The sequence below is a fragment of the Canis lupus genome, chromosome 12, assembly GCF_048164855.1.
Source record: "Canis lupus baileyi chromosome 12, mCanLup2.hap1, whole genome shotgun sequence".
Taxonomy (NCBI): Eukaryota; Metazoa; Chordata; class Mammalia; order Carnivora; family Canidae; genus Canis; species Canis lupus.
In genome coordinates this window covers 55,660,519-55,804,697 of record NC_132849.1, presented here as the reverse complement: position 1 = coordinate 55,804,697, position 144,179 = coordinate 55,660,519, and the positions used below count along the sequence as shown (strand labels likewise).

General features: G+C 38.1%; 2 long non-coding RNA genes and 1 other non-coding gene across 8 annotated transcripts; 1 reads left to right on the top strand and 2 right to left on the bottom strand.

The window, feature by feature from the left end:
* Nucleotides 1-19,615: 19,615 nt before the first annotated feature.
* Nucleotides 19,616-19,721, bottom strand: LOC140601979 (U6 spliceosomal RNA). Its single transcript, XR_012005037.1, has one exon. It is a non-coding gene; the product is annotated as a U6 spliceosomal RNA (small nuclear RNA).
* A 30,188-nt stretch (nucleotides 19,722-49,909) lies between these two features.
* LOC140600752 (uncharacterized) lies at nucleotides 49,910-116,402 on the top strand. 6 transcript variants are annotated; one of them, XR_012003919.1, is made up of 7 exons: nucleotides 49,910-50,484; nucleotides 67,213-67,415; nucleotides 71,758-71,815; nucleotides 77,811-77,959; nucleotides 80,165-80,338; nucleotides 107,083-107,199; nucleotides 115,908-116,402. It is a non-coding gene; the product is annotated as an uncharacterized lncRNA (long non-coding RNA). The 6 variants fall into 6 exon arrangements; XR_012003922.1 differs by lacking the exon at nucleotides 67,213-67,415; XR_012003920.1 differs by lacking the exon at nucleotides 80,165-80,338.
* Nucleotides 73,530-120,813, bottom strand: LOC140600753 (uncharacterized). Its single transcript, XR_012003925.1, has 3 exons — nucleotides 120,707-120,813; nucleotides 94,402-94,471; nucleotides 73,530-73,613 (listed from the first exon to the last, which is right to left on the bottom strand). It is a non-coding gene; the product is annotated as an uncharacterized lncRNA (long non-coding RNA).
* Nucleotides 120,814-144,179: the final 23,366 nt, after the last annotated feature.

Sequence of the window (144,179 nt, the reverse complement as noted above, 5' to 3'; positions counted from 1 at the left end):
TTTACCTCTCTGAACTGGTGCTTTGTCCCTGTAAGTAATCAAAGGGAATTAAAATTGATCTTGGGGGGACGCCTGGGTGGCTCAGGGGTTGAGCATCTGCCTTTGGCTCAGGTCGTGATCCCGGGGTCCTGGGATTGAGTCCCGCATTGGGCTCCTCACAGGGAGCCTGGTTCTCCCTCTGCCTGTGTCTCTGTGTCTCTCATGAGTAAAAAAAAAATAAAATAAAATCTTTAAAAATTAATAAAAATAATAAAAAAATAATAAAATTGATCTTGGGGAGGATAGTTGGTGGAATTAGAAATAGGAGAGCTAGAGTCTGGATGGTTTATACAATCCCTCCTTCACACACCCCCACACACACTCACTCAATTTAATTAATTTCAAGTTGAAACTGATTTATTTATGGTCATATCCTACAGAACATTCTAGTGAAATTTCCTTGATTTAGGTCAATCTCTAAGTTCTTTTTTCCCCTTTTATTTTAAAAGAAATTTGAGACTGTTCCCTATTAAAGAGGAAGAAAGCATCATTGATGTCCAGCTTCCCTCTAGCTACTCTGCATCTGAGCAGACTGTATGAGTCATCTTTCCTAGAAATACAACAATGAGATCATCATGTCTGTTTCCTTCCCACTCTGAGTACAGTTGAATTGGTTTCCTCTGTGTTGAGGGATATAAATGTATATTTTCTTTCTCTCTTTCTTTTTCTTTCTTTCTTTCTTTCTTTCTTTCTTTCTTTCTTTCTTTCTCTTCTTTCTTTCTTTCTTTCTTTCTTTCTTTCTTTCTTTCTTTCTTTCTTTCTTTCTTTCCTTTCTTCCTTCCTTCCTTCCTTCCTTCCTTCCTTCCTTCCTTCCTTCTTAATACACAAGAGTTTAATCATATCATTGGAACACAGCAAAGAGGAAAATGAGCAGAGATTAATACATTTTTTTTTCCCCAGGCCGCTCAGTCCCTGTCTTCAAAACTAAAACTGTGTAAATGATGTAAAGAGATATATCTATATTTTTTGTTGTTGTGATACCCCCTATAATAGGAAACTTGCTGCTTCCAGAGGTAGTCAGTTCTGCTTTTAACAATTCCCTTAGATTGTTCTTACTTAACTGGATTTAAAATCTAATGGCCTGTAATGTTTACCTGTTAGTGGTGGTCCTGGCTTCCAGAACCAAGGAGGATATGCTAGCTCTTCTCTGGCCAATATCCCTGCAGATATTTGTAGACAATGATCATATCACGGGATCTATCCTACTGCAAATGTAGAATCCATAGTTTAGTTTACTCCACTTTAGATGTTTAGCTATGTTTCTAGCTTAACTATTTGGCCTGAATTAACAAGAAAAAACCCTCAAATACCTTGTTTTACATTTCTTTAAATTGCTATTTAACCAAACTGGCAAGATGGTGCCATACACTAGGCCAAATATCTGGGTAAGTATCTTTTGCCTGACTTACATAGGTAATTTGGCATCGTTGTTATGCAACCAGTACCTACATCGTGTTCATTACAAAATATGAGGATTTCTGTTTCTTTAATCTCTTACTCTATTGCTGAAAGGTGATATCCAAATCAAGTTACTGCATGAATCCATGTGCAATTCCAATTATTATTTTATTTTTTAAATATTATTTATTTATTTATTCATGAAAGACCCAGAGAAAGAGGCAGAGACTTAGGCAGAGGGAGAAGCAGGCTCCTGCAGGGAGCCCTAAATGGGACTCGATCCCAGGACCCTGGGATCATGACTTGAGCCAAAGGCAGACACTCAACCAGAGAGCCACCCAGGTGTCCCTTTAAGATTATTTGTATTACTTGTGTGCAAACAGAATTTAACAAAATGCATGACACCTATTCTGTCTTTCTAGGATATTAATGTTCAAAGACCACCCTACCAGGACATTCTCAGGTTCTCTTTGAAGTTAAAGTTGAATAGAATGCCAGATTTATCCCCAGCTGCAAAAATAAGGTTGCCCAAGGGAACAACCAAAAGAGCTAAAGAAGAAGAAAAAAAGAGGAAGAAGAAGAAGAAGAAGAAGAAGAAGAAGAAGAAGAAGCAGCAAAATGGAATCTGAGTATCCCAAATAGCACTCCATATGCCCATCCTTACATGAGGATGTGGAAAACGAAATAGAACTTTTAGATATTTAATCTGGGAAGAATCTTATGATTTCCCATGTCAATTAAAAGTATCAGTAAGTTAATTTTCAAATGAATCTTGTAATTGCAACACTTTAAAACTTTAAAGGGTAGAACCCAAAACTTCAAAGCTAAGATACAACCTAGATATACACAGAACACTAAACTGAGTCAAGATACCATGGCTTGAGATACTACTCTGCCATTCAGGAGCAGTGTAGCATCGCTAAGAAATTACCTCTCCAGAATATATTTAGCCCAGGAGCCAGCATCTTTGATTCTCCTGGCATCCTGTGACCATTATAGAACTCTGAGAGAATTAGAGTCTGAAGGAGAGCCTTATATTAAAGGGCTTTCCAAACACAGGGAACCGAAGTTTCAAAATACAAGGAGAAGGGGCTAACATAGTAAGTCTGGGGAATACTAGAGGTAACTGGATCCTAGATGGGCCTTAAATTCGCTGCTAAGAACTTGGGCTGTGCCCCAGAGAAATTGGGGTGCCCTGAAAAGTTTCAAAGAGTTGGTCCCAGGCATGGCCAGCTTTGCCAAACCAGAGAGACCACTCAGGTAGGACCTCAAGAGGATGGAGTTCTGAAGTGAATGATGTCATACGATAACAGTACTGGGGAAAGGAAATGAACTCTGTGGCTGAGATCCGTGCCAGATGCTGTGGAATGTGCTACTCGACTCATCAAAGCAGATCACAGATAGGAGGCCAAATATAATCTAAGCATTGAAGTGTGACCTGGGGGACCCACACTTACTTACTTTCTGGAATGTCCAAGAATAGTAAAAAAAAATAGCCATTGTGCCCTGAGTTCCTAGAACTTACTGTATAAACCACCCGATGCATTATTTTTCCACTCACTATTCTTTAATCAGTCTTCCTCCTTAATGGCATTTCTACTGTTTTCCTCCCAGTCTTTTCCTTGTAGTCCCTAATGCGTGGTTACCTTGTTGTCTAGTGCTGTTTGGGAAGAACAGAACCTTAGATTTGACATCCCTCAGTGGCATCTTCTGGACACAACCAGGACATCTTCTGCTTTCCTCCCTCAACCCTGTTACCTCCCCCACATAGCAAAACCGGCTATATTCTTTTCCAGTTCCTCAAAATAGCTATCACCACACTTCCCAGAAAACTTCTCCAGCTTTTTCCAGAAAACTTGTTTGGCAATTGATTCAGCCTTAGCTTATTAATCATCGATGGGTTCATAGGCTAAAAAAAAAAAAAAAGACTGTCAGAAAGTGGGCAAAATGGAACTCGACTTATCCTCTTAGATTGGGCCACTGAAAGTTACAACGAGAGGTACATGAGCTGGATATTCTCTGTTGATTCTTCTAGATACAGTCTCTTCTCGTGGTGCTCCAGGACCCTGAGCTACATTCTGCACCTTCAATTCCTTTGACTTTTAACTTTAGGTTGGCTTCAGGAAGCAGAGGGCCTGGTGGGATATTGGAGGCTGGAGAAGAAGAGATGTCTGAGGGTTTATCCTCACATCTCCTGGCCTGCTCAGGCAGATGTCTAGAAAATAACTACGTGTCTACCAACACACGATTCCTGCCGGGCAGCCCCTCTCCCACAGCTCCAGCTGTCTTGGGTTCTCTCACTTTGCTTCCTCCTCTTGTCTCTCCAGGCCTAGAGACAGTACCTCCTCCCTGTGAGGATGAAGACTGTGGCCATGCCTTATTGGTTTTCTGAATGCTGTTCACTCCTCTATACATAAACCCTTCATTAAACAGCCTTTGCTTACACTTTTGAGCCTATTTTCTGTGGGTACCCTGGTCGCTACAGCACCTCCAGATGTTGCAGTGGTAAGAAAAACAGGTGAACATTTTTGGGGCAAGCACATGTATTTGATGTTCTTGGAATTATATTGGATTCAGAGCAATTAGGCCTAGAATCTATTCCTAGTTCCGCCACATGCCAGCCTTATGACCCTGGCAAAGTTAATTAGACTCTATTTTCTTATCTGTAAAATGGGGATACTACTTAACTCTCAGCCTTGTTATATAAATGAAACTATAAAAGGCCTAATATATCCAGTCATCTGCTGCTTCTCCTTGAATTTCCATCCTCTTTGGTTTCTGTGAATATTTTACAAATAACTAATATATGAGTTGTTCCCACTATGTATCTTTCCCAGCCAGTCTCCTAATATCTTCTGGATTTATTCTGCACTTTCCTTCTTTCACCTCCAAACCCCAAAATATCCTGTAAGCAATAGCATTAGAGCCCAAGCCCAAGCCCTGAGTCAGTATCTGAGTTTGTGAGGACCACCCAGGCTGGGGGCGGCCCACTTTGGGGAAAATCTGTTTCCATCCACCCCCTCTTTCCCCATGCCCATCAATAAACCCTTTCTTTATGCTCATTTTTCTGAGATGCAATTAAGTGGCTTGGACTAAGTGCCTTGTTTAACTTTAAGATTTGCCTAAGTATTTTGTGAGCTTTTATAGAAATGCCTTTTCTGGCTGCCTCCAGTCTGTGCCAGGAAGACTCTGTGCCTAAAAGATTCATATCCTAGATTTCCCCTCCTCTATTTTATTTATTTGGGAAAGTTGAGAGAAGGAAAGCCCAACAGTGTCTCAAATGCAAACGCAAACTGCAATATGCATTTATGGTCATTTAATAAAAATTCCTTTTATTGCAGCCCAGCTGGATTGGATAAGAACAGGATTTTCGTAATGAGAGTGACTTAAACCACTTCGGGACCTCAGAATCCTCAACCATTCGAGCTTTGGTTTTGTCATTTGAAAGATGAAAACAACGTGCACTGTGGCGAGGAAGTCACCAATAATGAAGGACTTTGAGAACAATAAGACAGCATGTGAGAAAATCCTCAGCACGGTGGCACATAGGAAGCCCTCACAAAATGTTTTATTAAGCAGAAAACTTTTCCTTTTCATAGTATATGGTTTTTTAAAGTTCATTTTGAGCCCCTTTGCTACATTTGAACTATTTCTACCAGCTTTTTATCAGACACTGTTTCTTGATGGGGCTACATAAATCGGTGACTTAGACTGTATCAAAATCATCAATTAAGAAAATGAGCGATTGATTCAGAATGCATGTTCAGCCAGGACACTGAGTTTGGGTGTTTGCTCCCCATTAAATAAGCTGGGGGAAAGAGTAATAATAGTGAGAGTCATAATAGCTACTACTTACAAGGAGTTTACTCTGTGCCAGGCTCTATTGCAGATACCATATGTATCATAGCAAAGCTATGGAGTAGCTATATTACCCCCATTAACAGGTAAGAAAGCTAAGGCATGGAATTCAACTTGCCCAAGTGTTGTGACATGAATAATGCACCTTCCACCTCCCCCATCCCCACCCCAAAACCCCATACCTTCCTACCCCTCCTGTGAAACAGAGATGTCTGCATCTTGATCCCTGGAACCTGCAAATATGTTTCCTTACCTGGCAAAAGGGACTTTGTCAATATGATTAAATTAAGGATCTTGAGATGGAGAGATTATTTTAGATTAGCCAGGTGGGTCAAATCTAATCACAAGGATCCTTCTAGGACAGGGGCAGGAGGACCAGGCTCAGGTATATTCCAGATGGGAGTCCAGGGCTAAGTGGGGCAGCACTGTGGCCTGGGGAGTGTGGGCAGCCCCCAGCTGCTGCAAAAGGCAAAGAGCAAGATCTGCCCCAGATCCTCCTGAGGATCTTGACACCTTGATTTTTGCCCACTCATGCTGATTTTAGACTTCTGACCCCCAAGACTATAAGAAAAGTAATTTGTGTCAGTTGAGCCACTATGTTTTTGGTAATTTGCTAGAACAGCAATAGGAAACTAATAAATCAAGTGACTCTCCCAAGGTCACACAATTTAGTTTGAGTGGGAACAGGGGGAGCTTGAATTCTAATCAAGGTGGTTTGATTCCAGAAACTTCACCTTTAACTATCATGCATCACTTCTTTCTAAATTTGTTATCTAGTATTTAATTGATGTGAAATCATCATGTCCATGTCACAAAGCATTTGTGATAATTATTAAAAGCCCATTTGCAGCCCCATTTATAAAGAGATGGCACCTTTCTCTCCACCCTTGGAGGCTGGGATACCCTGTGCCTTGTTTTGGTACTAGAATAGGGAAAAGTGATGTTATACAGCTTCTGTACTTGCATCTTAGAACATTCTCACCATCATATAAACAAGCTCAGTCTAGTCTATTAGAGGTTGAGAAACCAAATAAAGAAAACCAGAGGGCCAGACCTTAAATGAGGCCATTTTGAATATTTCTGCCCCAACTGAACCCCTGCCTCAATGCACACACAAGACAAAGGCCAGGCGAGGCCACGAGAACTGACCAGCCAGCCCAAAGAATCATCAGAAATAATAAATTCGTTATTATTCTTAGCCACTAAGATTTAGGGTGATTAGTTATAAAGCAATAGATAACAGATATACATGTAAAGTGTATGGAAAAGAATTCATTTTCCCCCTATACAGTAAGAAAATATTCAATTCCTAAAGAGCTAATTTCCAAAGCAGCAGCAAACATTGATCTGATGCTGAGTGAAATTAATTTCCTCTCTCAATTCCAGGTCCCGGAAATATATTAAGAAGACAAAGTTAATGTCTACAAGGGTGCTGGGGACCTTGCATATTTAATTTTCTCAATAACCCAGTCACAATCCTCATTTTAAGATAAGGAAATTGAGGCCCGGAGAGATTGAGTGTCTTGTCTGAGGTCATGGAGCTAGAAAGCAGCAGAGAAGTATTTATAACCTAGAGCTGCCTGGCACAAAAGTCCATTCTTTTTCCAAACTCAGCTGAAAATGTTCTTAGTAGTCCCTATAGACATCATTTTGCTCTTGTAAATGTGTCCAACTAGTTTTCATCAGTGAGTGGAAAATAGCCAAGATATGATATTCTATGAAATCTCCCTTAGCACTCAGAATCCACTGGTAACGGTTGCCAGGCAAAATGTCTTATGCTAAAATTGCCTGTCTTATAAGATGTTAAAACAGTTTCAAAGAGCCTTCCCCTCTCAACATGCATTATATTGTTAGCTTTGCTCTTTTTTTTCCTCTTTCTCTCTGAAACACAATGTGAAAAAAAAAATCTATATCTTAAATAGAAAATGCTGACACTGTAGGTTGCATTTGGAAACTCCAAAACAATTAGAGAAGGGAAGGTACAGTTGAGATGGTCTGTTGTCCCTGCAGAATCCATTTGGAAACATGCGTGCACAGAACATGGGGGAGAAAAAAAACCCTTCTGGTTGTTTTCTGTCATTTTCCTTGTCTTTCATTTTTGTCTTGTCAACTATTTTCAATCAAAGGGAGTGTGTGAGAAGCGCATTGGCCTGGGTTCAGGAAAGAATGGAAGGATAGTTAAGAAATAAGAACAGATCTGTCATAGAAAAAGCTACTTACAATTCACTCAATATAATAAACTTACTTATTCATCATTTCGTAATTAGAATACTTTTGAATAATGTTTACATATTTTTATCTTAGAAGAGTACTGCATACCAATTATATCAAGAGTTAAAAAGGAGGTAAATCAAGGTAAAAATTACTCATAGTTCCAACATTTAGAGCCGATTGTCCTTGACATGTTGGTATCTTCTCTCTAGCTTTTATTTATTTATTTTTTAAGATTTTATTTATTTATTCATGAAAGACACAGAGAAAGAGAGGCAGAGACACAGGCAGAGGGAGAAGCAGGCTCCATGCAGGGAGCCCGACGTGGGACTCAATCTCTGGTCTCCAGGATCAGGTAAAGTTGGCGCTAAATCACTGAGCCATCTGGGCTGCCCCTGTCTAGCTTTTAAAAAAGGTATTTTGCAGACTTTTTTTTTTTTTTTTTACATTGTTGGGATAATTTAGCATCCTTGATGTTTTATATTACAACATAAGCTTTTAAGTTTCTTATAAGATTTTCATAGAGATCAATATTTTTAGCATGGGATGCTACACTTCCCCCTTGCCTGAGGATGTTGGAATTGTGTGAGGGTGCTTTTGGCTCTACCATGGATTGGGGATCTTTATTACCAGCATTTAGTACCAGAAGTCTACAAATGCTAACCCTCCTGTAATGTGCAAGACAGTCTTGAAAAAAAAAAAGAATTCTCACTCCAGTGTTACCCATGCATCAGTTGAGAAACACAAACTATAAGGTACAATCATGATTGCATAACTCATTCATGATTAGTTGCGATGCAAAATGACACAGCACTTTGGAAGATGGTCTGTCACAGGCTTCTGAAAGCTAAACATGATCCTACCATGCAATAAAGCAATTGCACTCCTAGGTATTTACCCAACTGATTTAAAAACTTACATTGACACAAAAGCCAGTGGATGAATGTTTATAGCAGCTTTGTCAATAATCACCAAAAACTGGAAACAACCAACATGTCCCTCAGTAGGAAAGTGTATAAATGAGCAGTGGTTCATCCAGACACACAATACTACTAGTCAGCTGTAAAAAAAAAACAAAACAAAACCTATCCAGCCACACAGAGATACAAATGAGCCTTGAATTCATACTTCTACGTAAAGAAGCCAATGTGAAGACGCTACAGAGTGTATAATTACATTAATTTAATATTCTGGAAAAGGAGAACTCTAGGGACAGTGAAAAGAACAATGGTTTCCAAGTTGAAAGGTGAAGCACATGAAAATTTCTCAGGGGGAAACTATTCTGCATGATGTCCTAATGGTAGATAGAGAACACCATGCCTTTGTCAAAAGCTATTGAAATTTATAGCACAAAGAGTAGACTTTAATGTAAACAAATTAAAAAAAAATACTTAGCAGAATGAGGGATCCAGGGATAGAATGTGAACTTTGGTCTAGTAACATAACTATATTACAAACAAATGAGATAACCTTAACTAAAGGGGTTGGGGAAATGTGTGGACTGGCACTTTGGAAATGAGTAGTGTCTGTAAGGCTAAAAGCACAGGGAACTATGCTTTGTTTTGTTTTGATTTGACTCATTCATTTGAGAGAGAGAGAGCACAGGTAGTGGGAAGAGGCAGAAGGAGAAGCAGACTCCCCACCGAGCTGGGAGCCCTACACGGAGCTTGATCACAGAGAACTATATAGAAAAGCACTGTGGGGACACCTGGGTGACTCAGTGGTTGAGCGTCTGCCTTTGGCTCTGGTCCTGATCCGGGGATCCTGGGATGGAGCCTGCTTCTCCCTCTACCTATGTCTCTGCTCCTCTCTGTGTGTCTTTCATGAATAAATAAATAAAGTCTTTAAAAAATAAATAAAAGTACTGTATTCTAGTTGATAAAATTGTTTTCACTGGTACAAATGAACAATTCTGATGCCACTGCACATACATATTAGAATTGAATGAGCCTACAGCATCCTGTGGCCTCAGAAAGTAAGGAAGTGCTAAGATGAAGAAAGGGGAGGAAGAGAAGGAGAAAGAGGAAGGGAAGAAGGAGAGGGAGGAGGAGGAAGAGGAGGGGAAGGAGGAGGAGGAGAAGAGGAAAGAGGAGAAGAGGGAGAAAAAGAAAAAGGTATTTTTTCATGATGTTAATATGCAATATATAATGCATTTATTGCATATATTGAGGGAGATTGTAAATTCTTGTCTTTGGAAGTTTACTAAGACTTATTTACTATAGTGAAAAATCATGTAACCCCAAATCTCTGCTACTGAAATTTTCATGTCTTATACAAAACACAGAAGTTTGTCGCTGTCACACACGCAGCGATTCTACAAATATACACAAGTAACTCATAATAGTCTCTTAGGGTAGTTGTTTCTCAGTATTTACGTCTTGAAACATCTATTATCTTATTACAAGTTTCTTTTATTTCTCCATTCTGTTGCATGAAAGAGTTCTATTCGCTTTTCGAAAATTTGTGTGTAGGTAGATTATGTAATTTATGAATATATTTCCAGATGGTAGAGAAAGCATTCAACTATTTGTTATAAAACAGGGACATTTGGATCTGACAGGGTTGAGAACCACGAATACTGTAAATAGACCTTGGATGGAATCTCTGACAGACACAACTAATTGTCTATCAAAAATTTGAGCCGTCTTTCCATACATACAGTTGTTTCTGGAAAGTTGGCCCCCAGCCTGGAACTACATTTTGAAAACTTCTTGCCTCTACCTGAGACTATGTGACCAGTTGTAAGCACTGGCATATTGCGAGGCAGGTAAATTTCCTCCATCTCCCCCCTTCCCTGGTTAGAACCAGGGGCCTCCACAGACACAAGGGATAGATCAGCTACAAACCAGAAAGGGTGAAATCTCAGAATTAAGATAATGAAGAATTTCTGACCACCAGAAACACCCACATTAGCCTGTTCAGGAGGGATAATTAACTGTGATGTCATTGAAATTTGGGGATTTTTGTTATAATAGCTAGCATAACTAATACACACAGACTACCAGTTTCATCACTCATTCATTTAAATGAGCCATTTACCAAGAGTAGGTCTTTTTAAAAAAAATTCTTTAAAAATATGCTAAATATAACAATAGTCAGGGTTGTTGTGAGGTTTATGTGGGATCACACTTAGAAAAAGCACTTGTAATTTCTAAGCCCCGATTAAATCCCTTTGTCCATTGCTGTCCTTACTCCAACATGTCCATCTATCTACCTGCCTTTTAATTTGTAACATCCACTAATAAACTCCTAGACCTCAATGCATAACTATGGTAGATCACGATTAGGGCTCTGAAGCAGTTCTTTCTACTCCAGAATCTTCCTAGCTCTATCCTCCTCCTCTTCCTTTGTATGAGATGTGTCATTGGAAAATTGTACAGCCATGGCTTTCTTTCTGAATCAAGTTCACATACCAGGAACTCTGTTGGATTGTTTTCTTATTTCATTCATCAGAAAAAAAAAGCAGTGTTTATTTCTTGAGGAACACTGAAATTATTGCTAACACGTATCACATTTTCCCTAACTCTGGAAAGCTTGCAAATTCATGCAGTGTGGATGGAGAAGAAGTTCAATGCTCAAATCCTGTGTAAACCCCTTGCAAACTTGCGTAAGTTCCCAGGGGGCCCTTTGGGCTTCAGATTTTTGCCCTTGATAAAAGTACTAGCATTTGTTTAAAAATCCTGTAGAAGCTATGAATATGTAAATATGCAGAGGTTAATGCCAGTGGATGCGTCAGCCATTCAATGTTCCATTTAGGGCCGCGGCCCATGGCCCACAGACCTAAAGCCTATGTGACAAACTTTTTTCCCAAATGCCATTCTTCCTGTAGGCAAGAGTTGCCAATCTTTTCAAATAGAGTACTTTGTTTCCATAATACCTTTTCAGTATTTCCCAGATTACCCATTTCTGGAGAAATAGAGAAGTTGCCAAAATTTAAGGAGTCTTGAGTATCTAGTCAAAAATCTTTCCTTTCTTGTAGTTTATCACAAAGAGTATCTTTCTGCACATCATGAAAACAATAACTGAATTTATGCATATTAATTACATGGGAGCAAATGGTTTCAGAGCATGTTAAGAATTTCTAAAGCACTGACTTGATCATTTCCCCTTCATCTTAATGATACACAATGGTACATTGTTGCCTAAAGAAATGGTCTCAAAATATGTTGAGTCAAGAATGTCTTTGAAAAGCTCACCAGATTATTGTCTCTTTCCCCCAAACTGCGCATAGAGAAAATATGTGACATTTTAGTTGCCTCATGGACATCTAATATCAGCATGTGGACCCAAGCTTAAGATCTTCTGGCTCTTAGGATAAAGGTCAATCTGCTCAGACTGTCAAACTCTTACCTACCCTTAACTTGGTCTCCAAGGCCCTTCTCACTCTGATCTTTCCTATGCCCCCTTGACATCAGCAGCACCACACTCTGTCAGGCTCCTTAACACACCCAGCACTTTCAAGCATCTGGGCCTTTGCACATCCTACTCTCCTTAACCTTGAGAAGCCACTACCTCTGCACCAGGCATCTGATTCACCTGTTATTCTTCAAAATGTTAGTTCAGATTTCCTCCCCTCTAGGAAATCGGGTTTTCCAGGTACATTTTCTTCCTACCTTCTCTGTACCCTGATAGTCTGGGCGCCTCTGTAACAGCATCCATCACTCTATGTTATATTCATTCTGCCTCTCCCTGGGGAGGGCATGATGAAATGAAGAAATGAATGGCCTTCTTTATATTTTAAAGGCAGAGAAGACTAAGCTTCAATTTGGACAACTGAAACAACCACTTCCAGCATCAAGAGCAAGGTGTCAGCACACTTTACCAACCGACAGTGACTGCCGAGCTAATTTAATTAGTTTATTTCAGATCAGTCAGAGGCTGGGTCAAGAGATGAGAACACGAACAAAGTGCCTATGCTAGATTAAAACATAGTGGCCAATAAAATTGTCAGGTGAAAAATGAATAGCAATTTTAATGGCTTTCAACAAGATTTTATGAGACAAAAACGTGCTACAGGCAAACTTGTTAGAAAAACAAACAAACATAGGCACACACACGCACACACACACAAACCTAATAAGCAGGAAGGCTGAGTTGAGGTCCCAGGGAAGGAGTGGGTTGTTGTCCTCACTGGGGTGTAGAAGTTGGATAATAGCACATATTCTTCACAGATCTACCTCTCTTACTGACAAGAGGGTGAGAATATAAAGGAAGATCAGTTTCCTCAGCTGTAAGCCCCTCTCCTCTCTCATGCCTCCCACCCCTGGGCCTGGTGCACGTCTAGCTTTCTAGCCCACGACTCCCACTTCAAAGGCTGATGAAGAGAGTTGGCGAGCACTAGACAAGAAATCAGAGGGCCCGAGTTCTGGTGTACTCTGCTGTTTCCTTGCTGTGGGACCCTGGGTAGGCTGCACATACTTGTAATCCTGCATTTCTTCATCCAACAAGCTGGGCCATTCATGCCCTCCTCACTGAAGAGGGGAAGAGAACAGGAAGCTCTTTGCACAGCAGGTGGCACTCTGAGCATCTATTGTATGCAGTTGGTTGAATCCATGGGTGCTTCTTCCATGAAAATAGGAGCTCCTTGAAGGATCTTACTCATATTTACTTTCTGAGAGCCTAGAATATCATAGGCAATTAGTTCTCTCTCTATATATATATTTATGTTTATATTATATATACTTTATATATAGTATTTATATATTTATATTTATATAAATTTGTATAAATGTATAAATTTTATTATATAAAATATATTTTATATTTATATAAAAATTTATATATACATATATAAATGTAAAAATATATATAAATTTAATAATATATAAATTCATAATATTTAAAATTCATAATATATAAAAATATTATCTTATATTTATATAATATAAAAATATATATTAATAATATATAAAATGTATTTATATATTTTATATAAAATGTATTTATATATTCTATATATAAACATGATTATATATACACATTACATGTGTGTATATATGTGTACATGTGTGTATACATTTAGTGTGTGTGTGTATATATATATATATATATATATATATATATATATTTAGTGCAGTTTTACACTAAAAAGAATTCTTTACTATGATAGTTCCTGGAGAATAAACTATGAAAAATAGAGAATAAGCCATGGTTTATGGGTGCCTAAGAACACTGGCATCGGACAGCCTGGGTGGCTTAGTGGTTTAGCGCCTGCCTTTGGCCCAGGGCGTGATCCTAGAGTCCTGGGATCGAGTCTCACGTCGGGCTCCCTGCATGGAGCCTGCTTCTCCCTCTGCCTGTGTTTCTGCCTCTCTCTCTCTCTGTGTCTCTCATGAATAAATAAATAAAATCCTTAAAAAAAAGAACACTGACATCTATCTATGTAGATAAGACATAGGCTGCATGTATAGCCTTAGCAAGCAATATAAGATGATAGGTCAGTTAGTTCTCATAATATAGAGCAGGAGATATTTGTAATAGTAATAGAACAAAGTGAAATTCAGGCCCCTGTTCACACAGTTTTTCACACATCTTTTTCAGTAAATGAAGAATATCTTCCAATGACAAAAAAATTCCTATATTTATCACACTTGTTATTCTTTCACTTCATCAGGCAAACTATATGAATTTGACTTTAATCCACTGGATAGAAGTTCTTTGAATTCCAAACACAAATACAGAAGCCTAGTTATTAGTTTAGCTGAAACATCTGTTTCCAACTTCCTGAAAGGAAAAGGAGAGGTTGCCAATGTATATACATATTTGAAACAGGGCTTGTACTGCACACATGGATACAATATGCATTTGTAAAAATTTTCCAAGTGGTCTAATGTCCCATTTGGTCAGGAGAAATAAGATGATGGAAGCATGTGATATAGGAAAACCTCCCCCGAGCAATTCTGGTCCCTAAGAGACAGCACCGAGGTCACCTCTTAATGGCCAGCACCAACCAGATTCTGGTCATTTGATCTGACGTTGACCTGTGGGTAATGTATACCTCCGTGTGGATGTTATCTCTCAGAAAGGAAGAAAAGGGTCTAGTTAGAGTGTGTGTGTTCTTGTGTGTGTGTGTGTTTGTGTGTGTACGGGAGGCAGGGGGGTGAATTTAGATATAAGGCTTCATAATTCTGAGTTCTGGCCCATTTTTCTTTTACTAATTTTCTCTCTGACTTTGGAAAAGACACTTCATTATTCCATCACGCAGGATCTCAATGATTTCATCTGTAAAATGAATCTGTAAAGCCGACAGGAAATGGGTCAAAGCTTCTGGACTCCAGATTTCTTGAAATAATAATATTCTTTAAGCCAACCAACAAACAAGCCCATAGCAGTGAGATTGCAATTCAAATTTCCAAAACAATATCCTAATTGTCTTAACAGGTTTATTAGCTGGCACTTTATACATCCCAAGCTTCTCCTCGCTCCAGGCAGAGGGATGTGGTTTATCTCAGAAGTTGATGAAAACAATCACACTCTCTTCTAGGCTCCGGCCTGACACCAAAGCCCCAAAATCCTGTGAGCTGAATGGGAAGGAAGATAAGCTGAGAACCCAAATTGGCCAGGTGTGATGCTCCCCCAAGAGAGATGTTCTGGATGGGGAGTCATCAGTGCAATGACAAGGGAAAGCTACCTTTGGGGGAAAATAAAGCCCAACAAAATACAAAGTGAGACTGTCCTAAGAAATCTTGTTGGAACTTTTTAAATCTGGTCAAATCAATCCACTGAGCAACAGGACAGTGAAAAAGATCTTTGTCTTGCCCTCTGCCACACTTCTCAGCCGCTGTATCGTAGAGAGCACTGCTAAAGGAAGAGTAATTAATACGGGGACATGTTACCTAACATCTCTGAGCTTTCATTTTCTTTCTTTTTTTTTTGAAGGATGTGATAGGTTTATGTTTCGAGTTGTTACATTTTGAGTTGACATAAAAAAACTGGTTAAACATAACAATGATTCTAATTATGTAATTACATTGCATAGAATCTGGGAAGGCTATCACCGAAGTATGAAGGTAGTTCTATCTGCCAACAGGCAGTGTGACATTCTTATTTATTTATTTATTTATTTATTTATTTATTTATTTATTTTATTGGAGTTCAATTTGTCAACGTATAGCATAACAGCCAGTGCTCATCCCATCAAGGGCTCCCCTCAGTGCCCGTCACCCAGTCACCCCCACCCCGCCCACCTCCCTTTCCACCACCCTTTGTTCATTTCCCAGAGGGGAAAGGAGAAAAAAATGAGTGGGAAATATCAGAAAGGGAGACAGAACATGAGAGCTTTCATTTTCTTATCTAGCATAAAGAGAGAACAACAGTTACCTTAGTGGTAGGTGTTAAATAAAACCAGTAAATGAAAGATCTAGCAAGGTGCTTATATTATATAATGGATTAGAAACCGTTAGCTTCCCCAAAATTAATAATACACCATGTGTTAACTAACTTGAATTTCAATAAAACAAAAAAATTTTGTTAGCTTTACTCTCCTACAGAATCATCCTAGCAAAACAATCCCTTTGAACGAAACGTCATCTAGTAACAGTCTGCTTTTTCCAGACCTCGGCTGCCTTTTCTTGCTATGCTGCTTGTCCGCATCCGGCACGTAGGTGTGCCTGGCCTCTGCTAAGTCATATTTTAAAATTCAAAAACGATATCCTTAAACATGGAATCCTGAGATCTATTTCATTGTGTTTATCTGGCCCTGGGGTTACCCACTTAGGAGCATCAGATTTTCTCTCGGTCCACTGCTATCATCCAGGGAAGGAAACATTTCAGATGAGAACATTGAGATGAGGAAGTGTGGCAAGAAGAGTCACAGAGAAAAGGTACAGACCCTCCTGCTGCATAGGTGACCCCGCAGGGCGAGCAGAGATGGAACCTGGCCAGCTGACTCAGAGAGGGTGGGGAGTCACCGAGATGCCCCGGGTGGGTGCAGGGGGGTCACAAAACTGGGGGTGAGGAAGCTTCAGGAATCTCTTCAAAGCCCTGGGACCCACAGAAAATACCAGCAAATAGAACCTTCTAGGATTTCCTCTGTCTCTTTACAGAAGTGTTTGTCAAGCATTCAAAGTAACTCATGGCTTGCAATCGATCCAAAGAGGAGGCTCATAATATTATGAATTCTCTACTAATTTTGATAGACATTTGAATGAAATGGGACACAAACATATTCTGGAAGCCTTCCGGTACTGAAAGAAAAAAAACCAACAGTGAATGAGTGGAGGTTTGGGAGAGAATAATTTCGGATGAATCTAACAGTTTCAGAGACAACACATAGTCTGACAATGGGGTGGGTCATTTTAAAAGATATTAAACTCAGTGTCATTGCTCCTTTAGTCAGGGAGCCAACAAATTCAAATATCAGGCGAAAGTTGAAATAGATGCTTTAATTGGTTCTTGGCAACTTAGGGTTTTTAACGTTCTTGGCTCTTCCTAAAAATGAATATACAATATCATAGAGAGTTGTGAGGAGACTTTGTTGGGTCTCGCATTCTTTTCGAGTGATACATATTTTCAGGATATCAGCTACCACCAGATCTGACGTGTAGGTTGCCCCTGAATTTCAGCCCTGTCTATCCCAAGCTTGCTGGGCTTCTCCACGAAGGTGTCCCACAAGCAATTCAAACAACATGTCCAATGTTACCATGTGACCGATGGCTCTTACTATTCCCACGTCCTTCGAGCAGGGCTAGCAAACCCACTGACTGCATTTCCCAGACTTTCTTACAACCACAATCACAGATGTGAGACTAGAGCAAACATTGCATTCGGCAATGCATGTTATTTCCAGAGAGACAAGCTAAAAGACGTCTTTTTCTGATGTAGGAAGTGGACCCATGATGCCTCAGCTCAGGGCCAGCCTCTTCTAGAAACAGTACAAGAACCTTTATTAAATCCTTTATTTTTTTTTTTTAGCTAGAAAGCAGGGATTCTATTTTCTTTGTCCAAACCCTGACTAATGGGATATTAAGATAGTATTTCTACACTGCACCTATTTCTTCTCATGTATTCCTTGCCTTGCCAAATGGCACCACCAACCATATACACCCAGCCATCTGATTGGGATATTGCCTTTCAAGACTCAAATTTAACTCCATCTCCCCATGAAGACCTTTCCTGACTGCTCTCCAGTGTAGACGTGACTGTTCCTTTCTTTGGGCCAACTGTCCAGACATGGAGACATGGACCATAGTTTGTTAATCACCTCTAGTGGCTCCCATTTCACTATGAGGTAGCAAGGAATGACCATGATGGTAAACTGAATAAAACAAATTTTCAGAGTAAAATGATGTCATTACTTGCCACAGCAGGCCACATACTTGGTGAAATCATACAAAGAGGGTATATCGGCCTGAAGAAATCCTCTCACTGTGCACCCTCATTACAGTCCTGTTTACAACCTTGCTCATATGTCATTCTGTCTGTCCATAGACAGAAGTTTAGCCCCTTGAGGCAAGGATCAGGTGTTCATTCCTGCATTCTGAGCATCTAACAGAGGCTTTGCCAAAAAACATATGTATTTGAATGAATATACAAAAGTATATGTACTTGAATGAAGAAACAATTTCTCTCCCAAACCACATACATTCATTCATCAATCAAAGTGCTCTTGAGAGAATTTATGAGGTTTGAATTACAAAAATCAATGTAATATGAGTATATTTGTGGTGGGCAGATTCTGACGTGGCTCCCAATGATCTCCCAACTCCCGCTGTTCACACTCTTGTGTAATCACCTCCCCTTCACGCTGGGCCGAATGCAATGACTTGCTGTGAGAAGAGAGTACGGCACAGAGATGAGGTGACACTCCATGGTCAGGTTATAAAAGATCGTGACTTCCCTCCCTGGCCCCTGAACATGATGACTCTGGTGCATAGAGCCACCTGGCCAGGAAGTGAGCTCCAGTTCAACAGCCAGCATGGAAATGAGGCCCTCAAACCCACAGCCCTAGAGGAACTGAATCCTGCCAACAACCACTGAGTCAGCTGGGAAGCAGATCCTGCTCCAGTTGAACCTTGGGATGGCTATGGTCCTTGAGTGCAGCTTTGTAAGAGGCCCTGGTGCAGAGGCCCCAGCTAAGCCAGCTCCCCAACAGCAGAACTGATGAAAAAATAATTAAGCATTGTTGTAAGTCACTAATTTGGAAGTAATTTGTTTAGCAATAGATAACTAATGAAGTGTCCACATATTTTGATGTAATCAAAAGTAATAAAAAGAAAACATTAGAAAAAACTATTATCATGATAGATTTTGGTTTTGTTATGACAGGCTAATCATTACACATGGGTTCAGTGCTTGTGGACATGTATATAATAGCAGCAGGGCATAGTGGAAAGAATTGATTTTTTTTTTTTTTTTTTTTTTTTAGAGTGAGTGGGGCGGGGGGAGGCTTTGTGCAGATTTAAGCTCTGCTGGTAATGGTCTATTTGAATTTTGACAAATTTCCAAATTGGTTCATACAAATATTCTTTCTCTCCCTGCTCTAAGGATCAGTGGGAGGAAGAGGGTGACAATAGCTCTTGAGTCATAGACTTAAAAAGTGTCAGAGCTTGAGGAAATATTGGCTTGATAACCTGAGGTCAAAGGACCCCTCAAAATCACTGCAAAATGTTGTGTCCATGATGCATACATTTTGTGAAAAGAAAGTCGCAGACATAAACCAAAAACACCTTCATAAATAAACACCTAATATAATGTTAGTGGTAATTTGTCATCTGGCCATCTCACATGTAGCTGTTCCCCTCCTTGCGATCAAGTTTACCACTTATTCCTCTGACCCTGAAGAAAGGAACAGCCTTTCCACCAGGGGAATCCCTCTGAAATCACAGTGCTCCTAGGATAAAGTAGAATGACACAGAGCCCAGAAAAGAGCTTAAAAAATGAGCTTTTATAGGAAATGGCATTTAGAATATGAGATCTGATCCAGTAGAGTACAATTATCTCTCTGAACGGTGACCAATAAAATTTGATTTCATTGCAGTAATATTTCCACTTGCTGTCTATTTTAGGGGTTGCCATTAATCATTTGTTCAGATAATAACAATACTCCCAGAAAAGTGAAGATTCAAATATGTAAGGATGGCCTCCTGAAAATTAGCCACAGAAACAACTCTTACAAAATGTCTGCATCATGAATGTGTGCGTCATCCTTGCCCAGAGGCCAGGTAATCTACCCTGTATCATTCCAATCTTAGTATACGTTCTGTTAAAGTGAGCACTACAAAATATCTACATCAGGGAGAATGAATTCTGTTCTTTAATGACTAGATTAAAAGAAAGTAACTTTGTATTTATCAAAGTGTTCACTGGAATACAAGTATAGTTTGACCAGTTAAGATTTTTTTTTAAAGTAAAGTGATACGTGTGAAAAAGTGAATTAAGATATTAGACTTTGTGTGGCAACTATGCAAATGTTTGAATTTAATATAATTCAGACGATGAGAAGACATCATAACCAAGAAGAGTAGGAACTACAAATTCAGATGTATGGTTGGACACTGTATTAAAAATGTTATGATAAATAAGAACCAAATACCCTTAATCTCAATAAAAGTAAATTATAGACAGTCCAATAAGGTAAAATGAGGAAATCTGATATTTAGTGCTGACATAATTCTCTGTTTGTTATGGCACTGGATGACATGATATCACAGAAAATATATTGCTTATCTCGAAATTCAGTTTCCAGTGCCCAAATGACATGGAGGCAATATCCTTCAATAGACAACATCCTAAGGAACAGAGTGCAAAAATAAATAACAGTGTAAGAGGCTGTAGTCATGGGTGAAACCCATATTCAAATTGAATCATATTCAAGTTTAATACAATCAGAAATTCAGATATAAAAGAAATCAATGTGATATTTTCCCATTTTCTTATCATTCTGCTATGCACAAATTACATGTGTGAGAATATGAAACAACTTTTAATGTTTCTAAGTTTCAAATCTCTGTCCTGTGTGTGCTTACAACAACTAAAATTTCAAACTGATGTAATACAATGCATTACATTGAAATACAACATAGATGCCATAACCGGTAAAGCTATTTTATACGCTATGGTATATTCCATAATAGTGAATAGCTCTTAGTAAATCGCCAAAGAAAATGGTCCCCAATACACACAGTTTCATTTCAGGAAATACAATGCATATAAAAAGTTTACAAAATAAATTTTGTATTTATATGAAAAAATTATTTATGTCCTAGGCTCAGATAATTACAAATAGATATTTCACCTACATTACTAAACACCTGTCTAGAAGAAACGTTTCACAGTTGACTTCTGCCCTCTAAATAAAATCCATAAGTTCTTTTCTAATCATTGTGATGAGAGGCAGGAAAAATTAAAAAAAAAAAAAAAAAAGAATCCTCTTCGACGGAACAGCATCCCCCCGTAGAGCCAACCTTTGCTCTGCAAGTTCTCACTGAATAGGTAAATAATACTCAAATCTACAGCCCCAGATCTGATCATTTTCTGAATTTCTGATCCACAAATCTTACTGACTAGATACATCTATTTACATATCTGACTAGTGTCTCAAGTTGATTATACCCCAAACAGGGTATTTTTTAACCTTATTTTGGCATGTTTTAAGTAATTCTTAGGTTTCCAGCTTCAAAAAGGCTGTCACCTTCCATCCAGTTTCTCAAACCAGCTGTCAAGGACTTGCCTTGTTTTTAATCCTCTTCCTTGCTCTTCACATTCTATCAGACCTGATTAGCCTCATTCTATTATACTTTAGCCTAAATCTCTCTCAAGCCCTCTTACCTCTCCATCCACTTGTCCGTTATCAAAGTTCAAGCTATTATTTTAAATGATAACTTTAAAAGCCTCCAAATTTCTCTCCCTTCTCCTGGTTTTGCTCCATCTGTCCCCATACTGATGCATTTTTTTTTTCTCTTGCTTCTGGATGGATACTTTTTCTAACAAAAATCTCCCATCTAACTATATTCCTATTGGTTAGCAAGCCATGCAGTGGTATTTAAATGCCTCTCAGATAAAGGAGGAATGCGACCTTCCTATATGCATTTGTATAATTTCTCTTCCTTATACAGTTGGCCTTTGAACAACATGAATTTGAATCGTGCAGGTCCATTCCATGAAGGTTTCCTTCGCTAAATACAGTACAGCGCTATGTGCTATAAATGCACTTTCTTTTCCCTATGTTTTTTTTTAATTTTATTTATTTATGATAGTCACATAGAGAGAGAGAGAGAGGCAGAGACACAGGCAGAGGGAGAAGCAGGCTCCATGCACCGGGAGCCCGACGTGGGACTCGATCCCGGGTCTCCAGGATCGCGCCCTGGGCCAAAAGCAGGCGCCAAACCGCTGCGCCACCCAGGGATCCCTGTTTTTCTTTAATAATATTTTTCTCTAGCTTACTTTACAATATATAACATACAAAATATGTACCAACTGACTATTTATGTTATAGGTAAGGCTTCCTGTCAACAGTAGGCTATTAGTAGTTACGTTTCTGGGGACTCATAAGTTATATGTTGATTTTCGACCTCATGAATGGTTGATACCCCTAATGCCCATTTGTTCAAAGGTCAATGTATTCCCTGTTTCAATCAATCTGGTTTTTTTAAAATTCCTCAATTATGGCACGGCATGGTTGTTTGCTTCCCTCAAAAGCAGATCCTGAGACAAAAAACTCACATGCATGTATTTTAATTGGGAGTTGATCTCAGGATACACCAGTACGGTAATGGAGAGCAGAGATGGAGAAGTGGGGACTGGATTATTAAGCAGAGTGCCGCTGTTGTTTATAAAAGCTAAATCTGGCTGTGGGACTCTGGCATCAAGTGTAGAATATGAGCATTGTAGTTAACCCTTCTCAGGGGCAAGCGATTCAGGATATTCATATACCAGATCCTGGGGAGGGAGGGGTATCAGCTTCTTGGCACTTCCAGCCTTTTGCACAGTAGCAGATCAGATTCAGGCAACCAAAGACAGCCTCAGGGAAAGAGCTACAGATGTAGATGCTTGAAGAAGCATAGGACACTGACATCATAAAGACTAAGGATATATTGGTGGGGGATTCTCACTGTCTGCTACACAGGATTTTTTGTGCCTCTGGGTCTCCTTCCCTATTCCTTTTGCTTGGATAGTGTCTTGCCCATGACCCTGATGCTCAGCTAGCCTTTATTTGTTACTTTAGACATAAATATTCTTAATGCTTTCTCTGGTCCCCCAAATCTGTGATACTTACTCCTCTATGTACACCCCATCTCTACAATTTTAGAATTCATTATGTTAACAGTTAGTAAAGAGAAAAAAACAACAACAGGTATATACAGATACAAACATATTTCCATAAGCTTATGGGAAATGGAGAGATTAATTTATGCTCAGAAGTGTCTAGGGTTTTGGTCTTTCTTTCTTTCTTTCTTTCTTTCTTTCTTTCTTTCTTTCTTTCTTTCTTTCTTTTTTTTTTTCCTCAGTTCTGGAAGTAGTAAAGAACCTAATCATATTATACACTCGTAAGGAAGGCTGAGAAATGAGGTTGATTACCTGGATAACCAAGAAAGAAGAGGAAATTGTCACCAACTATCAGTTTCATCTTCCCACGTAGGGACCAAGTTCAGCTCCTACATAAGGAAGATAATATAAAGTCACATCCAGTCACTGCACCCAGCTCAAAATCCAGGCCTTCTGGGCATTATAGCCATTCTGTCCACCAGATATGGAGTTAGCTCCTCATATTCCAGAGACCTGTAATCTATAAAAAAGCCAAAGCAAAAAAAAAAAAAAAAAAAAAAAGCCAAAGCATCTACTATCCACTTTCAATACATATGCAAAATACAGCAGCAGAGTAAAGGCAGGATGAAAATATTATAGATTCTTATTGGAAAACGTAAGGATAAGAGAGACCTTGATTCTCAGTGATTGTGATTCTTGGTAAACAGAGGTCTCTCTCTCTCTCTGTCCGGGCAGTACAGGAAATTCCTTTTTTTGAAACCAGAAGTTCAGCAGAACTGCAGGCTCTCTGGGGAGAGTTCCCTTGTCTGTCATCTTCCTTGGTTGAAGCTAAAGTGAGTACTGGGGAGAAGGCTCTCCTTACAGACTGATCCTATTTTATAGCTTCTTTCCAGCATATGCAAGTTTGAAGGCCAGGGCTTATTGAAAGCTTGGAGCCAAAGGCTTTTCAGTCTCCACCTGTGAATTCTTTGAAAATTTATTTCTCTCATAAACTCTGCAAGACTTCTGATCAATTTTCTTCTAAGCAGTTCCATGTCCCTACAGCCACAGTCAAGGCCTTTCTTGGGACATAATTCTCTATTTTAATTTAATGTATATATATATATATATATATATATATATATATATATTTTTACTTATTTATCTTTTTTCTTTCTTTTTAAACCTCTTCTGATTCTTTTTCTCAACTGAATGGTGATTACCTTGATGCTATGTGAAATAATACGTGGGAAGGTCAAACTATTCAGGAAAGGCTGCTTCAGACTTGAGCTATTTTCTTCAACTAAGAATATTTACCTAGCTTTAGTCACTAAACATCTCCTTCAATCTTATCTGTTACTACTTCAGATCTGACAGTGGCTTGCTTTCCAAACATTGTAGAATCTTGTATCTCAATTGTCATGGACACCTCTTTGGAAAGCAGTCTATTCTTCTTTGGAAAGCAGTTAAGAATAGACTCTCTTTTTTTGTAAGACTGTGCTAAGTCAAATCAATACAATTTGATACACAATTATTCTGACTTTTTCCAATCGCTTTCTTTCGAGGTAAGGAATCAAGTAGGTTGCCTTCTAACATTAAAGGCAATCAAACATTTTGTCACAACAAAACAAAACTCTTTCTCTTCTGGTCTAATTTCTCTCTTTACTTGCCACCCAAAAACCAACCACTAAGCTGATGCCAATGTATCGATTTCTATAACAGTTGGTGGTAGCATATGCTTTTGAAACAAATAAACCCCCACACTTCAGTAGCTTAACATTATAGGTTTTCATTTTTTAGTCACATAAAATCCAATAATGTACTCAGTGGTGGTTTTCCAATAGTAAGTCAGAGACCTATCTGGGGATCTTTACTTAGTCTTTCCACTGTCTCCGAGGATAATAAGTGCTATGTGCCAGTGGACAAAGGAGGGAGACTGGGGCACAATATATAGGAAGCTTTTATAATGCAGGCCTTGATGTGGTGTATGTCAAGTTCACCTGCATTTTCTTCTAGAATTGAGTCACTAATGGTCATATGTAACCATAAGGAAGGCTGGGAAATATTATCTAGCAATAGGTTCAGGGGTAAGAGGAAATCTGTTTGTGAATACCCAAACTCTACTATATTTATCAAAACTAACTAACTAACAACTAACTAACTAACTAACTAACTACTTCATCTATCAAAGGGGGAGAAAAATAGAACTTTACAGAAAATCCATTAGTCACCTCTCTTTCTCGTTCTCCCCCTCTCCTCCCCTGGGGCCTCTTCTTAGAACCTGATGAGCTGAATTAAGCAGGGGGCTTTGGGGTCTGGCCTGGGCAGTCTAGAGAAGTAGGACCAAGTGTGCTTTAAGGCTGGTTTCAAGAACAGAGAAGAAATTGAAACCATGTTGATCATCCTATCAAGGCTTAATTAAAACTGGCTGGGAGGAGATATAAAAAGCAATTTTAAAAGTCAGAGAGATTCTTAAGGATATTAAAGATCAAAATACAAGGGTTTAGAATGAGAGAGCCAAGTGGGGAAGGGTGTCTGAGGTGTTGCCATGAAGTCAAAGCCATTTTCCTAAGGATCCTCTAGTTTCTGTGGGAGAAGGAAGAAGCCATTCAGAACTCCAAGCTGATCAGGAGAATGCCAAGTGTAAGTGACAGACTTTTGAGTTCCTCTTTGTAAATATGTAATAGAGTTTCAACATCTAAGGGGGAAAATGTTCCTGAGGCCTAACATTGCCTTTGCTGTCACATTTTTCCTGGCTTTGCAGAGGTTAAAGGATTATGACATAGCAGCTTCCAAGCATGGAAAAAAGAGGTAATCAAATTGGCACACATCCCAGGGAAACTGTGAGGTCTTACTGAGCAGGAGTGCCAGTGGAAAGAAGCATTTTGAAATGCAAACTTCAGGGGAAAAAAATCCAGATAGTCTCTGTGACCAGGAGCTATCTTTAGGAAGCTGCTTTAGCCACAAAGTTTCCACCCAACTCACAAAGGTTGCTCTGCTCTCTCCTTCAAGTCAGATAGAAAATAGGGCCTCTTCCCTCACACTGTATCTTCATCCTAAGTTTGCCAGCCATCCAGACAAGATTTAAGAAACTCAGGAGGAGCAGAGTAGCTTCCTGGGCATAAGCCATGGAGCAGCATAGACAGGAAAGAGGGCCACCACGATAGGAATTGGAGGATCTGAGCTGAACTCCAGGCCCACCGGTGTTTGCCCAGTGGCCATCGCTTGATCTTGCTGAGCTTCAGCTGTTCCATCTCTAAGATGTTCACAGGGAATTCCTCAAGAGCAGGGATCGTATTGCCCTGTATGTGTCCTCAGACACCGAACGAGTACTCAATAAATAATTTTTGAAATAATAAACAAATAACTATCCAGATCACAGATTTGTTAATGTTCAAATTACAATAAAATTATCAATAAAACTTTTTAAAAAGTCATCATATGTATATTTTGACTATGAATCTGTACCTGGTGGCACTTGTTCCTTAGAGAGGCAGATTCCATGGTAAATACCTATTTCCTCAGTTGTGCATTCCCATCCAGATCTTCTCTGTCCACAGAATGTTTTGAATTAAACCAATTACCTCTGGCTCTATGGCAGGTCTTAGGGCCAGGCACTCCAAGAAGGGTCACCTCATACAGGATTTGGAGCTTCTACCTGGAGGCTAAGCCACTGGCAGAGCATGACAAATCCTTTTCTGCCTGACAAGTTCTTCTGTCCTTTTTGGTGGGCTACACAGCTTTGGGACTGACACTCAAGGGTGAAGGAAGAAGAATTCTGATAGGATTCTCTTGCCCCTACAATCAAGAATGCATCAGACTCCCAATCACATTGCTCTTGCAAACTATATAATTAAAACATAGGCTCAAAGGATGCCTGGGTGGCTCAGTAATTGAGTGTCTGTCTTCGGGTGAGGTCATGATCCTGGGGTCCTGGGATGGAGTCCCACATCAGGCTCCCTGCAGGCACCCTGTTCTCCTTCTGCCTATGTCTCAGCTTCTCTTTGTGTGTCTCTCACAAATAAATAAATAAATAAAATCTTTTTTTAATAGGCTTAATTCTCAATAATTGGTGAGATCGGGATGTTCTCATGAATAGAAGTATAAACTAAGTAGTAAGGAAATGCTTATAATGATCAAGACAGGATACACATGCTATGCTTAGAAGAGGGGGCTGATAAGCCTGGAGTTGTCAGAAAATGCTTCCTAGATGCAGAGAGTCTTGATGTGGATCTTGAAGTATTCTTTGCATTGGGAAATAATGAGACTTGAAAACAATTCTGGAGGAGGGCCTTGGGCAAGGAAAAAAATGAAACATAAGTTAATGTATGATACATGCAGGATGTGCTCAGTGACTAGCAGGCAGTTATGTAAGGAGAAGGTTGACGATAAGAAAAGGCAAGTCAAATGGGATCAGAATGTGGTGCTGCTTTTTCGTGGGTGATAGGAAGCCAATGATTGATGACTTTTAAGCAGAGGAATGACATGATCAGATTAATGATTTAGAAAAAAAATTATTCTGGTAACTGTGTTAGGAAAATGATGACATGGGAAAAGAGTGGAAATAGGAAATGAATACAGTTGTGGTGTGTTACCCACCTAAGCTCTGGAATGCATTCCTGGACCAAAACATCCTTGGGGTCAAACTGGTCAGGTCAAGGAACATGGTCAAAACATCCTGCTCATATTATACAACAGCTGCTTGGGAATCCAAATGATGAGTCAGTCATTACTGGAAGGAGTCTCAAGGGTGATGTTTAGGAAAATTGTTTGCACACAGTCTGTTTAAGGAGAATGAGAAGGGCATAATACTTGGAACAATGATGACTATGAAGTAGTCCAAAAAGTGATTATCAGGGTCTGGGTGAAAGTTCTTCTAACTCCTGAGTGAACTGCCTGGGTCCAATGATCATCTGGCAGCCAATCTGGGCTCTGGTTGACACAGAGATAAGGTGCAGTCAGTGACATCGAGAATATATGTGCTTCCCAGAACCCTTCAGTGGGTATACAAACCCAGCCTATGCCAGTCCCTTCCTTTTCAACTTCTCGTGCAAGGTTTTGGTTCCAGGTATCGTTTGAATGAATAAACTGGGTCAAGTGAAGTGTATATTGCTACAGTCTGTGAGAGAAAAACCAATCCCAGTGCCAAGATCAGAAGAAAATTCTCCTGGGGAGTGAGCCAATGTCACCGTCTTTGCTTGGAGAAGTGTGGCCAATAATTATATTCGAACTGTGAAATAGAACGTTTTCCCCTCCTCCAGCTGGCAGAGGGATTTGGACCACATCTGTTAAATATTTATCAGTAGCGCATACTAGTTTATCTTAGTTTTACTTTCATGCCCTGATCATCAGGATTTTTATCTCATTAAGCTAGAAAATTGCTGGTGGGACCGGGTTTCTCTTACGGAGACCAGTGTGAGTTGTAGACAAGGGTTAAAGACAGAAAGTGACCTCTGGGCAGATGGAATGGTGCATATAGTGAGGAGATTATCCCTTAATTGCTATGTCAACATTTTAATTCTTTTCCTAGGCAACTGGGGTCTGAATTAGACACTTGGAGCCTTAGTTCACTCCCGAAATTTTGAGGTGACTTAAATATAAAACTTTTCTTGGAATAATTTATGCTTCATGATGTAGGGTTATGGTATTTATAACTCTTTAGAGTCGTTACTTTTGATGAGAGAAATTTGGTAGTGAGTCAAGCTCAATGAGTTCAGAATCATGCCTGCATTTTCTGATTTTTTTTTCTTCAAATTTTAAATATAGCCAGTATGGCTCTAAACTAGGTTATTTGAAACCACCATATTTATCTAACTGGTTACTCTTCAAAATCTCCACCTACTTGATTTCTGGCAAGAACATAACATGCAAAAGGAACAACAATATTTTTCCAATCTGCCTGTCTACATGATTCAGCTCATTAACTTTCCTTTCTGCCAACTTTTTTCCCCAACTGGAAGAATTTTCTAACATGGATATGTTGAGACATGATGGCAAGGGAAAGACCACTGTACAGAAGGTAGAAGAGCTAAAAATGTATTGCAGATCTGTTACATTCAACCATTTATCCCTACTGAGCCCTATGGATTCCCCTCTACGAAACTGGGACAATCACATCTGCCCTGGAGACTCCAGCAGGCTATTAGAAAGCAAAAGTAATAATGATAACTATGATGATGATACCAATAACTACAATAACATTTGATGAGCACTTTCTCCATTATAGGCGCTGTGATATAAATTGCAAACATTCATCATTTAAAGCTCATAAGGACCCTATGAGGTAGCCAAGTTTCCCAGATAAAGTAGTGCCAACTTCAGAACTTTGATGCATTTGACAACTTTAACATGTTGGAAGTTTTTATAAACTACAAGCACAGAGCACTATAGTTATATAATTATAAACACAGATATGCTTACATTTATATATACTTGAGGCTCAATATCTGTTTCATATCAATGCAAATCATCAATCATGTGTTGCATGTCTATGCAACCCAGGTCCTTGATAGAATGAGGGAAACCACACACCCAGAAAGGGCTTGGGGCCCAGGTAGGTCACAGTCAAGTTTGGGTTCCCTCTAAGCAAAGTACAACACTTTGTTCAAAAACCTTTAAAAGTCACAAATTGATGATGTTTGTGTGAATAACCACGAGCGCATACAGAGGAGGTTAATTGTAAGACCTCTAGACAAGTCTACTGCATCTGTAAAATCACCAGTAATGATTCTTATTCAGCTGGATTGCTATGCAGATCGGCCGTTCGGAAAAATGAATAGTAGTGTGTAGCAAGGGTGGCTGCTTCTGTTACACCAATGTGGAGACAGCTCTGGGGACAGACATCACCCAGGATCCCAGAATAAGTGTTGGGACTAGGATCTGTTGCAGAGCTCCTGAATCAGGTCCACTTCTCACACCTGCCGTGTGCTGCCTCCTGTAGGCTTTTGATTCTGTCAACCCCACTACAGTTGGGGTTGATTCTGTCAACCCCACTACAGTCACTTCTCTGTTCTTCTACAATATTTGTCTTCAATCCCCATTATCCCCTCGCGTGACTTACAACAAATGGCCCCCTACTCAAGACACCAATATGGCTTCGTCTCTATGTTCTTTTCCTCAGTGTAATTATGGCTGAGCTCCACTCGTAGGCTGGCGTCACATCATCCATGTCACCACCATACTTGTGTCTTCTGTTCCCTGGACTTCAATTTCCCATACCCTCATCCCATCCACTAGCTCCCCAGATGACATCTCCGGGTATCAATATCCTTTTCCTTCTTCAGAACTGACTCCAAATACTCTTTCCTCCATCAATATCTCCTTGAGCTCAGCCACCAGATTTAATCTCCCCATCCTTTGAATTTTACTAGAATTTGCCTCTACTTCTTTCATGTGCTTATCATTATGTCTTCCATTTGTCTATTTGCTTTAACTAACATGTTACTAGTATATTAGATGGCAAGCTCCTTGAGAGGAAAGGCTATTTCCTTGTCTGTCTGTTGGCCACCTCTGTGTCCTCTGCTTCACCTCCACCTCTGGAATTCCTACAGTGTCTATCACATGCTATCTTTTTTTTTTTTCCCCCCAGATTTTGATATCTCTAGTAGGCTCCTAAGGTGATGAAAGACTCTTTTTTTCTTTCTATGGGTCTTTTTTTTTTTTTCAACTTTATTGAGGTATAATTGACACATAAAACTTACATAAAATTTAAATTTCTATTTTACATAAACTTATATAAAATATATTTATCTAAATATATTTAAATAAAATACATTTAAAGTGTACATCTTGATGACTTGTTACATATATACTCTGTGGAAAGATTCCTACCATTGAGCTAACATATCCTCTGTTTCTCATTTCTCATTTGCTTTTTGTTTTTTATTATGAGAACATAATTTCTACTCTCTCACGAAATTTCAGTTACCCAGTATATAGTACTATCAAGTATAGTCACCATGTCTACTTTAGATCTTCAGACCTTATTCGCCTTTATAACCACACATTTGCATCTTTCCATTGGTCTCTCCCTATGCCTCCCCTCAACTTCCCAGGCCCTGACAACCACCATTGTGTTCCCTGTTTCTAGGAGTTTGACTTTGACTTTGTTTTTGTTTTTGTTTTTTTTGAGTCCACATCTAAGTGATGCCATACAGTATTTGTCTTTCTCTGTCTGGCTTATTTCACTTAGCATAATACTCTCCAGTTTCATCCATATTGTCAAAAATGGCAGGGTTTCCTTTTTTCTTTTACAGTGTTATTACAATATTATTGACTACATTCCCTATGCTGTACTTTTCATTTCTGTGATTTATTTATTTTATAACTAGAAGTTTTTGCTTCTTAATCCCCTTCACCTACTTCACTCCCTCATCCCTCCACTCCCCTCTCTCTGGGAATCAGTAGTTTGTTCTGTGTGTTTATGAGTCTCTGTCTGCTTTTTTGGTTTGTTTGCTCAGGGATTTCTTTCTTTTTCTAAGGCTGAATAATAAGCATTGTATATGACATATGAATATTACATATTCATCATATACATATAAATATATAAATATATTGGTTCTGAAAGTTTTTGGTGGAGGGGCACCTGGGTGGCTCAGTCAGTTAGGTGTCTGACTCTTGGTCTCAGCTCAGGTCTTAATTTCAGGGTTGTGAGTTCAAGCCCCATATTATGCTCCACACTGGGCATGGAGCCTACTTAAAAAAAAAAAAAAAGTTTTTGGTGGAGTCTTTAGAGTTTTATATATATAATATCACATCGTCAGCAAATAAAGATAATTTTACTTCTTCTTTTTCTATTTGGATGGCTGTTGTCTATTTTTCTTGCATAATTGCTCTCGCTAGGACTTCTAGTCCTATGATGAATAAAAGTGATGAGGGTGGGTGGGCATGCTTGTCTTATTCCTGATCTTAGAGAAAAAGCTTTTAACTTTTTACCGTTAAGTATGATGTTAGCTATGAGCTTGTGATGTAGAATCTTATTAATAGTTTTTCTCAGTGAGCATATATTGAGCTAAAAATAGAATTGGTCAGTCGGAGAAGGACAATTATTATATGGTTTCATTCATATGGGGAGTAAAAAAATAGTGAAAGGGATTATAGGGGAAAGGAGAGAAAATGAGTGGGAAAAATCAGAGAGGGTGACAAAACATAAGAGACTTGTAACTCTGGGAAACAAACAAGAGGTAGTGGAAGGTGGGTGGGGGGATGGGGTGACTGGGTGACGGGCACTGAGGGGGCACTTGATGGGATGAGCACGGGGTGTTATACTATATGTTGGTAAATTGAACTTCAATAAAAAAATAGAAAGGGAATTGGGAGTTATAGTTCTGGAGATTATGATATAATTGGTGCACAACATACAAGTGGCACAGAGGATAAAGAGACTATTCATCTGAGGGAGAAAGAACTTCTGAAGACGTCTCCCAGAGTGAGTGGCATCTCAGTTGACTTCTGAGGTAAGAACACGAGTGTACAGAGGACAAGTAATGAGAAGACATCTCACGAAGAGCAGTTAAGTTCAATCTATCAGGCATTTATTTTGTCCTTATTATGTGGCTGGTGCAGAACTCTTTGCTGAACTTGAAATGGTTCATGAGACCAAGCTGATCACAAAGGTATCAAAACGAACCACAACAATGGGTGGTTTGATGAAGACAAGAGGATTGGAAAGCTTTTTAAATACTTTGACCACTGTTTCTCACATGTAAAATATGAATCAAGATAATGATGACAAAAATACCTAATTTTCACAGTGTTTTAAAGACGGTTGGGGATATAAAAAAGTAGGAAAGAGATCTTCAAAATTATTTATAAATACCAGTTCTTATGAGCCAGCAGAGAAGAGCTCTCATTATCACAGGACTCATAATTTCCTGTGATTGCATATATCTTTAAGAATACTCTTAAAACCTAAAGGAAAAAGTCATTGTCTGTGTAAGACATGTGGCAGGTTCTGAGGAAAGTCAGAAGGAAAATGAAATTATGAATCTAGTATAAGAAACTGAAAGATGGATGACCTGATATATTCAGAGGCTATCTTTAGCAAAGATAGGAATCTCATTTAGGTAGTAATTAATTATAGGTGTCTCAACATTTTCATTTGTTATGATTAACTTGGCTTGGGTGATCAATCTTGGTTGTCAGCTCCAGTAGATAGGTGGAATTTCCAGCCTGAGATGGAAATTATTTCAATATTAATCAATCCTTAGCAGTTCTCAGATGACAGTTTTCCCCTGTTACCTTTGAAGCTCGATTAGTAACCTAGACATTTTATGTACTTTCCCCAGTAGCAAAAGGAAAATCATGAATTATTTCAAAAAAGTTTAACCAGGTGCCGAGACTAAAGCACAGCCTTCCTTCTTTGGTTTTGAGAGAGAGAGAGAGACAGAGAAAGAAAGAAGAAAAAGAAAAAAAAGAAAGAAAGCTGATGCAATAATCCTTGGCTTCTTCCCTGTGCTAGCACTCCTCTCCTTGGCTCATACTCTTCCAGAAATTTTGGCTTCCTTGGTCTTCTGCTCTTTGCGGATATATCAGGCATGCCCCTCTATTGGATAGTTTGCATTTGTTATTCCTTTTGCTTGGAATGCCCTGTGCACACACCCTTTTATCTGTGAGGTCTTTCCTTGCCAAGCTATTTAGAACAGGATGCCCCACCCCCTTTCAAGTACTTCCTGTCCTCCTTCCCTCCTTTGTTTTTTCTCCAGAGCACTGACCACTGACATTATCTGACATTTCTCCAAAGCACTGACCACTATCTGACATTCTACATTATTTTCCTCCTTTATTGTTGATTGTCTATCTCCTTTCACCAGCACATAAGTTTGTGAAGGTGGAGGGTTCTGTCTCTGTTCCCTGATGCATCCCCAGAACTAGAGCAGTGCGTGCCACTTAGAAGGCATTGACATGTAGCCTGTGAATAAATGAATGAATTTTCATATGTAAGAGCTTTACCATGCTATTAAAAATATTTCACTGATGTAAAAATTAAGCATCTGCACGACAGTGCTGATATGCAGCTTATCTATAACTTGCCAGGTTACAAATAAACACGTAAAGGTAATTTCTAAGAGCTAATTATTTAAGTTTCAGAAGTTTCACTTTTACTTTATCTAAAATTTAGGTTTGAATTTAAAGTTAAAAATATCTCTACCCCCACCCCCACCCCCCCAAATTTGGAATTTCTGGATCAAAATCATTACCTTTTATGTCAAAATAAAAAGATAATAGAGCCAGTTTAGTCATCAGCCAATTGGTACATTTTTTGGCGCACCTACAAAGGCTTTTTTTGTTTTGTTTTGTTTTGTTTTGCCTATGCTGGGACCTGGAGTATAGGATAAATCTAAGCTGCTTGCCCTCTAATTGCTTTGGAACAGTACTGAGCACTAAGGAAATGCTATTGGGATTAGGAAGCCTGGCCTTTAATATAGTTGGTATGAGTCAGGTACCCTCTCCTCTGTGAGCCTCAGTATCTCTCCCTATTAAACAGGGGTTGGAGATACGGATAGGCAGAGGAGCCCCACATTCCTTCCCAACAGCAAAATGCTAGATTTTAAATCAAGAGCTAGAACAGAGCCAAGCACATAGCTGGCTTTGGATAAATGCTGCTTGGCTAGCAAACCTGAAACTCTTGTTTCGTCCCAGTGAGAAATAGCTCCTGCAGCTGGCGAGAGGGATCCTCTTTCTGCTGAAGTTGAGCAGGTATGGTGTAATGAGGATAGATAAGATCAAGGTGATTTGTGGGACTAGCTTGGATGGAAGATCTAGAGAGGCTGCACTACCCCATCAGGTGCCTGAACACAAACACCCTATTCCTGGGAGTCGCCTTTAGGTGGCATTGCAGTGTGGCTCTGCCGCCACCTGGTGATTGTTATCGGAATTTCCCTGCCACTGGAAGGAGACTCGTAATAGACTCCTAGAAAACACCCCTGAAAGGCTCAGCTGATGAGTCCGTGAAATTGGAAGGATTCATTCATAGCATTAAATATGTCGTTCAGAGAACTGGAGGCAAAAAGAGAGACTATTCAGTTAGAATAAAGAGAAAGAAATGAAGAACAAGAGTATTTATGTTTTTACTCATTTGTTTTATGTTTTAAACTAACATTCACGTAACAGCCAAGACTAACCCCAGCCAACAGTATAACCAAATTGAATGAGCTGTTCTCTGCCTGGTTTAACCAGTTTAATAAGTAAAATATAATATATATTTACTGCTGGTTTTAGTTCACAACAGCAAAAGCTATGCTGCTCTTCAACTTTCATGTTCGGCGCTGTGAATGACAGGGAGAAGCACAGTACTGGGGTCCAGGCCCCAGGGAGCTCAAGGTCAGATGGACTTTGTACCCAGCAGATCAGCAAATGGCATGCAAACTGTGACAGGTGTGTGAAGTGGCATTTCTGCAAGAAGTCCCGGAATGTTCTAGAAGCACACAGGTGACTGCTAGGTATCAGGTGGAAGGCAGCATGATGCCAGAGCATGGAGGCCAGGAAGCTCGGGCTGGCCTCCAGGGGCTTGGCTGGGTGTACCTGCTGGAGAGTTCAGGAGGGCGCCTGAGAACCCTACCCCTACATCACCTTGGGCTTACTGCCCTCAGGGAGCAGGGGTCATGGGACACTGGGAATTCAAGTCGGGGGTAGAAACCCCATACAGATTCATAAAAAGGAAAAGCAGCCAGTTTTATTTATTTATTTATTTATTATTTTTTTAGCAGCCAGTTTTAAAAAACATCTGCAACTTTAGATTTATCTCGAAACTCTGGGAATCTCCAGCTCCAGGGAAGCATATTCATCACACCCGTGCTGATGTTTTCACCTTAATGATTCTTTGGGTGGTCAGATATACTTCCCAAGCTATTAGCCCTCCTTCAGAGATCTCTGGGTATCAAAGAAGTGGGAATATACATGCTTTGTTGGGAGTAAGTCAGATGGGTGAAAGTATGGCATTTTCTAGATTTGTGGATATTTCTGACATGGTCTGTGAGTTTTTTTTTTTTTTTTAGGGAAATTAATGAAGTGATTTAGGTGAGCAAAATCACAGTGCTGGCAATAAGGAGGACTGCGGGGCATCTGCTCATCACCTTAAAGTATGAACAATTTAAATGTTTCCAATGGAATGAGCGTATGTTGGATATCAGAGCAGACCTAGGAGAAATAGTAAGACTGGTTGTGTTCAGGGCCTTTAGAAAGTCAACAAAATGAACAGATCAGAAAATCTTTGTCTTTTTTTAGATATTGGTCATCTTTGTCAATAATTTTTAAATGCTCTGTGAAAGTGTAGAAATAATACACATTTAAGAAATTCATTGACTGTTTAACATCTCTATGTTATGCTTATGTTTATGTTATGTAACATGCTTAGCATGTTTCCCAAATGTACTTTCTTAAAATAGATATTCTACAGAATATTCCAGATGTCCTGAATCAGGGCAGACTTTCCAAGTGAATTTTATGGACTGGTGATTCAGAGAGGCCCTTTAGTGTTGTCTTCTCAAAATCCTCATCAAGTAGCTGACAGTGATTCCTGCAGGTCAGTAAGGGACAGCTGAGAGAGATGAGTGGTCCAGGTCCTCAAAGATGGTGCTGATTGCTAGGATGCTAACCCAAGTCTATCTAGGCATCTCCAAAGTCCAAAATCACCCCAGTATTCTTCACTGTCCTTCAGCAGTGATGGTTTTATAATTAGAAGTATGGAAATGCCTCTGTAATATGTTCTTTCCACAGTTCCAAAGGCAGCATCTACACTGGACCAGTGGGTTGCAGGAAAGTTCAAGACTTGGGTCACTGACCACACTCTCACCAGGAGGGCTGGGTCACAGAGCATCAGAAGGCTCAGGGACCTGTATGATGTTGGGGTGGGGGAACTGTCTGGTTGACTGGTGATTCCCGAAGGAAAGCTCTCAGGCCTTGGACTCTGGTGTTCCCCAAAGCTGATCTTCAGAGGGCTGGGAGAAGAAGGGACGAATTACTGGCCCCTCTCGAATCAGACAGCATTCATAACGCAGGCTGATCCTCTGAGGCAAGCATTCTGTGCAAACCAACTTCTTCTGAATCCCACAACAAAACTGTATGGTTCCTACTTCACAGTTATGCACTCTTCCAAATAATGTATGGAATTAATTCTGGCCCAAATTTTATCACTTCTGAGACCTACAGGGAATTAACACATCTTTTAAAGATCGAATAGAACCAAGTTAGAATAGGAATATATGTACATAAAACTAACAACATAAAATAGAAGTAAAAAGTAGTCAGGGGGGAAAGAAACTAGCAACACAGACTAGACTTTCTTAAACAAAAGAGGAGTGTATTTCCACTCTTACTTGGGCTGACTCATGTGGTCTAGCATGTCCTGAAGAGCAAATAAAAAAGTCCCTAAAGTGAATCACTCTGTATATGATGGATGGAAAATAATTTTCCTTCTCTGGTTCTGGAGAGGACACTCCCAGAGGTTTAGGACCTGAATTCTGAACAGGTGGCAGGTGACGAGGCTAGTGAATCTAATGGATTAATTTTTAAATAAAAACATGATTTTGGAAACAATCTGACAGGGTATACCTGCTCCATTCTCAAAGCAATCACATCAGTAGAACAAGGGAATAGAGAATATTTATTTTTCATTATTTGATGTTATTTGATGTTATTTGATAATATAAGTGTCCAAACTGGCTGGTTGGTCAGAAATGTGTTTCTATTTTTTTTTTTTTTTTTTTTTTTTTTTAGAAAATGTGCTTTAAAAAAAAAAAAGGAGAATGTACTTTTGTGGATACATGTATAGGTGTATATACATATACCGGTACACACAGGTATACATGGGTATGACTACTCTATAGTGTACTCTCCTGCAGAGTACTATACCATGCACACGATACTATATACCAGCGTATTCACCTAATTGGTATTACAGATCAAAATATTTTGGTTCTATAACTAAAGAAATCCTAATTTTGCCAGATGGATCTCATGTAGAAAATTTTATTGGATTATTTAGGCACTTGGTTATGTGCATATCAATCTAACTTCGACTCACTGCAGTTGGGGTATCAAAGAGAATGAAAACAGAGAAGAGGCAAGAGTCCAGAGAAGAGGCAAGAGTCCAGTGTGGAGGTTTCCAAGGAAACTCCCTTTTAGATAAATAATTCAGACATCACTCAGATACATAATGAGTTCTTGTTTTCTCTGTGGAAGATGGAGAGGAGGGGTGGGTGGGAGGCACAACTGGAGAAGGCCACCTCAAGATGAGAGCACCCCCCCTACCTGGCCACCCTGGCTGGCAGCACTATGATTTCCACTGATTTAGTGTGTTAGACACCCACATATTTCACCATAATAAATCCCTAGCTGTTGCACAGCACTGATGGGGATGTGGCAGGAAGTATGGACTCTACTGCCCCCCCACCCCACCCCCATGGACCTGGTGCTCACAAATGCCACTGGGTGGCAGACTTGATGGAAAGTTCTTAACCTTTCTGTATTCCCTCATCTGAAAGGTAAGATAATGGAAATTACTTCACAGGACCGTGAGGAAAATTAAAGATAATGCATGTAATACATCCAGCACGTGCCTGACACATGAGAGGCACTCAGTAGGTTCCCTCTCTCTCTCTCTCTCTCTCTCTCTCACACAGACACACACACACACACACACACACACACACACACACACACACACCACAAGCCTTGTTCCAAGAAAACAACCAACTGTGACATTCATTCCCTCTTCTGGTTGTTACTACAGCTAAAATCACTGCTCCCCAGGTCAGACCACTAGGGTTAACTCAGGGATTAGGCACCTATTTCCCTGTAGCTAAGCAGATCAAGGAGTATGACTCATCTGGCAAGATAAACAGGTATGTGACATATTACTAACCCAGAGGACATTTTCAAATCATCTGCATTATCTGCTATCTTTTATCAGTGGAGATCTTAAAACTTTCATTATTTGTTCTCAGTGAAGAGGTTGGTAGGGTTGAGATTTTTTTTTTTAACTTCTTGGCTTTTGTTTAAAAGCATTCCCACGTGAAGACACTCGTAACGTGTTAGCATGTTGGCAAGGTATGTGACAGTTTTCAGTACGTCAGCCTTGGATTGCAGAGGGGCCTGGCACACACCAACGTCCCCTATGAGCTGCCAAGGAGGTTTCAAGCAAAGTGGTGGTAACCAGGGGTAGCCACCAAAATGGTGCCCAGATGGCTCAGGAGGTTAAGGTACTGCCTTCGGCTCAGGTCATTATCCAGGAGTCCTGGGATCGAGCCCCAAATTGGTGGGGGGGGGGCTCTATACTCAGTGCAGAGTATGCTTCTCCCTCTGCCCCCCACCATGCTCATGCTTTCTCTCTCACAAATAAAATCTTGACAACAACAACAAAACTATAAAAAAGGTAGTAACCAACCTGCAATCCCCAGTACCTATTTGGGGCTTAATTAAATGTAGTTTCATAGCCCTATTTCATTTTTCTTCTACTCTGTTGTTAGACTTATTTTCTAGAATAACCTTGTTCTGCATAGTTTAACTGGTCTCTTTGCCCTGGGTTTCTGAAGAGGTTTGCAGTCTCTCCCATCTGCCCAGAACCAGACTGTCCTTGCCATGTCCTTATTTAGCCTTGATTTCTGCATATGAAACCCCCTGCTTGTGGCTCTTGGCTGACACCCCCCCCCCACCAACACACACACACACACACACACACAATTCCCCGGAACCTTCGTGATCTCCAATCTCTGACAGATTAACTGCTGTTTCTTCCTAGCAGCCATTCTCCAATTTCTTCCTTGCTAACAGAAACCTGATTTTGTGCAGATATCAGATGAGGAGCAGGATGTGAAAGGAAGGAAGGCGCTTCCCCTAGTCCTAATATTTATGTTTAGTATAAACCATTCACGTAACTCCAGTGTTCTTATCCAAGGATGTGCAAAGCTGACTGAATAGCGCGGTCTAAACGGTCCATGTTTTGAGTGTTCTTGGTGGATTTTCTTTCTTCTTAGAATAAAAAGTTGTAGGGAAGACGGCTGCATGCACACACGCATTCTCACTGCCTCTTCCCTTGTCCTCATGAAGTTGGTGTGAGCAGCTCTTGTTTGCTGCTGCACAGCCACCATTTTAGACCCATGAAGGAAGTACCAAGTGCCAGGCCACCACCAGCACCTCCCACCACGCTGGCTAACAAGCCACCCATCTCTAAGCAGCAAAACACCATCATTGGATGAGGGATTGTTATTTGTGGGATCTTGTATTGTCTTTCGCTTATACCTCAGCACCTGATGGTAAGGGTGTGCTCCATCAGCACCTGATGGAAAGGGTGTGTTACCCTTTCTTGAACTACAGCCCCAGGCCACTGGATGCCTGTGGCCTGGGAGCTGATGGTCAAGGCAAGAGAAATCTGAAGTCAACGGACTGAGAATAACCTCCTGGGATGAGAAAATTCCTGAAAAAATGCTTCTCGTTTGTAACAGCACTCTGCCTTCTACCTACATCAACGATTGGCATGATTAGTCCTATTTTAGAGATGAGAAGATGGAGGATTAGAGAATTGAAGTGATTTGCCAAAGGCTTCAGCACTTGTAAGTGATGTCCGGGTTGTTTAGTTATGAGGCTCATATTTTATACGTTTTACAACTCTGTGTGATAGGAAAGCAATCTGAATACTTAACATGGCTTACATGATGTTATCTCTTATCACTCGCTCCCACTAACAATTTTTACTTAAAATTCCTCAAATATTCGAGGCTTCCTCTTCCTTCTGGGCCTTTGCTACTACTGCTCCCTCTGTCTGGAATATTTTTCCTTCTCTCCATCTGGAGGAGTCTTATTTCTCAGAACTGTGCTAAGATATCACTTTCCCTTGAAAACATTTTCTACTCTTCACATCAGTTGGGCACACTACCCACTATATTTAAGTTGAGCATTTCTGTGCCTACTTCTTGCATAAATTACCAGTACTTTGGGAGCTAAGACTTGATCTTATTCACTGCTGCATTCTCTCGGCCAAGAGCAGCCTCACTGGGTAAAGGTCCTTATTTATCCTTATTCATGGGAACACAGCCATTTTGACCTAGGCTTAAAGTCCACATAGCATGTTATGTATTCTAGGGCTTGAGGCAGAAAATGTAAAATTGCAAAAGCTCCACTGATGATTCTAATGAACATTCCTGGTGATAAATCAGAATATTACGCACCCAAAATTATTTGTTGAGTAAATGCTCTTTTCCAGTTCCTTGATAAGTAAACAGAAAACAAAAACACAGACAAAACAATAACAACAACAAAAAAAAAGTTCAATATCTTCCAACTGTTGTTATATAGATCGATTCAGTTCAGTTACAATCATTGAAGCCACTGTATTGTCTAGAAATTCACAGTAAAACAAGGGAAACAAAACACAAATTATCCAGGAGTATCCACAGTATTCCAACTCCTGAGGGTCATATGGGGATGTTTCAGTATCTGTCACATACTTAAATAGTACAGAAATGAAGTAGGTCAGTTTCCACATGAATCTCCTGATCCCTGACAAAACATACAAATTAGATATTTTTATCAGAGTTTAGGAGGAATTGATGATTTAAGAAAGAAAAACAAGAGACCAGAATAAGAATGTGGATGAGCTATTTAAAAAGCTCATTTTATTCGACTTTAACTTTTCTATTTCTGATAAAATCACTTGGGCGGGGTGTGTGTGTGTGTGTGTGTGTGTGTGTGTGTGTGTGTTAAATTCCCTATAAACCAGAGTGTTCTGGAGAACTAGGAACTTCAGAATGGATAAAACAGGTCATTGGCAGATGTATTGCCTTGAGACAGAGAACAAAGAGCAATTCCAGATGGCATGCTGGAGATGGTACAGGAAATTCACTAATAATTATATATTAGAGGGGTAAACATTAACTCTATTGAATATCCCAGCAAAACAGAGTCCTTTAATAAACAGTCTGAGATGGTGCTGATAATTTAAAATAAAAGAATTTAGACATGCTTAAATGGAAAAAGAAAAAAGAATTGACTGGATTCACAGAGCCAGAGTTAGAAAAAGGAGGCAATATTATAAAATTTATATGAAAATGGACACAAACTCGGTTTTCCATGTCTTAAGAGGATGTTATATTCTTTTTTAAAAAGATTTATTTATTTATTCATGAGATTCACAGAGAGAGAGGCAGAGACACAGGCAGAGGGAGAAGCAGGCTCCATGTAGGGAGCCTCATGTGGGACTCGATCCCAGGACTCTGGGATCACGCCCTGAGCTGAAGGCAGACGTTCAACTGCTGAGCCACCCAGGTGTCCTGGAATGTTATATTCTTAAAAGAATCTGAGAGGATAGAAAAAAGATACTGAAACAATCATATAGCATAATCCTAAAATATCAGTGTACTATGATGGAAAGAACACATAATTTGGAGTTATTGAGACTCTAAGTTAAAGCCTGGATCTTCTATACTAACTAGGATATGATACTTAAGTCTTCATACTTTCATTTGTAATGGTAACAATTAAACTTTTTGTTCAAGTTTGAATAAGTTACCATAAGTAAACTGTCTGAGACAGAATCTCAAAAAAAAAAAGTCTTTCAAAAATCACAATTATATATTACTCTACACATAGAGACGGAAGGATGGAAAATAGTTCCCTAAGTTAAAAATTGGTCTGATTAGGTGTTTGACAAAGTTACCACTGCCACAATGCTCTGGTATTTGAAAAAATAAAACATACCATCTGAGGGTTTCCCTAGTATTAGAAGGCCTTCCTCAAGAAGCAGATATTGGCATCAAAATATGCCATACAAAATGGAAATAAGACCTTGCTTGTTTATAGCATTTTAATTCTCAAAGAACTCTTCTTTGTTTAATTTGATTTTCACAGGACTGACACTCCTCCCCCCTCCCCCATAGATTCAGAAATGGATATACAGATTAAGAAGAAATGAAATTTCCAGGTCAGAAAATAGCTTAATAGACTGTCTCACTGTCATAGTTTCTGGCTTTTACCATATGTTCCAGGGTAGTGAGGCAAAATCTGGGGGTAGGATAATATTGTGGGGAGAGATTCTCTAGTGTCCAAGGCCTTTCCTGAATGCAAGACAATAAATGACCCTCTGAGCACTGGAATTAGATCCAGAAAGTGAGGTTATATCACTCTGAGATACAGCAGTTCTTCACTGCAATGGCTCTCTGAAAACTGGAAGCAGAGCAGTGGAATTAAAATAAATATTATAATGCATAGCAAGCCAAAGGGGGGAGATGAAGAGGGGAAAAAATAAGCCATAGCAATTCAATAACTGTCAGGCAGAATATAGAGAGGAGCATATGTTTTCTGAGTTTAAAGCTGATGGCTGAAATGGAAGACAAAAAGAAATCTTTAGAATTTTGTTAGTAGGCAATTCCCAAAGTCAAACTGAATAGAAAATTTTAATTCTGCCTTAAAAATTTTTGAAGCAAGTTGAGAACTAAAGAAAGTTGCAACAAATCCCAGACCTAGCTTAACTGCAGATGGGATCACTCAGTCTTCATATTGGCAATCTGGCCAAAGAAGAGTCACGTCCTTCTCTGGAGGATAAATATTATTTTCATCAAGTATCTGTTGTTCTTTCACATATAACCTCTGGCATACAATTTTAAGCCAAGAGAAAGCAAAGGAGTGGGAAAATATAGCCTTAAAAAGTAGTTAATACAAACACGATCAGAGATGACTCAGATGTAAAAATTGTCAGACAATGACTCTAAAATAACAGTCATAATTATGTTAACATGTATAGTTGGAAAGAAAAACATGAGCAAAGAGGTGATTCCAGCAGATCCATGAGAATTAATAAACTGAAAACACTTGAAATGGAGAGATAATCAGAAATCAAGAACTTATTTGGTGGCTAAAGAGCTGACATGACACAGAAGGAGAAAGTATCAGCAAATTTGAAGACAGGTCAATTGAAATTAACTAAAGAAATCAGGATCTCTAAAGGACAGATGAATTTCCACATTCACTAAAGAATTTTTCCCACTACTCAACATATGGATACAATCTAAATGACCATCACAGATGGATGCATAAAGTGTGATCTATCTATCTATCTATCTATCTATCTATCTATCTATCTATCTATCTTTCCAAGGATATATATATGATGCTCACATGTCCATTACACATCTCCTGTTTGGCTACAACACACACAATTTCAAAGTTCATAAAACTATTTCTGATAAAATCACTTGAGAGGTGTATGTGTATGTGTGTCTGTGTGTGCATGTGTGTTAAGTTCCTTACAAACCAGAGTGCTTCTGGAGAAATAGGACCTGCTTCAGAATGGAAAGAAAAACAAACAAATGGTGTGTGTGTATGTGTATTCATGTACACATATGAAAACATATGAAAGCAAACATGAAAACAGTTTTTTTTAAGATTTTATTTATTCATTCATGAGAGACAGAGAGAGAGAGAGAGACAGAGAGACAGAGAGACAGAGAGAGAGAGGCAGAGACACAGGCAGAGGGAGAAGCAGGCTCCATGCACGAAGCTCAACATGGGACTGGATCCTGGGACTCCAGGATCACGCCCTGGGGCCAACGGCAGGCACTAAACCACTGAGCCACCCGGGCCGCCCTGAAAATAGGTTTTAAAAAGAAACTGCCATTTGTGATAATGTTGATGAACCTGGAGGGCATTATGTTAAGTGAAGTAAGTAAATCACAGAAGAACAGATATTGCATAATTCCAGTTATATGAGGTAACAAAATATTCAAGCAGAATACAAGCAGAGAGTAGAACTGTTGCCAGGGTTAGAGGGAGGAGAAAATGGGGATTTACTGCTCAATGGATATAAAGTTTCAGTTATATAAGATGAATAAGTTCTGGAAATCTGCTGTACAACATCGTACCTATAGTTAACAATATCATATTGTACACTTAAAAAAATGTTAAATGGGTAGATCTCACGTTGTGTGTCTCTCCCACAAAGCAAGACAGAACAACAAAAAGTGAAAAAACAAACAAAAACATCTAAAGCAGAAAATGAGAATTATTTTCATATATATGATCCAATTGGGACAAAAAGTAATGGTTTAACATACATGAAATGGGAATCTCAAGTGAAGAGCAGAAAGAGAAGAGGTTACTGGCAATATCTGAAAACATAGTGCTTAAGAAATTTCCAAATTGAAATATACCAACTTAAATATCCGAGAAGCACGGTTACCTCAAGCAACATAAATACAAGAAAATTATACCCAGCAAAAGCTTAATGATGTTGAAAAAAATTCAAGATATAGAAAAAGTCTTCAAAGCAACAAGAGAGAAAAAAGAATGCTTACACAAAAGTGCTGATAATAAGAGTTGTAAGTGCATTACCCCGAGAAACAATGATGAAGAGAAGGCAATGGAATGACTCATTTAAAAATACTGGAGGGAAAAAGGAACTTTTGGCCTAGGATTGGTAGGTAAAAATATCTTTCATAAAAACATAAAGTAACAACATTTAAAGAAGATGCTAACATAGTACATTCCGAGCAAAGCTGTGTATTAAATGAAGATATTTTGGATGTGTGTGTATATATGTATGCATACACATATTTGCATATGTATATATACTTATTCATATATTCACGAATATGTATACACACTTCTGTAAACTTATGAATATATATGAATATATCTATATCTATCTATCTTCATACGTGTAATGCAAAGGATTCATATCCAAAACATATAAAGAATTCCAATGAATTACTAATAAAAAGGAAACAGAGACAAAAGTTTCGATTTGATAATTCACAAAAGAAGATACCTATGGTCAATAAGTACATCTAAATTTGTTCAATGCCATTAGTTATTAGGCCAAATTAAAGTAAAACCATAATAAAATGCTATTTCACATGTACTAGAAAGTTAAAATTCCAAAGACAGAGTATAATCAATTACCTGCATTTTTTTTTAAAGATTATTCATTTATTTGACAGGGGAGGGGGCAGAGGGAGAGAATCTTCAAGCAAACTCCCTGGTGAACGCAGAGCAGGGCTTGATCCCACAGCCCATGAGATCATGACCTGAGCCGAAACCAAGAGTCCAGTGTTTAATCAATTAAGTCACCCAGGTGCCCCAACTGACAGCATTTTTGATGTTTGATGACAGTTTTCAAGTCCCATTACCCCCTTTCTGGTCCATATCCCAGCATACTGACAAGAAAGCCTGGGTGATCCCTTTTGGGAAACCAGCTGGAGGTTCAAACCATGCAAGCTCTTGCCTACAGGAATCTGTTCTCCAACACCACTCCTAAAAACCATAAAACCTTAAACCATCCCTTTCTACTCTCTCAGGTCATTTTTATTTATTTTTTAAAGACTTCATTTATTTATTTATTTGAGACAGAGATAGTGAGAGAGAGCATGAGTAGGTAGGAGAGGGAGAAGCAGACTCCCCAGTGAACATGGAGCCCGACATGGGGCTTGATCCAGGACTTGAGATTATGGCCTGAAGGCAGACACTTAACTGACTGAGCCATCCAGGTGTCCCCCTCAAGTCATTTTTAGATCTACTTGGAAGCCTGCTTTGTCCTCCAGAAGATGGCTCATTATATCAGTAATAAACCTTTTTATATCTTTTGGTGTGTGTTATCATCATTCTTGACGTTGAACCAGTTTTGCACTGGAGGATTCCATCCTACATCTGTCCAACTACAATACAAACAATACCAAACGTCATCAAGCTTATAGCAAATGGACACCCATACATTTCTCTTGGGTGTGTAATATATGAGGAGCAAGAGAATTTCCCAAGAGGAATGAAAACAGATACCCCAAAAAGACTTATTCAAGAATTTTCATGGCAACCTTAACCCTAATACCTCCAAACTGCAAACAACCTGAATGTTCATTGACAGCATAATAGACAAATAGTGCTATATTCATGGAATTGAGTACGAATAAAAATAAGTACATAACTACTTGGATGAGAGCTCAAAAATATGTAGAGATCAAAACATCAAAAATACTATATAGAGAGCAAAACACCAGGCACAAAGGAATACATAAGGTACAGTTCCACTTATCTGAGCACCAAGAATAGGCAATGCTGAAAACAGAAGTTATTGACTCTTTTAGGAAGCAGGCAGCTGGAATTGTTGGAAAGGGGTCAAGGGAGTTTCTGGCATGGTGGAGGTGTTCTATATTGTGTTTCTTTGGGGGGTTGCTATGAGTATATAAAGTTACAAAACTTATTTATCTGAACACTTAAGATCTATACAGTTTGGTATATATAAATTATGCTTCAATTTTATTTATTTGAAAAATAGTCAAGTATACTATCCATTGGGATAATTAATATGATTTTTTAAAGATTTATTTATTTACATTTTTATTTACGAGTCAGAGAGAGAGCACGGGAACAGGGGGAAGAGCAGAGGGAGAGGGACAAGCAGACTCCAAGTTGCACGCAGAGCCCAATGCAGGGCTTGATCCCAAGGGATCCTGAGATTATGAGCTGAGTGGAAACTAAGAGTTGGATGCTTACTCGACTGAGCCACCCAGGTGCCGGGAATAACTAACATGTTAACTTTGCAAACAGGTGCTTCTTTATGCAGCACATGTATAGTTGCTTCAAGGGCACCTTAGTGCCTGGGACATAAAGCTGTGAAGGAGGGATCCCTGGGTGGCTCAGCAATTTAGCACCTGCCTTTGGCCCAGGGCGTGATCCTGGTGATCCAGGATCGAGTCCCACATCGGGCTCCCTGCATGGAGCCTGCTTCTCCCTCTGCCTGTGTCTGTGCGCCTCTCTCTGTCTCTGTGTGTCTCTTATGAATAAATAAATAAAATTTAAAAAAAGAGCTGTGAAGGAATTTAATATATAGACCTGTCTGCCATATGAAGAAACTGAGTCCAGAAATGCAAATAACCTCAGTTTATATGGCTACTTAATGGGGGGAGGCTGGAAAGAGAGAATTTTGCTCCTTTAACTTGAAATCTCATGAAAGCTTCTCTTATGGGAAGTGGACCATTGGATGCTTTCTACCCGTGTCTTTTTCTCAGTACAGCTCTGAAAGCTGATGGGTAAAGGGCATGGGTTCTGTCCATAGACATTTGCATTGCACGAAGAATTCTCAATGCAAGTGACATTGCCTGGGATTTATGATTTTAAAAACTAAAGACTTTCTGGAAGTATTTTCACTGACTAGCCAGCAAGCATGAGCACTGAAGTCTAATGGCATTTTAGAGTATGAGGTAATGATTTACATGACAAGTTCCTCAAGTGTTAAAAATGCTGGCAATTCACTTCCATGAAGCCACATGCATAGAGCTTCTCTCTTCTGCCATGGATTACTGATAAAATACTTTTAATTATATTATGCAATCATCCCAAAGAAAATAGATAGCTTTCAGCTGCTGAGCTTCCTTTCAATGACCTGATTAAAATGCATCAAGGGAGATAGGACCCAGATGTTCTTGTCATTAGCTGATAAGATATTGCTAGTAATCTTTACTGATTGCTGGAATTATAGGAAAAATGCAAATAACAGGAAAAGAACAATGTCTTAAATAGCAGAATATAAACAGTGTCTCCTGCGAGCTATATCTTTGGAGGATTTATCTTTCTTTACCTTTTAATGTTCATATGTATTTTCCCTGGGGTTTGACAGCTATGCCATACTATCTCTGTTTATTCACAGGAGAAAAAATTACAGCAGTGAGGCAGGCATGCTCTTTGAATTAAATTTATAAATAGTGTTGAATCGAGGCAAAATTGTGAGGTAAGATAACTTTACTTCTGATGCCTCACATGTTCATAGAATAATTATTTTTATTTTGAGTTTCTTAACAGAAATAAATTCTTACTCAAATTGGTATAATACCTATTATACTTGCCTCCAATCTCTGCTTGCTTCTATTATTGAAAACACCACCACATGATATTTGTAGGACATGCAAATCACCATACCTCCAGTCTGTCCAAACACCTGTAAGCCTACAGGATAAACTCATAGAATCATACAATTCTGGAAATTGGGAATGGGGAGATACTTAGTGATTCAATATGCTCGAAGTCAGCAACCTTATTCTGCAAAGATTCAGAAAATGAAGTTTCAGGCTTCATAGGCCATATAGTCTGTGTTGTCGTAGCATCCACAGACAATGCATAAATTTATGGGCCTGGCTGTGTTCCACTGAAACTTTACTCACAAAATCAGGAAGTAGGTCAGATTTGACCCATTGGCCATACCTCTGTGACACACTCACTATGGTCTGATACAGAGTTGAACTTTTAAGATCCTGGAAAATTTATTTTCTGTTCTCCAAAAATGAATGCCAAAGTCCCTAAACTGACAAAAACAAAAAACCAAAAAACAAACAACAACAACAACAACAACAAAAACCCTCACAAACTTGTCCATATGACTTAAAAACAGTCAAAGAGGCACTGCTCACATGTTAGGGCATGGCTTCCATTTAGTTTGTTAGTCATCAAACTCCTCACTCCTAACTGGGCAAAATACACATTCAAACACAATTATACACAAGGACCAAGTGTTCAACCTATTTTACAAAAGAAACTTGGAAGGATGCCCCAGACAACCTTACAATTTATGGATCCAATATTAGAATGCTTACTATACTCTTTGTTGACAAAATACAGTGTCCTTACATTAGGAAAGAAGGATTCGGGGTCAGCTGTATGATCACAGCAACCTGAGCTGGCTGTTTATCACATATAATAATGATTCTGTTTCATGCTCACTGTTGAGGATGACAGCACATTTTAAATAAAAACAGGAACAACAAAGACAACGTCAATATCAAGTCACCTACCTGGATGTTTCATGGTTACTTTCAAATCAACACAGGCAAACCATAATTTTTCTCTCCCCCAATTTTTTCCTCCAATGGGTTCCCCATTCATCTGGTATAAATGTATTTATTGAACAAGTATGTGGGGAAGGGAGGAAGGCATGAATTAAAATTAGAGGGCTGCTTGCATTGGTTTTTTATTTTATTTGAAGGAGAGGCAGTGTTCCTTGTGACATTCTAATTTTTTTTGCTAGTTTTTTTTTTTCCTCAATCAAAAGGAGACAAAATCACTTCAGAATTTTCATCAGTGAGAATGAGCATCATCAGTGTGGATAATTTACTGCTCTTGGCTCTGTGACACGAGCACAGTCCCCTGTGTCACAGAGAGCCCTGATCACAGAAGGGTGGGCTCCCTGTCAGAGATGACTTCATCAGGGATTAAGCCGCTATGAAAGATGTTTTCAAAGGTGATTCTATAATCCCCCGCTTCCTTCATACTCTTTTGCAATGTGATCTAGACTCTCCCTCCATCCAGAGATGAATTCTTCCCCTCCCCTGGAATCTGATTTGACCTTGTGACTTCCTTTGTCCAGGAGAGTGCAGCAGAGGGATGTTCTGTGGCTTCAGGGCCAAGCCTTAAGAGGCCTTGAAGCTTCCATTTTCACCCATTTGGAGCCCTGTGCCATCATGCATAGATGTCCCACTATCTCACTGGAAAGACCATGTGGACAGAGAGGTGCCTGGGTATTTTAGCCATCTCAGCTGGTGTGCCATGTGATGAAGGCCATCTTGGATCACCACTCCAGCTGATCTGCAGATGATTACAACAACAAGAGTGAGCTCGGGTGAAACCAGAAGAACAGCCCAGCTGAGCCCATTTCACACTGCAGAATCATGAGAAAACAAAGTTGTTATGCGGCAGACATAATGGATGTGGTTAATTCTCTGTGACTGGTCTGCCTGTGCATCAATAAAAGCATATTTGCAATTTCAAGGCACTAAGAAGATGATGAGTTGAGCCTCTGCTCAGCATCTTATTGAGCCGATGGTATGTACTTACCCAGCACTGATCATTCAGAGAGCTTTGTAGATACAGAAAAAGAAGTGAGCAATTACATTTTCTGGCATTTTATGATTTTCAAAGAAATTTCATGATCATTATCTAATTTCTATGAGACATGTACCAGTGAGATTCACAAGGAAGGTATCATGGCCCATATTAAATATTTGAGGGCCTGGAGGTTAATAACCATTTTCTCAATAGCACAGGTAAGAACTGGCATAGTTAAGATTTGAAGTCACATGTTCTAAGTTCAATCGCTTTGATCTTATTACTCTTCTCTAGGTATTAAGCTAGCTTTGCGTGGGAAACTAGGAGATGTATTTGTTTTTTTTTCTTTGTTTGTTTGTTTTTTTTTTATGTATCAGGCATTGATTCATTGATTGATTTTTTATTGAAGTTCAATTTGCCAACATATAGTATAACATCCAGTGCTCATCCCACTAAGTGCCCTCCTCAGTGCCCATCACCCACTTACCCCAACCCCCCACCTACCTCCCCTTCTGCAACCTTTTGTTCATTTCCCAGAGTTAGGAGTCTCTCATTGTTTGTCTCCCTCTCTATTTTTTCCCCCTCAGGAGATGTATTTGAAACAGTCTACCATGCAGTCTTTGCAGTTAATGTTCTATCACCACAAATGTTTGCCAGCGTCTAGGCTGAAAAAATGACAGATGGCATAGAGGTCTGTTTTCATTGATCTGTGGGTAAATTGAAGCATATAAAGTGATGAGCATAGTGCCTGTCATGTAGTAAGTTCCAAAAAAAGTAGTGATCATTATCTTTGCTATTATTCAATCTTTACTATAATTATATATATAACCTCCGCCATTCCCTCCAGTACACATACCACATCAGAAACACAGGGCCCGAGGAACTTAGTGTTCAATCTTCAGGAATGAAATCACATTTTGGTGCAAAAAATGCACATTATTTTGTATTTTTGGCATGCTAATATTTTCTTTTTCTTTTTTAAAATTTTTATTTATTTATTTATGATAGTCATAGTCACAGAGAGAGAGAGAGAGAGAGAGAGAGGCAGAGACACAGGCAGAGGGAGAAGCAGGCTCCATGCACCGGGAGCCCGACGTGGGATTCGATCCCGGGTCCCCAGGATCGCGCCCTGGGCCAAAGGCAGGCGCCAAACCACTGCGCCACCCAGGGATCCCGCATGCTAATATTTTCAAGTGAGTTTTGACTTTTACCCTTTCTGTAAATGGTATGTGAACCTCTTATAACTTGAATGCTCAAACATATGAGCAGAAATGGTTATTATACCAGGTTTAATTTTTAGCAAAAAGAAATTTTTTCACTTTCATATCTATTTTTCATTTTCTATTTCATATCTATTTTTTAAAAAGTATATAATAATCCTACATAAGAGGTTATAATGAGATTTACATAAGAAGCTTGGTTTAGGTTTTATTGCTAACTCTCTTGCATTTTAGGCTTTAAAATATTTTAGTGATTATTAGTGATTGAAGGTAGATGAGCTTCCATGCTTTTTTTCACTCAGTGATTGCCTGCACTGTTCACTCCTTATGCTTAGCCATATCTCTGCTATATGCCTGACTAAATAAGGCAGTGGTTGTATAACCAAATCCTCTCACTTGCACTCGTGCTCATTTTCCATCCAATATCTGAGTTCTTTTTCCTGTCACGTAAATCTTTCCATTCTTTTCATTATGGTTTGCTTTCTAAGATATCCTGGCCCTTCTTTTAGAATTGAAATCCCCTACAACTAGAACATTGAATGGCAGAGAGAGAGACAGGAGGAGGATCTGAGAGCTATTTTCAGATGAGTTTTATGATTTTCAATTTGGCCTGTACTTGGAATAGAGTTCAGGCAAACTGTGGGTGTGCTTGAGATAAGAAGTAGCATTCAGGTCCCTGTGGTCCTTTGCAAAGACAAGCTCTTTTGGGGGCTGACCTCACTTGGTCCTATTGTGGAAGGTTATTCTGACAATCCGCTTCCAGGTGAGAGGAGCTCAGAATGTGTTCTGAATATATTTTTAAAGACTCAGAGTCAAGAATTACTGAATTTCTACAGAGTCTTGTTCCTTTCTACCTGTAGGGTTTCTGCTGCAGGACAGATGTGCCTTGATGTAAACATCAGATCCCAAATGTGGAACCAAGTCTCAGAGGCCAAAGTTTCTTGATTAGATGTTTTAGTTGAGGGAAGATAAAAATACTTTTCTACAATGAAAGATATTTAAGGTCCACTCTGAGCATTTACTATAATGTATAATATTCTTTGAGGATGATATTCAAATAAATGTCATCGAATGTACTGGATAAAATTAGGCAGTTATGATCTAAGGTAGGAGAGTAGAGGCATTATTTAAGTCTGAACTCCCCAACTCAAGCTTCAATCAGTTCAAAAATCCTTAAAGTCAATAGACTGTGTAGGGATGGGAGAGAGACCCCCTTGGCATTTGGTACACTGGATACTAAATTCAATAGATAGCAGTGTGTGTGTGTGTGTGTGTGTGTGTGTGTGTGTGTGTGTGTGAGTGTGAGTGGTTGGGTGGGGAGGCAGAGGGAGAGGGAAAACAAGGCTACCCCCATGTGTATTACCGACTACAATCCACAGAATGAGCCTCTTTGGACCTTGAAGCCAAACCAACCTGGACTTGAATCTGACACTTCCCAGCTGTGTGACCCTGGGAAGGCTGCCTATCCGTCTCCAACTCAGTGTTCCCATCTGTACAAGAGGGTTAATGAGAGAATTTTGTTTATATGGTTGTTGTGGCCATGAAATGAGTTCATTTGTTTGAGAACCTAGTGCCTGCCACATAGTAAGCTCAATTTAGATGTAGAGCTATCTTTATAATCTAAATTACACAAGATATCTGAAAGAGTTAGCACTATGAAGACCTGTTTAATGCAGAGGGTCATTACCGAATTAAATACCTGATATTTCTCCCCATTTCTTTTGAATCTCCACCCAGTGTTTCTGTTTTGAGTCTGTTTCAGATCAATCCTCCATCAGGCAGCAAAAATCATTATGCTCTTTGGGAATACTCTAGATCATTGCTCTTCTTTCAGAAACCCTAAATCATGTTCCATTTACAACCACACCCAAACTGCTAAACATGACACTCAAAGCATCCCACAATCCCATCTCAACTTAGCCTGTGTTCCAGCTTCATCTCTTATACTGCATTACTCTGTACATCTCCTCCTGCATTGATGCTCCTGAAACAACTGTTCCTCTTTGCCCTCATGTGTCATTTATGGATGTTCGCATTACACTCTTTTTTTTCCTTTGGCTTAAAACTTTCTTCTCCTAATGTTTACTTGTGGAACATAAGTAATCTTTGAAGAGATAATAAAATTAAAATATAAAAACATGTTCCCTGTTGTTGTTCAAAAGTCTATATGAAGATATATGGAAAGCATATCTGCATTTATTTCTGACTTAATTCCAATATATCAATCTGGTAAGTATGGTGTTTACTGCATTGAGTGCCCAAAAGGGGACATGTCTTCCTTCACGTCAACTCACCATTAATTCAACAATTCCTCCACTTCTAAAGCTTCTCTCTTTCTCTCCATATCTCTATTTGATACCTACATCTATTCAATAATTCCTTCTTTGCATTTCTAAAAGAGATCCTTTCTTCTCCATTGCCAGGGTCGGGGCCTCATTGTTGTAATCCTGAGCTCTGACAACTCCCCCTGCATCCAGTCATTACCCTGTGCTTTTGACAGGTCTCAGGTTAAAGAAGGAAATTGTTAAAATGTTAATTCACTTTGCCTATCTGCTGAATATCCTATAGCAGCTTCACTATCAATAGAGTACAGTGCAAACCCCTTTAACAGGTGGAGCCAGTTCCATTTTAGGAGTCTCAGTTACATCTTTGATGCCAGGCATGCATGAAGAACTGTGATGGCTAGAAGGTGAACCCTGTAGCCACCTATTGGAAAAGGGGTTTCCGGAAAAGACCAGGAGCCTAAGCATGCAAGCATGACCCTGTCACATTGTTTCCCCTCTGGAGAGAGAGGGACAGATGAGGAAGGGATAATTCTGAATGCAGCCCCGGGTCTATATTCAGAATATCATCTCATCATTTCCCCTGGAAACACAACTCAGCTTGAAAGGAAGTAGCTGCAGTAAGATAATTGCGTATTTTAAAGGTTCTTAATTAGAAGGGAAAAAGTAATCTTACAGATATTAAGAGAACAAAGTAGCAGCATATATGAGAAACTTAGGTGCCTTGACTTTTATTCAGTGTCATTACAGCTTTCTCATCTTATGGACAAAACAAGACAAGAAGTGGGATGATAAATGTTACTTACAAGCCCATGACATGATTTAGGAGAAATGAAGAGGGTTCTTCTCTTTATATTTAGTCTAATGGAAAGATCTGAGATCTCCTTCTATGCCTTTGCTCTACTTTTAATGTGAGCAAGCTATTTCTCCTCAGAAGGCCTCCATCTCCTCATCTGTCAAAGAGTCTTAGAAGTTCGGATTATTTACACACTTTTTTTTTTTTTTTTTTTTTTTGTCCAAGGAAGAGCATGGATTCTGAGTAGAATTCCAGCTATATTTTTTTTCCAGGGGTTTTGAGTACATCATTCCACATTGATGCAACTGATGCAACATTCCTCTGTGGCTCAGTCAAAGCAAGGGTAACCCTGCACGGAGCCAGCACACGAAGGGATGCTCGCACAGGTATCTCTATCACAAAGCTCCTTCCTTATTCATCACATCTTAAAATGTAAGAATCTGCTTTCTTTCAGTCAAATCCCCATCACAAGAAAATACTGGGAGGTAACAAAGTTCTTGGCTTACACAGGATGTGACATGAAGTCTGTGAATCTACTAAGATTTAAGACAAATTGTGACCAATGATTTGGAGGGAAAGTGGGAGAGAGAGAGGAAAGGGAAAGAAATATATCCCCGTAACCCTAAGTGAATCCAGCTGAAATAGAGACAAAAGAGCTGTAGCATACAAAGATATATGATTAAAATAAGGGGATCACTAACTTAGATTTAATATTGATAACCATAATCCATTCAAATAAACAGATTTTGACTTACGATTTGTCTGATCATAGACCAAAGTCTCTTTACTTAGGATCTATGAACATTGTTCTTCACAGGAATTACTCTGTATAACTTGTTGTTTATTTATATCTGCGCTCTTGCCCTTGCTTTTTGCATTTTGTGAACTTCTTTTAGTGCTTGTGGAGGAAGGAAACAAGACCTATCTGAAAGGCAGTGGACCGAGTTATTTTGCCTGGGTAAGCAGAGCAGGAATATATCCTAGAATTGGTGAAAAGGGTATGCCATGGGATAAAAGGAAAGTGAACATGGAGCCAGCCTTCGGAAGTTGTGAGCTAAAAGCCACTTTTCCAAGGAATCTCCATCCTTCCTTCAGTTCTCATCTCTGAGCAAGTGTACATAGTAATTGCTCAATGAATATTACACTTTGCAACAACCACTAAAAAAAAAGTGATTTTATTCCTGCTTGTTAACTTGCCTATTCTCACTCCATACTTTAGCATTTTCCAGAATGTCATATAGTTGGAATCATACCACTGATACAGATTTCGTGTCCTCAACTTTAATTAAAAGCTAGATCCATGTAAAATTGACATTCAGGCATATACCATGGATGGCAGATGTGAAACTCCCCTCAAATCACTGCCCTAGGGGATTGCCAGAACCATTTTTTTTTAGTATTTTTTTTCAAAAGTTTATAATTCTAAGGACATGGAAATTTCCAAAGAGATATCTTAATATCCAGTTAGTAATAGTTACAGAATAATAAGGCCAGTAAAGTCTTAATAATTAGTTATTGGTTATCTCTCATGGTACGGGCACTATGGGAGTAGGCTAATACTTATCATTTGAAGTATTTAGAACAATTCTGCAAATAATTATCATTTTATAAATAATAAACTGTGGCGAATTGACAGTGATACTATTATTAAGGTCACTTTATAGTTGTTCATTCACATTAAGCATTTGGTAACGTCTGATGCCTAGACCTTGTTCTTTTTCATAATGTAAGCTTCATCTTTCTTCTTAACTCAAATCAGACCTTTTTTTTTTGTTTTATTTTTTTCTGGCCAATTATAACCTTGAATATGAAGGTCGCCAGTTGTCCTACAGGGGCTACTGAGAAAATATCTCTACATATTCTGCTCCTGTATTTATACAATAAATAATGTATATAACATGGTCTATATCAAACCTCATTTAAAAAGATGGAGTTCCCAACAATTTACCCAGCTGGTTACCATGGTTACCATGTAACCAGCTTGGGATCAATAACACTGTATGATTAACTACATGCTCCTACTTGAAGATTATCTTCTCTGTGCAGCTATACCACCATGCTGTTATGGTGTTGATGAAGGGGCTAGGAGCTATGTTTAATGTGCAAAGTAATAAAGGACAAAACCAGGGCTGTGGTTTCAAAAACAACTACTGATTTGGCAAATATAAATGAGGAAATCAAGGTATTTTCAAAAAACCATCTGGTTTACCGCTGTATCCAAGCATGGTGGAGCATGTTTCTGCAAAAATGACTGGTTGGGGAACCTGAGAGTCTGTTTAGAGGAAGCTCAGAAAATCTTCTAGAACTTATGAAGAGAGTATCCAAGTTTAAAGTTTATCTCAAGGACAGTACATTGAATTTTACAGAGAATGTATAATTTGGAAGCATTTTCTTATCTGTTTCTTAAAATTTTCCACTTCTCAGCCCCGAGGGGACTGTACTTAAATTCTGATAGTGTTGTGCTAAGGGAATAAGTAGAAGAAGATAAAAAAGCTAGAAAACTGTGAGTGCATCCTAGCACTTTCTGCAACAATTAGGAACCAACACCCTTGGCTAGACATGAGAACCCTTGCTATGGGCATCAGGAGCATAGGCACTGATATTACTGTTTATATCAACAGTGGTACTGATGTTTGGAACCAGCATGGTGGAGTTTGCCAGTTTCTTCTATTTCTGTTTGTGCTCAAAAGAAGAAGAAAATGGGTCATCAAAACAACTAGTTTAATGATGATGCAGGAGACACTTTTTTGTGACTCACATATATATTTAGGATAAAAATAACAATGATGGATGAGTGAACTGAATTTTCACAGAAAGTATGAGAGCCAAGTCAAAGGACTAATTACAGGCAAATCTGAAATAAATACCTGCAACATGTTTAGGAGGGATATTAGTAACATGTAGCATATTTTATTTTATTTTTTTATTTTATTGGAGTTCAATTTGCCAACATAGAGCTTAACACCCAGTGCTCATCCCGTCAAGTAACATATTTTAAAAAACACAGGATATAAATCAAATGTATCTTTTAATTTTTAAAAATATTTTGTTTATTTATTCATGAGAGACACAGAGAGAGGCAGAGAAAGAAGCAAGCTCCCTGTGGGGAGTCTGATGTGGGACTCGATCCCAGGGTGGCAGGAACATAACCTGAGCCAAAGACAGATGCTCAACCACTGAGCCACCCAGGCTCAAATGTATCTTTTTAAGTGTAGGTATTATTAGTAATATTGGCTTTCATTTTATTGTATATACAAAGAGAGATGAGCCCAAGATTTCAGTATCATCCTATGGTATTTACTGTTTGAACAGATTGAATTCATTTTGCAATAATTGTTTCACCTTAAAATATACAGAAAATTGATTAAGTATATATGTTAAGTGATACCAAGTGGAAGATTTTGGGTCTAGAACACTGACTATCACTAACTGGCTAAGCATAATTACTATGCCACTTTCCAGTTCATAAAATATTCTACATACATTTCACATTTTGGATTACGTGTTTTATTTCATTTTATAGAAAAAGAAATGGAGGTTCAACTGATTTTTTCCAAGTTTGAATGGCTAGTAACAAAGATTATTTTGGAGTTTGCAATCCTGCCTTCCAACTTCATAATCTTTGTTTACTGTATTACATTATGCAGGAGGTAGAATCTTGGATTAATCCTTTCTGTATCTGTTTTAATTTTTAATAATTGTGTAAGAACATAATGTAATAAAAAATTTGAGCCTGACAGTTATTAAGTATATGAAACTATGATCAAGTGTAGGAGCACTCATTATGTTCTTTTTAAGATCTTTATTTAAATTGTGCTCAAGGAGGGGGAGGGGCAGAGGGTGAGAACCTCAAGCAGACTTTGCACAGAGCATGGAGCCTGACACCCCGCTTGATCCCATGGCCCTGAGATCATGACCTGAGCTTAAATCAAGAGTCAGACACTTAACCAACTGAGGTACCAAGGTGTCCCTCTTATTATGTTCTTAAATTTGCCCATATGAGTTCTCTTACAGAGATTGGTCATAAGAAAACAAACCCAAAATAGCACCAAAACATTATTTTTATTAATATTTGAGTAGCAAATACCTAAATAAATATATTTAAATATATAAGGTAGATAGCTTGAACCCAAAGCAGAGACTCCAACTAATTTTATTCTAGAACTAAAAGAAGAGAGGATGTATAAAGAGGAATATCTCCTTGATATCAGAACAAGTCTGAGCATCTTGATGGGAATACAGCTAGACTTAGGGTCCTTCCCATGGAAGTCTGAAGGGGAATCAGTTCATGAGTGTTTATCTGGTTTTGGTGGGCTTGCTCTATAGAATAGGGTCATTATGTAGGATGACATATTTAGAATCCTGGGCTATTTGGTCTTAATCATGGAAGTTCAAAATCTTATATCTACGTATCTCACTCTTCTTTTCTGAGTAATCGACTTTACATATGGCTCTTACACATGAGAAGAATATTATTCTTGTCTGGATTCATGTAGAAAGCCTGAAGTTGGTCTTGGGATACCTGAGCTTTAAGGAGGAGACATTGAGTGATGAACTAGAGAGCTAGAGAGAATATGGGGAAAAAGAGAATGGGTTTTAGAAATAATTAGGGAGTAGATGCTTTAGGTGATGTGGACAAAGATAGAGAAGTACAGAGAAAGGCCCAGGATTCTGGCTTGGGTAACTCTGAATATGAGTGTTGTTTCCTGGGGTAAGGATGATGAGACAGGAAGAATTTGAAAACTGAGATTTTATGCCCCAATGAGATATCAGTGTGAATGTATTTGGAAATAAATTGTCTGAGGAATAAATGATAGAAGTGAAGTGAACAGGTAAAATTTTGAGGCAGATCGTAGTTGTACTTATGGAACTTACTGGAATTGTCTAGTAAAACAGTACAGAATAAAGGAAGGTAACCTAGGGCAAATATCTGAGAAGTTCCAATGTTTAAAGTCAAGTGCTGAGCATGAAAATGACAAAAAGAGTGAGGAAGAATGGCCAATGGCATGAGGAATAAAACAATATCCAGTGACTTGACTGGTAAGGCAGGATGGCTTTAGAGAGGATGGCCACCCAGGGTTGGGACTTAGTGGTGGCAGCAGCCTATCCATCCCACTGCAACAGCAAGAAAAAGCTAGAAAACTTTAAGAAATCATGGTTTTAAGACTTCACAGAACTGTGGAAACAACATGGACTAGATATATTGTAGTTCAGAGGTACGTGAGGCTCACAGGCCAGCTGCCTCCTTTCCTAGGAGTATTTGCTGTCCTGGGTGTGGACTGAGAAGGAGTGTGTCCCATGTCCAGTGACTCATCCAGGGAAGGTGATCCCAAGAACCTTCAGCTGTCAACTGAGATCAACGTGACAGATTAGGAACTGAAGATCCCTGAAGGTACTCCTGAAGACTTGCTGAGTTCTGAGGCTGTGCTTGAGACTTGAGAAGGGGTGTCAAGGGGTACTGGCTAACAGCTTTAAAAAGCCAGAGTAAATCTCCTACAGTCCTGAGATTCTTTTTTTTTTTTTAAGATTATTTATTTATTTATTCATAAGAGACCCACAGAGAGAGGCAGAGACACAGGCAAAGGGAGAAGCAGGCTCCCTGTGGGGAGCCCCATACAGGACTCAATCCCAGGACCCTGGGATCATGACCTGAGCCAAAGGCAGATGCTCAACTGCTGAGCCACCAAGGCATCCCAGTCCTGAGATTCTTGAAAGACAAAATCTGTGAGAGGGAAGTGACCTGCCTCAACACAGAGGGGTTGTCCTCCTCAAGACATTTCCAAGTGAATGATGTTAAATCACAATATGTCAAACCTTGTGGAAGCAACTAAAACAGTACTTAGAAATGAAGGTCCAGTGTCCATAGGAATACTCTATGGAATAATATATTTTATACATAAACACACGTAAACAAGAAAAAGACAGATAATTCAATTTAAATAACAATAGACAAGAACCTTGAAAAGCTGTTCACTAAAGATAATTTTCAAGTGGCCCATATGCATATGAAAATGTGTTTAACATTATTGGTCATTTAGGAAATTAGATTTGAAAGCAAAATGAGGTAGCCCCAAGAGTATCTAACTTTAAAGTGCTAACGATACCAAGTTTTAGCAAGGATATACAAGAAGGAGAATTTTTACATATTGTAGATGGAGGGGAAAATGGCTGTCACTACTTTTGAGAACTTTTAGGTACCTTTTAAAACAAAATAAAAATAAGCTCTGCAGCTCCATGATTCCACTTCTGGAAATGTGTGCTTAGATCCACAAAAACACAACCAGAAAGAAATGCTCAGAACTCAGAAAACAGCCTATGTTTGCATCAGCTGTAGAATGGTTAAATAAATTGTTGTCTTTTCTTACCAAAAGGACACACAACTATGGAAAAATCAAGATAGATTTTGGATGCACAATTGAGTAAAAAGGCCCATGCAAAAGAAAAAATACCATATGATTTTATTTATATGAACTTCAAAACTAGAAATAACTAATCTAAAATTATAGAAGCAACTATGGGTAACTTTGGGGATATATTGTCTCGAAAGGGGTGTATGACTGATGGGATGGTGGAAATGTCCTATTTTTTAATTTATGTGGTAGTTTCATAAATGTATATGTATTTAATATTTGTTGAGTTGTTCACCTAAGAATTGAACACCTTACTGATGCTAAGTTCTCACCCCAACAAAAAAGGGGCAGAGAAAACAGTTACTTATTGAGGAGAGACCTATCAACTGATTTTAAATGCTGCCTAAAATATATATAAAGCCCGGTCAGAAAAGTCCTTTGGATTTAATAATGAAAGTTGACTTTTGATTTTTGAGAGAACAATTTGAGAAAAATTGTTCAATATGAAGGTGGATGTTTGTGGAATAGAAAGGAAGTTGAGTGAGTAAGCCTGTCTCTTGGACTTTCTGGCTAGAGAAGGGAGGAAAGAAATGAGGAACGGCCACCGAGTAATGGAGAAGAAGGTGAGGTTTTGTTTGTCTTGTGTTGGAAACAGCTGAGATGTTTTCATAACTATATGTTTGTGGGAAAAACTTGAGGGAATGAAATATGTGAATGGAGGGCTGGCTCTCCACTTCCCAGAACAGTCCTTGAGAAGGTATGAGAGACTGGAATCCATTATTAGGTCAACTAAATTGGCCTTAGAGTTGCGAAATAGGAGGGAGGGTCTGGGAGTGATGAGGAATAGAAGCAGAAAAATGTTCCCCTTTATCCTGGAAGCCCGACCTAGAACCTACATAGTTCTGATAAGGATCAAATATGTACTTGTTGCTATACTCTTAAAGGGTCTTGTGACTGCCTATATATCTCACCAATAGTTAATACTGAAGAGCTGAATGACAAGCGCCAGAGCAATCCTGTGGAAGTGGTTTCAAGAGTAGAAATTCAAAGAGAACATTTATGATCCCTGCATGTCCCGTCCCCCCCTGAGCACTGAGCATATAGCCACCAGCTTCACCCAGCAAAAGTACAGCTCTGTCTGCCCATGGGTCCTGTCCCTGTGCTCCTTAAAGACCCTTGCTCATTTGCACTGTAAAACATCTCAAGAATTCTTTCTTGATCATGACACACAATGACCCCGCAACAGGAGGAACTCCAGATTTGTGCCAGGAAAGGTTCACATACTACCTGAAATTCACAGGGGCTCACTCACTGAATGAATAGGTGTGTAAGGATGTTTAGTTAGATTTCTAAAGCTTCATTCTGTGGACTCCTGTGGATTGAGATGTGAGGTTGGGCCGGTGGAATGAAAACCAAAGGAATTAGCACTCAGAGGCTAATTATCCAATGAGAAGGGCATTATTTGAATGTATCATTTGAACAGTTAGAAAATAATTAATACCTCACAGAATTAAGAATTAAGATCCAGCAGAGATATAGGGAATTATAAAGTGAAATTGCAAACTTTTTTTTACATGGATAATGTAAAGGATAAATTTATGTAAAACAGAAGGATTATCATCAAAAGAAGAAATGATCATTGTAACAATTTAAGTAAAACAGCCCCACGCAGATACAGAACAGCTAAACTACAATGAAAATACTTTATTTTGAACAGTGAGTCAACCATTACATGTTTGTATATCTTTTGTTTGTTTCTTTATTTTATGAATTTATTTTTTATTGGTGTTCAATTTGCCAACATACAGAATAACACCCAGTGCTCATCCCATAAAGTGCCCCCCTCAGTGCCCGTCACCCATTCACCCCCACCCCCCGCCCACCTCCCCTTCCACCACCGCTAGTTCATTTCCCAGAGTTAGGAGTCTCTCATGTTCTTTTTTCTTTCTTTCTTTCTTTCTTTCTTTCTTTCTTTCTTTCTTTCTTTCTTTCTTTCTTTCTTTCTTTCTTCCTTTCTTTCTTTCTTTCTTTCTTTCTTTCTTCTTCTTTCTTTCTTTCTTCTTTCTTTTTCTTTCTTTCTTTTTCTTTTTTCTTTCTTTTTTTCTTTCTTCTTTTTTTTTGTCAGCTAAATTTGAACTTGGTTATTTTTTCCAATATATTTACATATACCTACATCTGTGGGTGCTCAGCCTGCTGAGTTTAGGAAAGACTCAGAGGAGAGGCAGCTCCAGGATTGGGGAAGAGGAGGTGATAATGATGCTCCCCGGGAGTGGATGTGATGGGTTATCAAAGACTAAGACAGGGACAGAAAGGTAAAATTTCTCACCAGATAGAGTTTCTAATTAGCCATTCTTCCCATAAGCCCCGAGTTGATCTGGAAATGTTATAAGAGCCATAGCTATTAGGAGTCATTTTCATCAAACCAGAACCGTGAATGGGAAGAGTCTACAGCATTTACCAGTTTATGTTCAGGACATTCTGTGTCTGAAACGGTGCCACAGCTCTTTCAACGTATAAACTGCTACTTAATTTTATAGCTTCTATAACAGTTATGAAGGACATTGGGAATGCTGTGCAACAGAGGCACAGCCTTCCATGCAGCAATCTATGGGTCAGTGAGGAAGATCACAAGTCAAGGGGAAACCATAATTTAACTTAATAAGAGTTTTGGCAAAAGGCATTTCCAGTTACAATGAAAACACTGAAGGGCAATGAGTCCAATTGGACATTGCGTAAGAATTCCTTGAAGAAATTTCACATAAGTCATATGATAGGAGACATCAAAACTGACAGCAGAGAAAATGGGGCAGATTGTTGGAAATCTTAACTCGAAGTACTGATGGGATGTGTGTACCCTCTACTCTGTGAACGTGAAATATTCCCTGACAAAGTTACCTCTAGCAGGTTGTAAATCTGCTAAGCAGCAGATCACCTCCAGCAAGGTCAAAGGAATGAAGGTGGCAAAGGATAAATAAACACCCACAATTTTAAAATGAGTCCTTTTTTTCTAGGAGGTAGATTTATTTAGCATTGAAAGTAAGAAGGCAGGGCTCATAGGGTTTCTAATAAGCTTACATGCTGTTGACTTGTTTGGCTTTGTTTTCTTTTTAAATTATTATTATTTGGTTGGTTGGTTGGTTGGTTGGTTGGTTGGTTGATTTTGGTTTAGGCCAAGACCATAAAAAGTCAACCATGTAAACAGGAACTGAGGGGAGCTTGATCTTGAAAGGATTCTTTAAAAATGGATTATTTTAACTCTACCTAATTAAATGAAACTCAAGAATATTTTCTCAAATATTGGCTGGTCGGGCTCCAGAATGCAGAGGCCACAGACCTGAGTGAAACCACAGCTCAGCTCTCCAGGCATTTCCACGAGAACTTCTTCCTTCAGGGGAAGTATGTGGACAGCTTGAAAATGTTTGAACAATAAGAAGAAAAGGAAAGAATTAAGCAGTAATTCTCAAAGGGCTTAAAAAGATCCCTTTTAAAAAATGGCATTATGACTAAATTTCATATAAGCACGTTTTATGTATTTTTGTTAAATGGACGTTTGGTGTCTCCTTCATCACAGACATGTGACTGGGTGTGATCAGGAAAGAAAATCTGCTTATTTATGTCAAAAGAGATTATGTGTTTATTTTCGCACTGGGAGGGAGACTAAACATGAGTAATTAATTGGTTTTGCATTGAAACAACTGAGATCTAAGTGTTATAAGAAATTTCCAGTAAGTGAGTTTAATAAAACAGCTATTCTGAAGCATGTATTTCTAAGGAATACAAGCAATACTACTAGCATATGTACTAGAACTTTTGAAATGCTGCTCAAGAATGAAACTAAAATAATTTTTCAAGAACCTCAATATCTATAATCATTAAAGATCCCATAGATCAAATTGGAACCCCTTAGAACAGATTTGGTCTTTACAGATCTAGGTTGGAGTGCAGACACCCCCACTGATAAGCCTGGCAACCTCGGACAATTTATTAACCTCTACAAATGTCTGTTTCTTAAATTGTAGGATGTGCATAATATGCACTGAAATAGTCTTCCAAAGACTACAAATAATATATGCTTTATCATCATGTTCTTGGCCCTGTTAATGTGTGCCAATATCATATTTCCCTTAGTACCCAACCTATAATAGCTCAATTTTGCCAAATCAACAGCAACTCCGGTATTTTTTTAGGGCTGACTGCCCTCAGGATCCTTGAGAATCCCTCTATTTGCTTATATTGTCTATACATCTGAAATTCTTGTTGCTTCTATGCTGCCATCTGTAAAATAATAATAATAATAATTAATAATAATAATAATAATAATACACTCTGACATAATGACCTTAAGAATGGACTCTGCAACCAGACTATCTAACACCAGAAAATCCCATCATTTAGTCTCAAGTCAAACTTAGCTGTGTCTTAACTAAGTGGGGTGCCAAGGCCCGGATCCCTATGCCTTATTAGCGGTGATAACGGTGATGATAGCGGTGTTACTGAGCTACTCACTCTAGCCTGGTACTCTGGTCTTCCAGGTTATTATTTATTCGGGTTTTGCTGATTCTCAGGCTGTAAGAATTCCACTACAACTACACTGCCAAGGCCCTGATCTTAGAATCTGTGTTATAATTGCAGTGTTCCCTGTGGGAGAACCACCAATATGCTTTCTGTCTACAGATCTGTCTACTCTGAAAATTTCATACTTGGAGAAATGATATAATATGTGGTTCTTTGTGATTAGCGTTTTGTTTTGTTTTGTTTTGTTTGTTTTTTTACTTAGCAATCTGGGTGAATGTTTTCAAGGGTCATCCATATCATGGCATCGGTTACCTAATTCCTATGGTTGGCCTTATATTTAATATGATAGTCTACCCACTGGGACTCACACTGCTCAGGCACATACTTGCCAAAGTGTATCTCTATCTTCTATGATCAGAGAGGCCAGATAACATGGGAAAGCCTTGAATCACTGAACTCTACCTTTGAAACTAATAATACACTTTTTGTTAATTAATTGAGTTTAAACAAAAATATGGTGGCAAAAAAAAATGGGAAAGCTTTAACTAGAGTTTAAAGATTATACATTGGGAAATTTGGATTCTGGTCCTGGATCTGCCTTTAACAAACAATGTGTGCTAAGCCACATTATTTTCCTTCTCTGGAGCATAGTTTTCTATTCTGTAAAAAAGAGCAGATTTAATAACATCAGTAGTTCCAAAAAAACCCTCACTTTTTTTGAATTAGTGGAATCTTGTTTTTTGTTTGTTGTTTTCTTTTTTAGTTGAACAGAACTTCTTTTGTCCCCTAACATATAAAACCTATGAACTGCTCTGGTTGAAGCCTATACTTTTTAATGAATTTCCTGCCTGTTGGCTCCAAATCTATCCTTCACGGTCTGTTCTGTGATAAGTGAGCTGGCCCCTGTAAGTGTTTTAATTCTGCATCCAGCATGACATTTGGATTTCTCAGTAACAACATCTCAGGAGGAAGGGGTTTCTCTTCCTGGTTCTGGTATACTTCTAATTTATTCTTCTCACTCACTTTCCATGGGCCAGTGGCATGTCTGGAGGAGATCCAGCAATGCTTGCTTTAGTCACATTCCAGCCACACCTTTGTGGCCTTTCCATTGAATTTCAAAATCTTCTGGCTACATTGCCAGGAAGAGTCCCAGCCATTCCAATGTTGACTTCCTGGACTGCAGCAGACCCCATCCTGCAGGGGCCTTTCCTGTGTGCCATGTCCAGCTGCAATTTCCTGGCGTCCAGCCCACCTGCAACAGGCAAGGGTATACCCTCCATGCTGCTCCGAGCTGTGGTTCCTTGTTCACCAGCCTTGGGCCAGAAGCAGTGGACCAGTCCTGGCCCAGAACAACCAAGTGAACATCATCTATTGAGTTTTGACCACAGCTTCTCCAGCAAGGTCTAAAGCTCAACCTTGATTAAGGCTTCTCACTTCCAAGTTTATTTTTCCCTTGGGTACTTTTCCTTGAATCTAAGTTATTTAGAGTTCTCTTTACTCTTTGAGGTCAATCCCTTGTTACTAGATAATAACTATCAATGTTAAACATTCCCTGTTTGTAGGTATTATGTTGTATCTATTCCCTGAGTGGACCTGGTCTAATACAAAGCTGATATAGGAGAAGAGGCTGGAAATGCATCCATTCACTACTCCTATTTACCTGTGGGAAGACTATGAAGGATTAGCAGAGAATACATTTTGAAAACCACTGGACTGAATAGTTTTTCAATCCTCCTACCCAGACACGGTCAGGTCCATAATGATGGTAGGTATAGTGAACTCGGGTTGACAAAGGTTTTCTTATGCAGAGATTGATAGGATCCATCACCACCTCACCAGTAGCAGAAAGTCTCCTTAACTTTGAATCAGGAGATGTGGATTTACAACTTTGATCCATAACTAAGACATGTATTTAGTCAAAATATGGGATCTCTGTGAGCTGTAGTGTCCTCATTTATAATTTGGGATGTGTAACCTTGTCCTGTGATTTCACAGGATTTTTATAAAGATCATTATGATAACATACGTGGCATTTAATTATATCCCATGGTCATCAAAGATAATAATGGTTGTGATATCTCCTGCTTTGGTTATCACAATCTTTCTTATTCCTCATATTGAAAAACTGAGGCCTAGAAAAGATTTGAAATTTATCTAAGATCATATCACTGAAAGACTACTGTATGTGTCTGTCCCATATAATATGCTTTCCTCATAACAGGTTTTAATGACATATAGAAAAATCATCTGAGTATGTATGATCTAATATACAATCGTGTTTAGAATTAGTATCATTAAGGAAATATCACTTGCAAACATGTGGAAACTAATTCTCTATAATTTATTCAAATTTTATATTAAACAGTTATTTTTTATTTTTAGCAAAGATTTCTGATATTCTCATTTTCACCAGAAGAGGCCACTATGATCCAACTTAATGAGTTTATTATCACATTAATTCTTGGTTTAGAAAATTGCCAGGCACTTTAAAAGGCAATGATTAGGAATGTGGCTTGCTTTTCTCTTTACTCTCCTTTTTTTTTTTCTTTTTTTAAAATTTTCACTCAGTTTTAATTACAATCATTCATTTTAAATTCAAACAGGTGACCAAAGGTGAAGCATCTGGAATGATCTGATTACAAGCCTGATTAACTGATAACAAAGACTTCTCCACAAAATATACATAGTTTTCTATGCATTCCTGTATTTAAAATAGAGCTAAATCCACAAACTAACCTGATTAACAGATGAACATTAATTTCTAGGGCCATGTGACATAAGTAAAGGGAAATGGCTTAGTTCTTATGGATACACTAGTTTTTTTTGTTTTTAAAGATTTTTATTTATTCATGAGAGACACAGAGAGAGAGAGGGAGAAGCAAGCTCCCCTGTGGGGATGCAGGACTCGATCCCAGGACCCCAGGATCATGCCCTGAGCCAAAGGAAGGCACTCAACCACTGAGCCACCCAGGTGCCCCTGGATACACTAGATTGAGTCCGCTTCTTCATCTGTTTACAAAAATAAATATCAATATATTGTCTGATTTGTAGGTTTTCTTGCCATGTCAGTAAAATGAAGAGCTTTTCCTTACTGGTTTTTCATGCAAGTAAATCTCATGCCATTAGCCAGAAATGGGTTATACCTTAGGAAGGTTATGGCAAACTGGCCTCTCTCCAGGGGTAGACAGCAACCCCTCAGTTAAAACAAGGTGGCTAATCGGTGACATATATAGCACCATTATTATTCATCAACCCCTAGGATGCTGAGTGAGACTGTCAGGTTCCGACCAAGTAATTTCCCAGCAAATATTCTCTCATCTGTTTGGAAATTTTCCTTTGCATCTCAACCTCTCCAGGTAACAGCTCTGTTACACTCTTGACAGTCACTGTTCCTACCACTGGGGCAAAGTCTTCCAAGTCTTTACTCTCCTTTTAAGTGACAGCCACTTCTTCCATCCGAGAGTAGGGACTGTAGACACTCCCTTCTGATTCCCTCAAAGAGCCAAGGTTTTATAGGTAGACAGATATAGATTCCAATCTTGATTCAACCACCAAAACAGACTTCTAGTTATAAAGAGAAAATGACAGTATCTCCTTTGTTTGCTTTTCTACAAGAAGAGATGAGATGGTATCATTAAAGTACTGGAAACAGTACCGGTTCTTGGCCTGGATTGTTGGTTCTAGGTTTGGATTGCTGGAATTTACACATTCTGCTTTTCTTATTTTTGTTCTTTGGTAGGAGCATTCATGTTTCTCTGGTAAGAAATGGAAGGGAATACCAGCCTGGGGACCTTGATCTGGCTATCAAATCTGTGCTTAAAATGAGCTGATTTGCCCATAGAAAAGCTTATTGAAAGTCAGTGTTTCTAGCCAAATATGGAAGAGTATGACAGGCTTCAAAATTCATGGTAACTTGTTTTTGATTTCGAGGAGATTCTTTAAAATTACTTTTTGAAACATCCCCTGCATGCCCAGCACTGTCTTAAATTCGGAGCAATGTGTAATCATGTATCAATTTTTTAAAAAACTATATATTCCATTTGAGTCAATCCTTTTAGTCAATCTTGGCATTTTTTCATTATCTTGGAAGGTTATGATATCTGTCATACTATAAATATTAACATTTAAGAATAAAATTAGCTCAATATTTAATTGTATTTAGTTAAATATAAAATTCTCCAGTGATTTGATACACCCACTATTAATTTGAAAATAAATGAACAAGTTCTTCCCCAACATAGAAAACTTACATTTTGTCTTCTCCTTAGAACTCATTGTTCATTTCCAATTTTCCATAATTTCCATTCTCATGTCATCTAAGTTTAAAAATCTTTTACTAATCACTCCATCATATAATCAAAATGTATACATTAATTGGAATTTTTTATATTTCTTTTATTTCCTGAGACTTGTACATTATAAATTTCCTCTGAATTGAGCTAAATAATTATCATTATCAATAGTACACAGTTTACCAAAATGACATAGGTGTATGACAAAACCTTATTATTGTGGAAGTAGAGATATATCTCTTACTGAAATAAAACTTTATCCGAAATTTCATTTACTAAAAAGAGGTACATAGCAAAAAACCTCTAATCATCTGACAATGATCATATTATCTTGTTTTGGAAGTAGAAAAAGTAATTATGTTTGGGGGCACCTGGGTGGCTCAGAGTTTGAGTGTGTCTGCCTTTGGCTCAGGTCATGATTCTGAGGTCCTGGGATTGAGTCCCATATCAGGCTCCTACAGGCAGCCTGCTTCTCCCTCTGCCTCTGTCTGCCTCTCTCTCTGGGTCTCTCATGAATAAATAAATAATAAATAAATAAATAAATAAATAAATAAATAAATAAGATCTTTTAAAAAAAGTAATTGTGTTTAAGAAAAAATAAGAGGAAAAATAACACTAATTGAACTATTTAATGGCATAATTTGATAAACTGTTTTTGACTACTTTCTTGAATAAAACACAATGAATCTAAAGATAATAACCTGCAAACTTTATCTTTGGGTATTATCCAATGTAATATACAAATTTGGTAATCCTAGAAAACATTCCAGTTGAATTTTAAGATTCTTAGGATTATATTTCTGCTTTGAAAAATCAAAGGAAAAATATTTTTAAAAATATTTTATTTATTTATTCATCAGAGACACACAGAGAGAGAGTGAGAGAGCACTGTGTGAAGGGGGAAGGGAGGGGAGAGGAGAGGAGGGAGGGAGGGAAAGAGAGAGACAGACAGAGACAGAGACAGAGACACAGGCAGAGGGAGAAGCAGGAAGCCCGATGTGGGACTCGATCCTGGGTCTCCAGGATCAGGCCCTGGGCTGAAGGCGGCACTAAACCGCTGAGCCACCCGGGCTGCCCAGGAAAAATATTTTTAAATGATGACTGGTCCAAGGGATGAGTCTTAAGAGTAGTTGGAAATAGGAGCACAGGGGTGGCTCAGTTGTTTGGGTGCCTGACTCTTGATTTCAGCTCAGATCATGATCTCAGGGTCAGGAGATAGAGCTGCACATTGGGCTCCATGCTCAGTGGAGAATCTGCTGGAAATCTCTCTCTCCCTCTCTCTGACCTTCCTGCCTCTTGAGAGTGTATGCTTTCTCTCTCAAATACAAACATACATATATGCATACATATATGTCTTTAAAAAAAGAGTAGCTGGAAAAAATTTCTTAGGTGTAAATTAATGAAAAATTACTGTCTTAATGTGAAATAGTTCTTACAATAGGGTCCTCCTTTTGTTTTGTCTAAAGGAATATTTTCTTTGAAAAAGCTCAGGAGATGGAGGAAGGAAAGAACATAAATGGGTAGTATCAGTATGTCAGTAGTGTTCCATCACATATCTGAATTCAGAAGATGTGAAGATACGTTTCTATTACTAAGCTTTGCATTCCCCATTCCACTTTACCCCCAAATGCAGAAATCATAGGACCTTCCACATCCCAGGAAAAATCACCAAAGTAAAACTTATGATAGAAATGGCATATGATTTTTTTAAAGAGGAGAAAAGACCATTTGTGAATTCAAAGATATCTACAGGAAAATCTATTGTGAGGGATTTTACCAATGAAAATTAAAGATCTGAAAAATGATTTCTTCCAGACCTAGGTTTTCAAATGAAGATCCTCCCTTTGGCACAATCTTTCTACAAATATTTAAGGTAAGTACGATACAGAACAAAGAGTAATATTTGCAAAAGAGATGAAAACCATGAGCTGAATGTTTTAAATACTCATTCTGCAGCTCCAAAATTAGTACTAGCATTTCCAGATCAGGATGGCATTAAACCTTGTCCAAATCTGAGCTGCAATGTTTGCCTCCCTTGAATATGTCACGCCTTCTTACCAGTGAGCACTTCTCTTCACGTGAGCCAGGAAGGATCGTATTCTGACAAAGGAGAGAAGTCTGAAAACTGTGTTTCTCTGAGACTCTCCGTGTGCCCTGGAAACCAATGCTCAGCCAAGTTGTACACGTGATGCTGGAATATAGATCTGAGAAGGTGTAGCCCTTGACCTCCTAAATCCACAGTACACCCATGCTGGCAGCTGGCAGACACACAAGCTGATGAAAACTATACACTGTTGTTTTTTTTTTTTTTTTCTGGTTCACACTGAGCGTCACTACAAGATGCAAGGGTGCAAGGGCAGCACAGAACAGACATCTCGGTATCTCTCAGGTGTCGGGGGAGTGTCCCTCATCGCAAATTTCATTTGCTTTGATGATCTACATTGCACATTTTTCAAGAGGGTATGAGCATTCGAAATCAAGAAATGTTGCTGCAATGCTTTCTTTGATAGAGCCGTATCTCAATACGATATAATAATTTAGACTGCATACATGTAATTATTTCTTTGCTACTACCTATGCCTCTGTATTCTTTATGGAGCTTTATGCTGTGCTGAAATTTAATATTCCTTTTGAATAATTGTCATTCCTACTAATAAACTAATTTGGTGGTTCTCCTGAGGCCAACCAAGTGATTGGTTTTGTCTGACTCCCATGGAAAAAGCACATTTACTCCAATAGATGGCACTGTAATATAAATTAGTAAAGTTATGAAATTGAAAATTAAAACAAAATGTAACCACTATCTTTTTGTTCCCCTCAAGCAGATTTTATGAAGCATTAATCAATTCAGAGAAGCTAATAAAATGCTTGGAAAATGAATCCCAATGTTATTTAAATTATGCCTGTTTATCAGTAAGCAGACTAAATGTATGGGCCAGCTATTGGAGTAATCCAAAAGGCAAGCTGGTCAAAATAGATTTGACCCCTGATAATGTTTGGGGCTTTTTTTGATGCAAAGAATACATTTCAGATTTGTTATTATTTGCAGGATGAATTCCATTATTATTATTTTTTTCTTTCAAGGAATCAACTTTGACAATCCCCATGTTGAAATTGGGTAGTTTTGCAGCAACTCCTTTTGTAAATTTTAAAATCCTGCCAGCTCTTGGCCTGAGACACAGGTCTCTGATGTCAGAGGACTGTTTGCCAGAGTGAGCTAACATTTATCTTTGTTCTAAATTAGAAAAACAATAGACTGAATCAGCTTGACATGACATTTCACTGAACACCACCAGGGATGTTTTCATTGGTGAGGATGAAGAAATAGAAGGAGATGAGCCCCCAAGATGCAGTGTGGGCCACAGTCAGAAAGGCAGTGGGTGAGGTGAGGCTGGCCAGAGACCTGGGGGCTTTTTTCTGATCCTCAGAAACCCTAGATAACAAGAGTATGGGGAACATAGTGCAGAGTGTTCATGGTCAGCCTGTCTTTTGGTTCTCAGCAGCAGCATTTTAAGTCAGAAATTAGAAAGCAAAAAAGAATGACGACTACCTTGTTCTGATGAAGACATTGAGTGACACAGAAGTTGGTCTTGCTTTAGGGCACAGCCTGCATTTGAAGGAGTACTGGACACAAGTACAAATCCCACTTTGTTGTTTTTCATTGTGAGGATCTGTCAGTGATAAAAAAGAGAAAATCTTCACTTTAAGAAGTCCGCTTCTATTCAAGTTCAATGTTCTGCAATGTGGGATGAGATAAGGGTTAGAAGTTATACTCCTGTAAATGCAGCATCCCTCCTATATCACCTTCCATGCCCTGGCAAGACAACAGGATAGAGAGGGTAAGACACAAAGCTGGGGGTTAGGATGCATGGATCCCGCCACTTCATCTCTCTGGGCCTAGATTTCTTCATTTAGACAACACAAGGGAAGAAAAGATTATTTCTAAAATCTCTATTAGCACTAAAAGTCTATTATTATCTCATTTTTCTAATGCTGAGCATTATAAATGATGTAAAATTTAATGACCTCATTACCACAAATGGTAAATTATATTTTAAAATAAAGGTTGAATCACTCATTAGTAAGTCTGTGAACGTAGAAGTAGGTATCTAGGTTTTCCTGACATCATCAATGTTTTTGGAAGTAGGTTCATTAGAACAATTCAACTTAATTAATGGACTTTGGCTTTGTTTCCCTCCCTCCATGCTGTTCTCCATCCCCCCATTCCTTCTTTCCCCAGGTATTTATTGATTGATAACTGTATGCTAGAGACTACATGAGGCACTGGGGATAAGGCAGTTATAAGTCAAACTTAGACACTATCTTTTAGAGCTTATAGTCTAGTAGACAATCAAGTTCACAATTTGAACATAGAAAGATGTGCTGAGAGGGGTGGGAACATGGAGCACCTCATTAGGCTGCATCCATTTAAGTTGCAAGCAGAGACCTCCTTTCTGTGTCAATTTATTTCTTTGCACCTCACCTTTTCCAGGTGTGAGGATGGTGCCTTCACGTTCCTAAATACTCTTGTGCCAAGGGGCAAAATCTCTAGATACTGTCCATGCTCGTTTCCTAGGGTTCCATAACAAAATATCACAAGCTGGGTGGTTGAAGCCAAGACAATTTATTCTCTCACTGTCACAGAGGCTAGAAATTCAAAATTAAGGAGTCAGCAGGGCCATGCTCTCTCCAGAGGACCTAGGGAAGAGTCCTTCCTTGTTTCTTCTGGCTTCTGGTAGTTGCTACCAATCCCTAGAGTTTCTTGGCTTGAGGCAGCGTAGCTACAACTTCTGTCTACATTTTCATGTGATCTTCTCCCATGTTCTCCTCTGTGTCTTCAGATCTCTCTCTTTACAAGGACACCGGTCACTGAATTCCAGGCCCACCCTACTCCTGTAGGATGTCACCTAAAATTGATTAAATCAGCAAATATCCAATTTCCAGATAAGGTCACATTCACAGTTTCCAGGTGGGCTTGAATTTTTGGAGGATATATTTAACCCAGTACCAGACTTAGCAGTCTAAGGAAAAAGGAGGTATAAAAGAAGAAAATGGAAGTAGAGACTTTATTTGTTTATATAACACAGATACTTTAAATGATGATGTATATCATATGTGTTTATTAAGAGAAAATGGAATATGGTTTAGTAAAAACATATGTTTATGCATTTATAATGAATTTTTTTCCCATTTAAATGTTTACAGTACACATTGAATTCACAGAGAGCTGGGTTCTGGGCTGATTACAGGCAATTGCAATCCTGGAGTGTTTCCAAATCTCACATGGTCAGTAGCCTCATCTTCATTGCCCACCAAGCCAGACTAGAGTGCCCTTTCTGTTCCCTGGCCCATCCTTCAGAGAAGACACTAATGAGGTGGTCAAAAGAGAAAGGCCACAAGAAGATGCAAAATGCAATGTCTGAGCAATCAGAATAATTAGCCTTTGAATTATTGAGAATGTGAAGAATTCTTGACAATATAATGATTCCAGTAAATCCCTTCCAATTTTCTTCAATTCAAAATCAATTTCAAATTTACTTGTCTTACCATTAAAGATGACATATTTAATATGAGGGAGTTTAAACAATGACAACATACAATCCTTTTATGGTAGATCTGTTGCTAAGCCCTCAGACTATAAATCAAACATCTTAAGACATGATTTATGTTCTTTTGCATATTTTCAGTCCTTGGAGAATTTTCATTGAGAGAGAATTTGCTTTTGTAAAATACAAGTAAAACTCATGCTCTGAAATGTTAGGCTTTTCCCTTTGATAGGTCAGACCCCAATTGAGTGAGTATGGTCTCCATTCCATAATTTATATCTCCTCCCTTCCTTCCTTCCTTCCTTCCTTCCTTCCTTCCTTCCTTCCTTCCTCCCTCCCTCCCTCCCTCCCTCCCTCCCTCCCTCCCTTCCTTCCTTCCTTCCTTCCTTCCTTCCTTCCTTCCTTCCTTCCTTCTTTCCAACCTCCCTCCTCCCAACTCCCCTTCCTCTCCCCCTTCCTTCCTTCCCTTCTTTCTGTTTCTCTATCTCTCTGTCTATCTTTCTTGCCTTCAGGGACTACAAATAATCTTACAGTGAGAGCTTGAAAGTCCTTCAGTGTGTGAGTCTTTTCCTAAAAGACTCCAGCACACAGAATTCAAGCTTTGCATTCTAGCTTTGCATCCAGAAAATAGTAACTATGTGAGGTGATATACATGACAATTAGCTTGATTGTGGTGATCATTTCACAACATACTCATGTATCAAAACATCAAGTTGTATACTTTAACATATGTAATTTTTATTTATCGATTATAATTCAATAAAGCTGAAAGAAGGGTAAAGCTCATTCTGTAAGTTCAAGTGCAGTGTCTAGAATCATGTGCTTAGGTTCCCAAATGGAAGGAGTAAGAAGAAGTTAAAAAAAATAGGCTTGTCCAAGATCACTCAGGGAGTTCAGGGCATACCTGAAAGTTGGGTAGAGATTCTTTCTAGCTGGATCCTTGGGTGAATTTTATAAATTTCACAGCTTGCCAATTCAAAAAGTTGCATCCTAGGTTTAGAAGCATTGCATGAGGTCCCCTCCCTCCTGTCCACGCAGGCTGAGAAAAGCTGGACTTAGTTCTTCATTTACCCCCTCAGTCGGGGATCTCCTGCAGCTACAGCTCACAAACCTACAAAGGTCAGCCCTGGGTCTGACTTTCAGGACAGACTTTCTTTTTCACTCTTCATGTTCTTTAGTTTTGCTTACTAGTCCTTACTTGCTGTGATTTCCCTGATAGAGGCAAGGCATTTTAGACGTTTGGGAAATACCAGTTGCTTATATTTATCAGTAACCATTGAGCATGTGATTATTCAGCAAGTGTCATGAAGGGACTAGGTACAAGGAGTCCATGGAGCCCAAGGGTTATTAGTGGAGACTGGCTAGGTTTGGATTTTGACTGGCGCCACCCCTTCTAGTTGTAAGACTTTAGATAAGTTATGAAAAGTTATTATTCCTCTCCAGAAAGGCAGATTTTAGCAGCCCCAAATAGGATTATATGGATTAAAAGGGTTAATACATGTAAAGATTTTTTAAGTGAAAAAAAGTGTCTGGCACACACCAAAAATTAGAATGAAGTGTAAAAGCAATAAGACACTTAGACACTCATCATAATGAACATAGTGTCTCATGAATCCTACCTTAGATATTTTGGAAATAATTATTGAGTAATCTCCAAGGATTAGTAACTGATTTTACTAATGGCACAGAGGAGAAATCAATGAGACAATGTTTGCCCCGACTAACAACTCTTTCTTCATTCATGAACACACAGTTATAATTCTTAAATCTGATTTTGGCAAGTCTAAGTTGAATATATTTGATGCTCAAGCAAAGAACGTATCCGGGGGTTTGTACACTAATTCCATTAGAAATAATATAGTATTTCATCTGCCTCCAGTGTATGTGTGTGTGTGTGTGCATGTGTATGACAGAGACAGAAGGAAGGGAAGGTGGGTAGAAGGAAGGGGGAGGGAAGAGCAAGAATGAGAGAGAGAGAGAATTTTGAAGGTCTTATTCAATTTCTCTTTTAATCTCACTTAAAGTGAATGAGAGAGGCTTCTGAATTCTTTCTCAGGGAGAAATAACTTTGACCCTGCTGATAATCTCTGTACTCAGCCCGTTAATTTTACACCTAAAAAGGTCATAAATATTTTCCAGAACTAAATCTGAGAGGATATTAGGAAGAAAAGTTTCCATTAAGATAAAAATCCAAACTCTTTTATCACTTAAAGTTTTCATTTTTTGTTTGCTTGTTTTTGGAAGTAAATACTGTGATCAGATCTATGGATATCAAGTTTCTCCCATGAAAGACTGACCTATAAATCTGCATGATTCTTGCAGAAGCTGCCAACTGCATGCCAGTATAACCGCTGAGTATCCCCCAGGGTGGAGCTCACTGCTGAGGCTCTCCACCGGCCATTATTATTCTGGAAAACCTTCTAAGGCTCTGGATCCAGCCTTCATGCCTGTGGGCTCAGAGGATCATACGGGTCAGTATGCCCAGCTCAGATTCTATCTCTATGACAGCTTTACATGGACTGACCTGAGGGCTCTCACCTATGGGCCAGAATGCTAATTTTTTCATTTGCACTAAAAAGAGAACTGTCCTGAACACGGGGAGGCTGACAACTCCATGACCTGAACTGTCCTCAACTAATGGCAAATTGTTTTGGAATGCTAAATAATCAGAAGGTGACTTGGTGGGTTTGAAATGAGAATAAAGGAAATCTCTTTCCTTACATGGAGGGTAGACTCCAAGAAATGGATTTCCTATGTCAAATGGAATGTATTTGACTAAAAGCACTGTATGAAAGGATATCTTTTCTATCCTCAATGAGCATTGAGAATCCTTATTATTATTATTATTATTATTATTATTATTATTATTATTTAATTCGAGAGACTGGGAGAGAGTGAGAGAATACGAGCCAGGGGAGGAGCAGAAGGAGAGAGACAAATAGGCTCCGAGTTGAGTGTGAAGCCCAAGGCAGGGCTCAATCTCAGGACCTTAAGATCATGACCTGAGCTGAAACCAAGAGTCAGATGCTTAAAAAACTGAGCCACCCAGGTGCCCCTTAATTTTTTTATCTTAAAATTGTTTTTTAAACAATTCAACTTGTTATAACTTAAAGCAATGATATATCACAACACATCTATCATAATGGCTGAAACAAAAACATGACAACACCAAATGCTGGCAAGGATGTGGAGAGACTGAATCCTCATACATAACTGGTGGGAATGTAAAGTGGTATAGTCAATCTGGAAAACAGTTTGGCAGCTTCTTATAAAACTAAACATGCAATTACCATATGACCCAGCGATTGAATTCTTGGGCATTTATCCCAGAGAAATGTCACACTGCTACTGAAATTACACACATATATTGAGTTGCAGTGATGTTGCCAGTAATTATTAATGGAAAAAACTCAATCATAGAAACTGAATAATAACAATTTCATAAAGCAAAGACAAAAAGGTGTGTAACAGATGTAGAGAAAATTGTCCAAGGGAATGTATACCAAAATATTAAGTTGTTATTGGGCAGGCAAACGGTAGGTAATTTCTTTCTGTTATTCTAAAATTGTTCTGAATTACTTAGATAAAGCAAAATAAAATTTTTTTTATGTATTTCAAAAGGAGCATTTTTTGATTATACATACATTCTAAAAATCTTTCCTAGATTATTTTAAATCATCATTAACATTAAACATCCCACTAATGTCATTATCTTTTTTCAAATTAAACTTTTTATTTTGAAATAATCATATAGTATAGTCATATGCAAATATAAGAAGTAATACTAGGGGATTTTGAGTACCTTTTACAGAATTTCCATTAGTGGTAACATCCTGCAATATTGTAGCATATCATAGCCAGGATATTGCCATTGACACAATCTGAAGATCTTATTTATTCAGATTTCCCTAGTTTTACTTCTACTTCTGTATATGTGTGGATTTCTAATTTTACTACATATAGATTCATGTGTCCACCACCCCTATTGTGCTACCCTGTTATAATCACATGCATCTTGCTCCTACCACGCCTATCATAATCTCAAAATCCTGGCAACCACTAATTTAATTCCTATTCCCATAATTTTGTCATATCAAGAACATTATATATATATGTATAACATATATAAACTATATATACTAACTATATATATATAGTTATACAACTATATATATAGTTATACACAATTGACCTTTTCAGAATGGCTTTTATCACTCAGCACAATTCCCTAGAGACTTATAAAAGTTATTGCTTACATCAACTGTTCATTCCTTTTTTGTTGTCGAGTAATATTCCACTGAATGGATGTACCACCTTTTGTTTATCCATTCATTCGCTGAAGGACAGCTGGGCCATCACTGCTTTTTGGCTATCGTGATAAAGCTATTATGCACATTTGTATACAGGGTTTTGCATCATCATAGTTTTTTTTCAGTGAATAATTATTGGTAACGTCACTGCAACTCAATATATTTATCTCTATTGTGTAATTTTAGTAGCTGATTGAAACTGTATATATACATAATATTTCTATTGTGTATATATATCATATGTAAATTGTGTTTATATATACTATATATAAACAAATAAAGAAATATATATGTATATTATATATGTATATACAATATACACACTTTATATATATTATATACACACATATATTTATTTCTTTACAGAGGAAGAATTGGTAGGTGGAGTAAGAAACAGGTTTACAACTGGACACCGTCTGGTCTGACATTCCAGTTTGGCTATGTACTGACTGTATAATCCTGAACATGTATGTCACTCAGCAGTTGAAGTCTCAAACTTCTTATCCACGACCTAATTACAGTGGCAAATTTGTCCTAAAGGTACATAGAATTTGGTACATAGTAGGTACTCAATCATGACTGCTGTTTTTGGAGGTCAGAACAACAAATTCATGGGTATCCACACAGCAACAGTTTTGTGTTGTGTTAAGAAGGCCATCGATTCCCAGAACAGCAGCGTTTGGCCATTACCAGGCTGAGTCATTAGGAGATTACTTCTCTTTTTTTTTTTAATTTTATTTATTTATGATAGTCACAGAGAGAGAGAGAGAGAGAGGCAGAGACACAGGCAGAGGGAGAAGCGGGCTCCATGCACCGGGAGCCCGATGTGGGATTCGATCCTGGGTCTCCAGGATCGCGCCCTAGGCCAAAGGCAGGCGCCAAACCGCTGCGCCACCTAGGGATCCCCATTAGGAGATTACTAACAAATGAAAGGCCACTGAAATCTCTGTGCAGTTCTGTTCATAACCCACGGAAACGTTTATTCCCATTTTGGCAGCATGATTTAATGATTTTTTTCCAGCACGCACCACATGTAGACGCAAACAGTTTTACTTAATTCTTACGGTAATTACTGAAGGTTGACCGCCTCCTTGGAGAAGTTCACTTCCAGACGTTTGATAGGAATTTCTGTTGATTTCTCTGGTGTCTTCCACCTCGGTTCAGGACTTCATTAAGTCTCCTGTAGAATGTTCCATCAGCCTGCTAACCTATCTCTACACTTTCCCCAGATCAGTCTGCAGCACAGCCAGGGTACAATTTCTAAAAATAAGGATTTTTCTTATTTTTATTATGCAGCTTTTGATATTTGAAACAATTATCCCAGTGAATAATGAGATGTCCTGCAGGATTATTGTTTGCAAAAAGAGGCTTGTGAGAATTGAACAGAGATGAAATTGACTTTGATGCTTACTTAGAGTGCTTTACTCCCCCATAATGCAGAGTAAAAAGGTCCAAGCCCACTTTGTAGGGGGAGGGATGAACAACAACTCAGGACATAGTGGGTTGGGGTGGGGGAATGCTTTCTGGGAAGATTGATCTCCTAAAACATCACCTTTTCCAAATCATCTCTAACTATTCTGTTGCATAGATAACTGTGATATGCTTGGTTAGTATGAAACATTGGGGGAAGACATGAAATGTAGAGCATTTCTAAGCGTGTATAAACAGGTTAGGACACTAGAGGACAACAACAAAGGACAAATACGTTTTGAATATTGACTTTGAGCAGGTGCTTTCCATATGCTGTCTCATCTAATCCTAATAGTGATTTTTTAAAATATTTTATTTATTTATTCATGAGACACACACACACACACACACACAGGCAGAGACACAGGCAGAGGGAGAAGCAGACTCCATGCAGGGAGCCTGATGCGGGACTCGATCCCAGGACTCCAGGATCACGCCCTGGGCCAAAGGAAGGCACTAAACTGCTGAGCCACCCAGGGATCCCCATCATAGTGATTTTTAAAAATATTTTTATCTATTCATTTGAGAGAGAGAGAGAGAGAGAGAGAGCATGAGCAGGGGAGAATTTCAGAGGGAGAGGGAAAAGCAGACCTCTCCCTGAGCAGGGAGCCCAACACAGGGCTGGATCCCAGGATCCTCGGGATCATGACCTGAGGTGAAGCAGATGCTTAGCTGCCTGAGCCACCCAAGCAACCCTCACCCCACCCCATAGTGATCTTACAAAGCACATACTCTCATCCTTCCCGTGAAGACCAGAATGTAGAGGCTTGGAGATGCGCAGTAACCTGTCCCAGAAAATTTCCCTGGCAAACGTACAACCCAGGACTCACTTAACCCCTTGACATTATGCTTCCCTTGGCTTCTTACCTCACAGTAGTAGGCATCTAGTCCTTATATGTGTAAGTTTTCACAGTAGCTTCATCCCAATGAATATTTATTGGATGTTCATAGTCCATCCAATAGGCTTTTCCTCTCTCCAACGTTTATCGTTAAATAGACATTGCTTGCTGTTTCCCCTCCTGTATGCCTATTTTCTCAATGCAATGGTGTTAGCAGCCTGCCATGAAATGTAGGTAGGAGCAGAAGATGTGAACTTAAAATTCTAGAATGTACAGAGAGGGCAGCTGCATGGGGCATTTGAGATCATCTAGTCCAAATACTCAAACTTGAAGCAGACATTTCAATATTTTCTCCTGGGCACCATAAACAGTTAAACTAATTAGTTCCACAGTGCACATAATAATGACTAAAATACAGAACCAAATTAAGTAATATTTTTCTTTAAAGTTTCTTAGAGGGATCCCTGGGTGGCGCAGCGGTTTGGCGCCTGCCTTTGGCCCAGGGCGCGATCCTGGAGACCCAAGATCGAATCCCACGTCAGGCTCCCGGTGCATGGAGCCTGCTTCTCCCTCTGCCTCTCTCTCTCTCTCTCTCTCTCTCTCTCTCTGTGACTATCATAAATAAATAAAAAAAAGAAAAAAAAACTATTAAAAAAAAAATAGTTTCTTAGAAACGTTGAAGTTATATTCTTTCATAATGCACAAATCTGTGATCTGAGCCACAAGCATAAATTTTCATTAGTTCGACAAACTATAGAAATGACCTCATAGTTCTTTTGTTAATGACCATTTCTTTTTTTGTTTTTTGAAAAATATTATTTATTTATTTATTTATTTATTTATTTATTTATTTGAGAGAGAGAGAGAGGAGGAGAATATGAGCGTGAACATATGCAGGGGTGAGGGGAGGGGCAAAGAGGGAGGGAGAGGTGGAGGCAAAGGATCCCAAGCAGACTCCAGCTGAGCTTGGGAGCCCAACCTGGGGCTCAGTCTCCCCACCCTGATATCATGATCTGAGCTGAAACCAAGATCAGACACTGAAATAACTGAGACACCCAGGTGCCCCTGACCATTTCTTATTTGTTGTGTGATCTTTTACTATATATGATTAATAATACAAGACAACTGGCTATAAATTTAAAGAGTATAGGAAAGATTTATGCTTATTTGCTAATAATTTTCTACCTCCCACCTAGTACCCCATACCAATATAATAAGGATCAAGCAAACAAAGAAAAACTTCTACAATATATTTAGTGATCGATCATTGTAGATCATTAATGTCCTAGGCACATAGTCAAATTCTAGTGGAAACACAGACTACTTTACCCAATAATCTCATTTTAACTGTGCAAAATGAGGGCTAGATGAACACTGAAATGTTCTGACTTATGAAGATGATTACTACTGGTTTTAATCCTCTTATTATTTTTCAGGGGGAAAAAGATACTTTGGGAGACTACATTTTGGGGTTCTTTGCTGGTAGGAAAGGAATGCTTGAACCTTTTCTGCCCTATGTACATGCACTCACACACACACAGAGTTGTAACTACTTAAAGAACAGTTTATGTTTTTCTTTCAAAAAAGCAAGGTGTGTTTCTTCCCAACACAATTTGGAAAGTGATCAAAATATGCCAACAATAAAAATCATCCTTATTTTCCTACTAATTTTATCAGTAAATTCACTTTGGGCAAAAATGATGGAAATTAAAAAAGAAAAAAAAAAGGAAAGGTCTTTTACAGTAGGTTGTAACCATACTAATATTCGCCAAAATTTCAGGCACTTTGTCAAAAAGTTATGCCTATAGTATATGCTTTTATTTAATGTTTTTACTTATATTAAACAGGATCTTTAGAAAGGGAAATAAAGCCAGTTATAATGACACAAACACCGAGTTTCAGTCTACAAATCTCTCCACTTGAGAATTAACCTCTGTGAAAGATAAGCTTCTCGTTAGTGACCTCATTCATCTGTCAAATACCCAAAGATCCACTGCACAGTCAATGCATGTTATCTTTTCAAATTAAATCCTCCTGTAGTGAGACTGATAAAGATGATTTAAGGAGTTGGGAAAACATGATTTTATCTTCGTTTCCTACATTTTACTGAAATGAATGTACTTCCTCTTCCTATTTTCTTTTTATTTTCAAGCACCATGGTTTAAAGTTGATTAAACACCATTATTAAGCTAAAGTACATGTAAATGAGAATAGATTTTCTTCTGGGTGGAAATACTTTTAATCTTCAAAGAAGTACTTTCTGCTACTCAGATCCATCTGAGAAGACTGAGAAAAATCTGGCTTCTTTCTAGGAAGTCAGAATGAGGCCCAAATTCTGCATATTCCAGGAAAGAGCTAGGACAAAGAAGCCAGTGAAATAGGTGGCCATGGTGTCATAGAGACCTGGATCTGGGGAAAAGAGGAGGTTTGGTACCGGGGAAGCCTTCTGATGGTCAGTCATTGGAATCCCTAGAAACTCCTCTTCCATTGAAAAAGTCAGCAACGGAACACTTGGGTGGCTCAGTGGTTGAGTGTCTGCCATTGGCTCAGGGCATGATCCTGGAGTCCTGGTATCGAGTCCCCCATCAGGCTTCCTACCTGGAGCCTGCTTCTCCTTCTACCTATGTCTCTGCTTCCCTTTCTCTGTATCTTTCATGAATAAATAAAATCTTAAAAAAAAAAAAAAAAAGATGGTCACCAACAAGTTATATAATCTGGTTAATTCGTTGTCATTAATTACATTAAGGCATTAGTTGTCTAATTCAAAACAAGGGAGCTTCCGTAGAGACAGAGTCTTCCATGGTTAAAGCTTATTCAGGACAACACTTTACTTATTACTAAGGGGCCAGGCAATCTTCAATCTATGGAGGAATATGTCTTTCAGAACCAAAGGTATACATGGGATTCTTGGTAGGAAGGCTAATTGCCTGGACTACAACTCACCAAGACCCAAGATTATATGAAATCTTACCCTGTCACCCTAGGTAGTGTCAGATAGCATCACCTGTTGGAGCTTGTGAAGCTGAGGTAGATTTCCCAATTGAGCTATGTGACAAGTAGGTAGGTATGATTACCACAGCCAATCTTTGAAAGAGAAGTTACCATCCTCTTTATAGTTCTGAGAAAGTAGATATGGGGAGAAGCTGATAGAGCAGAGTTTTTTTTTTTTTTAAGATTTTATTTATTTATTCATGAGAGACACAGAAAGAGAGAGGCAGAAACACAAGCAGAGGGAGAAGCAGGCTCCATGAAGGGAGCCTGATGTGGACTCGATCCTGGTTCTCCAGGATTATGCCCTGAACCAAAGGCAGGCACTAAACAGCTGAGCCACCCAGAGATCCCAAGAGCAGAGTTTTAACTTCAGAATGAGAGCTCTGTGGGACAGGGTGACATCAAATGCTAGAGAATCAAGCCAGGCAGCAACAAAGCCAAAGGCAGAAAGTATAACCGAATTGGTTGACGTGATGTCTACTTAATCACCCTTCTCATCTCAGTAGAGGCAAAGTAACCAAAGACAGAAGTGAAGCAGAGATAGAGGAACTAAGTAGAATGAAGCTGATTCATATTTTTCTGCAAAACAAAACAAAACAAAACAAAACAAAAAACCCTCTTCTTTATAATGACTCTATAGAACAAGTGGGGGGTAGAAAGGAGAAGATAGTTCACTGTCAGCAAAGGCAGACTGCAGGAAACCACAAGCCACAAGAGAGGGGGTGACATCTTATTCCAGGTTGAATATTTGAATGAAGCATTCATTTGATCCAAGTACTGGTTGGAAATATTAAAATTTGTGTTATTCTTGTCTGAAAAACAACTGTAGGATTGCATCACTACTTAAGAATGAACTTGAAAAACTTGTATGGGATCTACTCAAACTTCCATCCCAGAATGAGAAAAAAATTATTTCCACGTAACTCAAGTTAAAGTCATGGTGGGAGATGACAAAGTGAAGTTGTGTTTTGTTGTATTTTATGAGTTATCATTAACAACTGTTAGAAAAGGAGGAGAGGAATGAAAGGGAGAGAAGGGGAAATGAAGAGAAAGAAGGAAAGCATATAGATGAATTTTCTTTGTTCCTTATCTCACATGGATTCAAACTGAGACCAAAGGATTGACTTGTCAAAAGTTTCAGAGTATATCTGTGAGATCTATTTTATATCCTAAATTCTATTCTATATATCTGTGGTATCCAGGATAGTGTTCACATCCTCTTAAACCTTAATCTTATTTTTCTCATTCTGATTCTATTCAGATTTTAAAGAATAATACTTTAAAGGAAGCCAGAAATAAATAACATATGGGAATTCAGACTTTCCATTTTCTTCCCCAATCTTCTCTATGACTCATAATTTTAAAACCATCCCAGTTTAAAATTCAGCTAAGCATCAATGAGCTATTAAATATACTCTAAAAGTATCGGAAACTAATTCTTCCAGCTGGCAAGAAACCTAAATATACCAAATTAATAGCTTAGTTCTTCCCAGGAATCTATGGTACATTAACAACAAAACACGCTTACCGAAAATGTAGTTTGGGGGTATTGGAGAATTATCCCAAAGAGCAGTGCTGTAATTATAATTACGAATTAAAATAACAATAGTTCCTCTGAGGACAAAAAAAACAAACAAAACAAAACCCTCTTTTCTGAGAATTTGTTATGATTTCAGTCTGAGCCTAAAATTTTTCACCCAGAGTCAAAGAGAAGAAGAAAGGAGCAGTTTATTGATAATAAACTAGGAAATGAATTATAAGAAATGCTCAGAGCTAAAAAACCAGATGTACAATTACCAACAGAGAAATTGGGAGAGGAGGAACTTCGCATCCTCACTATGTATTTCAATCAGCATCAGATTAAGGAAGAAATTCAAGATGATAGATGGGCCAATAGGTCAAACACTAGTGGTTAGTCAAATGTTATTATTAAGGTACTACCTTATGACCAGTTCCGAGTTAGGGTACTACCCAAGGAACAGAAAGAAAAGACCTAATATTTATGCTACTGAGGAGCCTATAGGCGAGTCAGGAAAAAATGAAGCTCTATTTATAGTTTAAGTCCTTGATGAAAGGTTAGGCTGTGTGCCAATCAGATAAAATGCTGTGGGAATTTGGGGAGATAATGAGAGCTGGTTAAAGAGGCCAAGAAAGACTGACATAGTCAGAGGGGGCTGTTTGAAGTGTTGTCTGGTTTGAAGAGTGGTTATAGTAGAAGAGTAAACTACTTTGTTCAGTCAGGGGCTTGGAGGTTTTAGAGGATCTGATGTGGTCACTGCCTCACCCACACCCCTAATCTCAAAAGCACAGAGGAAAGTCCCTGATGCTGAATTCCACAGGTTCTCTTCCATTTCTACATTATCCCTGCACATCCGTGGATCAGGTTTAAACATAACAAAGCCCTTTTATAGCCACTCTTTTATTTACCCTTAGGCCAATTCTGTGTCCACTGGGTGAAGTGAGGGCCCAGGGAACATGGTATCTGGCATCGCCCAATGACTTAGGTGTCAAGATGAACTCAGTGGCGAATGTGGGGGATGGGGTTGTTCCTCGTGGCTCCAAGACCACTGAGAGAGGCGAGTTCAAGTCAGCAGCCACACACAGCACTTAGAAAGCTCTCTGTAAAGACCTGGATGCAATTGCCCTGTCCCAACACCTGCAAAAATAGTAATCCGCTGATGAGAGAGAGAGAGAGAGAGAGAGAGAGAGAGAGAGAGTGTGTGTGTGTGTGTGTGTGTGTGTTTACTTACGTGACTGGTTAATATTTGCAAAAAATGCCAGACACACATATGTATGCTCATATAAAACTGTCTCTCTAGGGTCACTTCCAATAATAGAACATACACATTTAATTAAATTATGGCAAGTCAACTGCCATTTTTTACAGTAGATGCCTCCAGGTTTTAAAAGGCTTAGGCAGGAAATCAGCCACAAGAACTTGTATGCGGATGACACAATAGAATTATTTTCTTCTTGGTAGCCACCACGCTACTTGACAAATCCCACTGCACTACCTGCTACGGCTTCTGAATGACAAACTTAGATTCCTGATAGTAAAAGTTATAGAAAAAAAAATAATTCATTCAGAGCATGGTAAGGAACTGCTTGTGCAGTACACAAAGTTATAATTTGAAGCTATTAGTGTAATTAAGATCTCCATAGCACTGTCATACATACTGAGAAATAGCCACTTGTCCAATGAGGAATATTCTCCAGCTCATTCTATGCCAGTTAGAAAGCAACTGTGCGTTCTTAATAATGAGGAAGATATGCCCATAGTTTCATACTGAAACCTATGATCCTTCTCTGCTCCTCTACACATTTCTTGCATGGGTAAGCACCCTATACTCCTGCTTTCCCACGTGCCACCCCCAGTGTCGGCATGACCTCCCCCAAGCTTGGAAGTCACTCTCTCTCTCTCTTCCATTCTTTCCCAAAGCTGTCCCTACCTCCAAATTCTTGCAAGATCAGCCCTGGCACGCCAGCCCTGCCAACTACACATCCCCTAGCTTCAATTTTCCTTCTGCGGATGTCAGTTACTTGTGTATACCTAGATGCCATCTCTCTGGCTTTCTTGGGGCTCATACCCTATATGCTTTCCTCTCTTTCAGCTCTAATCATCAAAATTCCTTTCTCTATTAGATGCTGCCTCTTTGGTGGTGCAGTGATCTGTTTTATGCTGTGTCCTGTCATGGACACTTTGCTGTGACAAGGACACAAATGTTTTTCTTTCTTTTTTGTTTAAGATTTTATTTATTCATGAGAGACACACAGAGAGATACAGAGACACAGACAGAGGGAGAAGCAGGCTCCCTGTGGGGAGCCTACTGTGGGACTCCATCCCACGACCCCAGGACCATGATCTGAGCCAAAGGCAGACGCTCAACCACTGAGCCACCCAAGTGGCCCCGGCAAGGACACAAATATATATGAGGAGTCCTATTTCTCCTTTCTCAATGTATGTGGGCCATCACTGTAGGTGATCACATCTGGTGAATTCCTTAGGGACAGTAAGTGTATTTGCCCCAGGACAGTACTTCCCACAGAGCAGCTTGGACTACTCTACCTGAGTTTCTTTGCCCCTGTTCAGTCACAGCTCCTCGCTTGAATGTCTGGTTCTTTTTAGGGTCCTACTGACAACCAGGTTCACTGGTCTTCTTGCCCAACACCTCATTTCTCCACAGCACCAGATCCTTTTCCAGAACTATAATGCTGAAACATGCTCTATACCTCTTTCATGACAAGGGGTGGCCCAGCAGAGCAGGTTTCTTGAAATGCCTATGGGATTGGGTGATTCTGGTCACCACCATGAGGTTTGAGGTTCCTTTATATAAGATTCTCATAGTTGTTGTCATCACTCCCTTTGCCATTCCTATTATCACACAGGGTGACATTGTCGGGATATAGGTATCCTTCCCTCATCCACATAGTTCTTCCATTTTTAGCCTGGAACAAAAGCCTGGTTGGTCACTGCCATCACTCAACCATCATTTCTATAGTAATGACCTATGTGCTTCTAACTCTTGTGTGTTGAGTGCATCATTTTGCCTCGACACTTCTGGAACTGTGAAGAGGATTTCACTGGACAGGAACTCACCCACAGAGCCCATATCTGTAGTGGGTACAGTTCTTTAGGTGCTACCTAACTACTTCTGGCTGACTTCTGCTGGTCAGAGCCACGTGGCTGGCATCTCCAATGCAGTCCCTGCAGAGCAGGGGAACAGAAGACTACACTGCGGTTGTTTCCAAGATGGTGGGAAGAAAGTCAGCAGCAACATTTTATGTGACTCTCAGGTTGACTTGCGTTCCTGTGGAACGTAAAGAAGCCAGGGGATGTGGATATTTGGGTGGGTTGTTCTATTCACCTCATGTTTATCTCCCTCTGAGAAATGTAGTCTTAGTTCCCAAAACAGTATATGCAACTACATGTGTGCCTTTTCTACCTTTATTCTATTCATATGTACTTAGGTCTTCAGTGATGCAAAGCAGCGCATATTTCTTCTGTCAGCTTTATTTTTTTTAAATCATTATTTGTATTTTTCATATATTCAGTTATAAAAGATTTAGAAAGCAGAACCTAATAATGTCAAACCAAAATGCTGTTTGCCGGGAAAACCAGAAATATGCTGGCCACTATGAAGCCACATGTGCAAAGCAGCAAGAGGTACTCAGCACATAATTATGCAATAGGTTGGCTCAAGCACACATGCATTCATTAACAAATGAAGATTTTGAGAGGTTACGTTAAACGGCCAATTACTTATTTGGATGGAATTTTTCCTGTCAATTACTTACTTGGATGGAATTTTTCCTGTGCAGAGAAGAAACACAATGGATGCAAAGTGTCATCTGACTGCCCAGAAGAGAGATAGCTGAAGATATGCCAGCATGGTTTAGTCAACAAAGATAAAATTTGGGGATTCCATTCTTCAGGGAGCAGGAGTAGAGTACAATGTTCATATGATTTAAGTCAGCTATTGACAAAAGCTAAAAATAAAATATTTCCTAAGGGGCGCCTGAGTGGCTCAGTTGGTTAAGAGTTGGTTAACTCTTGATCTCAGCTCAGTTCTTGATCTCAGGGTAGTGAGGATAAGCCCCAAGTTGAGCTCCATGCTGGCCATTGAGCCTACTAAAAAATGAAATTGAAATGAAATGAAATGAAATGAAATGAAATGAATAAATAAAATAAAATAAAATAAAATAAAATACTGTAATGTAAAATAAAATGAACAAATAAAAATAAAAAGTGTCCTGCAGAGCAGTGTATGGTCTGGAGGACAGAGGATATTGCTAGAAGGCATCCTGTCTTCAGCTCCCCATGTTATCCAGACATAGAGACATGTACCTCATAGTGCTACTCTGTGATCAAATGAAACCCAGGTATGCAATGTGTGTAGAGCATAGTAAGTGCTTTGTAAACTTTTATTTTCTCCACATCACCATGCAAAATTTTATCATATGAGATTAGTCTGTAGCCACAAAAATGGCTGACCACCCTTCTAAAAATGTGTTTGAGGCAGTGTGGTGTAAAGGAACAGTATTTGGTTCTGTCACTAACTCTGTGACCTTGGGCATGCTGTATATAGTCTTTCTTCTTAATTTCTTTTTCTTCAAACAGTGATTTGGATACTTACTCAGCCTCGCCACAAGAATCAGCACTGAGTAAGTCAGGTTTCTTACAGAATGTTTCCAGAACATTCTTACATTCTGTAAAAAATGCTACTAATAGTATTTAGTAAATATTAGCAGCATTTGTTATTGTTATGATTTTTTGTTTACTATTTTTGCACCAAAATGGAAGATATTCCCCTTGTCAGAGTATACCCTAGATGGCATATTTTCTGCACCCTAGAATGTTTGTAGAGAAAAGCAACTTACAAAACCTTCTAAATCATAAAATGTGGTAAGCCTGAATTATATGAAAAAAAGATGTCTAACATCACTCTAGTGGTCTCTGTTTTTCCATACCTGGGACATATCCATCTTTTGGCAGACACCAGTCCTTCCTCAAATCCTATGTCCTCCAAACCCTAACATTTTTAAAAATATTTATTTGAGAGAGAGAATGGGCAAGAGAGGCAGAGGGAGAGAATCTCTGGTAGATTCCCTGCTGAGCATGGAGCCCAACGTCGGGCTTGATCTCACCACCCTGAAATCACAACCTGGACCAAAATCAAGAGTTGGATGCACAACTGACTGCACCACCCAGACACCCTAAAACCTGAACATTTTCATTACCAGTCCTGTTAAAAATGCTTAACCTTTTCTCATGATCTGCTTCCACAGTGGGAAATGTTTTCTTTCTCCTTGGAGGGAAATATCAGTGAGATAGAAAGTGGACAGGAGACCCACAGTTCTGTTGAGATATTCTGGATCCCTGCTCCCCTTCCTCTGTCCTCATAGAGTGCCTTACTTAGGTAGGGGTGTGATACGAAACATCTTAAGTACAACCCAACCAGCCTCCGCTCAACCAGTGAGAATTTTGTCAGAAGCTCTTCCGGACCTAATGGATTTCACAGGCGTGTGTGTGTGTTCATTTGCGTGGTGTTTATTTAATGTAGATTTTAATATATTTCTTGGCCTGTTTAACTTCCGTACTGCCCCCTATTCACATTGAAGCACTTTCCCCATTTCAACACTCTCAAACAATAATTACTTTCCATAGTGTATTCACTTTATAAATCATGTTCACATCCATGAGTACATTTGATCTTCCCGGCAGCTCTATGAGTTTGGCAGGGTAACAATTATTTTCTCCTTTCATGGAAGGAGAAACTGAAGTTCATTGGTGCTACAGATTCCTGCAAGGTTAAACAGTGAGGGAATATTTAGGCTAGATCTCAGACTTAGGTCCCTTAGCCCACATCCAGGCTTATTTATTGTAAAAAAAACACAGCTTTCAAATTCTCTGTTTTTCTAACCACCTTTATTACTACTACCTGAGGAAAATTGTTTTAATTTTATTTCCTTCAGAGCAGAAATATCATTTCCTGTTTATAAATGTAATACCATAATTTATATTATGCATTCTTTAGGGCTTCATTCACTCATTAATTCAGTCAGTCAGTCTTGCACTAAATATTTATTAAGTGCATGTACAGACCTGGTATAAAGATAATCAGAAAAGACACTAATAACCTTTGAGCAAGCAACTGTATTTAAGAAGTCACTGTGTGAACTAAGATTCTATATAAAAGAATCACTTGGCAATCTAAGCATAGCATTATATATTGATGTACAACTTGGGAGTTGCTAAATTTAAAATTCTTCTGCTTATGAAATTCACCCTCCCTGCCCATTTATTTCTTTATTGTCTATTTATATTAGAATGGACTCACACATGTTTATTTTACACCTTTGGTTTATTTTACACAAGTCAATTTATTTTTTTGTTCAGATTCTTCTACTTTGGCTTTTGGGAACCCTTTCAGTTGGCTCCTGTCTCCCTTTGACATATCCCAATAATTGTAGGATTGTGTGTGTGTGTGTGTGTGTGTGTGCTTTCTTACTTTTTGTCCATACAAAATGCTCCAGACTCATCATGTATATTTCCTGCTCCAGTCTTAGAATCAGTCATTTCTCTAAAGAGCCCCAGTGCCCTTTTCATTGGAGAAGGAATGGTATTAGAAACCAAGCTCTGGGTCCTAGGTATGCTCATTACTACTGAGATGTCACTGCTTTTAGGCCCTTTCAATTAACAGAGAAAGGAAATATATGTATATACGTTAATCTCTGTGTGCTTGCATAGCTATATTTTTATATGTAATTTTCTGTATCTATATTAAGCTAAACATGTTCATTTTCAGAATTCTGTCCTTTCCAGTATATCATATAATTGGAGTCATACAGTAGGTAGCTTCTCTCCTACAGACTGGCTTTTTCACTCAGCAGTATGCATTTATCCATATCTCTGTGCGGCCTGATAGCTCATTTCTTTATATCATGTGCAGATATTCATGTGGATAAGATTTTCACATAAGTTTCCTAGGGTTGTTGTAACAAAACACCACAAATTGAGTGGTTTAACAAAATAGAAATTTATTTTTTCACAGTTCTGGAGGCTAAATGCCTGAAATTAGGATGTCAGCAGTTTGATTCCTACTGGAGGCTCTGAGGGAGAATCTGTTCTCTGCTCCTCTCCTAGATTATGGTGGTCGCCATGAATCCTTGGCATACCTTGGTTTATAGACACATGATGACTCTAATCTCTGACTCTGTCTCAATATGGTATGTGACTCTCTTCTCTTCTTCTTTTAAGGGAATATATCACCTTGGATTAAGGACCCACTCTACTTGAGTAGAGTGCCCTTCCTCAAAGGGACATGTTGAAAAGACTTGGTCAGATTTTCTGAGTTTGTGTTCTGCTTTGTTCAGATAAAATAACATTTGTCTTTAATTTCTTTAGTGAATCTATAGTTGTTGTTCCATATTCTGGCCTTAACATTTACTAATTATGTGACTTTGAGTAACATAGTTAACCTTTTCTTTGCATTTCTATTTTCTCATCTGTAAAATGGAATTACTAGTAAAAGTTCTTTCCAATACTACCTATAGAAGAAACCAAGATCTGAAGGGTCATAGGCCATCAAACAAACAAACAAACAAACAAACAAAAAAACAGAAACTGAAACAAAGCTACAGTAAAATAATATCTCCTTGTCTGATAAAAAGCACAGTTTTGTTCATTTGATCATAGATATGCAAAGAGAATGCAATCCCCATCCCACAGAGACTCACTCAGTTGGTGGCCTTTGCACATAGCAGGCTGTGGTAGGTCTGGAGAGCTGGCTACAGTGAACTCACCTATCTTGTCCTGCTACTTGATATTGTTGGGAAGTCCACACATATTGTGATCCTGCAAGTCACCACAGTGCTAAAAAATAACAATAAAAGTAAAAAAAATAAGTAAAAAAAATTGATTCTCATAAACCTGTGTTTTATGGAAAATGTTTATCTTCAAGACATTGCTGTTGGAAAAGGATTCCATAAATTACCTACATCAGAAGGTTGCCATGAGGTGTAAATAAAATGATGACTATAAAGCATTGTGAACCTTTTAATGCTTAGCAAATAGAATTCACCAGAATTTCTGTTTCTGAAATTAGATCTTTGTAGCTATAGGTGGAAAAAAATTAGTCATCATTGTTGCTGTTGTTCAGTCAATTCTTCTTAGGTAAACAACAACAACAACAGAATTATTATTAAAAATATTGCTTCCTGCTGTATATGCCACAATAATGCTATGCTGAATTTGTCCTTTTGGGAAAAGTAACTTCTAGATTGGGATGAGATCAAAATGTATCTATTCGTCTCTCTTATACCCAGCACTTATGACAATAGCATGATCAGCATGACACTTGCATGCATTCCTTCTGAGTAAGGCAAGTTTAGGCCATTTCTCGTGTAACCACACCCTGCCTTATCCTCCGTGTGCCTTATCAGAAGCAAGAAGTGACTCAAGAACAGAGGAAGGGAGATACAGATGTGAACCAGATGAGGGCTCCAACCTCAAGGCAGGCATTCATTTATTTATTCAGTGAACCTTATGATGTACCTGGAAGCCTAAAGTTCCTTTCCTGTGCTGAGTTTACATTTTGGCAGAGAAACCTACAGTAAAAACCGTGCAAACCATACTCTCAAACAGATCGAAGTGAAATAGAATTTTGATTCTGGAATATAGAGTTGGATGTGAATAAACACTATATTGTCTCTAGTGGAACACGGGAACGTATAAGGAGCCACTCCGTTAGTCCAGGGCTGGCCTATGCTTTGCAGTTCAGACAGAAAGCTGACTTGGGAAGGAACATTTTCTGCTTTTCTCTGGTGTCCCTGCAAATGGAAAGATTTTAAGGGTTGACCCAGGGCCGTGTGTGGCACTGGGGTCTCTAGCTGTATGAAGGAGGGGAAGCCAATTATTTTCTATAGCAAAATCCAATTTCTCCTGGCTCCACTGCTCTAAAACCAAGAGTTATTTGGCTTCATTTGGGAATTTCCTTTTCTCTAGGCAAAACAAGTTTCATATTCTGAAAATGGTACTATGAGGCATAGTATTGCTATGAGGTGTGAGAATGAAAGTAATACAACTTTAAAACAGTACTATGGTTGCTATTTGATAAGAACTCAATAAATGGTAGCCAATACTGTTGCCAATCCCTCCTCCCTTTTTTTTTTTTTTTTTTGCCTAGCACTTTTGCTTTGCCACTTCCCCCATTCAAACTATAAATTGTATTGAGACGTAATTGGCATATACCTTTGTGTAAACTTAAGATGTACAATTTTGATTTGATACACTTATATATTGTAATACAATTGCCACCTCAGAGTTAGCTAACACATCCATCCTTCACATAAATCAAATTACACAATTATCCATCACATTACATAATTATCATTTCCCTTTTTCTATGGTAAGAAGATTCAAGATCTACTGTCTTTGCAACTTCAAAGTACATAATACAGTATTATTGACTATAATCACACTGTTGTTCATTAGATCCCTAGAATTGATTCATCTTCTCACTGGAGGTTTGTACCTTTTGACAGCATGTCCCCAATTTCCTTTGCCTCTCCCAGCCCTTGGCAACCACCAATTCTACTCTGCTTCTAGGAGTTCAACTTTATTGTATTATTAGATGTCCCATATGAGTGAGATCATACAGTATTTGTCTTTTCCTGTCTGACATATGTCACTTAGCATATAATGCACTTAGGGTCCATCTGTGTTATAGCAAATGGTGGGATTTCCTTATTTGTCATGTGAATTATGCCACTTTTGCAGAAAACAGTGAAGATTAATTTCTCAATTCATGTACATATTTCTGCTCCTTTCTTGTGAAAACATTTCAAGAAATGTTCTTTTCTTCTTTGTCTCTTCTAATATTAATTAAACTAGTTCTGCTTCCTCTCTCACATAAATGTACCTTCTCATCTTCTAGGGTAAAAATTCACAAACACAAAATAATAATTTGTTAGAAAATACTTGGGAAAGGATTTACCATCTTGTGGTTGATGCAGCTCTATTGTGTCACATGATTGAACTGGATGTGCCCAGATGCATCCAGGGTTAAGCCATGTACTCTTAGTACCTTGAGTACTGAAATTGGACACTTAGTTGTCAGACATGCCATAATATTTATTGTTTCTGGGTGTTCTGGGAGAAATGTGTCTTATTTCCCAGAATTTCTTCAATATTTGAAAGACAAAACAATGACAAGTGCAAGGGTGTTTCTCTGAGACATTAAATCAAATGTGTTAGTGATGATACAAGATTCTGAAAAGGTTTCCTTGTCCCATTAAAAATTGAAATATTAGTGATATGCAAGGAAATATACTTCTATTAGCAACAGCAATGACAGATGAGCATCAGCCTGCAATAAAGATATTATACAGTGCATGTATTTTCTTTTAAGAAATAAAAGTAATTATAGAATAGCTCCTTCTAAGGTACAAAATCACTTATTATTAATTGATAATCACAATTTATAGACTGAATGAAATTCTGGAATCATTATTCAGGTCAGAAATCTGAATAAGAAAAGCATAGATTCCTTTCCTTATGCAAGAGAGAGGCTTAATAATTCCTTGGTCAATCTTTGATTTTTTAGAATTTCTGATACATTTATGTAGTCCTTTGGACGGGTAAACATTCCTTGAGAACCCAGAATTTTTAAGAGCTCTCCTTAATACAGCATGAAGCACTTCAGGTAGTTTAAGCAAATGGTAATTCTGCATAAAGCCATTAAGCTTCAGAAACTAGATAGAAAAAGGCAGATCTCTGAGCACTGGATTGGACCAGGAAATATTGGAGCTATTGGGGAAGATATCGGCTTGTCAACCTTGCCCTCTTCATTCTGGCCCCTTCTGACCTCATATGAAGCTTTTATATAGAAAAAAAATTCCTCTAAGTGGGTTGTTAAAAATAGAAAGTAAGGAGGCCCCTGGGTGGCTCAGTTGGTTAAGCGTTCAACTCTTGGTTTCAGCTCAAATCATGATCTCAGGGTTGTGAGATTGAGCCCCGAGGGTGCTCTGTCTGTGCTTAGCTCGGAGTCTGCAGGAGATTCTCTCCCTTTCTTTCACTCTGCCCCTCCCCTAGCTCACACTCACACTCCTTCTTTAAAAAAAAAAAAAAAAAAAGGAAGTGGGACTTACTTTACTGATTTTTGAATCCCAAAGTTTTGAAACTGATTGAATTCACTAAGTCTAGTTATCTGTACACAACTATATTTGTCTCTAGTTTAATTGTGCACATATAATTGTACATATATAATTACATATAGGTACTAATGTGATCATACTATACACACTGCTATTATTATCACTTTATGTTTGTTCTTTTTTTTTTCACTTTGCTTAGACCTCCCCCCTCTACTTTGTTTTCCCGACTCCAAACCTGCCCTTCAGTACAACCAGATAATTAATAATTCATGTCAATAAGCTAATATATATTGTATAAAGTTATTTATATATAACAGAAGATATAAAATTACATATGATTAATAAACATAAACATATCTCTATATTTGTCCATACATTAAAGTGAATAAGAGCATCGTTCTCTGCTTGTCTTTCCTAGTGAGGCCATATTATATGAACTTTCCTGTATTTTGCTTTAATGACTACATGCTATTCAATATCTCTGTGTTGATTGCAGCATGATTTATTTTGACAATCTCCAACTGATGGACTTTCATTGGTTTTCTAATTTTTCCCTCTACAAACCAATGTTTTAATATCGATTCTATCATGTGTACTCTGACATATTTGTGTTTTCATTTTGTGGAATAGATTCCCAAGAGTGAGATTTCAGGGTCAAAGGAAATGTTTAATTTCATGTTTTCATGGACGTTGCTAGACTGTTGTCTAAAAACTCTGTAACAATTCACATTTCTGTCAAAATGTATGAGGGGATCTTTTTGCAGCACTCCTGACACCACTGTGTCTTGCAGAACTTTAAAATTGTTACCAGTTTTTAAATGTAAAGCATTATGGTATTGTTACTTTGATTTGCCATGTCCCTGGATACTAGTAACTTTAATTATTTTTCATATGTGTATTGGTCATTTGCATACGCTCTCTAGTTATTGGATTTTGCTGAATCCAGAGTCTCTAAATTTTCAAAATGAGACTTATTCTTATAACTGAAAAGTAACTGGACACCTCTAAAGTAGGTCTGAAACAGCATCAGTAGGAAGAAAAGAGAAGATCTACAGATCATGTCTCAAGATGGAAGATGAAAAAAAGTCTTAGCTTTTGTAAAACATTTTGTCAGCATACATTTAAATACATTTAAAGAACATACAGAACATGGTGTCTGTTAGACAGGAAAATCAGCCTGTTAGAAGGAAAATTTAGTAGATCCACTGAGGGAGTACCAAGTAGCCATGTAAAATATGAAACATGAGTGCACTATTTTAGTTTTACATTTTAGTTAATTTGTCACAAGAGTGGACCCCAGAAAACTGACATGGAGCTCCTTTTTTTAAAAAAAAATATTTTATTTATTTATTCATGAGAGACACACACACACACACACACACAGTGGCAGAGACACAGGCAGAGAAAGAAGCAGGCCCCATGCAGGGAGCCTGACGTGGGACTTCATCCTGGGTCTCCAGGATCACACCCTGGGCTGAAGGCGGCGCTAAACCACTGAGCCACCACAGGCTGCCCTAGAGCCCCTTTTTCACCTCAAGGGAGCATTTCTAGGATCCACCAACCTCATCATGAGAGCTGTTGAAAACAAGTCAACTTAGGGCTACCCCTTTGAGATCAGAAGACTGATCACAACTCAAGCTTCTGAGTATCCCTGGTCTCAAGAGTACCCTTTTTTTTTTTTTTTCCATTTGATTGCGGATTCAATACCAAACTGACGTGAAAGCATTCTTGGTCAAGTCCAAATTGTCATTCTCACTAATCCTCTCTCTGGATTAACCTTTGTGGTTTGGCTGGGCTTAGTTACTGGGGTGCAAATTTGTGATCAGGTTAACCATAAGACAGATATGATAGAACTTGGATTACTTTTATCATCACCATCAAGATGAATCATATCTATTGCTCTTTGTTCAAGAATTGATGAAAAAGCCTGTTTCAAGGGGCACCTGGGTGGCTCAGTCACTTGAGCGTCTGACTTCAGTTCAGGTCATGATCCCAGGGTCCTGGGATAGAGCCCTGCTTCAGGCTCTGGACTCAGCAAGGAGTCTGTTTCTTCTTCTCCTTCTGCCCTTCTCTTCTCTCATGCTCTCTGTCTCTCTCTCAAGTGAATACATAAAATCTTAAACAAAACAAAACAAAGCCTTCTAGAACATGAATAATATCTTTCACAAACTTCCCTAATCAAGACCACAAGGAGAAAGAGAGCAGAGCTGTATCCCAGTTATTAAACACATGGAGAAAGCGCTCAGGAATGATGGCTAACCTAAGGAAGGGATGAGGAGAAGTCAAGCATGCCATTAAACAAAAGCCTTCTCCTAGCTCAGTGCTCTGTGTATAGTTCCACACCACCACTTGTCTTGTGCAGAGAGTATCCCCCCTCCTTTCTGTGTTGCACTCTGCCATCATGTTCCTTCTCCTCACAGGGATCAAGGTCTAGGAGGGATAATCTGACCAGTAAGGGAACGCTTCATCCAAGTGTCATACTGACAAAGATGGTAACACAAAAGGTCTCTGTGGTAAGTCCTCCCAGAAGAAATGCTTTCACTGAATTTTGAATAATGAGTATATATCAGGCAGTGCAAGTGGGAAGAGAAGACACCTTCCTGGGTGTGCGAGGCTCTGGGTGGGAGGAGCACTGTACTGAAACACAGCCCAGGTTGTGACCTTGGGCAGCTCCCTCCATCTCTGAGGCTTGGTGTCCTCATCTGTTATGTGCATAACATGCATTTTTCTGCCAACCACTTACTGGTTGTCTAATAATCAAATAGGTTACCACGTGTGAAATCACATTTCCAAGTTTAAAGTTCTATCGATGATAGTGATGATGACTTTTATTGAGCTCTGAGTGTGGTTGCATAAAGAGTGAGGAACTAGACTGATTACTTTTTAAAACCATGAGGTTAATGCTGAACGCAGAAAGAAATCCATCTATACAAAGTAAAAATATACTTGCTGCTCTGGAAGGTGGGGAAAATGGATGAGCTTACAAACACATTATAAATACATTAAAAGGGCTTTTATTTATCATTTGAACAAAGCTCATCATGGGCCTCCTCTTCTTTCCTTCACCTGGACAGCCACCTCCTCCCCATCCCCACGTCTGTTTCCTCCTCCCCCATCCTTGCTCCTCGTAGCACATCATACACATGGAGTGCTATGGATGAGGACTTGAACTAACCACTCTGAATGCACTGCATCACCACACTTCACTATAAAATTATGTAGAGGCTATTATTATGCACATATTATAGGTGAGAAAGGAGAAGTTTAGATTTGATCAGTTTACCCAAAGTCCAGGACTTTGGTTCTAGCACCGATGTGCATCCATGTTGCATTATTGGCTTCGGGTCTAGCTTATACACAATATATGTTCAGCTTTAAAATTCTTACATTTTCTGCCCTTCCAAAGGAGCACCAAATCATCTGTATAGCAATGAAGATGTCTACTATTTCCCTTTTTTGGAATTGAACACAGTGCACAGTGGTGATAGTAAGGAAAAGGTGGCATAGGGTTATTAGGTGTAACCTATCATGATACCAATCGTCCCTCCCATTTTCTGATATCAGCAATTGACATTTTCTCAAATTGTGCATAGGCACCCTCAATCTCCCATCCTATCAGGTCACTGTTATTTAAACCCTCTTTCAAAGAAATTCTGCTGCTCTCACTTCCTGTTTTATCAACCTAGAAAATCAGCAGGGTATTCAAAGTAATGGTCCTCTTATTTTCTATGGTTGGACTCTGTTCACTTCATAGGGCTTTCTTAACCAAGTACCACAAACTGGGTGACTCAAACCAACAGAAGTGTATTCTCCCACAATTCTGGAGATTGCGAGTCCAAAATCAAAGTGTGATCGGGGCTATGCCCTCTCCCCTAGTCTCTTTGTTTCCAGCAACCCTTGGCATTTCTTGTGTCAGAACTGCATACCTACTGTCTCCCTCTCTCCATGGTCATAGGGCTGCCTTCCCCATGTGGCTGTGTCCTCATGCGGTGTCCTCTTTGCATGTATCTCTCACACGGAGTTTCCTCTTATAAGGATACCAATTGGATTGCATTAAGGCTGCACCCTACTCCAGTGTGATCTCATTTTAACTTAATTACACCTACAAAGACACTATTTCCAAATGAGATCACATCCACGGGTACCAGGGGTCAGAACCTCCACATATCATTTGGGGGCCACAATTCAACCCATAAGAGGAACACTAAGAAGCTGATGTTTTCCTTCTATCCTTTTATGCAGTTGCAAAAAGAGGGGTTTAGGCCAGATAATCTCTATTTCTTTCTAGTTCTAATAGATCATGACCCTGAAACCTAGGATACTGAAGGTATGTTTGCAGTCTGGAGAGTTTAGTTAAAAGGGGAAAAAAAAAAAAACTACTACTGCACAGTTATGCCTGCACACACATTCCAGGACTGGCAAAGTACAGTTTGAAGCATGCAGTGTGCTTGCCAGGCCAGAAAAGAGAGATCTTAAAACATCGAGCCCACAATGGACTGTCAGAAGCTTATATACCGCCTTGTCTCTGAGGTCACCTGCTAAAAAGCTTACAGGAATTTTGTTTGCACAAAGATTAATTTAGAGATTAACCAGGTGACTTTGCAAAATCCCCTGAAGGCTTTTCATGAAAGCTCATAAAACATATTTGTGGGTGATTGTTAATGTTTATGAGAGAGAGAGAGAGAGAGAGAGAGAGAGAGTGTGTGTATGCAACCTCAGGCCCAGCTCTGCAAGAATAGATTTGCATTATCCCTTAGCTTTCTTCTTCCTGAAATTTCATTATCTGAATGACTTTGTATATAGTAAAAAACAAAATATTTTAGGGGTGCAATCATCTCTTTATTGGATGTCAGATATATGGTGTATTGAACACCTGGCCATAGATAATGAAAGTTTATGATTAATGTTTCCAATGACAATAAGCCAAGGAACAATTGAAAATTGTGAGTGCTCAGAAGACATAGGAAATCCAAAGGTTTACAAAAGGGATTTTTTTTCCAATTATTGCACATTTCTCTTCATGGGGGTGGTCATAGAGGCAAGGGAAAAGAAGCAGAGAGAGGAAGGAGGAGTAAAATAATCTTGTACCCATGAGGATTCAGGGAAGGCCATGGTATTTACAGTGGTTTTCACATGACAAGTGTTTGGATACCTCATCTCATCGAGACTTGTGGGTAAGCCCCTTACTGCTCCCATTTTACAGAAGAAAACATCAAGGCCTCTGAAGTTAAGCCATTGCCTCTGATTACAAGTAGCAGAAAATGGAGCAGGGATTTGGACTAAGATCCACGAGACTCACATTGCCTAGTGGTTTTCTCTGGGCTGTGATATGTGTGCACACATGTTTATGAAGAAATCAGGGCACTATTAGTCCTCACTCACCCTCACCCCAGGAAAACTGCTAGGATCACTTCCTAATTTGTTTCTTGCTCCACAGATTCATCTCAGGTTACTGCTTGTGAAACGTTGGAGTATTTCAAAACGCAAGTCCAATAGTGGATAAAGAGCAGCTGGAGAGTGGGTCAGAAAAGAGGTCCTTGACACCTGAACTAGGATTCTCCATAGAAACAGAACCAATAGTGTGTGTGTGTGTGTGTGTGTGTGTGTGTGTGTGTACATACACAGTCTGCTTTAATCAGTCTACTGGTTTAACTGTTGAGCTCATCCAAGAATACCCTCATAGAAACACTCAGAGTAATCTGTGACCACCTACTTCGCACCCCAGTCAAGTTGACATAAAATTCACCTCCACGCCACTCTAAGTCCATCTTTTTGAAAAAAAACATTTAAATCCATTCCATTTGTAAAATGTATAAATCTTAATCCTACTTGGACCTAAGGGGAAAATAGATATAACTGGAAAACTAAGAAAAAACTTACACCATTTCTGCAACAAAGCTTTTTTTCTTCCCCTTCACATCTAATTAGAGTTCTCTGAAATTCTCTGTAAGCATCGTATCCCACTGTTTCTTCCCACTCATGCGATGTGCGAAGAAAGCCAGAATGCTCATATTCCCTGAACACCCCGTGTAGCCATGCACTCGTTTGCCCCCAAGCCTTTGAGCCTGCTGTGCACCTTGCATCACGTGACCTTTCTTGCTCCCATTCTGCACCTAGCAGAAACCCGACTTTCAAAGACTAATATATACATCACCTCCTCTGTGAAGTCTTTCCAGTCCCCTCGACCAACAACATTGACCTGTCTCCTCATTTGATCTGAGAATACTGTTCATAGCAGTAGCAAAACGTCTTCTCCTGACTATACTTGTAGGCAGTCTTGCTGTCCACGCTCCACAACCTATCGATCGACAGGAATTCAGAGGACCACTCCAGCTTATTCTACAAGAACCCCTCAGGGCTCTGTCACTCTGTTGCCAACATACTTCTTTTGACTCAAATCTCAGCCCACTCCTGAGTTTTGCTTCTGCTTATACTTTGCTTATTTTATATTGGCACTTGTTCCCACTGATTTTGGCTGCCGAAAATTCCTGAAAGGATCATGAGCACTAGCAGTATATAGCTAATCCACTATTCTGGATTGCTCTGAGGAAGACCCTCCTGGAGGGCCAGATTCCCATCAAGGACCCTCTTCATCCCCATATGTGTGGATTTTATTCACAGAGAATCATTACTCCAGGCTCAGTCTGTGCAATTATTGCTCTCCTGTTGGATGGTGAGCTCTTCTCATGTAGAAATTATATCTTATTCATCTTCGCACCTCTTATGATTTCCTTATGCCTGGAGTATTTTATATGCTTAATAAATAAGTGTGACATGAATTGGTGAATGAAATTAAACACATTCTTATCTTAAGTGTCCACTTTGCTTCTCTAAGCTTCTAAATTCTCGCTCTCCTTTTAAGTGCTAATTCTAGCCTTCTCAGACTAGCCCCAGCTGGAGGTGATTTGTTCCTCACTGGGCTCTTATTTCCCATAGAAACCAGATATTACTCATTTTACTGTGTGTGGTCATATGCTGTGTCTCTCTGCTGAGTGGGGAAGCTCCATGAGCAATCAATGTTTTGCTCTTTTCCAATGTCTGCATGCTGCTTAAGAGAGTACATGTTTTAAATAATAATTTTGTACTGAAAAATTGGTTCCAACGTGCTTTCTTTAACTCACACTCTGTGCTAGATACAGATAAGGTTATCAGCAGATAGCTGTTATCTAAACATTTGTCGCATCTGTGACAAATGTTTATAAGTCTGTTTCGCAGGCATCTGTGAGCATTTCTGAGGGTGGGACAATGGCCAATCATCACTATCCCCCAGGATTTCACATGTGCCTGGAACTGAACAGAGATTAAGTCAACGTTAGATAATGATTGGTATATTATGACAATCTCCAAATTGTCTCTTAATTACTTAACAAAAGGAAAAGGATAATTCATATTTATTGTCTGTCTTGTTGAGCGCACGTTGTTTAGTACTTTATATTTCTGCTCTCCTTGAGCTATTTGGGAAGCTACTAATCCCTCCTGGCCTCAGTGTCAGTATCTATAAAGTGGGGCTGATATTAATACTAACTCTATAGATTGTAAGGATTAATTGAGTTGAATAACTTAAGACTACCAAATGGTACACTTTCAAAAGTATTTTGTGAATGATATCTTAATAAACATGTTATTAATTTTTAAAAAGTCTGAGTTTATGTGAAAATAGCCCTTTCATATGAGGGAGGAACTTAGCTTCTTGAATATGATGAAGCTCTACCTTTCAGTCACAAGGTACATAAGTCTCATAGAAAATCAGCCCAATGGGAAAGAATGAAAGATACTAATATTAGGATTTTATCCCCATAGGATAAGCTTAGGTAGATGATCCTACAATAAAGAAATATGTTTTTTTTAAGATTTTATTTACTTATTTGAGAGAGAGGTATCTCACATCTAATATTTCAGAATACCAAGAAGATAGAGTTAAGTAAATCTCCAAAAAGCATAGTAGAAATAGGAGAAAAAAAAAAAAAGAGAGAGAAGGAAATGAGAGGATCAGTATAGGAGTTGAGTATCTGAATTATCTGAGCTCTAGGAAGATAAGCCTTTAGAAAGAAAGGAAAAAATATCAAATATTTCCAGATCATTTCTCAGAAGGAAAACGATGCTGTTTCACATTAGAAATGTATAGATGGTACTTAGTTCAAAATATGAATTTAGGACCATACCAAGGGAATAAAATCATGAAATTGTAGGATAATAGGAACAATGGGGTGGCCCAACAAATTTCCAGGGAGTGGGGGAAAAACTGACTCTAACAAAATAAATAATAAGCATCAGAAATGCAGTGCGCTTCTTATTAGAAACACTGGATAATAATGCCTCTCCAACCTAAATTTCTACATCCCAACTATCTCTTAAGTGTGAGAGGAGAATAAACCCATTTTTAGGTATTTGGAATATCACAAAATTACATGACATGTACTTTTTCTAAAGAAACTTCCAGATGCTATGCCGTAACTAACAGGGAAATAAAACCAAAAAGAGAAAGCTATGAGATCCAGGAAAGAGGGCGTCAAACAAATTAGAAATGAAGAGATTCCACAGGGGAACTGTGAAGGGAGAGCCAAGGATAACAGCTGGTCCACACCAAAGTTGTTCAAAGGCTCTGGGAAACATTTCCAAAGAGGCGACGTAACAGAACACCTAATGTTTTTGGATTTAGGTAGAGAAAATTGTACATACCCAGGGATATGTTGGGGTTGGGGTAGACAGTGAACTACACAATAAGCAAGGAAAATAAATTAGAAAATTATCTCTGAAATAACATTCAAAATTTAACAAAATATTTCACAGAAAATGAATAATAATTGTAATGTACTGTGTGTCTCAGCCATGAATAGCATTTACCTCATCATAATAACCTGGGGACTGACTATTCATCCAACACAAATCACAGCATGATTGTATTTGCAGGATTGGGAAGGGGACGCGAGTTATGCGCTCTATGTAGTGGAGTATCCTCTGGCAGAGTCTGTAGATAATGCCTCAGAATGCGAATCCACAAACAGCAATGTCTTCCTGCTATTGAGAGATGTGGAGAAAAAACTGCCAAGGAATCAACTAAAAGTCAAAGAGGCTGCCTCTGGGGATTGGGAACCTGGTCTGTGCATAGCATGATGGACTGCTGGGTGTTTTAATAAGCAGTAGAACTATTCCCTTTGTGTCTTTTGTTTCTTTGTTTTCTCTTTAAACTGGAATATAATTTGGAAAAAATTTGGATATAATTTGGAGAAAAATAATTTGGAAAAAAAAAACTTCATCAAAAATTAAATGCTGTATAAATTAAATATGTATTTTAAAACAGCCCTACTCTTCATTTGCTCCAATTTGTAGATCTACCTGCATGTAGAAGCATGACTACATGACCGTATGTCTGTGACAAATTCAAGCATTCTCTATGGCCCTCCATTACCTATCAGGTTGTCAATGAGAGATCAATGAGAGTGGAAGGTGAGTATTCACCTCTCAGATGGCTTCCTGTTTGCATCGTTCACAGATATGTCACCAGCTCATGACACTGGCACCTTTTCCAGAGATGGGGCAGAGGAGCTACCATAGATCCTTTATAATAATTGGTGGAGAGACAGTGCTCTGAGCTATGAAAGGCCAGCAGCTCTGTGCCAAATTTGCGTCATCTTCAGCAATCCAGTTCCCATTCTGGGTCAAGGGCAGGGTTTATTCTAGAGCCCTAAAAGAAACAAAAAGTACAGACACCTGCAAGGCACACAGGCATTGTGCTATTAGTCACCACTGCATTTCTTTCTTCCACTAAAGAACATTGAAATGTAAATGTCTGTATTTGAAAAACTGGGTTTGGTTTTTAATTCTTCTTCGACTGAAAAGAGCATAGAGTTCCTCCAAACACAAAGGGAAAATTAAAGAACTCTGGGGGAAAATTAGAAATAGCAAATGCAAGATGTGTTTACAATGCCACTTCTGGCAGTTTTCATGAAAGCGGAGAATTCTCTCTCTCCTGTTTTCATCTAAAAGTGCTTTCTCTTTTTATCCAGTGACTGGGATGGGGAGGGGAAATACATACATAAGAGAATAAATTTGGTAAAATAAGAGCCTTTTGTAATATTTTAGGAGAAAAGTAGAAAAGGAAAAAAAAAACCTTCATTCTCAAACCTTTTGCTGAGCTGTGAAAACAAAATATCGATGCTGGAAATTCTCAGCATCAAGTGTGAATGCTTTAGGTGGCTATTTGGGTTTTCATTTGGGGAGTAGAAATGGTCAGTCAAGAGCCACAGATTTCCTTTCAACTAATGGTGAGAGTACATGCTGCTCTGAAAACGGTAAGCCCATTGGGGGTTTTAGGACAATCAAGAAAGAAAATTGCTATCATAGTACCATTTAAGTAAGTAAAACTGTTGCATTTCAATAGGAGAGATAATATTTCCTGCAATAAAAATAATAAAATAATAAGACTTTAGTAAATGGTGACCAATTGCCTTTAAAATCAGAATGTTAATATGATTATTGGATATACGTATTTAAATGTAAGAGCATGGTTTGATATTTTTATTTTTTTACTTACAAAGGGATGGAAACTAATGCTTATTAAAGGTATATACATATATGCTCTATGTATATAGAAATGTTTATACACACAAATGTGTATATATATAATATATGGGAGAGAAGAGGAAAGCTATGTTTATTGAAATGTTACTATAAGTCTTATTTTATATTTCTTTTATTTATTGTACATAATACAATACTCACATGAGAGAGATATTATGATTTTTGGTTTACACATGTAGATTTGAAGCATAAAAATATGGGGGCACCTGGGTGGCTCAGTCTGTTAAATGGCGGACTCTTGATTTTGGCTCAGGTCATGATCTCGGGAATATATGATCGAGCCCCACACTGGTATGTAGTGGGGAGTGAGGGGATCAGCTTCAGATCCTTTCTCTCTCCCTCTCCCTCTGCCTCTCTCCTCACTCATGCTTTCTCTCTAAATAAATAATAAAATATTTTATAAAAATATGTGAAATGACACAGTCGTAAAACTAATGTGCTTTGGAACCAAAATACAAGCCCAGGCATATCTCTCTCTGAACTCAACAAGCTCTGCTGCAGCTGGCACCTTCTGCTGTGGGACCAAGGGGAGACAGTGTATGATACAGAAGCAGACAACCCTTGAATTTTAGGAACATGTAGATCTAGGTTAGTGAGGCTATCACAAAGCCACAACTAAGAGTGATCTATATGACAATTAAAACTACAATTCTTTATTTGCAGATCGTACATCAAAAAATCACTGGTCACTTAATTTTTTTCAATTACCTAAGAATGCATAAACAGGACAGATAAGGTAGTGAATGCAGTTATGCATTTAGATTTAACAAGTATTCAGCTGAGTGTCTGTCTATGTTCCCGAGACCATGCAAGGCACTTTCATATTCATTGTTTTTATTTACATGCTCTATAAAAATATTGTCCTCACTAATGTGTTCCACAGGGAGGCACATTTGATATCAAGCATACAGTGAATTTGTGTGGCACCACGCAAGATTTTGGAATAAAAGACTTGGATTTCAATACTGGTACTGCCTTTTATTAGCTTATGAGGCCTTGGACAAGTTCATTTCTTCAAGCAGAAAGCATTAGACCATGATTGGGACTACAGAGAGGTTCATGCACTGTTTTCTGTTATGTCTTGGTCAATTAGTTCTTCATGGGCACCCAGCTCATAAGATACACTCCCTGTTTTTTCAGATGGTTAATCCTATTTTTGCATTTTAACCCTTTGCAAAAACTCAGTTCAAACAAGAAGCATGCAATTTGTACTCCATTTTACAGCCTCATTGGCCATATTTTCTCTTGACTCTTCTTTTATCCTCTGATTTTCACACTTCCTCCCCCCCCCCCCCCCACATATCCTTCCATACTCTTGCTTTTGGTCACTAACACATTCTGCATTTTAACACCAAAAAAAAGTTACTTCCCTTTGCTTGCCTATCGGTAGAATTTGGTTTCTTATCTCCCAAAAGGAGAAAAAGTAGATAATGGGGAAACAGATTTCCAGTTATTTTTAATTTATATAGCACTTGCAAATTTTGAGAAACATAAAAACGATAAAGGCTCAACTGACCACAGAAATGATGTCATAACAATATTCGTTTCCCACTGGAGAGGATAAAGGGGAAACTCTCTATAGGCTCCTAATTAGGAAAGGTTGATATCTTCTCAATAGTAAATCAGTGCTTTTTAATGAGACCATGGATCTAATAATGTTCTATACAATGTAGAGTTATAGTTATAGAGGAACTGTCCAACCTATGATTATGTTTAGTATATGTTAAAGCACTTTAAAAAATAGCTAAACATATAGTCACTGAGTAATCCCCCACTATGTGCCATATATTTGCACTTGTGTATGTGTGGTTCCCATTTAGTCCTCCAGAAGCTCTTTTATTCTTCGCTTTACAAATGAGGAAACCAAAGCTTGATGCTTTGTTAAATCGTATACACCCAGCATCTTAGGTTAGCCTCTGTGGAATCTCCCTGAGATGGAGATCTTTGTGCAGGGACTTCTTTGGAGTGTCTTCTCAGGAAGTACACAGGGAGGAAGGAAGAAAGTAGGACTGGGCAGAGGAAAAAGTTGACCCACAAGGGTTCCAAGTGAGGCTTCCACTGTTCCTACGGGGAGATCTGGAGCTAGGATGGCCCTTCCATGATGTCCCAAATTGAGATGAAAGTGCTGGACCTAAGTCAACACACATCAGCTTGCCACTGGCCATGGGCCACCCTATAGAGAAGACATAGCCTTGTGGGCACAGAATCTGAGTGACTGAGAGCATGGCCCAGATATGCCTAGTAACTAAAAATGTGTGCATCAGCCTGAAGAGGAGGTCAGGGGAGAGGTTCTGTGTCTACCGTATCTGTCAAGTATGAGAGTAAGGACTGGACTCCAAGTTCAAATATGTTTTCACTGTTATAGACTGGAAAACCTCATCTTAAGATCTTTGTTACTCCTCATGCAACAATACCATGTTTTATATCATGATTATCCTGGCTGCACTTCTGAGCAGACCATGGGTTTATTTTGTCCCACTGTCCACTCAGCTCCAGGTGGAATCCAGTCAGTGTTGAAGGGGATACAACCACTCCCTTTTTATAAGAGTCTCATAAACTTTGGGGATGTTCAGTTTAATAAGGTGATACACATATTCAAAATATCTTTCAGGCCACTTTTGTTTGACTTGAAGGGAATATTTGGAAGAGCCCGTAATGAAGTGATTCTCAAGAAAAAAATATGACTTTGGAATCATAGAGAGGTTGTTCTTCTAAGCTTCAAGTTCTGGTTCTTTCTTATCTCTTATATTCTCTGCTTATTGTCCTCTTGGTACTTCTGGGTGGCTTCGTCAGTTAAGTGTCCAACTCTTGATTTCAGCTCAGATCATGATCTCAGAGTCATGAGATTGAACCCTGTGTCAGGCTCCTGCTGAATGTGGAGCCTGCTTAAGATTCTCTGTCTCCCTCATCCTCTGTCCCTCTCCAACCCTGACTCACATATGCTCTCTCTCTCAAAAAAAAAAAAAAAAAAAAAAAAAGATAAAGAAAAAAGAAAGATAGGAAAGAAATCTACTCATTGTCCTCTTTAGGCATCAGATATTGAACCATTCAATGGATTAGATGGAAAGTATAACTGACCAACCAGTGGCTGAGACACATCATCAAAGTTACCTTTTAAAAACTACAAATTTATCCATTCCACAATTGAGGATTTTGATTCAGTAGCTCTTCTGGAGACTAAGAATCCATAGTTTAACTTTTTTTCCCAGGTGAACCTCAGAGAGCTAACTTAGCTCAGGTGTCAGGGCCAGGTGTCCAGAACTGCTGGGCTAGTTAATCAGTAAAATCCTTTTTGTTATACAATATGGACTCCTAACGAGCAGGAAACACTCATCTACATTTAATTTTCCCCCTCTGATGTCTAGAATAGGGTTTATCATACAAATCCTACCCAATGAATATCTTTGAATGAGAAAAATAAACTCAACAAATTTGTGTCAATCTAATCAAAATTCAGGACACTGCTCTGTTTGAGAAGAAAGTACAATAGGTATAGAAACAGAAGCATACATCACCATTCAGAAAATCAGTAAAATATCATTTCAACACAAATGGATAGTACGTAATGATATTTCCTATTTAATCAATTGGCATGGTGCAATATAATAACAGATATTCTGATATTAAGTGATTCTCACATTGCCAGGAAAAATCTTTAGTTTCCCATAACTTCAATTCCTGTAAAATCTATCAATTCCTGTAGGCTTTCTAGTATTTCATTAGAATGTTTATGTTTACATTCATAGTAGAGAGTTATAGGTCGATTTTCTTACCTTAAATCCTGCATTTTTTCACTACACCCTGATTTAATTACGCGAAACGCAATAAAACAGAAAACCAGGTAATACAAACTAACATTTATGTTACCACATCCATTTTAAAATAAGACATTAAATAAACTTACAGAAACAACACACAAGCTGAAAAGAGAAAACAAGATCACGAAAAGGAGGAAATATGTTTGCCAATATGATGTGTCAAGAAATACATTATGAGGGTTGCCTAGGTGGCTCAGTCAGTTAAGCAATCGACTCTTGGTTTTGGCTCACGTCATGATCTCAGGGTCCTGAGATTAAGCTCTGTATCAGGCTCCACGCTTAGTGGGGGGTTTGCTTCAAGATTCCCTCTGCCCTTCCCTGCCCCCCCTTTCTTTCTCTCTCTCAAATAAATACATAAATCTTTTTGAAAAAGGATATTCATTATGACCAAGGAGGTACTTAAACGTAATCTTCATGCCTTTAGCGTAGAGAAGGTCTATTGTTCATTAAGAAGCTCTTAGTAGAATGATTGAAATGGAGAAGCTTCTCAGAGGTAGAGGTTTTGTCATTATTGATATTATTATTTTCAAAATATCCTTGACTAAATTTTGAACAAATTTTTTCCCTTCATGTGTTGTTTTACACAGAGGATGAAAACATATGTGAACAACCAAGTCTTCTCACAGATTTGCACAGTAAATGAAGAACCCGAATTCATATACACACATTTTTTTCAAATGTATCTCTCGATAAAAGTGAAGAGTCACACATATTTAAGCGTCACCCGGAAAAAGTTCTAAAAGACCCATTGCTATTTTAATCTGGATGCCAACTTCCTGGTGCCTTGGCAAATTAAAATTAGCAAGCAAAATCCTGAGAAATAAAAGACCAGAGGATAACCCAGCATGGGAGGGATGAATCAGAGTGTTCCTCTGTGAGCAAAACTGAAAGCATTAAAAAATGTCAGTGGTCTTATAAAAACACGATCTTTTCCCCAGTGTATGCCGCCTGGGCTGGGGAGACAGAATGCCTATGATCAGTATTGGATGACCATTAGTTACACACAGAAACAAGATCCTTGATGAAAATGAAGAGCCAGATAAATAATGTAACATTAAAATTATGTCATCCTTCATTTACAAGAGCCTATGAACTGCTCATATCTTAGAGGACTCAGCATGCCCCCAAAGGCTGAGACTTTAACTGGTCTCCTGTGTGATTTTAGTCACCCACAAAGATGACAACAAAAACTATAGTTGCGGGATCCCTGGGTGGCGCAGCGGTTTGGCGCCTGCCTTTGGCCCAGGGCGCGATCCTGGAGACCCAGGATCGAATCCCACGTCAGGCTCCCGGTGCATGGAGCCTGCTTCTCCCTCTGCCTGTGTCTCTGCCTCCCTCTCTCTCTCTCTCTCTCTCTCTCTCTCTGTGACTATCATAAATAAATAAAAAAATTTAAAAAAAAAAAAAAAAACTATAGTTGCTCAGATGACTTTGGGAATGCTTTCTACTTCTCAACACGTTCTCATTGAGCTTTCATTTTCTCCAGAATTTCTATATCATGAATAACACTTGGGTAGGTGGTATCTCATTGTGGTTTTGATTTGTATTTTCCTGATGGCAAGTGATGCGGAGCATTTCCTCATGTGCTTGTTGGCCATGTCTGTGTCTTCCTCTGTGAGATTTCTGTTCAACCACAATGGCAACCATCACTTACCATCAGGGAAATACAAATCAAAACCACAATGAGATACCACCTCACACCAGTGAGAATGGGGAAAATTAGCAAAGCAGGAAAACACAAACGTTGGAGAGGATGTGGAGAAAGGGGAACCCTCCTGCATTGTTGGTGGGAATGTGAACTGGTGCAGCCACTCTGGAAAACTGTGTGGAGGTTCCTCAGAGTTAAAAATGGATCTGCCCTACGACCCAGCAATTGCACTGCTGGGGATTTACCCCAAAGATACAGATGCAGTGAAATGCCGGGACACCTGCACTCTGATGTTTATAGCAGCAATGTCCACAATAGCCAAACTGTGGAAGGAGCCTTGGTGTCCATCAAAAGATGATCCTTTAAGGTCAAGTTGTGCTAAAACCTTTTTCTTCATCTCTTGTCACTTTGCCATACCCTTGGCATACCAAACTTTACACACCATCCTATTTCATGTATCCACTCTTATACTCATGATCCTTCCTCACTTTAAATAACTTAGCCACTGACTCCTTCTTATGGTTAAGTCTCGTTCAACTGCCTGCCTGCCTTCTTACCTTCCTTCCCTATCTCCTTCTTCCTTTTATTTCTCCCTCCTCGCCAGCCTTCCTTCCTTTTTTCCCCATTTTGTTGTGTGAATAAATGATGTTTGAATGTATTATGTAATATATCAAAGAGCTGTTAGGAACTTGGCAATGAAGAATAAGACACAATCTTTATCCTGGAGAAGCTCTATTTAGTGGGGTAGATGGACTTTACACAGATAATTTCAAGAAGATGTGATAAGGGCCATAGTGAGGTGAATACAAAGCACTTCACATAAATTGTTTACTTCCTTATCTAGGCATCTTTAAAAAAAGAAGAAAACAATCTCAGTTGAGTGTGGGGTCTAAAAATATGTTTACCCTAGTTTCAGGGGGAAGTAAGAAGGGAGAATGTACAGAGATGACAGGTGTTTGGGGAGACTGTGAAGCAAAATGCCAGTTAAGAGCAGAGAGTTGAAGTTAAGGGGGACGATGGCATAACTCATGATGACCAGAAGCTGCGGGCATTTGTGTTCAACCAACCAGCACACCCATAACCACCTTGTATGGGCTGGGTTAGAGTTGTGATGAACATGAGGCCAGTGAAGTCACTGTTCTTTACAATTTCCCTGATGTTTCCCACTCATGATTTTGAGGATTTCTCCATGCTTAAACAGGGCCTTAGAGGAAGAGGGAGAAAGAGAGAGAGAGAGAGAGAGAGAGAGAGGGAGGGAGGGAGATTGAGCATAGAGCACAATAATTAATTGAGGGGAAATAGAAACTTTGTAGAAACTTTGCAAATAATGTACAATATTTTCCATCAATCTTAAAAAATTTTTCCCATTGCATTTACTCTACACCCACGTCAAGAAAGTAAACCTAAAGGCATGAGTCTCAGTAGCCTGAGGCAGAATAATAAATATTATTCCTTTGGGTATTACTTTTTTTTTTTTCAATTTTACTTCCAATTTTTATTCGTTCACTGGCTTTTTTGCTCTTAGAGCAACCTCCATTTCATTTGGATCCTTGTTCTGTTTGTTATTTTATAATGGCATGTAGTTTTAAGTGTTTATCAAAGTTTTAAAAAACACATAGATTAGTGTAATTCTATTGAGAAATGTTGGCATTTCTCTATAAAATTAGTGAACTCCTTTTAATGATTTGTCTTCCAAAATTGCCTTGGGAGGAAAGGAGAGCAATTCCTATTTTTCCTTGCATCGTTATAATTTAAAATCAGCCCAGTGTTTGTGTGATCAACTTTGTAATCATCTGTCACTCCTGGCAGAAAAGAAAATTAAAGGAACCAATTTATTACAAAGAACAAAAAATGATATTTTTCTTCCCTCCACAGAAATAATGTTCTAGAGTTGCTTTAATATCATTTTCATATTTTTGCTGCAACAACAGGCATATATTTTCAGGGTGGAACTTTATCTCTTCACAACATCTGCAATGAAAATTCAATTTCTCAGAATCAGATGCTTTATATATTCCCTAATTCACTGTTCTGTGCTTTGTGGGTATGACTGTTTTTTTAAATCTTCAACTTGAATGGATGATCATCCTCTCCCTCTTTTTCTGCAGGTCACTATCTTCCTTGGGAAGAGCTGAATATGCATCTCCTCATGTTTTAGCACCACGGGAAGGTCAGAGGATGAGAGAAGATTGCTCCATCTCATGAATTTATGGACATATTCTCCACACAAAAATTAAGCCTGCAGTTAAAGCTTTAAATAGATAACTTCAGTAAACCTCTCTCTATTATCAAGAATAAACTGTTAATGGATGGTAGAAAGTAAAGATTTGGCCTGCGTGTATGGCTCTGGCAGTAATTAACTGCTTACTTACACTGATATATATTCAGTGCTTGAGATAATTGGAAAGATACAGAACACTTCTCTCTGGTCTCCCTCGATAAACATCCCTCCACAGCTGCTGAAGGACAAATATAAATGTCTGTTTCTTTTAGCCACAATCCAAATGAAGAGAAATATGTTTATGAACATAGCTTCATGGACAGGTGAATGAAGGTCCAATCCAGCCTTAAAGATTATATCTCTTCACATCACCTTTCTTGAATTTACCAAAAGTTATTTACAGATTTTGGTATCAAAGACTATATTATTATTATTATTATTTTTAATTTCAGTGAGTCTCTGGTTTAATAGTGTCAGTTCTTGCCAAATTAAACTATTGCTTAAATAAAATTCTAACCTAAATCCCAACAAAGTTTCGTTTTGTTCCCCCCCCCCCACAGAATGTGTCTCCTGACCCTAAGATATATATGGATATATAAGCATTCAAGATGAGTCAAAAATTCTTGGAAGGAAAACAATGAGGGAGAACTTTTTCTATTGTAAAGAATTCATAGCAATCACGCTTAAACTAGTGCAGCAGGCAGTGGACATGGTGGTGTCCAATGGGACACAATAAAACCCTAGAAACACACCCACTGATGGATGGTGATTTCATATATGACAGACCAATAGGTAGAATGAGTTATTAATAAATGGTCATGACAATTAGCTTTGCATATAAAAATAATATAAAATTAGATTCCAACTTTAGGTCATACACTAAAATATATTCCAAGGATGTTTAAGATTCTAAATATAAAAAGAATATCTTTAAATTTTAAAAGAAAATGTAGGGATCCCTGGGTGGCGCAGCGGTTTGGCGCCTGCCTTTGGCCCAGGGCGCGATCCTGGAGACCCGGGGTCGAATCCCATGTCAAACTCGCTGCATGGAGCCTGCTTCTCCCTCTGCCTATGTCTCTGCCTCTCTCTCTCTGTGTGTGACTATCATAAATAAATAAATAAAATGTAAGAAAATGTATATTTTCTTTATTTAGTACAAAGTAGGAAAAAGATCATTTTACATTAAAAGGCAGGGGGATCCCTGGGTGGCTCAGCGGTTTAGCACCACCTTCCACCCAGGACGTGATCCTGGAGACCCGGGATCAAGTCCCATGTCAGGCTCCCTGCATGGACACTGCTTCTCCCTCTGCTTGTGTCTCTGCCTCTCTCTCTCTCTCTCTCTCTCTCTCTCTCATGAATAAATAAATAGAATCTTAAAAAAAAATAAAATGAAATAAAAGGCAGCTGGCAGGGGTACCTGGATGGTTCAGTGGGCTGATTGACGGCTTTTGGTTTCGGCTCAAGTCACCATCTCGGGGTTCTGAGATCAAGCCCTGTGGTGTTGTTGATGGGCTCCCAGCTCAGCAGGGAGTCCGCTTGAGGATTCTCTCCCTTTGCCCCTTTTCCACTTGTGCTCACTCTTTCAAATAAATAAATACGTCTTTTTTTTTTTAAGGCAACTGGCATTCTTGCATAAGACAGCTACATACAGACGGCTGTTAAATTAATATTTAGACTATATAAAGAAGCTCCTAAAATTAAGGAGAAAATATAAATGCTTAAATGTTCTAAAACATACATGAGCAATTAAGTCACCAATTAAGAGGTCTCAAAGGCCAAGAGACAGAATGATGTTCAGCCTTATAGTAAATGGAGAAAAAAAAATCAACTGAAAAACACAGGTGATTATAATTTTATACCCATCTGTTTCTCAGCAATTGAAAAAAAAGTCTGCTAACAGTAAATGATGGCAAAGTTGAAGAAAATCACCAACTGATGCCATATTGTTTGGAAAGTAATTTTGTATAACCACCTTTAAAGATAATTTTCCCAAATGCAGCAAAAATATTGGTATATGTGAATTGCCAATCAGTAATTGTACTTCTGGATATTAATTAAACCTGTTATTATTAAATTTCTATATAGTGAACATCTTTCTTTGTTCTGAGGCTATAGCGGCTAATAAGATGGATGGATTTTTTTCTATGCCCAAGAAACTTGCATTTTAATAGAAGACAGATTTTAAATCAAAACAAGTAAGTAAACATATACTATTATAGCAAAGTGTAATAAGTGTTCCAAAGAAACATTAAAACTGAAAAAAAGAAATAAATCATGAGGGATGTGGTACTTTAATTTCGGTTGGTCCAGAATGGCTTCTCTAAGCAAGTGACACTTGAGCAGAGGCCTGAAGAGAATGAAGGAATGAAGTCAAAGACCTGAAGACATGGGTAGTTAGGGCATCATGTGGTTAGGGCAGGACTCAGAGGAGGGAAGAGTGGCATGACATGATCAAGTTGGGCAGATGGACTGGTTGCAGACCATGTGCAGTTTCTATGTCACCACACATTACTTGCTTTTTATTCTCAGTGTTATTGAAAATGTATTAAGGGGTTATTTTATGCAGGTAAATGTTACATTATGATTGAAGTTTTTAAAAGCTCACTCTGGTTGTTTTCTTGATAATGGACTCAAGAATTTTGGGAGCTTAGAAAGAAGATAACAGAGCAACTATTGCTATAGGATAAACCTGTATTCATCTCAATAGTGTTTAACTTAATACTTAAAACTTAATACTTAAAACACATTTCAACTCAAACGAACCACATTTGTGGTCAAAGGGAAAGTGATGACACTATTGGCTACTGCAGCTTTATGGAATGTACAGCTGACCCATGAAAAATGCAGGTGTCAGGAGCACTGGCCACTTGCATAGACAAAAATCCACATATAATTTTTGGCTCCCCCAAAACTTAACTAATCAATAGCCTTCTGTTGATTGGAAGCCTTACCAATAGCATTAAGAGAAGATTAGTACATATTTTGTATGTTATATGTATTATATACTGTATTCTTATAATAAAGTTAGAGAAGAGAAAAAGAAAATCACAAGAGAAAATACATTTCCAGTACTGTATTGTATTTATCGAAAAACATCTGTATGTAGTGTACTTCAAACCCATGTTGTTCAAGGCTTGACTGTTTTTTTTTAATCTATGTGGCATGCTGATACAACATTGATTCCATGCAACATTTCATCAGCTCTAAGATACCATTAATTGAAAGATATGTCATTATTTTGTGTACTATGAAGAAAGAAGACAATGATGACAAACTATGACACAATTCTAAAAACCAATGGTTGTACTACCCAAGAGTATTGAATGAAAACGTATCAGAAACAATAAAATCATAGAGATATTTTATCACGATTCTTTCAGTGGTAGTTGACAGAAGTCTATTCTAACAGGCTAACCAATGAAAGGGAATTTATTTGGTTGTATGAACAGCAATCCAGAGGCGCTTCTGGCTTTATCACAGTTGGAATGAGGGATTAAGATGATGACACTGAGGCTCTGCCTACCTTACTCTTAGATAGGCTCCCTACTTGATGAGCAACATGGTCAGTGTCATCCATCTTCTGCCCTGCCAGCGTTATTGACCTCAGTGGATAATTTTTTCCTGATACATACAAGACAAAATCCCAGAGTTATTCTGATTGGAGTTTATCATGCCCCAACTGTCATTCATTCACTGTAGCTATGATGTTGAAGTACTCCAAACAGCCAAGCTTGAGAAATGGGCCCCTCCCTGTAGCTGATCAGCAACTTCCACACAAGAAGGAACTGAACCTCCAATGAAAAGGGCATCTTAAAAAAAAAAAAAAAAAGAAAAAGAAAAAGAAAAAGAAAAGAAAAGGGCATCTTAGGGAATAAAATAGCATATACCCACTAAGAGGAAGTCACATATACAAATAAAATCTCAACAAGTTTTGATTTGTATTCTCTGTTCAACATAGTACTAAAAATGTAAAAATGAGTAAGGCAGTAAAGAAATACAATTCTGTATTACAAATTTCCCCAATTATTAGAAGTTAAAATGAGGGCTACCTTCATATCTACTGGGTCAATGAGAAAACCCAAATTTTATATGGATAGATAGATAGACTCTTTCATAATCATTTCTCATATTCAAAGTCAACCTTAGTTCTTAATCCTTAGGAATATATTTGATGCGTACTATTAATTTACAAACAAATATTAATTAACCAACAACAATACAAATGTCATGCTTTGGCTTTCTATGGAGATTGAAGAAATGTGAGGCTGTACAACTCAAGTCCTAAGAAAGCTAAAATATTACATGAGAAAAAAGAGCCATATGTCTGACTATGAAAATTTAATTAGCGCAGTGTAGTTAAAAACACATATTAAAGGGGCACCTGGGTGGCTCAGTTGGCTAAGCATCTACCTTTGGCTCAGGTCATGAACTCCGGAACCTGGGATCAAGCCCCACTATGGACTCCCTGCTTAGTGGAGAGTCAATCCGCTTCTCCCGCTGCCTCTGCTACTCCTCCCCCCCCCCCCCGTCACCCCCGCTCTTGCTCTCTTTTGCTTGCTCATGCTCTCTCTCTCAAATAAATAAAATTAAAAAAAGACACACATATCAAGCAAAGAGCGAAATTATAGAGAAGCATAATTGCATACTAAACAAGTGGTTTCCAGATTGAGAAGGCACATTGCTCACCCCACCAAAGAGCCAGAGCTCATTCTCCAGTCAGGCTTGCTGTGTCCTAACTCTGGAATGGGGCGGTTTTCTGCAGAGCAAGAAACCTCATGTTCTAACGCTTCCTCCAGCTCAGAAGTGGCACAACAGATGACAGTCCAAACTTGTTGGGCATTTGCGCTAAAGTGTGAAGGATGAGGGCGGATGTGAAATGGATTTTTAACTATTTTTCTCCCTTCAATATAAGCGAATGTTAGCAAAAGACTTTAGGGTTCTCAGAATACATTTAGTCCAGAAATCATTTGGTTGGGCAATCTAGGGACACACGTTTTCTTTTTCTAAGGGAGAGGTCTCAAGTTTATGCCAGCTATATTTGAGATTTCATCTTTTCTATGTAAGGCCTTCCCCCCACCCAATTCATTTTCCATCCCATCCTTCATATAGCTATCCATTCAGTACTAATTTGTTGATCTACACTATGAATCATCAGTGTGGTACACAGTCTAAACAGAGAAAAAAAAAAAACAAGTCTCAGTCTCTTCCTCTGGAAATTTACATGAAGAAACATGGGCAAGTATGTCAAAAATTCAGTGCAATCAAAGTAATTATTTTTTAAAGAAGTACAGTCATTAGGCACAGCTTATTGAGGGGTATTTGGGAACAATTTCTCACAGCTAAAGGAATTGAAGATGGATTGTATAGGCTGGCAATCTTTGTTACCTAATGCTGAAGAAAATCTCTAAATGTAGGTAAGAGTGTCACAGACTCTTGGCCAGAGGGACAACGGTGGACGAGGTTCTGGAAAGTTGGAAGCTCTTGGCATGTAGGTAGAGCGGGGAGTTCTTCACTGCAGCTGGAGTTCTTGTCTCGCACGCACACTATGGCTTCAAACTGTGCCAGGCATTTGTGCACACAACAGTGACTATGCTGTGCCCACTGTGAGCTTTTTTTTTTTTTAACCTTTCTTTTTTTTCATTTGCATGGGCCTACTTTGGGAAATGTCCCCACTAAAACACAGACAGATTCTCTCTTTCCTTTCTGTTCATGTAAAAAGCCAGAAAGCCTTGGTGTTAACCAGTTCTATGGAGCACCAAGGGAGGCTGCCATCTGTTCCATGAGCCCAGGAAATAGTTGCGGGATTCCCCTCTCTGGAAAACACTTTGCCTTGGTTTACAGCTATTTATTCTGTGAGCACCACAGAGGACTACTTCTGGCTAATTATTCCAGCGGATTGAGACTTCAAGTTATAGACTGAACCGTTAGCAAAATGGAGGAGGACAAGGCAAAATGTTGGTCATTGGAAAGGAAGGCACATTCTTCTTTCTGGCAAAGGAGGGTCCTTGGCGAGTTGGCCAGCTGATAGTAACAGGTTTGCACCATGCCTTTCAATACCTTGTTTCCAAAGCATACCAAGTGCCCCCACATATGGCACAGAGCAACATTAATGAGTCTCTCTCCTTAAGAGAGAAATTAACTAACTCACTTAATGTTTTACAGCCTACGAAGTGATTCCCAATATATAAACCTATTTAATTCTTACACAAACACAAGAGATGGGAAGAAATGTTCTAAGTCAGGAGCCCTGAATACACGTTTTGCTTCACTGCATGAACTTAAGAGATTTTTAACATCTTCATGTTTAAATAAGAATACTCGCTTATGCAAGTCTCTCAAGACTGCTTCAAGAATTGCAGGAGACAATACGTTCTAAAGTGCCTCATAAAATGTTATTTATTTCTAAAGATCCATTGACATGCTGTGGTAAATTTTGTTGGTGCTACCAATGTCTATTCCCTTCAATTTCTTCCCTCGTTGTGTAAGATGCTGTATCTCCAAATCCTTGCAGACAGGCAGGGTCCTGTAACGAGTTTTGGGCACTGATATGCGAGCAGAAGGGATACGGCAACTTTTTGGCTCAGGCAGTGAAAAGCTCTTACAATGATTCTCCTGTTTTTATTGCTCCTACTGCAAGAAAGAAGGCCAGGTGTTCTTGACGGTGGAGCTGTAGGATGTGGGAACTTCTCCCACCTGAATGTCTGAGTGGCTAGGAGTATGAGTCATGTTCTAATCAGAGTGAGCAGACATTCCCTGAGCAAGAAATATTTATGGATAGCAGTAGTCAATGGATGCAGTAGGACAGGAGTTCGATTTAATTCCATACATTATTTTCTTTCTTTTTCCCCTGAGTCTCTATAAGACAAGTTCTGATATATTCCAAAGCAGAGAGAATATAATAAACATGTGCCCTTCACCTAGCTTCAATAATCATTAAGTCATGGATTGTCTTATTTTAATAATAACCCCCAGCCTCCCCACTACTCATTTTATCTATAATATTTCACTGCATATCTCTCTAAAAATATGTCTCTTCTAAAGCATGATTAAAATACCACATGACATCTAAAATATAACATTTACTTAATATCCTCAATATCTTATCCAGTCAGGGTTCAAATTTCTTCCATCACCTCTCATCTTTTTTTTTTTTTTAGTATTTGTTTCTTGTTTTAATCAGGTTGAAATAAAGTTCATGTTCAACAAATATTCAGCATCTTTTTATGCATTTTTAAAAACTTTATAGGTTTCCTTCATTTTTTTAATTTAAAAAGTTTTTTTGTAATGTCTATATTTTATATGGCAGTTCATTTTTCCTTGGATAGTCTCATAATGTGAATTTTGCTGATCGAATCTATGATGATTTCTTTATTATGTCCCTCTATACCCTGTATTTCTCCTAAATTGATAGTTAGATCCAGGAACTTGATTAGATTCAGGTTAAGTTGTATGGCCTGACCACTTCATAGGTGGTATACTGTATTTCCATCAGAATGCACACATTGTTTTATCATCTCATTTGCCATAACTTCAATAGCTACTAATGACCACTGTCTTGATCAATTAAAGAGGGGTTGTAAAATGTTAATATTATAATTTTATCATTATTCATATATATATTATCTATGATACTTATGAAATAGAAATAACCTATTTCCCATCAACACTTTGGCTATCCTGGGGTACAGTTTGACAAGGAAAAACAGTTGAGATAGTTGATTTTCAAAATAAAGACTAGTTTTCCTAGCTTCTTGCTAAGGTGGCCAATAACATTTTTCTCTTGTTTTGCTTTATAGAAATCAAGCATTTATTGATTCAAGTATCTTTGGTATGTATTTTAATGTGAGTTTCCAGGATATCATACCCTAAGGCAATAGCTTATTTGCTACTATTTTATCGAAGAATGATCACATTTGCAGAAAAACAGTAGCAAATTATATACCCTTTTCTCTAGCTTGCTTTTATCAGAAGAGTTTATCCAAATATCCCTCATTCATATCTGCATAGTACTCCACTGTGTAACTACCATATTTTTTTTCTACTCATCCCTAGCGGACATTTAGGTTACTTTAAGCTCTTTGCTATTGCAAATACTACTCCAATAAGTAGATTTCTATATACAACTTTTCATTTTTTGGCAGTGCACCTTTATGATAGATTTTTGCTGGTGAAATCACTGGCTCAAAGAAAAAAACTGCATATTACATTTTGTTAGATATTGCCAAACTCTCTCCCATAGCACTCATATCCTTTGGCATTGCTATCAGCAATGTATGAGAGAAATCTATTTCCCCACAGCGTTGCCAACAGAATATGTTAACAATCTCAAATTTTCCACCCCCAAAAATAGTGTCAAGAAATTCTATCTCATGTAGTTTTAACTTCCATTGCTCTTAAGATCTTTTCCTATGTTGCAGGACCATTTGATTTCTTTGTTTTCTTTTCTTTTCTCTTTAAATGTGAGCTGGCTGTTCTTATTTCTTGCACACTTTTCTATCAGGTTGCTGAACAATTTCTTCTTTTAGAAACTTTTTCTATTAGGGTTATTCATATTTTAAATAGGTTGCTATTGGAAATTCTGACATCAATCTGATTTTTGTTTCTTTATAAGTAGGGCTTTTTGTTTTGTTTTGTTTTGTTTTGTTTTTAAGGGTGGGGAGGAGCTGGGATGTGCCCCTAATTTTTTATTAACTTTTAAAGTCCAGTAAAGTTGGGGCACCTGGGTAGCTCAGTTGGTTAAACAGCTGACTGTTGATTTTGGCTTAGATCATGATCTTAAGGTTGGGAGATACAGCCCCATCAGGCTCCATGTTCAGCAGGGTGTCTGCTTCTCTTTCTCTCTCTCTCTCTCTCTCTCTTCCTCCTCCCCATCTTCTCTCCACCCCCACCTCCACTTGTGTTCTCTCTCTAAAATAAATAAATAATTTAAAAAATAAAAGCCAGTAAAGTTATTTGAAAATATTAATGCACGTTTTTAATATATAGATTCAAAGACTATATATTTCAGGGAAGTTTTATTAAATGATGCCTTATAATATGTTCCCTTTTTCATTGCTTTGGAATTCTTTAGGAAGTCCCATTTTATATGTCTGAGTTTCTTTTCAATTTCCTAAATCTCTGACTTCTCTCATGTCATTTTAATCTTTTTCTCCATTTAAAATTTTCATTTAAAATTTGTCTTCTTTTCTACATTTGCTTTTATTGAGGCATTATTTTTAATATTCCTTTGCTCTTATGTTCCTTGTAGTCTTTCTTTTTGAAATCATAGATTGATTCTCCTTTATTTAGTTCTATCAGCTTCCTTTCAAATTTCTTTAAGTTTTAAACAGCAGGCTAAAATCTTTTTAGAGGATGGCATGTACATTTATTGAACCTTCATTCAACTTCTTTTACTTTCTCCATATTTAAATCATATGGGTTTTATTCTTAAAAAGAAAGGTTAGACCAAGGATAGCTTTCCTAGATTCATGATTCTGTTGTTTCTTCTCATGTTGCTAATGCAAAATATTAAAAAATTAAGCCCTGCAGTTTCTGAGATCCACCTTCTCAGCTCCCCCTCCTGCTTCATTAGAGTTTCTCCTTTAACTTCTAGTATCTCAGTCTTAGTCAATTAAGAATCTATTCCTAAGAATTTCCCTAGGGTTCAGGGCTCTGTCTTGTAAAGCACTTGGGTTGTTAGCCTCAAGTATCCTCCTAAGATGCCAATTCCTATGAATTGTCAGGCCTTTCTTGACACATTCTAGCAAAATAAAGGCATCAAAACCCCTCCTCTTTTCATCTGTTCTTGATTGGTACACTTGGCTTCCCATACAGCCTGTGGACCCTTTTGAAAGGCAGTCTGTGTTAATGATTAGATTCTGTGTTCCCCAGATCTCAGGCCTTCCTTCCATTTTCTTCTGCCCAGTAGATGATGTGGTCTGGGCTTTGTTGGTGACTGTTATTTGGTAACTCATTCTCATGTTTTAGAGTTCATGAGAATACCTGGCTGATTGGTTTTAATATATAAACTGTGCATGTATTTGGTTTCTTTGGTTGTTTTGTCTGCTTTTACCAAGGAGACAGAAATTCCAACAGTATGCTGCCATTGCCACTGGCTTGCTCAGACTTCACCCTTGGATTTCTCACATGCCCATGGTCTATCGGGCTTTCTATTAGACGTATAGTTGGAGGTGAGCCATCAAAGCATGAGGGTATTAGGTAATAGTGATATATGAGCCTGACGACATAAATAAAGGCCAGAACTTGACAATCATTGAATATTCTATTAAGGATATTGGAATTTAGCTTAGTTGTATAAGATGACCATCATATAGTTTTATTCAGGAAGTGACACAATCATCTACATTTTAAGAACACAGTGGAAGCCAGTGGAAAATAGAGAGAGTGATGAGTCTTAATGCAGGATTCTGATATTTCTAATCACCCTAGACTTCTTCATCAGTCTCCCACTATCAATAAAATTGTTACTAGAAAATACAAAAAAAATTAAATATTGTTTTACAAAATCAAATAATATATGAAAATTCCAAAGGCTGATGGAAATCAAGTATGTTAATGGCCAATGATTTAATTAGGTAAGTATGCAAAATACATCTATAAAAAGAGATTTTTCCACAATTATCATGATTAGTAATGGTATAATGGTAAAGAATCAAGAATCAAGAACCAACTTCATAGTCAATTTTTAGATAACTCTTTTTTCCATCATCTTTCTCTCTAATTTCAGTAAAAACCTCTGTAAACCCTTTTCTTTCACTGAAATTGAGATATCAAGATATGAATAAGCAAAAGTAAAGACCACCATGACTCTATTTGGATTAACACAAAACCACAGGTATTTGCTGAATATTTGTCACATAAAACACTCCACATATAATATGAACATTTTATTTCTCACTAGTGTGCAAGTCAAGAAACATATTAGTCTTAACATATACTTAGATTTTTTTCAGATGAAATAGTGCAATTATAGTATGTTTTATAGAAAATTACTCATCACCTTCAGTATCAATAGCACATACTGTATTGAATTACATTATTGATATCAATTTTACTTCTGTAGTGAATTGTCCAATTTACACTACAAAGTACACACTCTTTAAAGGGTATTATATAATCAATGCCATTGAGACAAATAGTCTTACTAGGGAATAAACAAAAGTGAACATGGTAATTCTGGAGGAAGTCATGATATAAAGTGTAGGCTATACCAAAAGATCTCTGTTGATTAGAGAGCTAATCATGTTTCAAGAAATTATAGTTAAAGTAATAACCAGTTTTAATTAAACATTTAGTATGGTTTATTCATTATACCAAGTCTTGGACTTAATTTTTTTTTTGTTTTATCCTCCCCAAAATGACAGATTATAGATTCCATTATTATTTCCCAATTATGGTGAAGAAATTGAGATCTAAAAAAAAGAAAGTCATTTGCTCCAAATCTTATACAACTGGACTATGACTCTATTAGTCAGGGTTCTCCAGAGAATTAGAAGCAATTAAATATATATAGATATGTAAGAGGAAATTTATTATTTGAATTGGCTTACATGGTTATGAAGTATGAGAAGCCCCACTAATTGTGGAAAACCAGTTTAAGTCTGATGGTCCAAGAATGAATATGTGTGGGGGAAGAGAGGGAATACTGATGTAAGTCCTGGAGTCTGAAGGCCCAAAATCAGAAGCTCTGATGTCCTAGATCAGGAAAAGATGAATATCTAGCTCAAGAAGAGAGCATGAAAATCCACCTTTCCTCTGCCTTTTGTTCTGTTCGGCCCTCAAAGAATTGGATGATTCCCACCGTTACTGGTGAGGGATGACCATCTTCACTCAGTCTACTGATTCAAACACAAATCTCTTCCAGAGATACTCATAGACACATCCACAACTAATGTTTTACCAGCTATCTGGGCTCTATTAATCCAGTCAAATTGACATATAAAATTAACCATTGCAATAACTGGCTTCTGTTTGAACATAGGTTTATTGGTCTCTATGCCTACCAATCTTTATTTGACAAAGATATGCTTAATGGCTTCTGTATTCCAAGTTGAATCTTGTTCTCATAGGACTTAACATTTCTGAGTGGGGTGGGGAGTCTGACCCCGGTCTGATACACTGCCATGTCTTCTTCCTCATATTTTAGGGGAGTGTTTTTGAGTATTTGTGGATAGTGTTTAAACTCTTCTGTTTTGGTGTTCAATTTGTCTATCCTGTACCAACATCACACTTCCCTTACTTCTATTTTTAAAGGTTTCAAAGTAAAAGGTCTTGAAGTTTGGAAATGGTAACTCTCTGGTTTTGCTTTTATTTTTAGGTTACCTTGACTAACATTGACACTTTGCAATTACAAGCAAACTTCAGAATCTGTTTGTCAATTTCCACACACAAACTCTGCTAGATTTTAGTGTTGTGCTTACTCTATGCATCAATTTTCAAAGAATTAATATTTTACAACACAGTGAGTATTCCAATATATGAAATTTATCAAAACTGACATGGCACAAAATAAAAATTCCCATTGGTTGATTTAAAAAATCCTATTTCATATTGGAAATTTCCCAAACTAATAAGCTGTGGGTCTTAATGGCTAGTCTCATGTATTTTTAGAAACATTTAATGAAGTAATAATACAACTCTTATAACAAAATCCTTCAGAGGACAAAATAGAAGTAGCAATTCCTAAGTCATGAGACTCGATGTCAAAATCTGACAAAGGCATTACAAGAAAAAAGAATTCACAGAATATTTTCTCTTACAAGCACAGATGCAAAAATCCTAAGCAATATAATTCAAATCATATCCAACAATGTACCAACAGAATAATATATTAAGGCAAAGTGTAGTTTATTCTAGAAACACAGGTGGTTAACATTTAACAAACTAAATTAATGCAATTCAGCAATGTGATTATATAATGGATAAAAAGGAGAAAAGCCATGTGATGATCTGGATAGATGCACAAAAGGAAATTGCTAACATGTAATACCGATAATAATAAATGTTTCTTTGTATAAAAATGAAAGGAAACTTAATTCATCTTATAATGGCTATCTATTTAAAAAAGTAAATCACAGGTAGTCATGAAGTAATAAAATAATTTTTTTCCCCTGGGGTTGACAAATGGGACAAGATTGGAAAGAAAAACATTAACTTTTTTTTCAGATAATATACATAAAAAAATCTAAAGTAAGTAATCTACAAACAAATGAGACTTAATATGTAAATATATCTTGATTTTTGGTTATAAGGACAATATAGCAAAAGCATTTGTGTTCCTATATGCCAGAGGAAAAATAGAAAATGTTAATTTAAATATTATACCATGTTAAATAGTATTTTAAAACATCAAATACAAAAGAATCAATCTAAAAGAAGACCTGAAAAACCTTTATGCTTTTTATGAATTCTATGCTTCCATACCTTTGTCACCACCATAAAATATCAGAACTATAGGAAACCTAAATACATGCAAGTTCATGTAATTTTCATATATTGAAATACTTGATACTTTTAAAATGTCAACTGTATCCAAATTGATCCATAGATTAAATGCAATCTCATGCTTTACCCAGCAGGTTCATTTCTATACAACAGATGTAACCTACTACAAATAACTGTGATTCAGTGTATGACCCATGCTTTACTCATTTGTATAGAAACCTTGAGATATTTTTATTTGACAACGGGTCTCAGAAGACTAAAGAAGGGAAAGAAAAATGAATTCCCCTCCTATTTCTCTATCCCATTCAGGTAAGTTGCCCTAACCTTTGGTGACTAGGTAATAATTAAAAGTGTTGATGGAAGGTGACCAGATATCATTTTCACTGTATGTTTTCCTATTTCAAAAGAGAGGTTCAAAAGAAGACTAACTGCCATCTGTCAAGGGGGCCTACCCTTCTAACCACCTTGCTTGATAGTAGAGTGTTGATTCATCCGCCTTACAGTGCTGGCTTTAGGATATCTCTTTCAGCATAATAAAGGAAAGGGAAATGATTTATATGGTGTGATATGCTTTTAATGAGAAGTAGGGGGAGGAGCTTCTGGGAGGCATATTAACTTACTTTTTCCACACTGTGATCCCTGAGAGAGAAATTACTCTTTATATTGGATACTCAACTAAGGAATTACTGAACCCTACACAAGTTATGTACTATATGTTGGTTAATTGAATTTAAATTAAAATAAATAAATAAAAATAAATTTTAAAATGAAATAAAATTGGATACACTTAGGTCAAAAATATTCAAGTTCACACTTGGAGTTTGGAGTGGAATTCATGTTTAATAAAGGACAGTGATCTACTTATCTTTTTTTTTAAGATTTTATTTATTTATTCATGAGAGACACAGAGAGGGAGGCAGAAACACGGGCAGGGGGAGAAACAGGCTCCATGCAAGGAGCCGGACGTGGGACTCGATCCCTGGTCTCCAGGATCACACCCCAGGCGGAAAGTGGCGCTAAACCGCTGGGCCACCGGGGCTGCCCTATTTATCTTTTTATATAAAACTGCTAGTCCTAATGCTAGGGAGAGAAGATGGTTGGCAATGATTCATGATTAGATATGATATGTAGATATGGGAGGCCCTACACAGCTGTTTCTTTTTACAAACATTGCTACATTCCAGACAATAACCTGTACAGTGTGCAAAGCCAAATAAACCTAACACTATAATTTTATATAGGTTGGGCCTTTTGTTCTAGTAAGCTGAGCTGGACGGCAAAAGAGCTGCAAGGGCTCATTTTGTTCCTTTGGCCAAGAACAAATGAAAATTAGGTCCTTTTATCTCCCTTATCTTTCCCTTTGGCTAATAACCATCCAATGAATATGAATCTGAAACACCTGAGAGCTTGCTAAAAAAAAAAAAAAAAAAAACATACCTCAACCTTATCCCATCAGACTCTGAGATGAGGCCAGGAATTTTGAATTCTAAATAAGCACTTTAGGAAACAATAATTGTTATGATACTTATAATAGCAGCTAATGTTTATTGAGCACTCACTTTATATGCATCATCTGATGTGTTAGAACATCACTAAATAGGTGTAATTATTGCAATTATCAATGCTATTTTACAGATAAACCAACTAGAGTTTCTGTAGCTGTAGAGTCAATTTAATAACTACTATATTCAATAAAATTCCAAGTATTCATTGAGAAACACCATTACAAACTTTCTTAAGCCAAGGGCATCTCCCAGAGGTAAAAGATCACTTCAAGAGGATCTGTTAGAATGAGGATTATAGGAAAGCTTAGAAAACAGAAATTAAAGAAGCATATAGAAGCAAGTGATTAAAAGGCTATTATCCCTTTGTTTTTCCCATTATTTAGTTGCCTTGAATGATCCTCTCTTATAGGTACCTGGGCGTTGGGTTTGATGTGCTTCAGCCTCATCTGACTGGTTCAGTGTTTCCTTGTGCCAATTATACTGACATACAATTTTAGAGAAATGCATTGCCATAGATGATCCTAGCCCAATACCCTCTTCATTTTACAGATACAAAAGATTGCAGAACAAGAGCAACAAAGTGGTTTTTATCAAAATATACTATTAGCCACAAAATAGCAACAGAACTCTGGCTTCTTGCCTATGCAGTGTTCCTGAGCTTTTCTCCAGTTCTTGACTTCTTGACTACCTCTGTCTGGATCCTTGGGTCACGATTCTAGAGGTTTTAAAAATTCTAATCTAACTTTGTGTATCTACAGAAAGAGCACGGCATCAGAATAGGCTTATATAAAAAATAGAATAAATAATTTAGCAAATATAAAGTTTTATATGCAAAACTCCATAATTTCGCTAAGATCATAAAAATCGCTTCAGTACCTTGACTTTGCTATAAGAGAGAAACTGGCTTAAGACTGCTGTGATTTGGAGAACGAACATATTTTCAGGTTCCAAATCAGTTTCTCACTTTAGTTTCAGATTTTAAATATTAGAATCAACAGTACTGCTGGGATTGTAAAAACATTTTGCATGGATGGTTTCTGAAAATTCTTTCCTTTAATGTTCAAATTAATGAAAGTCAAAACTGTAGTAAAACTGAACATTCACAGAGGACCCCTGAAAGAGTATAATTAGAGCTGACTTCAAAGAAAATCATAGGAATTTACCTGACAGACTTCAGCTTATAATCCCACAGACAAAATTTATTCTATTTTCACTTATGATTCACCCAGGAAAAAAAAAAAAAGTAAGAGTGATTTTTCTCAAAGGCCCTGTTCATAACGAATGTGTCTACATAAATGAGCTTTGGTTTCCATATTTTTTCACTTCCCTGTGACAGTCTTTGTCATTTTTTAACTCTAGGAGACACATTTTAAGTAACACCCCCAGGATACAAATATTAGGCAGAGATTTCTGACAATTATGAGTACTTCTTTTAAGCTAAAATAATCTGAGGCCATTTTTCTTTTATCTTTACAAGAGTTCTAATTGGATGTAAAGACAAGGCAATTTCAAGATATTCTCTGCTTTTTTAGCCACTGCATATGTATGTGTCTGTGCATGTGTATGTGAATTTTCTACCTTCTCCCTACCATCATCCTTACCAGGCATATAATTTACAATTAAGATATCTTATTAAGGGGCCTCTGGGTGGCATAGTGGGTTGGGCATGGTCTCTTGGCTTTGGCTCAGGTTGTGATCTCAGGGTCCTGAGATCCAGTCTTGCCTTGGGCTCTGGGCTCAGCTCTGGAGTCTGCCTAAGATTCTCTTCTCCCTCTGCCCTTCCCACCTCACAATAATTATAATAAATCTTTTTTTAAAAAAAAGAAATCTTATCTTGATGAATCTGGAGAAACTATTAAACTTAAAACATAAATATGGATCATTCTTTATGCATGTGTAAGGGCAGGAACAGAAACCATTTTCAATGTATGCCATAAACTTGTATAGTTATGTTTCATGTTTACTTGATCTTAATAACAAATGGTTACATAGAATAGCTGCTGTAGTATCAAGAAACCAAAGTTCAAATGTAGTAATATACCTAGTGTTGAAAATAGACTGTGTAGTCTAGTGTTAGCAAAAAATAATGGAGAAAAATTAAAAGTTCCAGGAATTGAAAAGGGAAGATGATCTGTCATTAATCCCAGAAAATACTTTTTCCAAAGAGCATCCCAAAGAAATCTCAGGACAATTATGAAATTAATGAAAGGATTGAACAATTTTTTAGATATATAATTATTACTAAAAAAAGTAAATTTCACTTCTATTTACCAGCAATAGACATAAAATATGCTGTTTAAAAAATACGCTATTTTCAATAGCAATAAAAAATAAGATCCCCTTGAATAAAAAATAATGATATGCAAGATCCTTAGAGAAAAAATTATAAAATTTATTTTATAGCCAATAAAGATAACCTAAGTAAATGCACAGATATACCAAGGTCATGAATAGTAGCACCCGCTATCATAAAAATGGTAACCCCAACAAAAAAATATAGAGACTAATTATAATTCCAATGAACTCAGAACAGACGTTTTTCTTATAACTGGAAATTTACAAGCCAATTTTCCCCCTTAAATAGCAGAGTCAGTATTTACTAATTCTCTAATAAAGGAAAATAACAAGCTTCTGTACCGGAAAGCAAAACTTAAAGATATAGTAATTAAAATACTCTGAGTTTGTGCAGTAAGAGGTAATTGAAGATGATAGTAAGTGGGGCATATAAATAAATCTATGTTTGATTTTTGATATATCTTGCATTAATATCAGTGGAAACAGAATGATAATTCAAGAATGGAACAACCGATAATATATATGGGAAAATTAAAAGTGATCTTCATCTCATTCTAGTTCTAAAAATAAACTTCCATAAATCTAACAAATGTGAAAGCAAAGCTTAGAAAAAATATCAGAAAGTATATTTATGACCTTGAATAACAAACAAAATCTTAATTAAGACTTAAAAAATGGTAAAGTTAAAGCTTAGTTTCATGAAATAAAATATAGAAAATAAAGAACATTTATCAGAAATGAAAATAATGAAAATTCATTTATCAGAATCCATAAGGAGAGTGAAAAGGGGAACCTACAAATTAAGTGATATATTTTTAATATATGAATCCAACCAAATAAACAGAATATGTAATGAAACACTCTAAATCAATAAAGGTGATGGACTTCACTACCAAAGAAATAGCAAAATGTACAGACAGGGATTTCACAGATAAGAAAACAGAAATGTCTAGGAAATTAAAACAAAAACACAAGGTATCCAACCTCCCAAGCAATAAGTGAAATGAAAACCAAAATGAGTCATCACATCACCTTCAAAAAGATTGAGTTATTTAAAAAAAAATTAAGATGCCAGACTCCAACAAGTATTAGCAATATAAAGCAATGAGAATACTGATAAAATGAAAATTGTACTATACTTGAATTGATAATTTTGAAATACTAATAAGGAATTAATGGCAAATTGATTATCTCCCACCTATGACCCTTGAAAATGTATTCTAGAGTGGATAATCAAAAGAAATATTGCACATGTACGTCTGGAGACATACACCAGAAGGCTCAGAGCAGCAGCATCCACAACATACACAACAATAACAAAATCAATTATCAAAATGCAGATACATAAATCATGGCAGAGTCAAACAACAGAATAGTGTAGAGCAATGAAAATTAAATACAATTATAAATATGATTTAATATACAAATTTCAAATTAATTATAAATTCTATCTTCTGAAACTAATTTCATAAAAAAACATGAATACACAATGCAAAATATCTGGGAGAAAATTCAATTATTTTTTATATTTATAGTGATTTCATTTATATGAAGGTAAAAATACATAGTTAAAAATATTGTATAGGAAAGTACATATTTATGATCAAACCCTAAGGAAACCAATAAAATAATAATAAATGGAAATTGTATTCTGAGTAATCATTGAGAAGCTCACTGGAGTATTCAGTTATTGGTTATTTTTCATTTTTAAAGCAGGTTGGTGTGTATACAGGTGTTCATTTTATTAGCATTAGTAATTAAACTGCACACATATATTTTACATATTATCTGTGTGCATATTATATTCCATAATATAAAAGGGAATATATAAAGAAAGACCTTTTTGTTTTTTGAGAGAGAGAAAGAGAGAGGGAGGGGAGGGGAAGGGAGAGAAGGAGAGAGAGAGAATCTCAAGAAGGTTCTATGCTCAGTGCAGAGCCCAACTTGAGACTTAATCTCATGACCCTGAGATCTCAACTAGAGCTGAATCAAGAGTCAGGTGCTTAACTGACTGAGCCACCCAGGCACCTCCAAAAAGAAATACCTTTTGATAAATAATCAAGAAATAAAGCCTTTGCAGTAAAAAAAAAAAAATCATATGTATAAAAAGCTTACAGCACAATTCCATTTATACATGGAGAGAAATGGGTAACACTGAGCTGTAAAGAAGATCCACAGAACTATTACACAAATATTCAGTGCAGGGGTTTTCTTTATGGGAGAGGGAAAATGATGATCCAGGAGTGTATTTCTTAGCCTGGATTATAGTTTTTTGACATCATTTTGTCCTTATTCTATAAACTCTACATGCATATTATATATACTCTAATGTATGCCTCTTTTAACATAAATTTTAAAATCAAACAATAGGAAAGAAGCAATGACGACCCAGGGTTTTACCCCACAAATAGTAAATGTCAATGTAGGTGGCTGAAGATATGCAATAATAACCAATTGTCCAAAATAAATGCAGGTGTATCACCTCTGTCCTTTCATCCTTCCATGATTTCACTATATTACCAGTTTGTGTTTGAAATTTAATGACCTTGGGAAGGTTTGTGCACTTGAAATCTTGTTGACATTGTATCTAATAGTAATGCATCCATATTACTTGTTGGAGTGCAGTTTAAGACGAAAAATTGCTGGTCTGTTTTTCGTATCAATAGGTTGTCTACTTCTTGTCCTTACTCTATCACTCTCCCAGACTAGAGCTGGATCATACTGTGTGTAAGAGGAAGTGAAGTTTCTTGAATTTGTTCCAAGGATGAGGCTTGAACAACAAAATGCTTGTGCTACCATAAAGAGAGCACCCCTATTTATAGCACAAAAAACTCAATGAAAATAATATCAAATTAATTCCTGCATAAATGAAGCAATTTCTCCCATTCCATATGCTCAACTGCCTATTGGGCTTTTCCTGTTGTGCATTTTTCTTCATCTCCAAGTCAACGGACCCTTTCAATTGCTGCTTTACTGTTTGGTGATGGCTTTGGCTCTATACTTCCTACCTCTGGCTTCCTTCCCATCCAATTCATCCAGGAATTTGCTATTACATTAACTTGCCTAGAACCTGAAGTAGCAGATGGGATACTGATCGCTGCGGGATGAATGAACCAAGTAACTCAATTTATCTTGCTGTAAACCATTTACCCTTTGCTTCTGAACTCAAAAAGCAAATGATCTCCACTTGCCATGAGGCATTAAGAGTATTCTATCTTAGACTGCACCTCTGTTTTCCCATCTGAATGTCACTGAAGATTAATTGGATTCTGATTTCATGTTCATCAAGTAATTTCCTGAGTAAGAATATATGTTCCACAGTGGGAGGTCTTAACCTAGAGTCCACGGTTAGAGTTCAGGTCATTCTTAAATGCTCTGCAATTCTGTGCAGATGTTCATTGATTTTCTTAAAGGAAGGTCAACGTGTTTTATTAAATTCCCGAAGAGGTTCATGACACCATAAAGGGTAAACATCTTTGCGCTACAGAGAGACAGTGTTGACAGAGCATCAATAGCAGTTACTTTCTCCTCCTTACCTTTCCCACCTAAAGCTAGATCATCTACATCTCACTTGAGATTTTCCTTCTTCTCTTAGTCTCTTTTTACACTGGTCTTTTCATTAGATTTGGACTTACCTTTCATCACCTTACAATCTATGTCAGAGTCTTCTTTTCCCTTGTGGCTACAGCTCTGTAGTCATCACCGTTCCAAATTCTGAAGGCTCCCACAATTTGCATTCCCCCTTTCCTGGGGCTTATGTGCCCATATTTTCCATCTTGAAGGTCAGTGTTACACTCATACTTGCTTTGAAAGATGAAAGTGCATTGTATAAGATCAGAATATTTGGATGAGATTGTAACATTTCTTAGTCTGGGCCAAGCCTTCTTCAGAAGGAAGAACCTATGGACTTTGGTCTCTGCATTTTTTAAAATAATTATTGAATACCTAATCTGTACTAGGCAAATCCATATGTTGTCTCATTTAATTCTCATGGAAGCAGCAAGGGTCACTTCTCATAGATGAAGACTGAGAGATAGGTCTCACAGAAAATCTCCAGTTACAGAGAAACTTGCTTGGATCTATTTCGGTTAACACCATTTATTTATTAAAGGCAAGAGATTGCAGGAGGAAACCAAAAGAATTATTACAGTAAGTCCCCCAAACAGCCCTTAAAACTGGGATTGTTGTTCTTATTATGAATGAAGAATGAGGGGTACCTGGGTGGCTCAGATGGCTAAAGCGTCTGCCTTCTGCTCAGGTCATGGTCTTCGGGTCTTGGAATGGAGCCTCACATCAGGCTCCCGCTCAGCAGGGAGTCTGCTTCTCCCTTTCCTACAGCTCCTCACTCCTCCTCATGCTCTTTCTTGCTCTGCTCTCTCTCTCTCTCTGTCTCTCAAATAAATAAAGAAAATATTTTTAAAAATAAAATAATAAGATAAAAATACCAGACACGATATTGGAAAAAAAAATGAAAAAGAGGAATGAGATGAGCTAAGAGAGCACATAACTTGATTAAGCCTCGTGAGGCAATGGGGGGGGGGGTGAGAATACAAGCCAAGCTCATTGTAATTCTAAAACTTGTGCTCTTTCTCCTACAGGATTTCTCAGTCCTGTCTCTTGGCTATTCAATTAATGTTCTTTCCATTACTTATAATAGTTTGCCCTCACATTTAAACATCACACTTTACACTTTAAACTTTTGTACTTCTACATATAGCAATTGAAGTTAACATACAGTCTAAAATTACAGAACTAATAATAGAAACAAAATAGCCTGATTTTCAATCCAATACTCTTTCCATAATATAGCAACACTTTCCATCTAATGAGCAACTATCTCGAAATAAAATACACTTTGAAGAGTATTTTTATAATGCAGTCTGTGCAGTTTTTCAGATGTTACTTTTACTTTTTCTTAAGTAAAAACAATTGATATGTTTTGTTTTGTTTTTTTCAGAGCCCCTCTCTGCAAACTGTATTCCATGCTATTTCACATCTGGCTCTTCTCTTCACAGATGTTTCTAGTAGTAAAAATAGCTAAAGAGAAAGAAGGGTAAGAATACAGCAATAATCTGAGATTGGAAATAGGCTCTGTAATTTATTTTTAGTTTATAGTTTTCTATTTAACAGTAGACATGCTAGAGAGATTGTTACCAGAGATCTGGATTTTCCAAACGTTCAGAGCAGTGGTTTTCTGAAATTATAATCATATGCGTGCAGAATCACATGAGTGCATTTCAAGAAGTAGCATCCATGAAGTGTACAAGCTCATGGAAAGGGTGGTGATTACCTTAGCTCTTCACCAATGAAAGGTGCTGCATTAGGGTCCTATTGATGCCGTATCAAATTACCACACATTTGGTGGCTTAAAATAGCACACATTTATAATTTTACAGTTTGTATATCAGAAATGTGATGCAGGTCTCATCACATCTTATGCAGGGCTAAGGTCTTGGTCGGGTGGCATTCTCTTGTGGAGCTCTAGGGGAGAATATCTTACGTTGTTTTTTCCAGCTTCTGGAGGCCATCCACATTTCTTGGATCATGGTTCTATTCCTCCATCTTTTAAGGCAGCAACAACAGATTGAATTAATCTCACATCATATCTCTATGTGAAGACATCTTCTGCCTCCACTTCCACTTTTAAGGAACTTGTGATTACACGTGGATAATTCAGAAAAATATCCCTATGTTAAGGTCAGGCAATTGGCAATTTTAATTCTATCTGAATCCTTAATTCCCTTTTATAAATATATACACAATATATTTAGTTTCCAGAGATAAGGACATAGACATCTTTGGGGGGCTGTTAGTCTGCCTACCACAGGTGCCAAGCAGTAATTTGCCATGCATATCATAGAAATGTTCCAATTCAATCCAGTCCATCAGAAATGCCAGCTGAGTGGTAGCTATGGAGAGCTTTACTGAGGAGAGATGGCTCTGAGCTCTTGTAAAACGAATATGGGTTAACTTTTTAGGTATAAATTTATGTATAAATTTAGGTATGAAGATATGTTCAATGTCAGCTTCTTTCTCCATTCAAGGCTGTTCTCAACCTATGCTAAATCAATAATATATTCTCATCAACTTCTCTGTTTCCAGAAGAACCCATATCATCTCTTAATTATAACTTTAAAGTATTTTTCACTCTTGGAATATCTTATGAAACTGTCTTTACCATTTACTGAATTTACTGAACATTTACTGAATACCTATATGTCTCAGATACATAATAAAAGTAAAGATTCTACTGTCTGTGTAGCTTACATTCTGTTAGGATTGTAGGAGAGACAGACAAAAAAATTCAATATAACAGTATGGTATAGTAGAAGACAATAAATACTTAAGGCAGATATGTATTTTAAAAGTAGACCATGTTACTGCAGATTCAAGGCATGATACGGGCTGTTGAAAGTTTAAAGAGAGGTCTATGTAGTCTTTTCAAGAAGGTGTTGTTTGAATAGAAACTTGGCGTTGAGGAAATTTTGTCCATGTAGAGAGCTGGGAGGAGAGACTTTTGTGAAAATAATGTAGAAAGAGACATTGGAAAGTAAAAATGACTTCTGAAAATCACTCGACCAGCTGTTGATTGGGTTCCCAGTTTTACATTCAAATCATTAGGACATCTGTGACAGGTGAAGAAGCTATAGTCTGAGAGGTGGAAGAGATCTAGGGCTCAATTCAGAGGAAAAAGGGGATTCTGAGGTCTCTGGAATCAGGAGCAGACAAGTGAGACCAGAGAATAGAATAACTGGGAGCCAGAGTTATTGACCCAAAGGAAGATCATGGAGACAGCCAACTGAGGCAGCAAGATGGGCCTGTTCACATCCAAATTATGGCTGGGCATCTGAACAGGAACACAAGGAAGAATCTGGACATGCTGAAATGCCACCTCCTCTTTTGCACTGCATTTTAATGAAAAGCTACATCTACTATGACCCTAGGGCCTCCTCAACTCTCATTCACATCCTTTCTCATCTGCTTCAAATCTTACCCTTTCAAACCTGAAGTGATTTTTCTGAAATTTAATTCTGTTAACATCTCTCACCATCTTATAAAATGTCAGGGGTCCCAAATTGCTCTCCACAGTTAGAATAAACTCCTTAATACTGCATTCAGTGGCTGCCATGATCCAGCACCAATCAACAACCTCCACATTATCTCCACTAACATTTCTATGCACCTTACTCTCTAGTTATTCCATGCTATGGGCTTCCAAAAGAGCCATCCTTTTCACCTATCCATGACTCTGCTTCTCTCATTTTTCCCACCTATCAAAGCACTTCTCTATTTCAAAGTCCATTTTTTAATGTGATTTCTTCTGGGATATCACTTTTTGTACCTAAGACAAAATTATCTCCAGCCTCAGGATGTTTTTAATCTCTATTATGACCATACTTTGTCATTATCAGTACCCTCAAAGCAGGACTCATATTTTGCTGATTTTTAGATCTTTCTAACATCTAGCAGAGATGTTAGGGAATAAACAATATGACTTTTCTTTAAATAAAGGATTTAAAGGAAGTGCTGAGCAAGGGTAGACTATTCCCTTCATTCTAAATCTGAAATTGAGAGTAATTAAAAAATAATAATGATAAAATTATTCTAATGCTTATAATTTAACCATTCAAGTTTTAAACTGTTTTAATCTAAGTAAATTTACATATATTGTCAAGAAATTGGCAAACTATATTAAATATGTTTGCTGAACTTTATACATTTGTAAATTCTATTTAAATAATCTGATATTTGCTTATAGATTGCTATTTTACAAATTCTTACTTGCCGGAATTGTTTTAGGTTTATTGCCATCTTTCATGCCTTGAGATTTTATTTCTGTTATAAATTAAAGAAAAAATTGAAAATTAAAATCATATCTGATTTCCAAATCTCATTTCCTTTGAATGTAAACTCAGAAGTGGAATTGCTTGAATATGGTAGTCCCATTTTTAATTTTTTGAGGAACCCCCCCTACTGTTTTCCATAATTACTGCACCAATTTACATTCTCACCAATGGTGTACACACAGTGGCCAAGGTGTGGATACAGCCTAAGTGTCTGTCAACAGATAAATGAATAAAGAAAATGTAGTATATACAAATCAGTCTTAAAAAAAAAAAAGGAAAGTCTGCCATTTTCAATAACATGGATGAAACTGGAAAGCAATATGTTAGGCAAAATAATCCAGAAATGGAAAGACAGATACCACATGACCTCACTTACATGTGAAATCTAAAACTGTCAAACTCATAGAAGCAGAGTAGAAGGGTGCTTGCCAGGGATAGGAGCGAGGGAAATGAGGAAAAGTTGGTGAAAAGGCACAAAATTTTGGTTATGCAAGATGATGGGTTCTGGAGATTCAATGCACAGCATGGTGATGACAGCTAATAATGTTTCCTATACTTGAAATTTTCAAAGAGGATAGACCTTCATTCAAGTCTATCCACCTACACACACAGAAGTGGTACCTGTGGAGGTGAGGGTAAGTTCTTTAGCTTGATTGCAGTGATCTTTTCACACTGTACGCATATTATCAAAACATCAAGTTGTATACCTTCAATATATGTGTCTTTTATGTCAGAGATATCTCAATAAGGTTAAAAAATATACGTGATAAAATAGCAGTTTTGTTTTTATATAAATCAGAGAAAGATGATGAATGATAACTATTTAATCCTCTATATTCATTGTCAGCAGTCCTCTAATTTCTACGTAGATTTGGCATTAAGAATCTATTTCAAAGACTCAGAAATTGAAGCTCAACAAATTGAAGTAATTCCTAACTTCGCAGACCTTCCAAGAAACAAAATCAGCTTCAAGTCGGTAGACTGAAGGTTTTTTCCTCACTTTCCTATCATCACAGAGCTTCCACTTTAGCAGGGCACTGTGATGTCTAGAGTTCAGGATTTTCCATATTCCCTATCCTAGATGAATTTTCCATGGTCACTTTGTGATTTACTCCATGGACAGAACTTGATTCAAGGGTTAGTAAAAGTACCTTTGAATGAATACTGATAGTGAAATAGGCCAGTCATTAATTTGTTCCTGATTATCTATGAGATTGTTTCAAATTCCAAAGATGGTTATCATTATTTATTTACATTAAATCTACTAGAATACAACAATTCTATTAAGCATTGCTGGCTCAGTGGGTTTAGTTTGGTTTAAAAATTTTAAAGGCTTTTTGAATATTTCATTTATAAAGTAAGCATAGAAGAGAGAGCTGGTAAGTACTGTAAAGATTATGTATTCAAGGTCCCTGTTCTCAGAGAGGCTCTCAAGTGGAGAAATGACCTGCCCAAGGTCAATGATCTTGCCACTTGCCAGGCTGGGCCTAGAGCCAGTCATCTTTCGCCTCCATGATTCATGGTTCATCTTCCCCCAGGTAGCCCTGCCAGAAACCAGTGACTTATCTAAACTAGTTTAATCCCTAGCAGTGATAGTTAATTCCTTAATCACTTAAATAAGTGTGTTACAAATTCATGCTGGTTTGCAAATCTTCTGCAAGCAGGGATTTTCAAACAAGTTCTCTGCCTTCATCCATTTTTAGAGGTTTGTGTTTCCTGCCTCTTCCTTTAAGACAGAATAAGAAATTAGTTTGAACTTTGAGTTATTTATAGTCAGTAACTTCACTTTTCTACACATTAATTACCAAGCCTATTTTTTCCCTTGGTACCTTCTTTACTATGACATATTTGGAAAATGTATGTTTTTCCTCCCTCTTTTGTTTTACTTATAAATATTAATCAGCTGTGCTTCCATTCTGTGACTTTGAAAGTTTTCTCCCTAAAAATTGTTTACTTAGCACTGATCACTAATGTGTCATTTCTCAGTTTAATTTGTTATTTCAGTATACTTCACATGATGTAACAGCCAAGAGCATGGGCTCTAGGGGCAAACCCCCTGAGTTTCTTTCCTGAGTTCAGGAGGTGCTAGCTAACTATGAGAAAATAACGAGTTAGTTGATTTCTCTTTTTCCTTTCTCTCACAGTTGAAATGAGTGGAGTATCTCCCTCAAAGAGTTCTGTAAGGATTAATGAGAAATCCACATCTAGTGATATGTACAATGCTTGGTATTCTGTAGAATTTAATAATTTTATTATAATTATATTAAAGTAATTGAAATTGATGACTTAGACTTTTTCCAAAATTATCATTACTAGTGCTGTCTTTAAGGAAAAATATTTAATTATGTGTGAAAGAATAATAATTGGATGGCCATTTTGGTGATTACTGGAAGAAATCAATAAAGCCTCTTTAAATGTAAAGGAAATGGGTAAATTCTGGCCTGTATCCAGATGATGTAACTTGTATAGTATTTTTCCACCCACCATAAAAACTATAATATTGGGCAAAATACATGAGGCAGTGGCATTCATACATCACATAACAGGCAGCAGAGCAATGTGATCCCAGAGAGAATGGGAACATATACACTGAGGTCCACCTTTGCCTAGGCTATCTGACTGGGTACACCTTGTCTACTGTGACACAGGGAGGCAAAACCCAAGGCTAGAACTCTGGGATGATTGGAAGTCAGGCATATTGGAGCTCCACCCTGGGACTGGAAAGGGGTATGAGAAAGAAGAGACCCACACAGAGGAACCTTGACCCAAGAAGTGTAGAGGGAAGACCAAGGCTGGGAAGTTGGTCCAGCCTAGGTATTTGGCCAAAAGTTAACTATGCATGCACTTATGAGGCTCCAAAGGCCATCAGAGAGTGCCAGCTGTGGGGCTGAGAGCTGAACACAAATACTGAAGACATGAGATGCTGTGAGATATTGGGTTTTCTGTCAAGCCAGGTAAGGGGACCACATTGGTAATCAAGGCATTAAGTTGAGATGTTAGAAAGGTCATGAGTTAAGAGTAAGAGTCATTCTCTATAATTAGAGACATTCCCTAGACTAAGGAGAAATG